The sequence below is a fragment of the Thamnophis sirtalis genome, unplaced genomic scaffold (assembly GCF_051295495.1).
Source record: "Thamnophis sirtalis isolate CommonGarterSnake01/CBP01778 unplaced genomic scaffold, rThaSir2_p1.2 scaffold_2, whole genome shotgun sequence".
Taxonomy (NCBI): domain Eukaryota; kingdom Metazoa; phylum Chordata; class Lepidosauria; order Squamata; family Natricidae; genus Thamnophis; species Thamnophis sirtalis.
In genome coordinates, this window is record NW_028261382.1 from 162,364,709 (window position 1) to 162,508,887 (window position 144,179).

General features: G+C 39.0%; 1 protein-coding gene across 2 annotated transcripts; it reads right to left on the reverse strand.

Annotated features, from left to right (window-relative positions):
- Positions 1-30,809: 30,809 nt before the first annotated feature.
- ZNF516 (zinc finger protein 516) lies at positions 30,810-104,285 on the reverse strand. 2 transcript variants are annotated; one of them, XM_087707332.1, is made up of 5 exons: positions 102,397-104,285; positions 53,421-54,839; positions 43,389-43,493; positions 42,327-42,394; positions 32,224-32,423 (listed from the first exon to the last, which is right to left on the reverse strand). In XM_087707332.1, exons 1-5 carry the CDS (start codon positions 104,201-104,203, stop codon positions 32,364-32,366), a joined length of 3,459 nt encoding a protein of 1,152 aa, XP_087563458.1. In that variant the 5' UTR covers positions 104,204-104,285; the 3' UTR covers positions 32,224-32,363. The 2 variants fall into 2 exon arrangements, with proteins under 2 accessions (XP_087563460.1, XP_087563458.1); XM_087707334.1 differs by lacking the exon at positions 42,327-42,394 and having other exon boundaries at positions 30,810-32,423.
- Positions 104,286-144,179: the final 39,894 nt, after the last annotated feature.

The window sequence follows — 144,179 nt, forward strand, 5'->3', positions numbered from 1 at the left end:
TTTTGGCTGTGATGGCCTCCTGCAACCCTCTGCCAGCGAAAATGGGAGAGCCACACGCAGCCCTCCTGAGCTCTGTTTTCATTGGCAGAGGCCCCGCGGGCCAGTCCTTCGCTGTTTTCAGGGTGGCCCTGCGGGCCAGATCTAAACATACCATGGGCCAGATCCAGCCCCCAGCCCTTGAGTTTGACAACCCTGATCTAATGTATTTTGATGTAAGAGAAGGAGTGGTAGAACTGGGGGGAGAGTTAAAAGAGGGATCAGCCTAAATACCCTACATTGCCACAAGCCGATTAAGTCCAACCCCACTTGAATTATGTTGATTCTTATCCATTGGTTGAGACAGTTCTTCTGCACAGACTTTTTAACAATAAATCAGTTTAAGTAGACTGTCTCATGGGGACTTGGTCTTTCACACATCTGACATTCTGTGCTTATTCTATTCTATTTTGCTATTTCATTATATTGCTGTAGTTTACAGATTATAGAATATAGAATAACAGGATTGGAAGCAACCTTGGAAGTCTTCTAGACCAGTGGTCCCCAACCTTTTTATCGCCGCTGACCAGTCAGCCTTTGATAATTTTACCGTGGCCCGCTGAGCGCGCGCAGGGGTGGGGGGGGCGTTGTTCGCGATGACACATTGATTGCGTACCTGCGCGGGGCTCTCTTCCCTGGAGCCTTTGCGCACGGCCCAGGAGCTTTTGCGCACGGCCCAGGAGCCTTTGCGCTGCAGCGATCATGTCCCCCGGCCACTGCAGCGATCATGGCCCCCGGCCGCTGCAGCGATCATGGCCCCCGGCCGCTGCAGCGATCATGGCCCCCGGCCGCTGCAGCGATCATGGCCCCCGGCCGCTGCGCGGCCCGGTGCCAGGTACTCCACGGCCCGGCACCGGTCCGCGGACCAGGGGTTGGGGACCACTGTTCTAGACCAACCTCCTGCCCAAGCAGGAAACCCTAGCTCATTCTGGACAAATGGCTATCCAATGCCTTCTTAAAAACCTCCAGTGTTCGAGCACCCACAACTTATGAATAAGTAATTGTTCTGTCGGGAAATTTTTCCTTAATTCTAGGTTGGATCTCTCTTTGATAAGTTTCCATCCATTACTTCGTGTCTTTCCTTCAGTGCTTTGGAGAATAGGTTGCTCTTCTTTGTGGCAACCCCTGAGATATTGGAACACTGCTATCATGTCACCCCCTAGTCCTTGTCTTTGTTAGACTAGATATACCCAGTTCCTGTGACTGTTCAACATATGTTTCAGCCTCCAGCCCTCTAATCGTTTTTGTTGCTCTTGTCTGCACTCTTTCCAGAGTCTCAGTATCTTTTTTCTATCATGCTGACCAGGACAGGACAGAAGATTCCATGTGTGGTCTTACTAAAATAGCTTATGGCATTATTGTTCCAGTTTGTCAAGATCTTTCTGGACCTTGTGCCTATCTTCTAAAAGGTTGGCTATTCCACCTGGTTTGGTGTCATCTATAAATTTTATAAGTTAATAGCAATAGCAATAGCAATAGCAGTTAGACTTATATACCGCTTCATGGGGCTTTCAGCCCTCTCTAAGCGGTTTACAGAGTCAGCATATCGCCCCCACAGTCTGGGTCCTCATTTCACCCACCTCGGAAGGATGGAAGGCTGAGTCAACCTTGAGCTGGTGAGATTAGAACCGCTGAACTGCAGATAACAGTCAGCTGAAGTGGCCTGCAGTACTGCACCCTAACCACTGCACCACCTCGGTTCTTAAGTTCCCCTTGTGTCCTCTCATCTAAAAAAATTTTGAAGATATTGAAGAGTACTGGGCCTAAAGTAGAACCTTGGGGTACCCCACTGCATATTTTCCTCCATGTAGCTGCAGTTCCATTAAGAACTACATTAAATGCATTAGTGTATTAATGAGCCTTTGTACAGTACTTCTATTATGATTGAAGCAGTATATGTTCTATTAATGAACAGATAAATAAATGATGATATTGAGAGTCATTTCCAGATTAGTCATAGTTAAAACAGATCCATTAAAATCAAAGGAACATGCAGTAACTCTTCTTTCAGAGGATCGAACACTTAAAAATAACTAAATCAGGCATAATCGAAATAGTAATAATAAAATAACAGCTCTGTATCTCAGGTCCTTGGGGGAGGACTTAATTGAAGGATAAAAAAACCAAATGCAGTCTAAACATATGACTCACTATGCAAGGAACCGTAATAATAATAATAATAACTCCGCCGTTGCCGGTCCCAAGCCTGGATGAGAAAGGAGGAAGGTTGGGGTCAGGTTGGCATCTGGTCCCGTAAAAAAAAAAACGCCAACCCACACAATATAGTGAAAAAAACAAATAAGAATTCCGTACTGCATCGGTCGTCGCGCGGGTTAACAAGGGCCGCGGTGGATGTTGGGGTCCCTGGACATCCGTCGACAAGTGGGCTACAAGTGGACCAGCCAACAAAATGACAAAAAATAGTGCAGATGAAAATCGTGCCATAATGGCCTGTTATTACAACTCAGAGCCAGAAAAAAGAGGCTATTTAAAGCGAATGTATGAATTATGGAAACAACAATATCCAGATTCAAATGTTAGTGAACAACGACTAGCAGTGGTAATTCCAGTAGTAATTGGCACACTGGAATTACATTTAAAACAGTTAAAAATTGACAAAATCACCATCAGTCAAATGCAAAAAGCCGCACTGCTTGGATCTGCACGCATATTACGAAAATACGTTACGACGTCCTAGGCCCCTGGGTGGGGCCCGACTAGTAACCAATGCCAAATCCGGCGAAACAACTGGCCGCTGTGATACAATTGTATAATAATAATAATAAACATCCTACTACATTTAACACCATCAAACAACAACATCTCCCTACCCCAGGACCTTGGGAAGGGCTCAATAGCCGGATCAAAATGCCAAATCCAGTCTAAACATCTGGCTGATCATGCGACAGACCATAATAAAATAATAATACAGCAACAACAACATGAAACATTGGAAAGTAAACTCAAAGCCACCCTGTTAATAATGTGAGTGGAAACACATTGTCAGGCTACATCTAACAGTCAAACAGTACTAGTGACATCTTGTGGTAGAAGAGAGTGACAGCTCTTCTGTTCACCTTGATGAGAACACAAGCTGTCCATAAACATCAAGCCATGTCATTACTCATACATCAGCAAAGAGGCATCTGGGATTTTGATAGCTGCTGCCAGAATGTACTAATGCTGACTGCTGCAACTTCTCTTCCCCTCTCTCTCTCTCTCTCTCTCTCCCTACATCCCTCTGTTCTTGGCTGTGACACACAATCACTCAGTTGCCAACTTTCCCTCTCTTTCTAAAAAACAAAACAAAACTTTTGAACTGGAAACTGTTCAGCCTGCTCCATCACCCTTCAGATGTTACAGTAGAACTCTCCATTTACAGTAAGGAAGAATAGCCCTAGGTTTTTTTTAATCCATCCATTATTTCTCCCCGTCTGGCAATCTGATTAACAAGTTCTAAGATGGTGTTTCTCACAATGCAGAGATGGAAGCATTTAATGTAAAGTGCTTTTTTGCCTGCCTTCAGAGCAATCCTGGTACCCCTTTAATTGTGGTTCTCTGAAGTACACAGACTGGAACTTGATCTGCTTTTAGACTGAAAAGTTATGAGAAAAGGGAAAAGGGATAATGGTTTGGGACTTTAAGAGAAATTTTATAATGATGAATTTTGAAGTGGGCATTTTTGTGGAACCACAGTTGATTATGTGAAATTAAGTGATATACCGACAGTTCCCTGAATTTTAGGAAAGTATAGCAGCAAATGTTATGATTCCACACACCCCTTCATTTCTTTAAATCTCATGTAATTGATGACTTACATGAAATTAAAGTGATATCTAGAAAAATATACCACTGTGTATAAAAATAGTGGTGTACCTGAGTTCTACAATGTGTTTAGCTGTTGAGGAAAATGGTGTATAAACCAGACATAGTTACAGGATTATTCACAAGATAAGGAAGAGAAAACGTCTGTTCCAAATAAAATTCCCTTTTGCAATTGACTGGTGGTGATTTTGTCAATTCCAATGAGGTGCCAGTGGTGCTCCAGTTGTTTTCAGATCGCATCCAAGATTGAGTTTATTCTTATTGGTACTTTCTTTTTGCAGGAGTTTTTTATTTTGTGATTTTCTCCGGTGCTTTCTCTTCTTCTATCTCAAGGCATTGCAATGTCCACCATCTAGAAGTTGTTTTGTTTTACTTATCAATAATTGTTAAGTCTAGTTTGTTATGTGGCAGGTGCTTGTCTTTTGAATTCAAATGTCCCAGAGCACTAGCTTCTTCGTTTTCTATTCATTTGTCTATTAGGTGGTCTCCATCAATTCTTGCTTGGAGGCAAATGGTATTTCTTGTAGATATTCCAATGCACTATTGTTGCACCTTGGTCATGCCATTGCTTATAATGCAATCTTCTTGGAGCAGCTAACCAGGTGGTCCACTGTTTCTTCAGCTTTTTTTTTGCAGTGGTGGCATTTGTTGTCAATTGCTTATCTTCTGAATTTTGGTTTTGCATGTATTTGTTCTTAAGGTTCAGTCATACTCGGCCCCCTCTGTCTCTTTCTTCAACTTTCCTGCTCTTAGCCATTGAAAAGTCTTGTTGTTATTTGCTTTACCTCTGTCTGTGTGTGTGTGTGAGTGTGTGTGTGTGTGTGTTTTAAGAGAGACCGCCTCCTGCCGACTACCTCTCTCAGACCAATTCGATCTCACAGGTTAGGTCTCCTCCGGATTCCATCTGCCAGCCAATGTTGGCTGGCGACTCCCCGGGGGAGAGCCTTCTCTGTTGCAGCTCCGGCCCTCTGGAACGAGCTCCCTGTCGAGATCCGGACCCTTGCTACCCTCCAGGCCTTCCGCAAAGCCACCAAGTCCTGGCTGTTCTAGCAGGCTGGGGGGTCTGAGAAACATCTACCTCCACGGAAATTGTGAATGTTGGCTTTTGTTTTTAAATATGTTGTCTTTGTCTAGTTTCCCCCTTCCCCTTGTCTTTTGTGAGCCGCCCGGAGTCCTCCAGGAGTGGGCGGCATACAAGACAAACAAACAAACAAACAAATAAATAAATAAATAAATAAATAAATAAATAAATAAATAAATAAATAAATAAATAAATAAATAAATGTGCTAAACATGTAATACTTTGCCTTGCCATGTCTATTTTCTATTTTTTTTTAAATTTATTTATTTATCTATCTATCTATCTATCTATCATCTATCTATCTATCTATCTATCTATCTATCTATCTATCTATCTATCTATCTATTTATTTATGGAGTTTGTATGCCGCCCACTCTCAAGAGACTCAGGGCGGCTTACAAATAAAAAGGAAGGGGGGAACATAGAAAAAATTAAAAAAACAACATTAAAATTCCACAACATTAATAACTTAGGATGGGGCTGGATGAATCAACAGCCCGAGGCCTGCCGGAACAGCCAGGTCTTGGTCGCTTTGCGGAAGGCCGGAAGGGTAGTAAGGGTCCGGATCTCCACGGGAAGATCGTTCCATAGGGCCGGAGCAGCTACAGAGAAGGCCCTCCCCCGGGGGGTCGCCAGCCAACATTGACCGGCAGATGGAATCCAGAGGAGGCCTAGTCTGTGAGATCTTATGGGTCTTATGGGTCTCTGGGAGGTAAGGCCACTTGGACCCTCCAATATTCTGTAAGCCTTCATGTGCCAAACTACATGAATTGGACATCTATGGCATATTTAAGAAACAAGATTTGAAATTCATCACAATGTATAAATGTGATTTATGACTCCAATGCAGACTATAGGCTTACAATAGGAAGGGGTAGAAAGAATCAATGTCTGAAAATAATTAAAAATAGCCAGTGTAACTGTGGTTTAGGAACAAAAGGATATTGCTAAATGGTCTTTAATGATGAGCAGCTTCCAGCTGCCTCAAATCTGTCACTTGAATAAGTTTTATTACTTAAGAAAGGGTACTGCAGAAGCAAGTCAAGAATAAAGAACAAGGAATAAAAAACAAACACACAGCTGTCTTTATTTTTTTTAAAAATATGGCTGTTTGATCTCTGATATTTATAAAGTTGGGCCTTTCAGACTAGCAGGCAATTAATGACCAAAATTGTTCCTATTTTGGAATTGAAATATTCTTTTAGAGAAACAGTTTCCAGATAATTAAGAGTCCAGTTAGATTTTAGCCTTGTAACCACTACAGTACATGATCAATCTTCATAAAGACTTGTAAGAGATGGAACACTAAGAATTACCATTCAAATCAAGGTTGCAATATCTTTTCCCTGTAAGGGTAGTCCTCAACTTACAACAATTCATTTAGTGACTGTTCAAAGTTACAACAGTGTTGAAAAAAGTAGCTTATGACCATTTTCCACACTTATGACCTTTGCAGCATCCCCATGGTCACATGATCAAAACTCAGATGCTTGGCAAGTGGTTCATATTTATGATGGTTGCAAGGTCCTGGGGTCATGTGATCAGTTTCTACAACCTTCTGACCAGCAAAGTCAGTGGGGAAGCCAGATTCATTTAATAACCGTGTTACTAACTTAACAACGGCAGTGATTCACTTAATAACTGTGGCAAGAAGGGTTGTAAAATGTGAAAAACTCATTTAACAAATGTTTTACTTAATAAATTTGGGCTCCATTCAGTGGTGGGTTGCCAATATTTTTACTACCGGTTCGGGTGTGCTCACGCACGTGTGCACGTGAAGCTTCTGCGCATGCGCAGAAGCGTCCAGGCAGGTGGGCGGAGCCTCCCACTGCCTCTACTACCAGTTCCTCTGATCCAGGCTGAATCGGGAGCAACCCACCTCTGGCTCCATTGTGGTCCTACGTTGAGGATTACCTATATTTAATGGTGTGTTGAATATTCTGCACATGTGATCAGTCCAAGAAGCAGAAAAACATCTCTGCAGAAGCCATTTTGGGTGCCAGGGATTAAATCTTCCATTGGTTCAAAAAATAAAGTTGTGGGCTCCACTTAAATCACAGGGAACAAGTTTGCTTCAATCCTTACCATTGATCATTTCTAAATCTCCTGGAAATGAAAGTATATCTATAATGCTGGTGATGTGGGAGATAAGACAAGAAAAGGAGGACCAATTACAAAGTGGGTAGACTCAATCATGGCAACGATAGATGCACAGCTGGAAGATCTGAAGGGCCAAACAGAGAGCAAACTATCTTGAAGAAACTCTATCTATGTGGTTGCTAAGAGTTAACATTTATTTCACGGTACATAATTAAACCAAAGAGTACTAAAAAATTTAAATCTACTAGAAACCTGTATTCATCAAGAAGAAATACTCCGTGTTCTTTTCTTCTTCTTCTTCTCTTGTTTGGTCTATTTTTTTTTCTAGTTTTGCGTTTTGGTAGTCTAACTAGCCACCTCTTTGTAATATGCATTATAGCAAGCAGAGGCATCTATTTTCAGGCTGTCAGGAAGGACAATTCAGATGTCAGTTCCAAGTGTATGTATTCTCCCAAATGATTCCAGAAGATTTAATTTGAAAGCTAGTAACAGCACAAGCAAACCTGCTGGAATGGAATCTACAGCTCCCTAAACTCCTTTTCTATGACTAATAGTAGGAATCGGTGCATATTTCATTGGGCTCACTTTTTTAAATTAAGAATTTATCACAACTTACATATGTACTCATATAAATATTAAACATGAGATTTTTTTTAAAAAAGCCAACCCAACAATCTGAATGTAGAAGATAGCACAGTGGCAGATTTCCCACCTAATAAGAGAATATTGAATTAGATTAGATCTAAGAAATATGAAACCTATGGACACTAATTTAGTTTAGTTTAGTTATTACTATTTTGGTAGAAATTGGCATGTATTTCTGCCTAGAATGTTTATAGGTTGGATACCAAAAAGGTGAATGGATACCAAGGAAGACTTCAGAACACCAGATCTATTTATCCTTGCAGCATTGAAGAACTCCATTCTCAAGACAATCACGCTTTGCCCAATAGTCAGGATGATCTCCCATGGAAACAAGGGACGAAGGGCTGCTTTCGTTAGGCAAGTTTTATAATGCTTCAATCTCTCTCCTAGAATTGCTTAGTGTAGGCAACAATAAGGAAAGGTTACATATTAATGAGGATTAGAGAAGCTACATTGCTGAGTGTCTGGTGGGTATTGGGCTATTGGATTCTTAGCTAGGACAAAATTGGAGAATTATATTAGTAGCATTACCTTTTCATAGTTATGTTGGAGGCATCTAATTTGGAGTGACAGTCATGCACTCAACAGAGCTATCTGCCTTACTTTCCTTTGTATGGGAAGTTTCCATAGAAACTCAAATACTGATTAGAAATTTAAGCTCACACGGATGGGAATATCTGTTCAACTCTACAGCAAGGATGTCCAGTTGACTGCATAGACGTCATCAAACTGACTTCCCATTTCTTAGTAGGTGTGTTCTAATCCTTCTTGTGATGCCTGAATAAGACTGTGGTGCTAGATTACAAGTGTCAAACTTGATTGCGTCATGTGATGTATTTAAGCATTTTTTTGCCTTTGTGGAGCCGGGGTGGGTATGGCCTGAGTGTAATGCATCTGACCCACCAGCCGCCAGTTTGACACCCCTGTGCTAGATTAATCTGTTTGATCAGGATATCACTTCCTAAATAAGTGTAGTTTTGTAGAAATGTGAAGATGGTTACCCTGTAGTCTTGACTGAAGACCAAGCTCCAAACCCAAAGACCACAGCCTAGATTTTTAAAAACAAATCAGATATTGGAATTGTACTGATCATGGTTGTTGTTGCAAAAAAAACACAAATTGTTTGGATGAGTATGAATTAAGCATTGCTGAGCGATAGCTCCTAATGATTAGTTCTTGTTTATTGTTCCGTTTTAAGCTGTGGAAAAAGTGTTATATAGTAAATATAAGGAGCCACCTTAGTTTGTTGCCCACTCCATACGATTCGTCCATTCATGATTCTCGAACAAAGAACATGTATAAAATTAATGTGAAACTCATCAACCCAATTCTATACTTCTTCCACAGCTCTCTACTAAGATGAACTCTTCTCAGCATGCACATGCCTATCCAAAGAGAAGCAAATCTAATTAGGTAGACCTTTTTCATCCCTTGCATTGCAGTAGCAGCTGTTGCTATTTCCCCCCCTTTTTTTCTTTTTTCTTTTGCAGTCTGGTGGATCCTTGATCCTTGTATTCTGCTAGCTACTAGAATAATCCATAGTACGCTGCTGGCTATTAAAATAAGATCAATTTTGTTACTGTACCGCAGGCAGCTCTTTTAAATGTTTCTATAAACATTCAGAAACATTTTGCAGACTGGACAGAGACAATATTATTTATTAGAGGAAGTGCTGCTTTAAACATGTGGGCTTTTATTTACAGCTTTTCCCCCCAACCCAATCTCCCCCTAAACGTTAAAAAAAGATCCTCAGTAAAAGTAGATTTCTGCTGCTGAAATATCCAAATAATCACAAGGAAGTGAGAAAAAATGAGATTCTGTTCTGAACTGAAATCTTTACTGTACACCATACTCACCTTCCTCTTTTGCTTAGATATAAATAAGACTTGATGTACAGGAAGCGTCATAATCATTACTGCTGTAGGTTTGGGGGGGAAAAGCAGAGGTCATTCCTTAAGAGGCTGATTTTCATGCAAAACACAAGGTGGCTGCTATCACTCAGGACTACTTAGTCTATGCCCTCCACCATCTAATAACCGGGCTTCAGGTCATCCCCTTTGGTGACACTTGGAATTCTAGAATCTCTGATTACTGCAGGATTTACAGATGCTTGAGGACCCCAAAAATATGTGTCGGAATGCACGGTCTTGTAAATTTGTTTGGCCTTTGGTCTGGAATACATATGGGCTTGGGAGTTCAAAACCAGGATGCAATAAACTGTATTTGTTCCTCCTTGGTAGACTTGATTGGTTAATGGGCCACCTGTTTAACCCATTGAAGAAAGGCAGCCTCTGAAAATGGACTTTTAACCAAGCTGGAGCAATAATAGTCCAAAGAGTTGCAGGCAACAGTTTGCACAATCTTGAATGTCCCCTCTCTGTCTCTCTATCTCTCTCTATCCTTCTCTTTGTCTTTTCTTCTACTGCAGAGCAGTATTCAGGCCTGTACCAATTTTGATTTAAAAACCCAGCAGGGCATCCCCAATATAAAATTCATTAGAGATTTTTAGAACATAGTTGAATATTTTTAAGAAGATATCAAAACTCATATATTAGCTTCCCCAAAATCATGAAAAAAAACTACCTCCTTATTTGCATTGCTAAATCAATGCAGTATTCTTTGTTTGAATTTAGGATTCAATGCAACTAAATAATTATTCCTTCCTTCCTTCCTTCCTTCCTTCCTTCCTTCCTTCCTTCCTTCCTTCCTTCCTCCTTTCCCCTTTCCTTTCCTTCTTTCCTTTCCTTTCCATACACTTTAGATTTTTGTATAGGATTATTTCATATAGATTATACAGTTTCCTGGATGCTTATGGGTATCTAATTGCAAGAAACCAGAATTATACTGCTAAGTTGCCAAGGCCAGAGCTGCAGTTCAGACACAATATATTGGGGTGCATATTTAGCAATCCCTCAACTCATCCTTTTCAATCCCTCAATTGCCAATGCTGGCTGGAAAACCTGGGATTCACATATCTGAAACTTGCCAAGTTTGAAAAACACTGCTCTAAACTAACCTGCTGCTTTGGGTGTAATGGGAGACGGTAGCATTTTATTCAAGTAAGTATTAAGTGCCAGCTCAGTGATTTTCTATATATGAGATGAAAAGAAACATTGCCCTGTGCATTGCCTCATGCAATAAAACCCTTGAATTGGACATAAAAATCACACACAGTAGAAAGAAAAACACTGAATAAAGATCCAACTATCTTATTTTAAAGAAATTTAGAGGTTGTTGTTTTTTTATTAAGAACAGAGGAAATGGGTTTTCTTTTCGTATATTTTTTATCTCCCTGATTTCTTCATCACTCAGACAAAAGGTCCCTCCAGTCCATCATCATTCTTTTTCTCTCTCCCTCCCTCCTTCTCCTCTTAAATAAGCCAGACTTTTTTTCCCCCATGTCTGACTTTAGAGATGTGATTTGCCTTGGAATAACTGAGCTGAGTTGGCATGAGTATTGGGAGTCCTGTCTCTGGATAGCTTTCCTGGACTCCTTCTGGCTTACAAATAGTTCTCAACTTACAACTGTTCGTTTAGTGATTGGATGAAGTTACAATGGCACTTTAAAAAGTGACTTATGACCATTTTTCGTACTTATGACAGTTGTAGCATCCCCGTGGTCACATGATAAAAAATTGGATGCTTGGTAATTGGTTCATATTTATGACGGTTGCGGTGTCCTGGGGCTCATTTTGCGACCTTCTGATAAGCAAAGTCCATGGGGAAGCCGGGTTCACTTAACAGCTGTGTTACTAACTTAACAACTGCAACAATTCACTTAGCACCTGTGACAAGAAAGGTTGAAAAACTCCCTTAACAGCTGTCTTGCTTAGCAACAGAAATTTTGGGCTCACTTTGGTCATAAATTGAGGACTATTTGTACTTTCTCTGCAAAGGTCCCAGTTTTGTCTCTGGTGCAGGGACGTGCAGTCAGGAGAGGCGGGGGAGGCAGAGCCTCACCACTGTCATCATGAAAAGAAAAAAAATGTAAAAGGAAAAAGGCAAGAGCTGAGGTCAGGCTGAGATAATTGCTGCCAGAGTCAGCATGGATGACTCTGCTTAGTGCTTAGTCTTTAAAAAAGCCTCTTAAAAAAGTGCCCTCTACAGGAGGCGGCAGGAGAACGAGGTGCCTCATCTAGTCTGACTTTATGATCACTTGAGCAGAGTTAAGCAAGGGTTAAAAGCTGAAAAATTCCTGACGTAGATGATGCATGTCGTTCTCCTGCCTCCTCCTGTAGAGGGTGCTTTTTTAGAGGCTTTTTTAAACAATTAAGCAGAGTCATCCACACAGTGACTCTGGCAGCAACTAGCCCAGCCTGACCTCAGCTCTTGCCTTTTTCCTTTTACATTTTTTTTCATGATGTCCTGGCAAGAGCAGAGTTGAAATCCTCTCTGAAACAGCTGGAAAAGGTACATGTGGGTTGGAGGGTGCAGGAGGAATTCAAACTTCATCCTCCTGGTGCAACTTTGTGTCTGTGTCTGTGTGTGTGTGTGTGTGTGTGTGTGTTTGAGAGAGAGGGGAGGGAGCATATTGAGACAGTTCTTTAGTTTATGCACTATGTAACACTCTAATACTATGCTTTTGGGTCTTCTGAAATTTTAATTATCCAATCATAAGCAAAAACAATTTTTTCAGTAGAATGAATTTCCACTTCTACTTACACCTGCCAGCCAAAATGCTGCTAGTGGTATTGCTAACATGGGTTGAGGAGGAAAACCTAAATTTTCTGACTCCTGGTGCAACTTTGTGTGTGTGTTTGTGTGTGTGTGCGTTTGAGAGAGGGGGGAGGAAGGGAGAGAGGGAGGAAGGAGGGGAAGGGAGAAGAAAAAGAAAAAGAAAGAAGGAAACTTATTTAGCAAAGGAGAAAAACAAATGCTGTCGCTTTAAATCGGAGCATGCCTAGCTGTGGAATTCTGGGAGTTGAAGTCCACAAGTCTAAAAAAATTGCTGCCTCACCAGCCATAAAACTCACCGCACGTCACTGCTCTGGTGCCATATGCTTTTTCTTTTTACACTGAGCCACATAAGATCCCTTCCTAACAATTCCTGGCCATCACTTCTGCCTGACCATATTTTCATTTCTGAATGAGGACTTTTAAAATAAACTAAATAAATAAAGTTAAATAAATAAAAAGTTAGAATGTCCTGCTCCCATTCTGAAACTGTGAGTGCAACTGGAAACAGAGTGTTGTGGCCTGCCAGCAGCCAGCGGAGCTGGTGGCAGACTCAGACAGTGTGGAGGTTGGGGAGGAACATGGGCCAGTCCTGAAGTCTGGGGAAGGCTCTGATGAGGGCTCTGTGTCAGAGGCAGAGATGGGGCCAGACTGCCAGGGCCATCCGACAATTATCAGCTGCCTTCGAAGTCAGAGATCAGTGGGGCAGAAGAACATCTGGAGCCTGTTCCCATGTGTGCATGTGCAGAGTTGCCAGGAGAAGGGAACAGTTAAGGAACAAGGCCAACTTGGGAGTAAAGGCACAGGTAGACGGTGAATGGCCCCTCCCATAGGGAATAAAGAGGAGCGAAAGGGGAGTGGAACTTGCAGGAGACAATTTGTTTGTTTAGTATGAAGATTTGTTCATGACTCTCAGAGATTTTCTTGTACAGCGTTGCGTTTGGAAGATATTGGTCCGGCAGCTCTCCAAGCCTGATAAGGTCTGTGGTTGTAAATTCACCCTTGAAAGACTGTTTGCCGGGACTTTGCTGGATGTGAATGAGAGGAATTCACATTAGCTTAATAAAAAGGGGTTTGTCGGGACAAGGAGTCTGTTTTGTGATTTTGTGAAACCTAGGTCAGAACACAGAGGAGGAAAACTATAGTTTGATTACATTTTTGTTATTAATAATGTTCCTTGGATTGACGTACAGAGACTTTACACGAGAGATGCAGAGTTATCGTTTTTATTCATTTGTCTGATTTTCAGCTCTTAGGGAATGGAGTGGGGGCTGTACTTCTGCTTTTAACTATAAATTGGGATACCATCATTCTTTATGTTTATGGTTCTTTTCTTTCTGGGAAACTTATACTGTGCCTACAGCTGGGAAATTATATCATGGCTACATTTAACTGACATTCGTTTTGTTAAGGAGGGAAGCAAGAGAACTAAAAATATTCCCATCACTCAACAGTGGCTTCTATCATTTGCATTAGTACACTTGATATTTTCCAAAGATTATGTTTCGTGGGAGACCATAATGAGAAATTTAACAAAGGAACCCATTGTATCCTCGATATCACCTCCTCCATAAACTAATCTTATTTTGATGCAATAATCATTAACAGTTGTTTTACTATTCTGAAAGCACGTTTGTTTTTTCTCACGCACACAACTCTCTCCCCTTCCAAAAATTCATCTTGTCAGAGGTGGCAGATGGTCCATCCTAAACTACAAGAATGAAGATTAGGAGTCCAAAAGGCAGTTTAGTCAAAAATGAAGTTGGAAAGTCAACAGAGGAACAAAATGGAGTGGAAGGAGTGACAGGGGAACCAAAGTATCAGATTACACGATAAATAGATGAGGCAGAAGCAGAGAGATATGGCAGAAGAAAATTTCATAAAACTCGGATCCCTGGACAGAATGAAATGGCTAGTACTGTCTCTCTCTCTTGTTCACTGGCTGTATTAAAGTTAATAGCAACGCAAACAGCAGGTTTGTTTTGTTGGCAATACCTCAACTGCAACATAAAAATGGTCCCTGTGTGCTTGCAGCTCCACCTCCTGGGCAGCTGCTTTTGTGACAGGAAAGCTAAGAACTTGCATCTACTTGGCCCATTATTATTTTTTTACTTTTAAGACCATTATAAAATAATCCAGTAAACAGCTTTCCAATTGCAACTTTTGGGTAATTTAAATACATTTCCCATTATGCTGAGTATTTGACGTCCCTCTTTTTACTCATGTAAGAATATTTTTTTGTAATAAAAGCAGACTTGCCTTCTAGAACAGGATCTCCAGACTTGGCAACTTTAAGACTTATAGACTTTAACTCCCAGAATTCCCCAGCCAGCCACGAGTCTTACATAAGTAAAAAGAGGGAAGTCAGAAGCTGGTTGGGGAATTCTGGGAAGTGCACAAGTCTTAAAGTTGCCAAGTTTGGAGAGCCCTGCTCTAGAACAGGGCAGGGGTGGGTTGCTGCCGGTTCACACTGGATCGGACGAACTGGTAGTGGTATTTTGGCCTGGGTCACAGAAACGGCAGTGACCCAGGCTGGCCACGCCCCCCCCCAAACCAATTCCCCGGTTGCTGCTGCTGTTGCCGGCATGTTTTTTAGTAATTTTTCATGTTCTGCACATGCACAGAACAATTTACAGGCAACTGCGCATGCCCATGCAGCAAACCGGCAACAACGTCGGCAGCAACCCACCCCTGGAACAGGTGTGTCAAACTGGATTTCATTGAGGACCACATCAGGGATGTTTTTCATCTCTGAGGGCTGGGGGCATGTGGCCGGGGGTGGGCATGACACAAGATCGTGTTGGGGGCACCTGTGGTGGCCATATGCTAAGACAGGACTTCCCTGAGACCCTCTCCCACTCTCATTATAATCTCCTTCCTTCCTTTTCTTCATTTTCCTTCCCTCTTCATTTTTCTTTCTTCTTCCTTCCCCTCTTTCCTTATTTTTCTTCCTTGCTTTCTTCCCATCATTGCTTCTTTTTCTTTGTCTTTCCTCTTTCCCTTTCTCCTTTCCTGTCCCTTCTTGCATGCTCAAATGCAAAAGGGGAAACATTTCTCCTTTTGTTTTGTTTTTAGTTTGTTTTGATAGCCCCTCCAGGGGGCGTACAACCCCTCAAAGTTCCGTTTTCGCTGGCAGAGGTACCATGGGCTGGTCCTTTCCAGGCCAGCCGTGTGGGCCAGATCTAAGCACCCCATGGGCCCAGTGGTGGGTTGCGGCCAGTATGCCTGGTACGGGCATACCGGTGCCTTCTGGGAGCACCAGGTACGTTCTGGTATGGTGCTCTGGAGGGCCCAGCCACCTGCCTGCTCTCCTTATCAGTATTTGACCCAACTGGGCCATTTGCACATGGGCACGGAGTGTACGGCGCCTGCATGACACCCCACCAAGTAGCTGGAGTGTTGCGGGTGGTGGGTGTGCATGCACATGCAGCACGCATGCACGTGGTGGACGTCCAGCCCCGTCACAGCGTACTGGTTGTGACGGGATCCGGAACGCACCACTGCATGGGCTGGATCCTGCCCGCGAACCTTGAGTTTGACAGCCCTGCTCTAGAACAAGAATAGAGCACATACAACCTTTCAGTTGTCACAGAATTGGAAATCCAAGAAGTGAAGCATGCTGGAGAATGTAGTTTTAGCAACATCTAGAGGATCACACCTTGTGGTCCCCAGCTTTTAATACTTTCATGCAAAAATAGCCCGTTACAACTCAATATTATGCTTATCTACTTCCAGACACTGAGAAGCTAATCTAATCTAATCTTATTATGTAATTTAATTTAACTAGTAACTTAATTTAATTTGCATAGTAAATTAAAACAATCTGCTAGAATAAAATTGCCTAGTTCATCTCCTGTCTATGTTTCCACCTATCAAAGTTTAGTTTTTAACAGTTGAATGTTCTGTTTGACAAAATCTGAAGCCAAGGTTATTTTCTTGGTTTTTTTTTTCTTCCACAAGTTTTGAGAGAGCCATTAAGCCTGAGTCAAAACCTAATACTATTTCTGGGGGTGAGCCCGGGATGGGTTCCAACAGACACTACAGCTGGTTCGCTCGGGGGTGTGCCGCATGTGCATGCACAATGCAATAAAAATTGTTCTGTGCATGCGTAGAAGCCGAAAACAAGATGGCACCACCCAGAGAACCAGTTCAGGGATGTGGCATGCCTGGGTCGCTGTTGTTTCCGCCAAACCACTACCTGTTTGGCTGAACCGGTCCGAACCGGTAGGAACCCACCACTGGGGTGAGCAGTTATTATATATAGCAAACATACACACTATATAAAACTGAAATATAGACGAGGGCTTAAACATTATCCATTGCTTATTTCTCTACTTTTTTCTGAACCAAAAGTGTTTTTTTTTTCCAAAAGGCAAGTGGATTTTGTGTTGTTCCTTGTGGATACTTTGTTTCTCATCCTCTCCATAGATATTTTTTTCCTGAATTTTATCTATTCTGTCTGGGAAAGAATTTTTGGAGCAAGCTGGTATTTACAGCGGATAGCAGTACCTTCCTAGACAAACTGGCTGATGTTGAAAAGCTGAATAAAATCAGTCGTATTTAAATGGGAGGCCACCAGTAAGAAATAATAATAATGAAGAAATCAAAGAAAGAAGGCATTTTATTGATTTTAAGTTACAGCAAGAGTATGAAAATATATTCAGAGCAGTAGTGAGATTCAAATTTTTTTACTACCGGTTCTGTGGGTGTGGCTTGGTGGGTGTGGCTTTGAGGGCATGGCAGGGGAAGGATACTGTAAAAACTCCATTCCTTCCCCACTCCAGGGGAAGGTTACTGCAAAATCCCCATTTCCTCCTGATCACCTGGGAGTCAGGAGGCAGAGAATAGATGGGGGCGGGTCCAGTCAGAGGTGGTATTTACCAGTTCTCTGAACTACTCAAAATTTCTGCTACCGATTCTCCAGAACCTGCTGAATACCACCTCTGATCCAGAGGTAATCTTTGCAACCATTCATTCAGGCAGCAAGCGAGTAGAGATGGGGAAAGTGAAACCAAAAAAAAGATAACACTTTGCCAAAGTCCATCTCATGGGATTCATGGTATAAGCACAATTCAAACATGCCTCTTGTTTTATCTCTTAATCAGCTCCAGATTTGAGGAACTCTAGTTCTCTACATAATGCTGAACTACCATCTCCCAGGAGCTTCACCTGCAATGTTGGAAATACTGATAGCCAGCAGTCTAGAAGGACAGGTTTTCTTACATTGAGGAAGGCTTTAGGCAATAATCACCAAAATGTTCTTCCCAAGGTCAACTCCCAAGGATGACTCTGCTTTTCTCTTTAACCCATTTCTTCCATCCATTTTTCTATTAATTGATAGATTCCTAATAAAGGTATCACCAAGCTGAGATTTTGTTTTTCTTCCTTGTGGATCAACACAGCTTTGGCTGATTTCAATTTTTTTAAAATTAATATGTGTTCTGGCAAGAAAATCAGGCCAAAGATAACTGATCTGCAGTGGATGGAAGGTCTTGTTGTTCATTATGTGGGGCAGAGATGAACAAATAGACCATAGCACCACTTTTAATTGTTATAAAGTCACTTCTCCTTTCTGTCACATTTGATAGGGGAAAAGATTTTTCAGGAATATGCTGTGAAAAGAGGAAGGAAGCAGCACATGTTTTTGAAACGTCAAGTTTAGCTCTTTGGAAGGTGTCTGACATCTGGGAGAAGGCAACACTTTTATGGATAGGGTGAAAGTTATTTATTCTTTGCTTTAGCGAAAACTTAAATTCTCTCTCTCTCTCCCTCCCTCCTTCCTTCCCCCCTCCCTTCCTTCCTTCCCCTTATACAAACAGCCCCTGTTCTGGCACAATGAAACTAAGTTGATATGTACCGTTTCTTTTTCCCCCACTTAATCCAGTGGAATATTTCTCTTAACTTCTTCAGATGGTCTTCTTGTCTAGACCTGACTTTTAAATGTGCCTGATTAAATATTCCATATAGATTTGATAATCTAGCAGGACATTTTACAAACAGGATGGGGCAGGGGAAAAAAAGTTGCAGTGTTCATTGGAATTACATATAGTACACAGAAAATCTTGCATAGTTAATGTTTAAGAAGCATATCAAGAATTAATAAAGAAATTATTCTTACACTGATCCAATCTTTATGATCAGTATCCTTGCATGGCTTTTCCAAACATGGAGTGGGGCATGAAATAGGTAGATATCTTTTTTTGGAGGATATCTTTAAATCAGGACTAGTCACTGCAATTTTTGGGGCAATTTTTGAAGTGATTTGTCATTATCAGCTTCCTAAGGCCTGAGAGAGTGAGAGAGACTGGCCCAAGGCTACCCAGCTGGCTTTGTGCCTAAAACAGAACTAGAACTCCCAATTTGCTGGTTTCTAGACCGGTGCCTTAAGTGCTACACCAAATTGGCTCACCGGTAATTCCCTAATGCAGGATATTTGTTTTTTGAGAGGTGGTCTGACCTAGTGAGCAAATGAGACCCTTACTCCATTGCATTTGGAGAAAATCGCATTGGCTCTCTTAGGAAGCTGTCTCAAAGTAAGTTATGTCAAGGTTATAAAATCCCACATTTCTTTTAATGTTCTTTTCTATTATATTATTCAAATTTACTGGTTCACCGACAAAAGGGCGAACGACAAAACCGCGCCCGACTAAACCGCGGTGACAAAACCGTGCGTTCTAAAGCGCTCCGATGAATGAGCGCTGAATTGCGCCGACAACAGCACTGCGGCAGAAGCGCGCTGTAAAACTAAACCTAACCCTTAAGTTAAATAGGCTTTCTGTCGACGCGCTGTTGTAAAGCGCCCTTCTGTCTCTGCGCTGTTGTCGCCGTGCTGTTGTCGCCGCGTTGATGATGTCACGGTTTTAGCGACGTGGTTTTGTCGGTGCGCTTTTGTCGTGCACGCTTTTGTCAGGTCACGAAATTTACTAACAAGCAGTCCTGTTACCCCAATTCATCCCAGAATTTGTATTGTTAAGAAAGACGGTTGTGAAGCGAGTCACACCTAATTTTTACGACCTTTTTGGCCATGGCCGGTAAGCAAATCACTGCAGTTTTTAAGCAAATCATGCGGTCATTAAGCAAACCCGGCTTCCCATTGACCATCTGCTGGAAGCCAGTTGGGAAGGTCACAAATGGTGTTCACATGACCCCAGAACATCACAACTGTTACAAATGCATGCCAATTGCCAAGAACCCAAATATTGACCACATGACCCTGAGGATGCTGTGTCAGATAGATGATGTAGTTGCATAAGCACGCCACCAGCACACCAACTTTTTAAAAGCAGCAACATCCTTTCCCCACCCCAGATTTCTACTCAAGCCTGAAAAATGAATCTGCTTTGATAAATCAATCTGCATAATTTGTTAAAGCAGCTGTGCAAACCTCATGGAACCTGAAAAAAGACAGCTATTGTGATCAGTTTAATTATTGTATGTAACTCATGGAAGTAAACATGTCATTTTTCAGGCTTGTCTTAGGGTTTGAGAAAAGATGCATGTGTTCTTCTAAAGATGTCCTGGGTTCATCATTCCCCAAGTTCTGAAGTTTCTCTGGTTCATTTCCAACGCATGAACAGCCCTATAATTGATGTTATCAATGCAGAATTGTTCTCAGTGTAAAAGGAGCTTTCCCAAATTGCAGAACAGGAGTAATTTGAAAGCAACCGAATTAAATCATTTTACCAGAGGCTATAAAGATTACGAACACCCCCCCCCCCAGTTCTCTGCATATGTGGAGATAAAACCAAGTTTAACTGTGATTTAGATAGAAGCTAAATTATTCGTCTTCTAGCAACCTTGTTTGGAAGGGTTCCACCACAAAACCGCGTTTGACTAAAGGGCACTCGACGAAACCGCGTAGCTGATGTCATCACAGCGCGACAACAGCGCGGAGAAAAAAGCACGCTGTAAATGCTAAACCTAAAATTAACACCTAAACCTAAACCTAACCCCCCTAAACCTAACCCTAAACCTAACCCTAAACCTAACCCTTAACCTAACCCTAAACCTAACCCTTACCTTAACTTGAATCGGCTTGCTTTCAAAGCGCTATTTAAAGCGCCCTTCTTTCTCCGTGCTCGCTGTTGTCGCCCTGTTGATGACGTCAGCGACGCGGTTTCGTCGGGCGCGCTTTAGTCGAGCGCGGTTTTGTCGTGCCACGGTTTGGAAGGCAGCAGTTTTCATACATGTGCCTAACATTACACATTGCATTGAGGCTAATTTGTTTCTCTGGTGAAATTATTCCCTCTACTCTCCAACAAACTATTGTCTGAAGACTAGCTCTATTATTAGGCAGAGAGAGATAACTGCCCAAGGCAAAAGATTTTGGATTTCATGAGGAAATGTCAAATTGCTAACTATTTGTTATTGTTATGTTTCGATTACAAAGAAAATGAAGATATGCTTATAAGATTTTGTGTCAGAGGTAACAGAAGGTTTCATCATACGGCATCTAAACTCATAATCTTATGATTGGCCTATAAGAAAAGAATTATTCAGTGTATGTTTTACATTAAACAATGAACTTCTTCTGAAAAGGGGGGAAGAGGAGGAGGAGGAAACATCTTCATAGCATTTGAATCCACAATTTATTAATTTCTCACTCGGGCTCTCAAAGAAATGCAAAACACCAAGAATACACGGGTCAATACCAGGCAAATTCAAATGCATCCACCACTGAGATAGGTCAATTCTTGAGGGTGGTAGGAAGATACAAGGGAAAAGGAAGAGGGTTGGGGAATGATTTAAGAAAATATAAAATAATCTAGTATTTCTCTGACGGGTTGGCTTCACTACATTTTATTCACTGATAGACCTGGAATACGACGCATGCCATAAATCTACTCGGTGTAAATGATGCATTTACCCATGCAGCTAAATGTATACATTGGATTGAGAAGTTTGACATGCTGAGTTAGGTTTTGCTGTATAACACATTTCCAGGCCATTGATACATATATTATGTGCAAATTGAGAGCCGAGTTAAATGAGTTGTATTTTCTTTTCTATTAATGGGAAGGAAGCTTCACCCTCAGCTCATTCCCAGGAGCACATTTTAGAAGAATGCTCGTCCAGATAAAATTCTAGGCCAAATATCAGAAGATTGAGATTAGCACAGGAAAAAGATGTCATCGGGAAAACAAAGTATTGCATTACAGTTCCTTTTCCTGCCTTGGCAGAATTTATGGCTACAACTCTTGTGTTCTCAACTATTACCCACTGGCTGCACCCCCCAAGATTTATGATCCCCTAAGTAAGGGTGCTATTCATTATCTCATTTAAAAAATCTGCACATGGAAGGCAGTTCTGCCCTTATTGGTTTTAGGAATGGAGTTTTGGCAAATGCCCAGCTCCAGATAAAGTCGCTTTACTTGTATACAGAAGTAAGTTTCTCAGGCTTCTCTAAACTGGGTACACTTGTGATAAGATGGCAACTTCGTAAAAGACTGCAGCTTGAAAATCCATGCTTTACTTTTCATTCTTCCAAAAGGAAAAGCAGTTCCATGAAGGAAACAAAATCCAATCTGTATGGAAGTAGCCACATAAGATGTTATCACATATGGTAGCTATGTCCATCCTTCCCTCCTTTCACAGAGTTGTTTTAAGAAGGAACATTTAACAGGAAAAAAGTAAAACCTTATTTTTGTGACATATTTGTCACAAGAGGGAAGAGGGAGGGAGGGAGGGGGAGAGAGAGAGAAAGGAAGGAAGGAAGGAAGGAAGGAAGGAAGGAAGGAAGGAAGGAAGGAAGGAAGAAAGAAAGAAAGAAAGAAAGAAAGAAAGAAAGAAAGAAAGAAAGAAAGAAAGAAAGAAAGAAAGAAACCAACCCATGCAACTTTTTGGGGAGGTTTGGTGATCCAATTTATTTCAAATCTTTGTGATTTGTTCAATCTTTTTTCTTTCCTCCTTTTCACTTTCCTGGATAGTCATTTGCATCCCTCAGCTGATGCAGTGCTGATTGCAGTGTGGAGTCTTAAATCTTTGTACCCTGCCCAGAATGTTATTAAATCAGATTTTAGCAGGATTTGCTTTGCACAGACATGCCTTGGAACTTAACTGCCACTCATTGCCAGGAGAGCTGGAGCACAAAACTGTGTCAACTTTAATCTCAATTTGTTCAACTAAAAATGCAAAATTAAAGAAAAAAGGAGAAATGTTGAATATTGTCAGTGTGCATGATTGATAACATTGTGTCATTTGGGAACATTTAATATTATAAACGGAATACTGCACTGCTCTACCCTAATCATGACATATTTAACATTTTAAAGCTGCATGTAATCATTTTATGGTACAAAATGAGTATTATTAGAAGATTATACTGTAGTGCTTTGTCAAATCCTTGTATGTGAACAGAACTTTCATAGATAAAAAAAGAAGTTACAAGCAAATAATCATTGTAAAATGTACTTCTTTCAAGAATAGCAATTAAATCTACCCCTTTATCAGGCTGTATCACTGAATCATCCCCAAAGTTTTAGGATAATATCTACTATAAAGTAAAATATTTATTACAATGCTGAAAATCTTTCTCATTCAAAATGAGAAAAATGCTGCCAAAACTTCAGGGCTTAGTAAAAGAGCTATCCGAAGTCTTCCAGTTGGAAAATAGTTTTGGAGTAGAGTTGTTTTTCAAAGCAATTGGAAGATTTTGCTGATTATAAAGCACAAAGGCACAAATGAAAAAGTAATTTTCTGATCAATCCTGACATTTACAACTATTGCAAGTTTGCAAAGCCAAGGAAAACTGAAACAAGTTCATAAGCACAATCGTGGTTTCACTTAATGACCACTTCGCTTTCATCCAAGTCCCTATTATGGTCACTAAACAGTTCAGAAAAATGCCTGATCACCCAACTGGAATCCAAAAGTGGGTAAAAAAAAATAAAGTGGCAACCGCAACCTTGTGATCAAAGCCCCATCCCCCTTTTACATGTGTCATGTGAAAAATGTAACCATAATCAGTTAAAGAACTGCAAAGCTGGTACACTCCAAATGTGTTGTTCGACGTCAGTGACTTTCGGGAAACTGGCTGCAAATTCTGAGTTTGCATCTCTTTCTGGTTATCCAGTGGACTTCCATATTTTGTAGCCAAAATCTGCTAACCTGTTCTTCAACAGTCAAGTTTGCATCGTGGTTTCTTCTTCCGCTAAGCTCCTATTGGTTGCCATAACAGATTGTGGGACAGGTAAGAAAAATCTGGCCTTCAGATTTTCATAAATGAATTGAGGAGAAAAGAACTGAAATATTATAAATAAATACCTGCCTCATAATATCCGCTTGGGGGTTGTGGTGTGATTTTTCTCCTTTGATAACTATGCTCCTCAATGAATGGATCTGTTTAATTTAAATATTGCCCTAAGCCAGTGGTTCCCAAACTTGGCAACTTTAAGACTTGTGGACTTCAATTCCCAGAATTCTCCAGCCAGCTCTGCTCTGCTGGCTGGAGAATTCTGGGAGTTGAAGTCCACAAGTCTTAAAGTTGCCAAGTTTGGGAACCACTGCCCTAAGCCTTTGGCTAAATCTCAGGTGTATGCCATAAACTTTGCTTTGAAGCAAACCTTTCCAAGCCTCCTTTTTTTTCTGCCTCATTTCATTCTATGGATGTCAGCTGTTGGCTACCCAATACTTTTGTTTTCTCATATTGATGCATCAGGAAGAGAGAAAGGAAAGTAACACCCCCACTGGCACAACCTCTGCTTGCAAAATATCCCTTCCTATTGAACTGCTCCCAAAGGGAGGGTTGTTTCAGTTCACCCCTAGTTTAGATGGATGCCTCCTAAATTAAATTCAGATCAGTCATGCTGTAGTAGCTAATGAGGTACTTCACAATGTCGAAAGTACAGATTGCTGTTTTGTGGAAATTCCTTCTTTAGTCTTCTGGGCCATAGTCCAAACCAAATGATCACTGCTAAGAGGGCCCATGTTTTCTTGCATGTTTTCAAGAGACTACTTTACTGTTAGGGATGCTACTCAATTTCAGTTCTGTGTGACAACTAAAAGGTTAAAATGCTTCTATTCCAGGGGTGTCAAACTCACGTCATCACAGCGGCATCATGTGAGGTATTGGGATTTCCCCCTCCTTTGTTAAAACGGGTGTGGGCATGGCCAGCGCGTGACATATCCGGCCCATGGGCCGGGATTTTGGCAGTCCTGTTCTATTCCATCTAGAAGGCTTCCCCCCACCATCAAATTATTGTCCTAAGAGCCAGTTCCTATCAAACTGATCCAGAGTTTTGTTGTGCCAATGGTTGGAAACTCAACAACACAGATTCATCTAGAACAGGAAGAAACATCTGGAGGCTGATAGCCTAATTTTAAAGCACTTTGCAGTCAATTAATCCAGCAATTTGGACAGTTATTTATCCCTCCCTCGCATCCTATTTTATGAGGCTGAATGGGGAAAAAAGATATAAAAAAAGAGGATCTCAGAAAAAAAATATGTATTGCCCTCACCTACTTTTTGACCTCACTCTGTTTCCAATTATTTGTTAGAGGTGTGTGCATATTTTTTAAAAATAAATAAAATCAGAACTGTTTCTGATTTGACCATTCTGCCTAGGAAAAAACAACAACAATTTTGGCAATTTTCTGGAAGCCACTTGGTGCAAGGAGTGAAGTACTATTTCTACATAATTTTCAAAATATGCACACACTTAGGTATCTACCATTAATAATAGATAGTTCGTGCAGGACTGCAGCCTTTGATAGGAAAAAAAAAATGACCACCTGTTCTAGAATCTGAATGGGGTCTCTCATTTAAGACGCACAAGAAAGATCAAGAATAGAAATAAGGGGACAGTGCCCCAATTCATGGCATTAACACATCCACAGTCATTATTTTAAATTCAATTTATATCTTGATTAAAAATGAATGTGAGCAAGGAATAGTTTTATTCTAGAGATAGCAAAAAGATCCTGTTGTGAAAAAGAATATGGAACTGGGGAAAAAAATCCAGTTCAAAGGTTAGTACAAGTCTTGTAGGCGAGATGTGCTTTTTCATCATTAGAAGCATCCTTATGGTTGAAAATATTTGCTTTTGGAATATTACGAATGTTTTTTTGTACATTTGTTGCAATACTTATTCATGATATACAGGAAAGTATAATTCTGTAGACTTTTTTTCCCAATTAGTGTCCAGTAAAGCTACCAGTTAAAAGGCTGTTGAGTCAAGCTCCACTCCTGGTGACTTCATAGAAATATCCATGTAGTTTATTTGCAGGCAACAGAGAAGTGATTTGGCATGGCCTTTTCTCAGATTTTATTTTTTAATCGTCCTTGTCTAACCTACACCAGGATTTCTTCAAGATATCTGTATACGAATCAGATCTCATTTGGCTTAAGCCTTTTTTGGAGATCAGCCAATAAGCTGGCTAAACCCTAAAACTACATTTCCTCCTATATACTCCCCTTTAAGTTTGTACAAGCCACTGCCTCTTTGCAGAATTGCTTCAAAGGAGCAAAGAATTACACCTAAAGATATATAACTTTGGGGCTGTCAATTGAAGTAATTGCTTTGACATGGCTCATCTACATCAAACCTTTGGTAAGGAGCAAGTGTTTTAATGGTGTGTGTAGTCTTTGGGGGGGGGGGGGCGAGGAATCCTTCAGTGAAAGGCTTTGTGTAGCTGTGTTCTCAATCTAGTGTTTGTTCATCTCTTCAAAACTGAAATCAATTAATTTCTCTAATTCCCATTTATACTTAGTAAATGAATTCTCTCAGCAAATCATCTGGCCCAACCTGATGCCATCTACATGTGTTAAATTTCTGCCTTCTGCATTCCCAACAGCATGTGATTTTCAGTCACACAGATGAACATTTTGGGGAACAGAAAGCATTAGGTTGAGAAAGGATGTACTAAGTTTGCATAGTTCCTGTTTGATGTGGAATTGCATCTAGCAATGGATTTGAAACTTGGTTAGAAGGCTCAACTGTACCTTTGCTATGGCTTCTCATCTATAGTAGCATTTGGACCGACTTGTAAATATTCCTTACTAGGAATACACTCTAATCTATTACTGCAGACTTGATCAAACAATGACTTTCAGTAAGTTGGCATCTTACAGGGTTCCCCCCCCCCTTTACATTGACCATCTTTTAATTTCCCCATTTTTCATAATTATATTAGTGAATGGCTGAGTACATGGGAGGTACAGTAGGCTTGGATCTAAGACTATTTCTGAATATGTGTACCAGATCTCCTATCTAATCTTACCAAACTTATTTCTAGAAGATAGCAATAGCACTTAGACTTATATACTGCTTCACAATACTATACAGCCCTCCGTAAGCGGTTTATAGTCAGCATATTTCATCTAACAATCTGGGTCCTCATTTTACCAACCTTGGAAGGATGAAGGATGAGTCAACCTTGAGCCAGTGAGAATCAAACTGCTGGCAGTCAGCAGAATTAGCCTGCAATAATACTGCATTCTAATCATTGTGCCACTACGGCTCCTTACTAGATAACTAGTATATAGTAGATAACTGATAGATATTTTAGCATAATGGGCTCATATTTAATTATTTTTTAACAGCCTATCTATTGTAACCGTGACCCGACAAATGCGCGTACGACAAAAGCGCGCCGACAAAAGCGTGGCGCTAAAACTGCAATGTCATCAATGCGACATCATCAATGCAGCCACAGAAGCGCAATTTAAGTTAAGGTAAGGGTTAGGGTTAGGTTTACAGCGCGCTTCTGTCACCGCGCTGTTGTCGCCTTGCTTTAGTGCTCATTCATCGGCGCGCTTTAGAACTCGCGGTTTTGTCACCACGGTTTAGTCCAGCACACTTTTGTTGTTTGCCCTTTTGTCGGTGAACCTATTGTAACATAAAAATACTGAATATCTCTCATGAAGAGCCATCTTAGTGAAATTCCTTTGCTCATGCTGGCTGAGATGGCATGCAGCTGGTGTAATCAATCCACAATTTAGTAGTGTTTTACTGCAGGGATTCCCACTTTGTCATTTTAATGCCTTGTGAAATTCCCTGTGAACCCCCCGCCCCCCAAGAATAAACATCAGAAGGAATAATAACAGGACTTCTGCTCCATTGATCCAGCCACTCACCATAGCTTCTGAAATCCCTCAATTTACTTCAAACATACCTAAAGCTGGATCATTGTCAGAACTCTGGGTTTGAGCTTTATTTCAATAACTTCTGCACTCACCAGAGTTCCTGAAATCACCCCAATTTACTTCAAAATGCTGCCCAAGTTGATCCAGGCAGAACTGGAACATTTTTTCTTGCCTAGCCTCAGTTTATCTTCTTCCAAAGTGGTTCTTCGCCTGAGGCATCATGTTTTAGTGGCTGTTCCAGGCAGCTTAACCAGTAGACCTTATGGATGGAAGGTATCAGGATTCAGCATAGAACCATCAGGAAAAGCTACTCAGGTTAAGACTAGGCAGGGATGTCTTGATCCTGGCCAAGTCCCATTGCACAGCATTCAGAATTGGGGGCATTGCAAGAGCTCCTGAGAATTTGGGCATTTGGATTCTGTGGGCAGCCTGGCCCAGCTCCCGGTAAATATTTGCCAAATCCAGCTCTGAATGGAGATGGAACAATCTTATGAGAGTCACAACCCAGTGTTAGAACCCATTTTACTGAATATCTTTTCCTTTCCTAAAAAAAAAAAGGATAGTAGACTTAAATTTTTAGTTTCCCTGATTTTTCATGCTAGGTTTATGTCCTTCTGTTTTGAAATTTATCCAGAGGTAGTAAATAAATACCTACCACTGAAATTGGGCAAGAAGTTGTCATGACAAAAATACACTACAAGCGGCAGCAAGACTTTTAAGAACAGAAAATGAACTGGAGTGATTTAGTAGAAAATGTATGATCTATATTCATTGATTAAAAAAAAACTTTGTATGAAAGTGAATTTAGTGCATTAGTTTAGGTTATCCCTTCATGCATTTAGGGAATATAATTTATAGAATTTAATCTGGCTTTTGAAATAGGAAGTATATTTTACTTTGGGCAATACATTTGTGTTTTGGATTGGGATTAATTTAATAAAAACTGAATTACATCACAAAAACCAGTCTTTTTCTATGGTAGAATGCTGCTTGGGGGGAAAACAAGATTTTATTTTATAATAAAAAATGTATATTGACAAATTATTATTTTTTGAATCTGTGCTATTTGAAAAAATATATTTAAGGAGGTTCTCTGAGGGTTGAATCTTACACATTGTTCAAAATACCCCTCTCCCCAAATTGGAGTAATATCTGCATAAATATTTCTCCATATCCTTTCTAGATTCAGTAAAATGTTAATATTTACTATTTTTATTAGAATACGAAAAATACTGTAGTTCGGTTACATAACGGTTTAAAGGCTTGGTTCAGCTTTCTCATTTCCTTTCCTAAATCATGTTTACAGTTATATTTCCTCTGGGAAACTGATCCATCTTCCTTTTCACGTATGGTAAACTCATGTCACCATGAACTGAGGGCTCTGGACACGCAAAAAAAGAAAAAAAAAACTCTTATCTAAGATTTGTGGCAACCTGTTCATAAAACTTTGATGTTCTGCCTATTAAAATGGCATCTTGCTGAAATTATAATAACGTACATATTTTATCCCTAACTTTAAAAAAAACCAATGGAAATACGCTCTTGGGGTGGTTACAAAACTAAAATCGAAATCTGCAAAGCTATACCCTCCCCCCCCCCCGGGTAATACAATTGTGATAGAAACATTCTCAGGGATATAGAAATGAGAACAAATGTAGCAGTTTTGAAAGATGACATTATTCCATTTCACATAGGGACAAGAGAGGAGGAAGATTCATATGGCTGAGACGCCTGTTTCTCTATTGGAAAAGCGAAATGAAAGGAGAAACGGAGAGCAATGTCTCAGACACCATCTGCACTGCTCATTATGGAACCTTTATTGTCTAAGGTACATTAGACTGAAACACTGTAGAAAACCTGTTAAGGAAAAGAAACAGATTGACAGAGGTAGCAGAGTCGCTGTAACAGTCAGAAGATGGCTTACAAAAATGTGTCATGCTACAAAATTATCATGTTTCCTCTTTTTTTTTTCAAAAAAAAAAAAAGCTACTTTAAACCCAAATAGCTAAATAAATAAGGAACACAAATCATACTAAACACTAGGATCTAACTGAATTAACAAATTGATACAATATGGATGAGAAACGGGGAAAATTACAAAGCTTGGAATTCACACGTAATATGGTGGTCTTTAATGACAGCTCCCCTTCTCCCTCCCCATTTCTTGTTTAATTAAGTGAAAATCTCATTTCTGTGCTATACACAGCATATAATTATTTAAACTGATTTCCCCTGCTGTTGTTCTTCGTGAAGCTAAATGATGATTGTAAACTTTGCTGATTAGTACCCTAGTAATGGCAATGACAGTCCTTTCCTCTTTGTGTGTCAGACAATCTTCAGGAAAAGCTCTGAAACTCTAAATAATAACTAAGATCCTTCTAGATCAGTTCGCAAAGACAAAAAATATTATTAAAAATAAAGAATTAATGAAATCAAAGACACCACTCACCAAGCATGATTCAAAAATAAAATACACACATAAATCAAGCAACGAAGATTGTGATAGTTGTATGGGACACTCAAATAATAGGGTGGGGGGGGGGGCGGATACACAGAATTTTGGACAAAGAAATTACCTGCAGGCATTCCTGAATCCTCACTTGTTTACTTAAAATAAGGAAAAATAAGTGATTGAAGGAGGAAAATGTAGCACTTGATTATGGATCCCTAATTGACCAGTTAGGGATATTTTGGTGCCATCTGATTCATAAAAATAGATGATATGAAGGAAATGAGGATGAAGTGTGATGCAGGAGACAGAAAAAGGGAGGTCTGGAATATGTCTGTGTGAATTTCTGCAAGGTAACTTCAAAACAGATTAATCAGTTACACAACATCTGCACAGACATTTTATACTAATCCAGAGTTACAGCTGGCTTGGCTTACAGCTGGTGCAGAAGTATGAGGAATAAAATAAAATAAAAATTCCAAACTGGCAAATTATATACGAATATTACAACTGCATTATAGTTAACAGCAAAGCAAGAACAGTCAAGTAACTTGCAACAAGTAGAATCCCAATTCAAATATAGACAACACAAAATCAGAATAGGAAAAAAAAAAATACATATTAAAAAAATCTTTTGAGTAACCCCGTCTTCTAGAGAGAAAAAAAGCACTATCCCATTATTGTAGAAGTAAATGGTTGCTCTCCATCAGTATTAAAAGATTAGTGCTATTTCTGTACATGTAAAATTATTGCTTTTTTTGAAAAATATAATTAGCATGCTAGTTTTCTTTAAAAATCCATTTCCTGCCTTTACAAAAATGTTACAATTAAAAAAAAACTAGTAAAGCTTTTTTTTTTTTTGCAAAAGAAAAACATTCACAAATATGTTCAAGGCAGCATTTTTTTTTTCTTGATGATGATGCATAAAATTGTTTATGTGCAAAATCTGAAATTCTGAATTATTACCGTCACACAGTGTCATAGCAAGAGAAGGAAAAAGTACACGTGGGATATACTTTTGAACAAGACCCTGTGTGAACAACCTGCTGCTTCTTCCCTCTTACCTTTAAAAACTTGCATTTTAAAAAGTTACTGTAGAAGAGGTATATAAAGCGCCTTTTCTCCCCCAGCTACTCCAGTGACTACCATGCCGAATCACCCTGTGCCATCAAACTTGCTGAGTTTGCACTTCCCAGAAGTCCAAGCCATCCATGGCCAACAGCCAGGCTTTCTAGAAACTTCTGGGAAATTCCAGCTCATCTAGAAAACACTAGATTAGGGAAGCTTGCCATCACAAAGAAGAGAAACCCCCCCCCCCCCCGCAAAAAAAGGTTAGAAGGATCCATGAAAGGTACTTGGTCTTGCTGCACAGAAATGCAGTCATCTCCAGTATCGTAAAACCAGAAGTATGCCTAAACATCTGTTTTTAAAATGTATTATAAGTGTATCAATCAGCAGCTTTAAAAAGCTGGGAGGGGTCCCCCCCCTTTTTAATCTAATTTTTAAAAGCATGCATACTTCCTTTGTGATAGATCATGGAAAACTGCATTTTAAAAGAAAGAAAAAGCAGATTAAACAAACAGGAAGGCCCTGAGAGGGGGAGCAAAAAAAAAAAAAAAACACCACACACACAGAAGCCTTTTTTTTCTTTTTCTTCTTAGTGTTTGACCAGCTGTTTTTTTTCTTCTTCTTGCCAAAGTGAGGAGAGAAGCATTTCTTAAGAAGTGTTTTCAATTTCCATATTCACGTACTATTAATGGTGTGCAGTCAAGGATCAGCCCACTGGAAATGGAAGTGGTCCCCAAACTATCATGAAACAACCTCACTGCAGAATGATGGTCTCTCCCTTTTGTCCCTTCTGTCCTTCATCAAGTTTGGCTTATACAGCACTGAACGACTCCTTCCTTCCTTCCTCCTTTTTGTTTTTTTTTTCAAAGTTGCGTGACAGTTGCTTAATCACTCCTTCCCGCATTTCCCAAATCCACCCTGGGTGTGTGTTTCCTTTTAAATAAAAAATAAAACTTCAAACCCACCACGAGGGAAGATTCGGTTGCAGTGCCATCCTCCAAATATATGACGTTTAATTTTTTCCAGTGTCTAAAAAAAAAATGTTATCTTGATTAATATATATGCTTTGCACTACCCCAAAGCTTGCCAGCTCTTCTGTTTATTACAAAGGAAATAAGGAACTGTGGGGACTGATTACTATGTCAATTTGTATATATCTTGGGTAGGGTCTTCATTTATTTTAAAATGATTAACAGTTCAGAGACATCACTCTTCTAGCAAAGCACGGAGCCGGAGTCTTCGCTATAACACAGTTGCTCCAGGGACTGGAGAGATTGTAAAGATGTTTTCCAGCTGGCCTTCTAAAGGGTTGATGGAGTAATTATTTGGAGGTGATGGGAACCGTAGGTCAGGGTACTGGCTGTTGTCAAAGGGGACCCGATGTACACACTGGACATGCGTTTTTAGGTTCCCTTTCTGAGAGGCACTGTACGGACAATATCTGCATTGGAATGGTCTCTCACCTAAATAGGGGAGGGGGGGAGGGACAAGAAGAAGAAAAAGCAAAACACATTGTTATTCTTATTTTCCATAATAGCAGCTGCTTCCCCTGCTCTGCGCACTAAAGCAGTTGAGCAATTTAATAATTTATAATGGCCCTAGCTACCTTTTTTTTATGAGCATTACAAATATTACTGTGACCTAATCCATTAAAATGAATTATTTTTAATCACCTCTGATGAAAGCAATACCCCCATCAAGCTCCTATAAACGCCAGGCTACGTTAGAATAAGCAAATAATAAGAGACTGAAGGAGTACTTGAGGAAAGGTTAACAATGGCCAGAAGAAGGATAAAAGGCTAGCAAGAAAAGCAGAGAGCCAAATGTTATAGTATCTGAGGGGATTTGTGATTGAATGATATGATGTTTCCGAAATTAATTTGGGTAACAAGTATGGATTAAAGCTCATGGATGCTCCATGGTGACTCATACTGAAGTGAAGCAACCTGCTGGTTTCATTGCCCATAATCACAAGGATAGAAAGAAACAGACACAGAGACTAAAAGTGAACAAACTTCTGTTTTCATTAAATCACCACACTGGCTTCCCCAAGTGGCAAATTCCAGGTAAATTAGAGCCGTCCTAATACAAGTAGCCCTTGAATTATTACCACAACTGAGCTCAAAATTTCTGTTGTGAAGAGTGAGTTTTGTCCCATCTTTCCTGCCTCAGTTGTTAAGTGAATCATTGCAATTATTAAATAAGCAACATTATTAAATTAGTTAAGTGAACCTGGCTTTCCCTGATCTGCTTGTCAGAAGGTCACAAAAGATGATCCTATGATCCCAGGACACAGCAACGGTCATAAATATGAGTCAATGGCCAAGTGTCTGAATTTTGATCCCATGACCATGGGGATGCTGCAATGGTCGTAAGAGTGAAAAATGGTCATGCAACTTTTTTCAGTGCTGCTGTAACTAATCACCTAATGAACTGTTTTAAGTTGAGGACTAGCTGTATACAACTAACTGTGACTCTAGGGGGGGGCATCAAATAGGATAAGTCTGGAGTAAAGTTACTTTTTTTGTACTGGGATACAACTGGACCACCCCTTCATGTCTTTGGCTTACATAAATACTATCACTAAAGAGAAATATGTCAGTAGCTTTTAATAACCCGGAATGTAAGCAGTCAATTTAACAGCATGTTGCCTTTAATTTATGAACGAAGTAAGCCTCTTTATGAGTAGAAAAAGTTCTGTGATTATTGAAATATATTTCAGAGATGTTGTTCTCTTTCTTTCTTTCTATCTAGGAAGAGAGGGATAGGAGAGAGGCTAAGAGGAGAATAAGGAGGAGTGGAATGAAGAGAGAGGAGAAGGAGAAAGGAAGGGGAAGTTGAGCAGGAAAGGATGATGGAGGGAAGAAAGGAGGTAGGAGAGAGGCAGAAGAAAGAGGTGTATGGAGAGCAGAAGAACTAATAATAGGTTTTTATCTTTCTGGGCGTTGATGGCAAGAGGAACTGATGTAATTACTACTTAATACAATATGATATTGGCTATGTAATAGTATACATGTGATGATTATATGTTATGAAAATGGAAAATAAAAAAAGTATATTTTCAACAGAGATGCTGTTCTCTGCCCCATTCCCTTAAATCTCACTAGCGCTGACAGCTGCTGTAAGCCAAGACAGAATGGGACAACTCCCCACGGTCAACTCGCCTCAGCCAACTTGCCAAGGGACACCTTGCCATGGCCAAATTGCCATGGGACAACTCTCTGGAGGACAACTCAACAATTCAATTTAATTATTTAAAATAATTTTAAAAATATTTTAATATTTGTCCTTCACATTTCATTTTGTCTCTCCTTTGGCATCCTTTCTTTAATGACTCTATTCTACTATTTCTTCAATATTAGTGTAACTCTTGTTGTGCAGCAAGTTGGCGGTGGTGAATTGGCTGCAGCCAGTTGGCTGTGGTCAGTTGTCATAGACCCAAGCCAAGAAGCCTGGCCAAGGGCGTGGTTAACATTGCAATGGGTACCTTAAGCCTTCCTTAGACAAAGGTACTAATTGTCCCTTAACCCTATTCCCCAAACTAAAACAAAGAAACAAACAAACCGGCAACATTTTTGTCCCACTTCTGACAGATTTACAAGTGGAACTTTGCATCTTCGTTTTATAATTCTTCATGGATTCAGAGATCTTAAATCTCTGACCATCTTCTATTACTACATCAGAAATTATAGTCTACTGGCCATCTTGCTTCAGGCAACATGCCAATAATTAACCAGCTTTTTCACCTGATTCCCAATAATTTAACTTCAAACTCTTCAAAGAAAATTCAACCTGTTCAGCATAACTGTATCTTAGCTAACATAAAAGCATAATTGCATTTTGTAGGAATTTTGTATGGACCAACACCCCCCCCCCACACACACACTTTTTTCAAACATGTTTATCCATCTGCTGATGGAAAAGATTTCTAAATGTCCTTGCAGCATAAGCAATGATTTAGCTCCTTGTAGTGGCCTTATATACATCCCAAATTGTTCAAAGACTAGCTCAATTATAATTTTTTAAAATGTAGTTTGTTGTCTAACATAAGTGAGAAAATAATCACAAAACAAAGATGTACTAAAATACCACCTATTGCTAACTAACAATGTTTTTAAACTGAATACAACTGAAGCGTGATATCTTCTTCAATATTGTGAAAAACTAGCTGTCACTCCCAAAAAGAAGGGAAAAGAGAACACAGATCTGTATAAATGTAAACATATAGTCACTGACTGTCCTAGTTTCTTTATACTTTTACCTTTAAACCCAAACTTAGAGTGAACAACCCACAGACTGAAAGGAGGCATTTTAAATAGAAGATTTTGTTCTATTAAATAAATTAAATTATCAACTAAAACAGGGGTGGGCAATTATGGTCCCTTTATGGCCCATGGACTTCTGTTTCCAGAATTGTTGAACCAGCATGGCTGGTTCAGGAATTCTAGGAGTTGAAGTCCACAAATCATAAAGGGGCCAAAGTTGCTCATCTATGCTGATGTCTATTTTTCAAGAGCATGGTGCAACTATACAAGTTGGCATGATGCAACTATATCATATTATTAAATGTAATAGGGGTGGGCAATAAAGAAAATTAATTCTTTAATTTTCAACATGGTTTGACAGCCATGTTTCCATAAATGCATAACCTCCCCCTCTGCTTTTTACCAATGTCTATCAAATGAACATTAACTATGTGTTAAAACACACAAACAAACCCCAAAGGCTATGTGAAAACCAATGATTCTCAACATAAAATTGTGAATAAACGTGAGTTTGCAGCTAAAGGCAATGGAATTCTGAGAGCATCTGGACAATGTGACTTTCAGTGCTAATGGCTGAAGCAGCATGGCAAGGTACAGCTTACTCTTATGCATTAACCTTAAACCAAAACCTTGGTGAAGGGAATTAAGACTATTTTAAATTAACACAACATCGGACCCAACCACCGTGTGAAAATATTCCCAGTAAATTTCAAGCTGTGCCTATGGCACTCCTGGAAAAGCTAACGAAAAGCCAGTGTTGCTTGACATAATGTATTAAGTATCTGTCCTTTGTTAATAGATTTAGAAAAATCCTAATTAAGGCTGGCCGAAGATTCATGACATTTGCTAGTCAAAGTCTGCTGTGAGAAAGGAAGATTTGCAACAAAATTAAAGGGGGCGACTAGGGGAGGGAGGAAGCATCTGTGCGGACTACCATATATTTGAAGTGCAGAAATGGTAAGAGAGTGAGAGACGTGATAAAATTTATTTAGTAATATGCTGAATTTCATGCAATAAACTAAGAGAAATGCTTTATATTTTTTTCATAGCTACCTCAGGAGATGTTAATCATTAAATTAAAACAACACACACACACACACACTTCAAAACACACCACTAAAACATCACACACACACACACACACACACACACACACACACACACACACAGGACAGATTACGGGTACAGCAGGGAATGCAATTCCACGTTGTGTGGTTGAGAAGAAAATAAAAAAGGAACTGGATGTTCCCGTCTGCCTGGGTAGGAATGATAGGAAAAAAGAAGAATGGGAAAAGAGATGGAAATGGAGCAAAAAAAACCCCAACAACCTTGGCTTGAGGTTGTAATTAAAGTATTTATGGGGAACAGCCTTCCTAATCAGATATTTCCAAGGAAGGAGCACATCACAGTTCCAGCTGTAATTCACTCCCAGAGGAGGCTCACTTAGAAGCAGCCAAAACATGAAAGAAGTTATCACTGTCCCACAACATCTGAAAGATAAGGCCAGAGGCTGTGATAGTAAATGGGAGGAAATGAGAACTCTTCTCTAAGCCCAAGCAAAGGAGAAGAACTCCCTGTGGGGGCTGCACCGTAAAAGGTGGCCATAGCCAAAAGCCACGGATTCTATTCTCATGTACTTGTATTACTGTGGCTGGAGCAGAGCTCCCAATGCTAAATTAGAAAATGCAATTATCTTGTATGAGGTTCCCATTATCATAAAGAAAATGCTAATGAAATCAGAGAGTGGAAAGCTTTAAAAAAGAAAAATTTCAGGGAAGGTTTCCCTGTTACATGGAAAAAGAGATGAACTGTAGCCATTACAGGTTGCAGCTAAGGAAATAGTAAAGTTTCACTGATAATGAAGATGCCGGTTAACTGAAGTCATTGTAACTGGGTAGAAATTAAACACCTTCAAATCAGTGATTGAATTACATGTTCTTAAACTTGATGGAAAGAGTTTCAAACACTAGTTTTATATCAAATGTCTGAATATTCCCCAAAGGGCAGAGGAACAGCAACTAACGTTACTTGAAACCCTTCAAAGTTCAGCTAACTACAAAGTTAGAAAAGCTGTCTTCAGTTTCTTTCTAACCAACAAAGCTATTCAGGAGATAATTGAGTTGTTCTGAAAGCGTCAGCCTGAGTAAAGATTACAGTGCTACGGAATCCCTCGTGATCTTCTAAAACCAAATAAAGCAAAAACATGGTGACCGGCAGAATTAATTCACATTAATATCATTTCAAAGGATTGCCTTATCCAGTTCAAGAACTGTGTGGGAACTCAATTCCGCTTGGATTCCCCAAACCACATGGTTGATAACACTACCAAGACAACCTAATTCATGCTTGACAACCTGTCTTTGTGGTGAAAAACATAAGCCATGAGCACATCTCAGAAACTCAGACCGTCCGAGGAGCTGCTGATACAGTTCTACAGAGGAATTATTATTATTTTTACCTCCATTACTGTCTGGTTTGGTACCAGGACAGGCATAGACCTCAATGAATACTTAGGAATGCAGAAAGAACAACTGCAACCAATCTGCCTTCCACTGAGGACCTATATACTGCACGAGCCAGAAAGAGGGCTGAGGAAATATCTACAGAATTCTCACATCCTGGACATAAACTGTTTCAACTTCTCCCCTCAGGATGCCGCTATAGGGCACTGCATGTCAAACAACTAGACAGTTTTTCCCTTGTGCCCTCACTCTGCTGTACAGCTAATTCCCACAGCACTGTCTTACGTATAAGAATATTTACCCATGTAGTAGGGCTGCATTACTATTATCCTCATCTTTCCTATTACCTACTCCTATTCTCGTCTTTCCTATTACCTACTCCTATTCTCATCTTTCCAATTATCTACTACTATCTTATGAGTATCACTTTGTTGATTGTATCTTGTGATTTATGGTTGTAACTTATGATTTATCACTTTGTTGCTTGTATGTATACCGAGAGCTTATGCACCAGAGACAAATTCCTTGCATGCCCAATTACTCTTGGCCAATAATAAATAATATTCTATATTCTAATCTGAAGCATGAACAGTTCAGGTACATTTGGATGTGGTAAAAGAATTTAATAAAATGACAAGGGGAAACCAGATATCATGTTGGTATCATAATCCTTTTTCCTCCGATCAACTATATTTTTTGTGCTAAAGAAAATATGTTGGAGCTACACTCTTGTTGCTTATTTCAATTTCCTTTGTGCAATGAAGAATTTGAAAAAAAATCATGAAATGTCTCTAGTATAGGAATTCAGCCTTGAGTGCTCAACGGTCTTCTCTCTCCCTTCAAGTGATCTCAGAAGATATTACTGTAGTGTGGTGTCTGTATTAGGAACAAATGTGTCATTTTAAAAATAAAAATCATGATAATGATGGAGATGAATGGATGCATGTGTACATTGAGCTAAAAAGTAAACTAAAGGACAGAAACACAGCATTCCTCTGCCTACCTGTTTCTTCATTATTTGTATTACAATATTCACAGCTCTAAAAGAGACAAATTAGTCTGCCAATTATTCATTATGAATTATTTTGATTAATGGAATTCTTAAATTCAGCATAACCATTTAAAAAATAACATTCACAATAATCAGAAATAAACTATTAATCACAGGGTAAAAATTCTGGCATATTTACAGCACATGCCACTAAAATGTCCTTGCAAATTAATTTCCAACATGTAATGGAAATTATTGAAGTTGGTAGTTCTACTGCATTCTCAATTGAAATTTCATTCTTTGATAAAGCTGCTATTTAACATAATGAGGACAGATTATTTTAAAAATCTTATAAAATTAATGACTGAATTTTCTTTTTGACTTCATCATTTTCCTATCTTTTCTGAAAAACATGAACATTTGCATGGGTTAGAAAATATATTCATTAGTACAATCAACCTGGTTTTTAAAAAAATAAATAATCTAAGACTGTCTAAGGTGTTCATGTCAATTTTCCCTTGCAATAATTTCTAAGCACATTGTTCCCCCTTTTGCTTACTTTATAACTACATTACATACATTTGATTCATTTTGGTATATTTTCCTATAATATTTTGAGTTTAGTTCTAATAGAAGAAGAATTTAATTAAGCCTAAATGTTTTCCAAATTGTTTTCAAGTACTGATTGGTAAGGTGCTCTCATCCAAGCATATATTCTAGCCAATCAATCTCTGTTGTAAATAACAACTCTTTCCTCATATTTTACTGCTACATGCCTTCCTTTCCATTACAAGATATGGAAAAGCCACTGATGATGTCTCATTTTCTAACTAAGGAAATGTGATTGGCATGGGTCATTATTTATAAAGGTGTTGATACCAAGTAACTAGCAATGCATAAAGGCATAAAAAGGAGCAAACTAAAATTCATCTTCATTCACTTAACAACCCCATAATCCCTTACGGGGTAGAGTCATGAATAGAATAAATAACAGAAGGGACCTTGGAGGTCTTCTAGTCCAACCCCCTGCCTAGGCAGGAAACCCTATACCATTTCAGACAAATGGTTGTCCAATCTCTTCTTAAAAACTTCCAGTGTTGAAGCACTGACAACCTCTGGAGGCAACTTGTTCCACTGATTAATTGTTCTAATTGTCAGGAAATTTCTCCTTAGTTCTAAGTTGCTTCTCTCCTTGATTAGTTTCCACCCATTGCTTCTTGTCCTACCCTCAGGGGCTTTGGAGAATAGTTTGACTCCCTCTTCTTTATGGCAACCCCTGAGATATTGAAACATTGCTATCATGTCTCCCCTAGTCCTTCTTTTCATTAAACTAGATATACCCAGTTCTTCATATGTTTTAGCCTCCAGTCCTCTCATCATCTTTGTTGCTCTTCTCTGCACTCTTTCTAGACTCTCCACATCTTTTTGTTGGGGCAACTGAGTAGAGCTAGCAGAGTGTTTTAATGGCTGGATGCCCTTCCTATTGCCAATGCAGGGTTTTGTTCAGCATGGAGAAAAGCATCAAAGGAGTAGGCCATCCATCTGAGGATAAGGAGGCCCACATTCAGGGACATCTGGAGGGGCCATGACCAACATCAAAATGTCAGACACAATTAGGCAATCAAGGGTCTATATCTTTATGGGATTGATGTTGAAAGGGTAGGGATTTGACTGCCTGGTCACAGTGGCCATATTTGACATTGTTGACACTCTTCTCTTCCCCCAAGGATGCTCCTATGTACATTTCATGCACAGCCACAAAGAAAGCTCTCTGAAACATTCTCATCTGTTGAATCACACCATTTTACGGCTCCTGACAGGAGTTCCTGTGGTTGAATGTAAATGTTTATATGCAAATAGACCATCCTTTAGATATGCCAGCTTCGGCACTGGATTATGTTGGGAACAAACTGTAAATCAGGAAAGGATGCAGAGAAGAAATTGAAATCCACAATATGCTGTTAATGATTCCACTGGTATAATGTATTAATAGAAATGGACTCGGAAACAGAATTAGTTAAAGACTGTATGTTAAAGTGGGCTCAAAACATTGAAGAGCCAATAATGTTGGACACATGGGAAAAGATTTGGGTAAGAAATGTAAAATTTACACAAGCCCAAAACTTGAGAGAAAACTTTTATAAGATGTTTTATAGATGGCATTTAGATCCTAAAAAATTGGCTTCTATGTATTCGAATTTACAACCTAAATGCTGGAGATGTGATTGTGTGGATGCTACATATTTTCACATATGGTGGACTTGCAAAAAGGTTAAAGCATTTTGGATAAAAATATGGTGGATTATGCAAAATGTTCTTTAAAAAAAGGATAAAATGATTCCACTGGTAAATGTATTGCACCGCACGGATTGAAGCACGGATTACCTCCTATTTTCTATACGACATATGAATTGGCCCTTCTAAGTCAGCTCAAGACTATGGCAATTCCAACACGAATTATTACCATACTCAAATCAATAGTGCATATGGTTCATTGGTTGACAGGCAAAAAACGCTGTCACTGAAACAACGCTATACAAATAACAGTGCTTCCTGAACAGTTAATAAATGACTGGTGGAAGTACATGGACAAGTAACTGCAAGTGCTTGTGAAAGATGTTAACTCCACAAATGCATGGATGAGTTAGTGAGAAAAAGGTAATCTGGCACCGACTGGCAATAAATATAAAACCCCAGAGTAAGAAGCAATGTTCAGGACAGCTTACAGCATTAGTGAAAATGAAGAAAATTTAAAGGACAGCCAGGTCATTCTCAAGAAAGGAAAATATTGTACATAGTCAGCAGAGGAAAACACACCACCACACAGAGTCCACGTAGATTGAAAGAAAAGGATCTTTCAAAGCTAAGAGCTATAGAATACCGTAATAGAAATACTCTTCAGAAAAACACAGTTGAATTGTTGCCCATTTCCAAACCAGGTATATGCTAGGTATACAAGTAGTCCTCAACTTATGACCACAATGGAGCCCAAAATTTGTGTTGCTAAGCGAGAAATTTGTTAAGCACGTTTTGCCCTGTTTTACGACTTTTCCAGCCACATTTGTTAAATGAATCGCCGCAGTTGTTAAGTTAGTAACACAAATGCTAAGTGAATTTAGCTTCCCCGTTGACTTTGCTTGTCAGAAGGTTTCAAAAGGGGATTGCATGACCCCGGGACACTGCAACTGTCATAAATGTGAGTCAAGTTGTCAAGCATCCGAATGTAAATCACATGACCATGGGGATGCTGCAACGGTCATAAGTGTGAAAAAGGGACGTCGGTCACTTTTTTCAATGTTGTTGTAACTTTGAACGGCCACTAATAAGTTTGAGGACTACCTGTATAATAAACTATCTATTTGAAAACAATATAATTATATGCATTGTTCAGTGCACAGTGTAAAAATTCTCCATTTCAATATAAGCATTTGACTGGTAATCACAATACACTGATCATAATTTCTAGTCAATATGAACAAGGGTGTCCATACATTTTTTCTTTAAAATATAATAAACCGAGGCACGATTATTATTTACTGTCTTCCTACCTAAACAGTGAGTGCTTTACTGATGAGTATCTCCATGTAACTTTCTTTTCCCCCGACTATCACATTAAAAATCAAATACCCAATTAATTGTAAAACATACTTGTTTTGGGGCATCTGCGGAGGTGGTGTGAACTTCAGTACCTCGGAGTCCATTAGACTCAAATACCACTGTGGGAACAAGGGGGCTTGTTAACAGATGAACATTCAAGCTTCGTTAGTGTGTGTACATTATTTGACTCCATTACAGATTAATCACACTGAGGGGAGGATGGGAAGAAGCAAAGACACCAACTCTTTGCCTATAGCTGGAAAATACCAATTTACCGTAACACTTACTGCAAGAGAGTGTGCTAATGGGAACCTAAGGGCACTGCCTTTTTTAATTCAGACTTCAGTGCTGAAGAAAGCAATCACTGACAACATTAATTATCAGTGTGTACATAAAGGGACCCTCTTCTTGAATTACTTACCATTTGGCCTCTGTCATTTTTGCAGCAGAACTTCTCATACATGCATCACTCACCCTTCTTCAAAGAGAAAGGGAGGAAGGGAGAGATCTAGTCTCAACTCCTCACTATAAGGTTATGAAGATGTACTGACATGCTGTTAGCTTTAACTTGCTAGGTTCTTCACTTCCAAATACCGAAGGGCTGACATCCAAAATTTATCCTGGACTATTCTAAGGGCCGGGATGAGGGGTAAGGTTTTCGAAGAAGAAGAAAAAAAAATTACAAATCCCAGGCTTATTTGCGTCCATGGCAAGGAGAACGAAAGCTTTCTGTTCAGTTCAAAAGGGGGGAGGGGGGTTGATTTCAATTTATGCCAGCGGCAACAGATTTCATTAGCATATTCATTCCAGAGTATTCTTCCTTCTAATTAAAAGGGTTTTTTTTAAAAAAAAAAAAAAAGGAAAGGAAAAAAACCCACAAAACTCTGCAAATCATCTTATTTAATCAGCAATGCAAGGTTTTGCAAGAGAGGCGAAGAGAATTCAGGTACTTGAAATGGAACATGAAATGCTAATCAAATCTGAAATGGTGTACAATGGAGAAGCTTTAAAGAAACCAACAACAACAAAATAGATTGGTGACCAGGAAATTAATATGCAATCGTTACTAGGGGTGTCCCTTCATCCCACCGGAAGACATGTAAGGCAATGTACCTGTGTGAGACCTCATGTGGGTCCTGAGGTGGCTTGGCTGTGTGAAGCCCTTCCCACACTCTACACAGAGATAGTCTCCTTGGCGCGTTTGTGTCCTAAGCATCCCTGTAAAGGGGGGGGGGAGAAAAGGGAGGGGGCATGGGAGGAAAAAGAGAGGAGAAGGGGAAGTTGAGAAGAAAACAATATGCCAGAGGAAAACATCATTAGTATGTCTAATGTGTCATTATGTGAGATTACCTTCAGGCCCTGGATAACAACTGTCAGCCTTCATCTAGGCACTGGCTGACAGGCCAGGCACACACATAGGACTGCAAGAATGCATAAATTACATTGAATTAAAAAATGTTCCCCGTGATGTGCCCGCACCAGAAGTGGCATGTCAGGTGTGCGCTTTTCATAGCAGCTGGATCCACTTTTCGGCATCACCCCGCTTTGTCAAGCAGTACATCTGGCAAATCAAAGTGACTCCAGCGTGGTGGAGACAAGTCATATGGATAATAGGAAGTGAGTAGAACCAGAGCTTGACTGCCCCACAGTCACACACAGACACACACAAACACACACACACCCCTGGGCAGGCTTGGAAAGGAGTGCAAAATGAGTGAAGCCATCATAAATGGATCAGACCTTTAGCCCTACCTTTTCCTGCCTACTGGTACAATTCTGACCCCAGATCTGCGAGGCTCAGAGAAAAGACATCTATGAATCACAGTGTCATTATGGGCATTCTGAGATCACAACAAGGCAGCAGTCTTTTGCCAGCCTTTCGTAGGCAGATTTTCTAGGTCCTTAGCCTCTATGGAAAATGACTCAAATCTCTTCTTTTCCCCCAAAGGTCAGTTTACAGTATCTGACTTAAAGGGCTGGTCTGTGTCTTTTTACTGTGATCAGAAAGGACACATTTGACTTTTATTGGGTTATTTATTTTTTCCAGATATTTCACATAATGGTTGCTAAAGGGATGGAAAAAGGTTTTATTGGGTATTAATATTCCCATCCTTAAAATACACATGCACACGGACACAGATGGTCACGGGATTTCAAGGTTCTGAACCCCTCTAGCTTGGTGCAGAAAAGGAGAAAATTGAGGATAGAAATAAAATGCATGCTTTGTATGACTTTTAAGAAAGTTAATATACAAATCAATTCCAACTATATCAATCTCTAGCTTCGTAGAATACAACTGAAAATACTTCCCCAGGGATAACTGTCCTTTAGAAAAAACAATCCAGAAACATTTACAGTAAACACACAAGCATAGACATGCAAACAGAGAGGCCACATTCAGACATTTATTTATTTACATTTATCTAACTCCCTCCCTTTTCCAGCACCTTAAAGCTACAGGACATGAAATTAATTCTGAAGGAACCAAATTAATCTCCAAAACTGAACACTTCAACAAAAGAATAAATATGGAAGCTATCAAAATAGAGAAACACCCCACAACATGAATAAACGTGACAATGCCTCCCGCCTGCCAGACATCTGGAAACCAGCCCTAGTCAACAAACAAGCCCCACCCACCACCCAGGCCATTACAACACAAAACAACAACGGACACACAGCCAGCACTAATCAACCAATCATGATACAACCACACAACCAATCAATCCACTTACTGAAACAAAGCCAGCACTCCACACCCACCCCCCAAGATTTATAGAGACGGCAGCTCCGAGTACGCTTTAAGCCGAAAACACCAGCCTGAAGATAGATAGATAGATAGATAGATAGATAGATAGATAGATAGATAGATAGATAGATAGATAAATAGATAGACAGACAGACAGACAGACAGATAGATAAGATTGACAGTATCTTGGCGATGTTTCGACGAGGTCACACTCGCCATCTTCAGGCTGGTGCCTTTGGCTATATTTTCCCATATTTATAGAAAAACGGCAGCTTCGTTCATGCTTTGCTCACACAAGCACGAAGCCAAAGGCACCAGCCTGAAGATGACAAGTGTGACGTCGTCGAAACATCACTAAGATATTGTCAATCTTATATATACATGCATGCACATACATACATATATGAGTGCAGCCTTAGTATTACGTGTTGAAGATGATGAAATATTTAATTTTATATAGCCTACTCTGTTCTAATCGACTAGAAACTTTTTGTAGCCATGATTTGATCTTGGTTCGTAAATCTTTTATGTGTTCATTGTGGTTTGTTATTGTATCTGAAATGGCTGTTCTGAATTAATGTATGTTTCAGAGATCTACTCCAGCTTTCCGATCCCAGTCTTAACTTCCAAATGTGGGGCATGAGCAATGAGAAAAGAAAGTCATTCTTGTGGTAGGGTGCTAATCCTCGCCCTTCCTTCTTTTCCCACAATTATCTTCCTGCTGATAAGCCCTCCTCTTTCAGTCTGTTCAACTTTCTCCAGAATAATCAGATGGATGGATGGATGGATGGATGGATGGATGGATGGCAGGCAATTCTAGATAACCTTTACAAAGTACATGTCAGGTTCCGAAGGGTTAATGAAAAAAGCCAATCACCAGATACTGATGTATAGAAGAAGTGAAAGGATTTCATTCAAAGAATTTTGTGGGGTGCATGTAATTCTGTTTTTGTCTTTTTACAGGTGATGACTTCCCATGATTGAGATAAAGTAGCAACTAGTTTTTCTTTTACAAAAAAGAACAAAACTAAGAATGCTTTTAACCCCTTCCTTTTCAAATGACTTGACTAAGGTGGAATGCATTGCATGTTGCATTAGTACTTCAAACTACATCAATAGGTTTTCAGAGACGAGTTCTACCACAGCAGACATCAAAATACAGCATATGCAGTTACAAGAAACACTTTAGAAAAATGTCTGGAAGTGTCCCTGCTTTATTTCATCCAATGAAACTAGGCACATTTTCAGCTACTACTAAAAAAGACCTCAGATATGTACATTTTAGGTGCTTCTGGTTTTCTTCACTGTTGATCAAATATATTAAATTAGCATTTGCCATTTCAATCTATGGCCTTTTAGTTGTCTTGATTTAGTAATGATGGTCCTTAGCCTAGATAGATCATTCTCAACACACTGGGAATTATTCCAGTTACACTGTACTTGGTTCCTAAGCCACACTAACATCTTTTTTCACTGCTTATCTTCCCAAAAATATCCATGTAAATTATCATTAAGATGCAGAACAGGTCATCATACAAATTGAGGGATTTTGTTCATATCAATGCAAAATTTTATGGGTAGTGGGCAACTCTACACATAAATCAAAATCTAAGAGACTGGTTTGGACAAAACTCGGCAACACTTTTTCGTGCGGCTGTTGATAAAAATAGGATCGTCAACATGATCACCAACGTCCAATTACGGATAGGGCACAAGAAGTGGGCAACTAATAGGCCAAATGTCAACTCTGAAGCTGACCTGACCAAAGTCACTTTGAGGCTTCAGTGTTGCCACACCGGAGCTGAGGGATAGGGAGGGGGGATTACAGATAGCTGGGGCTTTTAGCCAAAACAAAATACTTTCTCTTGGGAACCAAGGACATTCTTACACCTGGTCAGAGAGGAGGAGTGACGTGACCAGGCAACCAGATGGCAGCCTGATTGGACCACGTGACTGGTTGTTCAGGGAAGGGGAAAAACTTTTACTTTTAATTAGGTGAAAACTGTGGGAACCGTGAAGTCGGTTTTCACCAAAACTGTGCCAATATGATATAACCAATAAAACTATTATTTGAGGAATCTACCTGCCTTGGAGTTTTGCTTGCTACGGATGTATTACGTGGAACCCTGATACCAAATCTGTCAGAAAAAAGGATTTTGCACAAGAATCAGTTATACTAATTTCTGTCATATTGAAGGCAAGTTTTGTCATAAACTTACTTCTTAACTTAACTGATGAAATGCAATTGTACATGATAGCTATTTTAATAACTATTTTTACCATGAAAAAGGCAGTAGCTATTAACTACATAAAAGGGAAAGCTTGAGAGAATAATCTCTTCTAAAGGAAAGCAACAGCATTAATGGATTTTTGCAGAGGAAATAGTCCAAGGAAATATTTATTCATTCACTCTTTATGTTAAAGTAATTGAACAAATGCATGTAGAAAAAAAGCAAAGGAAGTTTAATTTAATATCAAGTTGATAACTACAATCCACACAAGAATCTCCTTGATCCAGAAATGTGTTTAGAATATTCTACTGCTGATTCTAAAAATAAAAGGAGGAACATGTTTAAAAACATGATTTTCAACTCTGGTCTGGAAATTTCTCAGGTTCTTTGGAAGATTTTCAATGTTTATCAGCAAGAAGTTCAATGACTAAAGAGCTGTCCTGAAATACAGCTTGATCATTATAAGGAGCCATCCAGTAGATGTTGGTCAGCAAAACTAGTTGTCTTCTATGACCTCAAAATGAGGGTATATACTCAGGGAAATGGGGCAACTTGCCACAGCCAAGTTACTGCAGCAAACTCACCACAGGCAACTTGCCACAGGAGAACTCACCATGGCCAATCACTATGAGACAATTCATTCTAGGACAATTTAACAATTCTATGTAATTATTTAAAATAAATAAAATTATTTTAATTTTTGCCATTCACATTTCATTCTGACCTCCTTTGGCATCTTTTCTTTAATGATTCTATTCCGCCATTTCTTTGATATTAGTGTAACTCTTGTTCCTCAGTGAGTTTACTGCAAGCGAGTTGGCCGTGGCAAGTTGGATGTGGCAAATTGCCATAGACCAGGAGTGTCAAACTAAAGGTGCTTAGGTCGTGGCTGCGGGGCCGGTCTGGAAACAGTGAAGGATCGGCCCATGGTGCCTCTGTCAGCAAAAATGGAGCTCAGGTGGGCTGCCCGTTTTCACTGGCAGAGTGCTCGGGGCGCCAGAGGTGCCCCCAACACAAGTGGCATTGAGAAGGCCCCCCTCAGGTCAAACACAACCCCGATGCGGCCTTCAATGAAATCAAGTTTGACACCCCTATCATAGACTCTATACTCAGACTGGAACCACATCTGGAATCAGAGTGGATAACTGATATCGAAAGGGCCATCATAAGGCAGTTGTTCAGAAACTAGGGCTTCATGGAGATTTTATAAATAAATGATATGATTAGCATGTATGATTAGCGCTAAACCACGAGATCAGTATTAGGTAGGAATTAATTCACATGATATAATTGGGGAAGGTAGACAATAGCCATTGAATATGTCCTATATTGGGCATTCTATTAGTTACTTTTCTTGACAAAATGGCTTTTATGACAGGACTCCTGGCTAAAACCTCCACATGTATAAAGTTTGTACTGGTTTGCAAAAGGAATACCTCCCATTATGTCAATGGCATTTAATTCATGATGGAAAAAATGCTATTGTTGATACAATCAATCCTGTGTGTGACAAAGAAAAAAACATTCAGTCATTCAGCCTATTGATGCCGATTTATGCATTGATTTTTTAAAAAAACCCTTCACTGATGTTGTATTTGAGCAGTCCAAATCAGAATGCATACTTAGATGATAAATTCTGATAATAACCAAGATCAATGTTAAAAGATAAACAATATTAATGTTTTAAAGATCTCTTTATGCAGAACCTGTTATACAGATCACAATACCTCCATCAATGAAGGGTGCAGGTGTGTATAAATATTATTCACTTTTATTTACATAAATTTCAGATTCTCATCAGAGTAATTCCTGTGGAAGTAGAAAGGATAATTGCCATGCTGCCTGTGTCACATTTAATACTATGATAGCTATAAATAACACTCATAGTAAAATAGAAAAATAACCCCTGAAGAATCTGAAACGCTGGTCTTGGTCTTGTGGGGGAGCTGTTTTCTTAACAACATTCTTAAGAAAGCAAAAAGCTTGTGAATGCCCGACACAATACAAATGCTAATAACTTGCACTGATATTCTGGTGGTATTTGTAACTATTTCTCCAAGGGGTTGGAAAATTGCTGTGTTACCAGAAAGAAACAAAATTGTGCACTTATCTCCTGAGAACAGAGGCACAATTTAAAATGTAAAAGCAAAAACTCCAAACCTGCCCCAATTCTACTGTTAAAGCATTCATAGGGGAATGCTCTACTGGGAGCAATAAAGTTCTATTGCAAAGGAGAAGTACACTGAATATTTTAAATTAAAAATGAATAAGACTCCTAAGTGTATGTTCAAATGTATGTAGAAAGAAGAAAAGAGGGAGAAAGAGTAGGGGAAGGAAGGAAGGAAGGAAGGAAGGAAGGAAGGAAGGAAGGAAGGAAGGAAGGAAGGAAGGAAGGGAGGGAGGAGGAGATGGAGGAGGAGGAGGAGGAGGAGGAGGAGGAGGAGGAGGAGGAGGAGAAGGAGAAGAAGAATGGTGTCGAATAAAACAATCTGCAAATAAAAAGAAAACTAACTCTAAGGTCTCAAAGTCTGACCCATTTGAGTGAAGGTTAAATGAAGACATAATTAGTGATGTTTTCCAGGCAGTAGATGATATGTTCAATAAAGTAAAATAGTGGCTACTGTTGTACAAGCAGATCTGCACTGGCCATGGATTCAATACAGATCAGAAAAGGAAATGAAAAGTGAAGTAACACAAAGACAAATTTTTGAATTCCTAGGTTTATTACTAGGATTGACAAAGCCAATGTGTTCGCAGAAAGCAATGCCCAATGAGTGTGCATTGAGAATTTGACAACACTGTACAATTGTGCTGTAGAAAATATTCAATTGTTTGTGATTAAGCTCTACTTTTAAAACAGAAGATGAAGTTACCACTTCATAGTTTAACAATTATGCTCTTACTCTAGTCTATACATGTATGAATCAACATATTTTCCTTACTTTGTATTCTTGTAAATTCTTGCTTTTTTATTGTTACAGCATCCACAATTTTTCTTCTAGATCAATGGTATATTTTTATTTCTGCATGGTATTTGGGAAAGCATGACTAATTTAGAAACAAAACCTGAGTCTGACTTAAATTGCTTATATGGTTCTTTAGCAAACTTATTTCACACTATGAAATTTTAGATAGCCCTTGACTTACAACCACAATTGAGTCCAAAAGTTGCTAAGTGAGACAGTTGTTAAATGAATGTTGTCCCTTTATGACCTTTCTTGTCACAGTTGTTAAGTGAATCACTGTAGTTATTAAATTAGTAACATGGTTAAGTAAATCTGGCTTCCCCATTGACTTTGCTTGTTAGAAAGTCCCCTGGAACACTGCATATGTCATGAGTCAGTTGCCAATCATCTGAATTTTGATTACGTGACAATGGTTCTAAGTATGAAAAAACATCATTTTTTTCAGTGCCATTGTAACTTTGAATGGTCACTAAATGAATTGTTGTAAGTCAAGGACTACCTGTGTAGTGTGTCCTATTAATGAGAGCTGTCCTAAGTTGTATTACCATCGGCATCTGAGAGTTTATAATGGCTGCAGCATAAGAAAAAAGTCAAAAGTCAGCCTATCGATTCTGGCTAAAATAATCTGGAAAGACTTGAAATCAAGGCATTCTATTGTTTATTGTCTTAATGTGGGAATTGACTAATGTGATTGTTTTCTACTTACCAAAATTAATATCAGAGGGACAAATCATCTTCTGAAAAAGGTTTCTGATCCTGGCATTAGCTATTCCAGAAATGGAGCAATGTTGACAGGGGAAGAACCAAAGAACCGTTTCATCCCAATGCAAGTGGATTTTTCTTAACCACATTAAAAAGGCACTGCCAAATAGTAGCCACCAATAAGTAAATCTGTCACAGTAATTCTTTCTCTTATTATTTATCATGATTTTCTCTTTTTTTTTTTCATCTTATCCCTGTCCTGAACTCACTTTTTCTTGTATTTTCTTTGGTTGTTTTCCAAATAAGCATGTTTTTATTTCCAAGTTTGCTTAATGTTTAGATTGTGCTCATATTTCTTGTCTATTAGGATGCATTTCCATGCATTATTTTCCTAAATCTTTGTATATTGCCTTCACACACGTGTTTTTTTAACTGGAAAGAGCCAAAAACATTGAATTTTGAAAAACTAAAACCAAGTTTTAGTTCATATGTGGGTTCAAAAATGCAAAATTTAAAAAAAAAAATTTCATCTGTTTAGTAGTAGCCCAATTATAAGGGGCCCTTATAACTTTTTCAATAAGCAAAATAATGGACATAACGTTTGCACTGCAACTTCTTAGAGCACTTACACAGGTCCCACTAAGTAAAACAGACCAAGAATCTACAAGATTAACTTGTATTGAGATTGGCTATAAGAACAAAATCCTGCAAGTCTGATTATGCAGTTTCTCCTCTAGTTTATCATTTAATGAATTAAGGACATGTTTGCCCAATTGCTTTGAATATTAGCTTGTTTCTCAAATCTTAAAAATATTTCAACCCTTTTTGCCTAGGTAACAATTTGATCAAGTTCAACTTTCTTATTCTCAGGAACCTATTAGATATTACCTTACAGCTGTTTACAGATAATTGTTAACAGCTTTACAGTATCTTTTACAAATCAAATGTTTATGCCATAGTTTAAGGATATTTTCTTACCAACAGCTGGATAAAACTCATCAAAATACTGATCTCTTTGTTCTACATCTTGGCAAACATGCTGTAACTTCTTTTTGCTCAATGGACATCATACACAACTACGTATATAGACCTTCAAGGCATGTGCACATTTGCAAGGAATTTCCCCAAAATGGGTCTTATTCTTTCTAACTGATTAATAATTAAATCTTTATTAATTTAGCTCATAAGAAAAAGGGCTACATTTATCTAGACTAAGCAACAAAAATATTTACACTGGGCAAACAAGAAAAAAAGTAAATTTTAATAAATCACTTAAGGAAGACAAGTCATTGGTGCCAAATGCTGCATTCTTTTATCGTATTATCTTGTGAATAAACCAATTCATCTTAAATTGTGAGAATGCTACATTTAGTTTTATATTTGAACAAGATTTCCAGCTAAGCCTACATTCAAAATCTTCTCCAGAATTAGGATCGTCTTTGCTTGCTTCTTCTGCTGTTGTGAGAGCCTATTAGTTATTGCTAATCCTAGTTTTGGCTATGAAATTCTGGTAACCTGACAGTGGAAATAGAGCTCTGCATATGCTCAGGAGCACTCTTTCATTATTGCTATCATATCACATGTATAAAGCATGTTTAATAAGTATACATTAATAAATTCCAATTTTAAATATTAAAGTGATAGTTGCCCTTAAGACTGAAAATACTGCTATATATAACATTTTTTGCTTGCCATAAAATAACTACTTTATAATTCACAACCGTTTGAAATAAATGGTGCAGAGTTGGTAGGACTGAGATATGCAGAGTCAAATATCCTTCAAGTCAGTCTGAATTATCCAGTCCCCAAGGCTTCTGCTCAAATCCATTGCAAATTGGAGGCTACTGTTCTGATTCTAGCAGCTAAACTGGAGTCTGAAAATCCAACAAACTTCAAACCTAGCCAAAATTATTTTGCCCTAATACTAAATTGCTTTTTTTATTATTTCCTTTCCTTCTGTCTTCAATGTTTTATCATCAGTTTTATCTCCAAAGCACAGATCTGTCATTGAATTCTGAAAATCCCTTGCACTCAAAATTTTCAATAAAGCCGTAATTTTCTTGAAATAATCATTTCTCACACAAAGTAAATTCCTGCCCCCTATTTTAGATTGGATACAAATCTGATACTGTAACTTTTGCTTGGACATTTCAAGTAGACAAATTCTCTCAAGCCTCTTCAAGCATCCCCCACTAAAAAAAAAAAAGAGGGGGGGGGAGACTGAATCCAGAACTTAATTGCAGATAGAATTCTAGCAGTGAGACCTTAACATATCTTTCTTCAGAAGGAAATGTCATTAAGTTCAATAGCAGTGTTATTCCCAGGTAAGCCACCTAAATGATCTGATGCAGGACAGGACAGTTAAATAGGAGAGATAACCTTGTCAAACACAGACAGTAACAACACAAATGTTTTGTGGAATTCCTTATGTTAGAGGAGGGGGGGGGGAATTAAGAATTTAAAAATATGCTGGAAAGACAGTTCTTAGGATTCTTACCAGCACGGTCCATTACGGGGCTATTGGCACCCCAGGTTTGGTAGAAAGTAGCCAGATCCTTTGGAATGGAGGTCTTTAAGATGTTTACAATATCCAAACATTTCTCATGCCCCTCAGGGGATGGCTCCTGTTTGGTGGAATGTACAGTTGGAGGAGGTCCTGCTGCAACAGGCTGAGGTTGCATCAAAGGACTTGTTCTGGATCCTCCAGTACAATTGATCAATGCTCTCATTTCACTTTCCCTCTTGGCGGTATGTTCTTGCTGAGGCATTGATGGAGGTTCTTGAGTAATGCATGGCTCAGTTTTACACAGAGGGTAGTACTGAGATGGAGATAAAAATTTGGCCTTCCCTGTATCTGGAGTACAATGCTTGATTAAAGGAGCAGATCCAGCATTTACTTGAGGGACTACGTACTTTTCTGTTTCTCTGCTACTGGAGGGCTGTCCGCTAGGTTTAGATATCACTGTATGGGAAGGCGTTGAATTTCTGCTAAAGTTTCCCGTCTGCATCAATTTGGAGTTCACATCAAATTTTGATTTTAATTGGGGCTGCTGGGCACTGTATTGTTCATGAGTGTGGTTAAGTTTGGGAGGTCTATATCCATCAATAGCTGATGGTTGCGGACCACCGCCCCCAGTGGATGGTGCATCTTTTGCCATAGCCCCGGGCTTAGGAGATACAGCAATATCAGAATAATTATTATTTTTGGATCCTGACAACCCACTCGGCACCTGAGTACGTGTAAATCTGGCTATAGGCAAAGGTTGGCATTCTTTCCCACCAAGTACAGGAGGTGGTCCAGTGCGCCCACTTCTTGCCATAAAAACAGAATTATGTTTTATACTCTTGAATCCATTTTGAAGAACCCAAGCAGGAGCCATAGAATTACAACTAACTTTGTGCCAAATTCTTTTGTGCATCCACAGGACTTCTGGATAGTAAGTTTTATGACTGCAGTAAGGACATCGGTGGACAATCAGAGCAGCCTGCAAGGTTGAGGTAAAACTCGAATCAGCCCTAGTTGATTTCTCGCTTAGATCTAATGGAGTCTTTTCAGACACCTCTGTATCTTTATTGAGCGCAGCATGTTCATTCATCTCTACAAGGATTTCTTTAGCGAGCTTCTGCTGAATTTCCAAGGGGCTTTGCAAACTCAGTCTCACATCCGCAGTCTTACTGGAACAAGGAAAATCACAACTTTGCTGAAATGCCGACATCTTTGAATCAGGGTAAATTTTGCAATCCACATATTTTGGAAATGGTTCTTTGATCTTGTCCTGTGGTGTAGATGCCACCTTTAGCACTTCGGGTTTAGATTCCACAGCATTTTTTTCTCTATTGTTTCTTTCCTGATTGAGCTGTATGGCTGTCCCAGATGCATCTTCGGCAGAAAAATTGCAGAGAAATGGTTTTTTACCTGTAGAGTACACATACAAAAATTAATATGAAGATATGTTTAAAAAGATACCTGTCAGGGAAAATTAAACACAAGGACAACATAATGATTTGGATGAGGAAAAAAAAAAAAGCGCCTGGGAACCCAGCATTCAAGGCACAGGTATTATATCTCGCATGTACATGAAATCTTACACTATAAACAGTATTGCTTTATTCTCACAAAACTGCATACTTTAAAAGAAAGGAATTAATTTGCACAGAATACTGTGTTCATGATACTAAAAACAGAAACCAAAAACAGTTTATGATAATGTTGTGAGATTGCGCTGACTTACTCAATCAGGAGGTGTATATTTTATGCCCCCAGTATTATCAAAATAACTTTCCCCCATAGTTTAAAGAGATAAACTAATTTACAATCAGGAAAAGCAACTTTCAGATATTAAAGACTAGCTACTAAATTATGTTTAAGATAATTTGGCTGGCAAGAGGGATGGGAAAGGGGGCATATGCCTGTTTAAAGTAATTATTGCTATTTTCACGGTCATGGCTATACAATTTTCATTCACATTCTATTCCTATTCCAGAAATTCCAGCAATGTGTACTGATAAAGTTGAAAGTTCAAACCTACATAACCACAGATACAAGACAATTTAATCAAGGCAGTAAAGATGGGAAACCAGCCAAGGACACACTCACAAACCAACCAACCCTAAAACTGCAACAGAACATCTGATTCTTGCTCCACTGTTCCAGTTTCACAAAAAGAACAAACCAGGCACACACATACAGTGCCATTACAGAAATCATTGGGCTATTTTTTCTCAACTGGCTACTTCGCTACAAAACCGAGACATGCTATATGATGTGACTTTTTGGGACAGTTCTGCAAATAAACTATGCATAATTTCAAAAAATGAAGTAAAAATTGGGGAGAACAGATAAAGGAATAGTAAAAAAAAACCTATATATTCATCATATTCTTAATATGGAGTATGTAAGGATCACTCTGCATTTTCCTTCACAAGTTCTTCATTTCAAAATGAATCAATATGATGCAGTATTTAAGATTTCAGATTAGGAATGAGAAGAGCTGGGTTCAAATCCACCCTCAGCCTTCCAAATGCCCAAGATGAGTTAACTAATAGCAATTAATAATAAACAGCCTTCAATTATACTTTTTAAACTTCTTTTCTGAAATAAATTCAAATTATTTACTTTTAACAGAATCAGAATTCGTCTTTTCATTTAAATATTAAACAAGTTCATGCATAGGTAGTCCTCAACTTAGAAAAGTTCATTTAGTGACTGTTCAAAGTTACAACGGCACTGAAAAAAGTGAGCATTTTTCACACTTACAACCGTTGCAGCATCCTCATGATCATGTGTTCAAAATTCAGAGGCTTGGCAATTGACTCCTTTTCATGAAAGTTGATAGTGTCCCTGGGGTCATGTAATCACCTTTTGCAACCTTCTTACAAGCAAAATCAATGGGGAAGCCAGATTCACTTCACAACCATATTTACTAACTTAATAAGAGCCGAGGTGGCACAGTGGTTAGGGTGCAGTACTGCAGGCCACTTTAGCTGACTGTGATCTGCAGTTCAGCGGTTCAAATCTCACCGGCTCAAGGTCGACTCAGTCTTCCATCCTTCCGAGGTGGGTGAAATGAGGACCCGGACTGTGGGGGCAAGTTGCTGACTCAATTTGCTAAAAAAAATTGTAAACCGCTTAGAGAGGGCTGAAAGCCCTGTGAAGCGGTATATAAGTCTAATAAATAAATAAATAAATAAATAACTGCAGTGATTCAGTTAATAACAGTGGCAAGAAAAATCATAAAATGGGGCTTAATTCACTCAAATAATGTTTCGAGGACTATCTATATTATATGTACAAATGTTCTAGTAATCATTTATCAAATATGGTTTAATATTTCTTCTGGCTCAGACTCTTGTGAAGGCTCGAGCATATTCTAAACATTGGTTATCTACATCAGTATCTATATCTAAACGTAAACATATATCTCATCTGTATCTATGGAAGGAGAGAGAAATAGACAGTAATTACATTTTAAAGTATTTCTTAAAAAAGGAATATAGAATCAAGAATGCTTTAGATCACTTTTGCAAACATCTGACATTATAAAACATCTGTCTTCCTTTTAGTCTCTCCCAGAACATACACTGTGTTTGCTCATGATAACTCTTTACAGTGGGGTTAATATGCATGGTTTACTTTAAGTTTCATTGCTCATTTGCTGATAAAGTCCAGGATTACCACTAAATAGTTGTCTTCCATCTATACAGAAGTGCTGAGAACTCCTGAAGACTGGTAGAAACAGAGCATAAGGAGTCTTTTTTGCATCTGCATTTTATCTCAGCACAAGCGTTTTGGAAAATCAAACACATCACTGTTGCTTAGTACAACTTTGGTACCATAGGCACAGTTCCAACCCTGCCAAATGTGATCTGTTTAAGCCTGAACGTTCAACAAAAACAACGTCTCAGCTTCATTTAATTTGACCTCAGCTCCTGTTCAGGGAAAAGGCATTAAGCCTTTGTTTAATTCCGAGTAATTAGCTTAAAAATAACCCATAGATTTGCTGTCTAACAGGGTTGAATACTTTATTCTGTTAACATCATTTTCTTTTCAAACTCTCAAAGGGACAAGGTCCTTTGTGTTTAAAGTGTTTTTTTTAAACCTTCCTGTTTTACAAGTTAAGACTTCCTGAAAGCACATGCCCAAGATTACTAGCTGCATCTACATTTTAAAAGGGGAAAAAAAAGTTATATAGAACTGTGAAATTAGAGACTGCACATCTGTGTTATTTTCAAAGCAGATCTGTCACAACTCAATATAACACCAGCTAGGAGAACTGAGGTGGCTTTTCATGTGATGGAGCTTGTTTACATAGACGCTAAGCAAAGATAAAATTAATCTTATCAGAAGAGTTAGAAATCATGACCTGTCCAAAAAACATCTGGTAGGCTACTTGAGTGAAGAAACATTTCAATGGAGGGTTTACATTCCCAGAATTATTCCAGATACCCTGTTTCCCCCAAAATAAGCCCTCCCTGGATAATAAGCCCAATCGTGCTTTTGAGCGCATGCACTAAAATAAGCCTGCCCCTGAAAATAAGCCCGCCCCAAAAATATTGCAACACAACAGCAGCCATGAGATGATCACACTTGCCACCTCCTGCACCTCAAATATAATAAAACCTCCTCGGAAATAAGGCCAAGTGCTTATTTCGGGGTCAAAAGAAAATAAGACCCTGCCTTATTTTCAGGAAAATATGGTAGTTTCTAGCTACCAATAAAAATGCATTGTTCTACTATTCTATCTTCACTTTCTTTTCTACAGTAAAAAAATGATTTAGATTGTTAGAGTTTAGATATTTTTATCCCATCTTTAATGTTTATATAAATAACTCAAAAGCAGCAAACTACCTAATATTTCGTCCTTCTCCTATTTTCTCCACTACAATAATCCTATGAGGTGAATTGGAAAAAGAGGGCCTGGCCCAAAGTCACCCAGCTGGCTTTCGTGCCTATGATTCTCCTGGTTTCTTGCCTGGTGCCTTTAGCTCTAAACTAATATGGACTCCCAACAGTTGATGAGACTTCTAGGATTTTTCCATAAAATTTTATGCATCAAATAGGTAACTTATGAGCAGCAAATGGAAGTCTATGTTTATTTGATATGAGCTAGCAGTTCTGCACCGATATCTTGAAGTATCCTTGAATATTATCTAGTATCTCAGAGGTAGGTGTGTGTGTGTGGGTGTGTGTGTGTGTGTGTGTGTGTACATGCACCCAGCAAGCAATGACCAAGAAAAATCCACTAAGAATATCCAAGGTATTCAAGCATGAACACTTCAGTGCACTGTACCCCATCCTCCCAGGAAATGAATGTCTGAACCAAAACACATGTATTTTGGAAGTTTGGGGCCATATACCGCTTTACTGTGTTATTATTTGGACATCAAGCAGAAAAAAAATATCAGTAAAATCTATGTTAGAAAAGCCAGAGCAGTGCGCCCTCTGAACTACTTACTGGCAAGAAGACATAGAAATAGTACCTCTCAGTTGCCACAAAGAATAATAATAATAATTTGAAAAATATGGAAATATAGAGTATTGAATTGGAGAATGCAACTATAAAAAGCTAAAAAACAAGAGGCTTTATTCAATAAAGTTCTTGAATGAATAGCAATAGCAATAGCAGTTAGACTTATATACCGCTTCATAGGGCTTTCAGCCCTTTCTAAGCGGTTTACAGAGTCAGCATATTGCCCCCAACAACAATCCGGGTCCTCATTTTACCCACCTCGGAAGGATGGAAGGCTGAGTCAACCTTGAGCCAGTGAGATTTGAACAGCCGAACTGCAGTCAGCTGAAGTAGCTTGCAGTGCTGCATTTAACCACTGCGCCACCTCGGCTCCTAAAAACTTGACATTGAACTTCAAAACTAAGCAAAGTTCAGTGTTCCTATTTCTCCAGGTTATTCGCTAGCCCACAAACAAGCTTTTTTGCATTACAAGGTTCTGTTGTTGTTTAGTGCTAGTTTGAATAGTTCTGCTGCTTCCAGCATGTAATATTGCAAGAAATTTCATAAATCCAGAATTTCTGGTTAATATCTTCAGTAAGGAAGGTTTTTTTTAGTTCTTGCTATTTGTTTCTTTTTGTTTAAGTGTTTAGTTATTTCTATGTATGTTTTATTTCAGATTTTTAGTTTTTCTTTTTTTCTTAAACAAAAGATGGATGTAAAGAGAAATTACACTATTATATAATTTTAAACGGAATATTTGGGAATGTAAGAAAGATTTTGGTATTAGAATACGACAGGACTGAATTATGTTTTTAAGGTTACCCATTCTTTCTCTCAAACTACATCTACCCTGTTTCCCTGAAAATAAGACCTTCCCAGATAATAAGCCCAATTGGGCTTTTGAGCGCATGAGCTAAAATAAGCCCTCCCCAGAAAATAAGCCCTCCCTGAAAATATTACAACACAGCAACAGCCATGAGGTAACCACGTTTGCCACCTCCTGCATCTCAAAAATAATAAGACCTCCCCGAAAATAAGGCCAAGCACTTATTCCGGGGATCAAAAAAAAAAAAGACCCTGTCTTATTTTCAGGAAAACACAGTACTTTCCGTTCTAAACATTAAACCAATTATTTCTTTTAGGGTAATTATTGAACAGTTAGTTATCAAGATCTATAGTATTATGCCAATATGCCCCTTCTTACATTAAACAGAACACTGGCATTCAAACTTGAGCCATCTAGTCATAGAACAAAAGGATCTAAATATTCCTCGTCAAGCTTGTACACTGAGATGAATTTTTCATACATAAAATGCTTATCTAAATACTACTCAATGCATATATTTGCTATACTGTCTTTTTGTCTAAGCAGAATGATTAATGTCTAGCAACACCATTAAACCATATGATGTTGGTTCTGTGGGAAGGGAATGAGAAAACTAAAAGTCTGGACTGGAGAAAGCTGACAGATACTTATCTAAAAGAAAAACATTATGGAACGTATTCAGTAAATTTTGGTTCAATATTGCACATGAATGCAAAATGGCAAAGCCTTTCTATCCCATGAAGGGAGCTTCTCTCTCTACATTTTCCCCTCAATTTAGTGGAGTTTGATAGTAGTGCCCTAAGGATTTTTCCCTCATAAACCTTATAGTAAAGTTGGAAAACATTGCAGCAAAATTTTGACTGTTATATAATTTGATCTTATTATGCAAAATAACTCTACAGAAAAATCAATTCTCCTTATCATTAAGCTGAAATTAAAATCTTTTGTTATTGTTGTACACATAGTCCTCAATTTATAACAGTTCACTTAGTGACCGTTCAGAGTTACAACAGCACTGAAAAAGTGACTTATGACCATTTTTCACATTCATGACAGGTGCAGCATTCCCATGGTCACAGAATTTATATTTGGATTCTTGACAACTCACATTTATGATGGTTGCTGCGTCCTGGGGATCCCCTTCTGCAACCTCCTGACAAAAAAGTCATTGGGGAAGCCAAATTCACTTAACAACCGTGTTATTAATTTAATAACTGCTCTAATTCACTTAACAAATGTAACAAGAAAAGTCATAAAATGGGGCAAGACTCATTAAAATATTCCTTACTTAATTTTGGGCTCAATTGTGGTTATAAGTTGAGAACTACCTGTAAAAGAGAGATCGAAAGGCAGGATGAATTTCACGGATATAAATGAACTAAATGAATAAAGAAAATGTATATTATTTGTATAAGAAGGGGTGTATCAGGTTTCGTCATGCTGAAATGGCTGCTTTTAACATTACAATACTGTATGTTTACTCAGGAATAAATCCCACTAAACTCACTGGGACTTATTCCCAAATAAATAAAGCAACAGCTCCGGAGGACTAGCAAATTCTTGTACTGGGAGCAAATGTATTTAATTTGGGTCTTATTTTTAACCTGGGGTAACATTCACCTCCCTTCCCTGTTAATATGATCTGGAAAAAAAGAGAGATGAATTATATCCAACTGGGTCCATCTGTTGACAGAAAAGCATCTGTCAGCAAAATAGACACCCCCCCCCCCAATTTTCAACTTTCTCCTGCACTTCTGACGGCACAAAGCAAAGTAGTGGGGAAATATGTGAAGAGGAGTCAGTCACTGCATGTGAATGTAAATTTACTCCCACAATGTAAGAAGTAAAATCTCAGCAAAGGGAAAGAAAAATATGAGAAATACATGAGAATATATGGGAAAAGGAAGCAATGCAAGTATACTGGGGAGAACTCAAATGCATTATCTACAGTCCCACAGACCATGCTGTAATAAAAAGCAGTGTATAATCCTCCATGCAGGGGCCTCAAACTCATAGCCTGGGGGTCACAAGACTAAATTACTTGTCTGAAATGGTATAGGTTCTCCTGCTTGAGCAGGGGGCTGGACTAGAAGACCTCTAAGGTATCTTCCAGCTCTATTCTATTATAATACTAAATACCGATGTTATGGCTGATGAAAAACATTATGACTTAAGTGAGCAAAGTGAAATAGCAAGGTTTTGAAGTTCTCTTACAATAAAGTTCTTTTTAGTTAATAAAGCTACATTTAATCATACATGACACTCTTCATTTGGCTACAGACTTCCGTATTAATGCATGAAAAGCTTTCAGTTTTGTGGCTCATGAGCTAACAAATTACTCCTAAAGTAGCACTTGTAACAATTTGATATCCATTGCTACAATAGCTCTGGTATTTATTTAAACTAAATAAGACAGAGATTCCCAAAAACATATTATTTAAGAATACATTCCATATAAAAGAAGGTTTGCTTGAAAAAACGGTTGGTAAATAATTTGATTTCTTTTCATGTTCTTTCATATATTGGTGCAGGATGTTAAAAAGCAACAGCAGTAACCTGAGAAACAGCTTTATATTCTAGCCATCTTTGTTGTCGTATTTCTGACATCCTAGTGCAGCGATGGCTAACCTTTTTTGGCTCATGTGCCATAAGTGGGGGGAACGCAGGGGGTTCGTGCAGGGGGGTGTTGCACCCATAATGCAATGCGCAACTCCCCCAGCACGCATGCGCGCGTGACAGGCACGACCCCCATTTTTCCATGCTTTTTTCGCCCTCCCAAGGCTTCAGAGGCTTTATAGGAGCCTGGGGAGGGCGAAAACAGCCCCCATGCCGCCCCCCAGAGGCCCTCCAGAGACTTCAGGAGCTTCCCTGAAGCCTCCGGAGGGCAAAAAACGAACCTACGAGCAAATCAGAAGTCACATCCAGGTTGTTTGTAGGGTCGATTTTAGCCCTACAGAGCTCTCAGGAGCCCTTAGAACAAAAAACGACCCTATGAGCAAACTGGAAGTTTTTAGGGCCGTTTTTGGTCCTCCGGAGGCTTTAGGGACCTTCAGGAGGCTTCCCTGAAAGCTCCAGAGGGTGTGTGTGTGTGTGTGTGTGTGTGTGTGTGTGTGTGTGTATATGTGTATGTGTGTGTGTGTGTGTGTGTGTGTGTGTGTGTGTGTGTGTGTGTGTGTATATATATATATATATATATATAATTAACTACATCTCTTATCATTAATTAACATTTCTAAGCCTTTTTTTCCAAGTCAGTCTTTACAATTTATATCCAAGTTTCTTATATTAAACCAGTACATATATATGTCATTAACTATAGCTATCATTTCATTATTATTGTTATCATTAATATTTGTTAATGGAATCATTTATTATTTATATCTAGCTTCCTCACCCCCCAGCCAACATAGAAATATACCTTATTACCATTATCAACTATTTATTTAAGCAAGCAATCTAAAAATTACTAAGTTCCTACTTATTAATCATCAAACTTAGCTATTTTTTTATTAACAATTTTCATATATCAACCTGTGTCCTTCCAGAAGTCAGGTAGTCTTATTTCTTTTGCCATTTGTGGAGTTAATCTTCTGTTTATTTCCTTGGTAAAGTTTTTATGGACATCTCTCCGCACCTTGTTGTCTATTGGATCTCTCAGGTAATCTCAGCGCCCTTTTGCTACTTTAATTGATTTATCTTTGATTATCAATCCTGCTTCTGATAAAAAATTTCTCTTTTTTCTTCTTTTGTGTCTTGAAAATTGGGGTAGAGCTCTGGACCATCAAGTTCCCCTCTCCATTCTCCCATTTTTTCGCTTTCAAGCACTTTCACTTCAGGAATCAAATCATTAGTTTTCTTATCTTTGTGTTCATTTTTCTCTTCAGTTTTTGGAGCTCACTCTCCCTCATTTTTTTCTGATATAAACTCTATCTTCTTGTCAATTCTCCAAATTACCTCCAATAACTTTTGAATTATGTCCCAAATCTTTTGCAAAATTAAGGTTTCCTCTTCTGAAAATTGACCCATGTTTCCAAATTGTAAATTACTGCCACTCTAGCTTTAGCTTAAACACAAAATCATTTGCAATCTTCACAAGAAAGAGGTTCCATTTTTCCCCCCTCTCCCAGTGCCAATAAGGCTCTCAAAGGACAGCTGTAGTAAACACTTTGTGCCCTTGGCTCTTATCACTTTTAGTTATGGAACTTTAAAGTACAAAGACAGTGAGATCAAAGGAGAAGCAGGAACAAATGCGTAGTTTCAAAAAAAAAAAACAACTCTAGCTTCTAGCCTTCGAATAGCAGAATTCAATTATTTCCTTCACTCTCTTATCTCAGATTTAAGAGGGACTAAGTTCTTAAATGGAGTTTAATAGCAAATAATAAACGAAGGAGATTTTGATCCTTAAGTTGAAAAATAAAGCAGGAAAGAGCCGAAGAAGAAAAACTGGTCCGTTCACTTTAAGAGGGGAGAGAGAGAGAAAAATTGCAAGGAGTGCTTCAATCCACAAAGTGTAGTTACAAAAAGAAAAGCATACTGACCAAAACAATCCAATAAGATCAAATCCGCCAGTAACTTCTTATGCTTAAGGATTTAATTTAACATAAAAAAAAGATCTTTGGGGCAATTTTTTTTTCAAAACAGAAAGGATTTACCAGATGATCACACTTTCTCTTTCCGTTTAGCCATCCCCACTTCATCAGCCTAGGCTGTCTTTTGTCGCCATCTTGAAGTCCTTCTCTTGTATCAATCAGAGACTTGCGTTGTCCCTGAAATCAGCAAAATGTGGTCTTCCTGTTCACCATCTATTCAGGACGGTTTAGGTCCGATTGGACCCCCCAGTGCAAAAGTATCGGCTGCAGTCTCAGAACATCGAGACCGCACATCCGTACCGTAGGGACATTGGCTCCTCCTCAAGTATAATATTTTTTAAAAGGGAGGGGCGATCACTTTGAAAATGTACTTCATAGTTCAGTGACAATCTTTCTTAAATCACCAAAGACATCAGCCATTTATTAGCAACTTCAATGAACTCCTAGAAGAGTCAAGAAGTTAAGTCTTCTTCAGCAACTAAAGTAATAAAAGAATACGCCACTAGATGCAGTGGCTTCCAAACATTTCAGACTCATTATTATATTATTAAATTGGATCTACATTTTCAAGCTTACAAGAGGAAATATTTATTTATTGCTCAATCCCTGGAAAATTACAGAAACCATCTTACAGATTTGAACAAAACAACTTTTTCTAAGAAAAAGAAAACAGCTTTGGCAGCCAAGCATTGGATTTCTTTAAAAGCAAAACAAACCAGTCAAAGAATGTAGATCATTGGAAGAAAAATAAATCTACTGGAAGGAGCAGTGACCTTCCAAAAATTTTGAAAATATGATGGCAGATTTATTTTAAAAACAGAGCGATCTCTGATATAACAGCAAGGGAAATGAGAGAATGTTATTTCATAAAAAAACCCAAAGTCTTACTCACAACAGCAATAATATTTTATATTTTAGTGCCACACATAATTGGAAACAAATTTTTACCAAATTCATGTCTGGTGTGTGTGTGTTTGTGTGTGTGTGTGTAGCTAATAGATCAGAAAAGAGAAATCTAAATCTCTCCCTGTTGTTTCCAAAGAACTCCACATCCCTGTTGAAATGTTTAATATTAAGCTTTCTACTCATAGCATTTATTTATATGAAGCACATTTGTTTTAATAACATGCAAGGCCAAGAGTGTTGTTAATATTGCAAAGACATTATAGTATTTAATTACTTACAACATTTTTTTCCCAAGGATTCTAAGTAGAAACTTGTTACGCACAAAGCAAATGCTGAAAGATACTGCCACAGCCTGGCTCAGTATGGAAGTTATTTTCCTTGCTATATCAAGGGGGGGCATATGTATCTAACCCATTTGCTAATATATGTGGAAGAAAATCACAGCAAACAATTTATGTTTTTTCATTTCACAGTACAAATAATAAAAGGCCTTAAATTCTATTTGATAGAACATTCTGTTATGCAGCCTAACCATTTACATATAGAACTTTGTACTCTATTCCAATGAACGAGAGCTCTCCAGAGAATTATTTCCAAATTCTAGATGGCCAGAACCAGTTACTGAAACAACTCTCCTTAAATCAATCCTCAATCAATCTATCAGCAAGCAAGATCTATTGCAGCGGCATAGTTCTTGTCATTAAGGTTGTCCTGATAATTTGAGCAGAAGAGAAAATTTTTAAAAACCCAACACCTGGTTATATTACAGAACAAAGCATGTGTCTTTAATACCAATCCTATGCCTATTCCTAACACAAAATTATTATCTGTGTATTAACCACAGGACTGTGCTGTCACTCAAACAACAGTATGTAGGGGGCTTATTTACTTAGAGGAATATGGGTGCATAGTGTACTATAATACATAATTTGCAATGCAGCAATACACATCGATGTGGTTTTCCCTTAAATAAAGTGTCAGTGAACCATAAAAATGATTAACTAATTTAAACAAACTAAATAAAGAGAAATCTGCAGAAGTTATGTGGACTCATTTGAACAATGCTGTGCATAGTAACTAAGCATTGGGAAGCTTATTGCTCATATTTTATCAGCCTTTTCACTTGAGCCAATTACCATGCTCCAAAGTGCCTTATAAAAACAGCATTTACTAGTCATCAAATCAATGCCAAGATTATTCAAGGTTTTTCCCCCCCCTGCTTCTTCCCACAGGGTGAAAATTCTAAATTTTCCTAGAAAACTGCCCCATTTGTGCAATTATTCAGAATTGTCCTCCCTTCCTGAAATACCCTATTTTTGCAATGTCAGTTCAAGGAACCCATTCCCATGGATTTTGAGGGAAGGAGGATGTTTTTACTGGATATGTCACCAAAGCAGTTGTGAAATTTGAATTTTTTACTACCGGTTCTGTGGGCGTGGCTTGGTAGGCATGGTGTGGCTTGGTGGGTGTGGCTTGGTGGGCGTGGCAGGGGAAGGATACTGTAAAATCTCCATTCCCTCCCCACTCTGGGGCCAGCCAGAGGTGGCATTTGCCAGCTCTCCAAACTACTCAAAGTTTCTGATACCGGTTCTCCGAACTACTCAAAATTTTTGCTGCCGGTTCTCCAGAACCTGCTGGATTTTACCCCTGCACCAAAGGTCTACAAACCTTCACTTTTATATTTTTCTCCTCTAGGCCAGGGGGCCCATGGTGAACCAGCACAAAGGGTGGGCAAGAGCACATGAACATGAAGCTCCATCTGCGCATGCTGCAGATGCACATATGAAATCATTCCCTCTCCTCCCACTTCCACCATCACCTCTGGTCCGCAGAACCAGAAAGGTTGGGGACGGCTGTTCTAGACAGTTATTCCTTTTAGTTCTCAATCTATCTTCTCTTTCTTCCACCAATCAGCCAGCAATCATGCCCCCCCCAACTAAATTTTCAGTTGAACATCTTTGCCTCACTCAATTTTTATTGAGATGGATGGTGTAAAAATGAGCTAAGTGAATGAGTGAAAAAATAAATATATTTAATTGCTTTCTCCCATCCACCCCTTATCCTCATTAATCACACCACTAGCTTTCATGGAGTTTTGGGCGGTATTTATTAGCAGATAAACAGCTGGAAGATGGGGGAAATTGGTGAGGGAGAGAAAAGGAAACTGGAAGCATTTTTTCTTTTTGTGGAGAGGTTGCGATGACTGTCCCACACACATACACACTGCTTGCCTACTGCCATTCCATTTGGATAAAGTTTATCATCATCTTGTCATGTGCTTTGGCAGTCATTTTAAAACTGCACTTGTTGAGTGAGTAAGGAGATTCTGGACAGCAAGAAGATCTCTCTGTGCTTTCTTGGATGCCAAGGAGAGAATTCCATGGATTGATTACATTTGGATTAACCACATATTCCATGCATCTGTACACTAATCCGAAGAAACACAGAATGACAAGGGTCACGGTGATAATTACAGAGGGGTAACATGGTTTATGCACAAATTATTTCATGCATGAAACAGCTGGTTTGGGGTGGTTGGCATCTAAACTGAAACATGTATCAATGATCTAGATACAGAACGAAATAGGGTGTTTGCTTCCAATATGATATAGCAACTGATATGGGGTAGGAGAAGACTATAAAATGAACTTGAGGGTTTTGTTTTGGATAAAAGATGGAAAAAAACATTAGATACTGTTGTATTCCTTGAATGTTAATAGTCATCTAGAAAGGACTGAGTTATTCTGGATACATTACATCGCAATAGCCAGTAAGAAAAGATAATTTTCTACCTTAATTCAATACATGCCCATTTCATGCTCACTATTAACAGCATCTGGATTATTCTGGATGATAGCTCTCCTCAACAAAAAAAGGTAGAACTGGGATGGACCTTGGTGACAAAACAACACATTTCACAGAGACGAACACTTTGATCTGTGGTCTTATATACTGCATTAAATTCCACTAAATGGACTAGGTTTGATGCCACAATCAAAATGACCAGAATCAAAATAGGATGCTGTTACATACTTGGTATTACTATTTAATCTGCCATATTATTTTTATGGAAGATAAAATGAGGTACGACTAATAAAGTTATTTTAAAGAAATTAACCAGACAGCAGCCACCTAAATAAATGAATATAAATAAATACAAAAAGAAACTAATCGTGAAATCAAGATTGGTCAAACTTTATTCATCTGTTTCACTTCATCATCTACTTGCCAAATTACATTTGAGACTGGACTAGTAATTCAAATATTTCCCCACTGGGAAATCAGCCCTGTTTTTTGTAGGAAGCCTACAATCCGATATATTTGGAGAACATACTGTACAATCCTAATCCATGTGGATAATTAATTTATGTCATATCTCATAAACTGTGCTACACAATCCTAGGTCTATAAGCACTTCTAAATTAGAAACATTAAATCCAACCACTCACGTTACCAAAGAACAAATTTTACTTATTCTACTAAGAAGCTGTGATGTGGTTTTTAGATTACCTGGAATGAATGGAGACAGCACGCCATACCATTTCAAGCTCTGTACATAGCAGTTATCTGACTGCCTTGAATTTCAGACCAAACTAGCAGGCTTTATGCCCAAAGCTTCTTCTATTTTTTAATGGGAGAAAGTCTGTAGACAGCCAGTTGTCTAAACCTGTACAATCAAATTACTTTTTGTAACTATTGCCTTACACAGCATGGCTGCACAGAAATGCAGATCTGATGGGCAAAAATGAGATTCAGGAGATTGTTGGGCCCCCACACAGCACCTGCCAAAAATTCCTTAAAACAGCTGGCATGAGATTTTGGGAAGAGATGCTTTTGATATAATGCCTAAGTATGCTTTTAATCATGTTTTTCACCCTTTGAATCCAGGCCTGTTATAGCCGTATTAGACAAATATTTTTTCTATTTGCTCATGTTTCAATTGTATTCTCTTTTTTCAAAAAAAATTAGGAGCCTATTTATGTTTAGAGAGGTGTCATTCCTATTTAAAACATCAATAGGAATAGGAACAAATGTAAAATGGAACCGAACAGTAGGGATTTGCAACCACTAGTGCTTTTTAACTGAATAAGCACAAACTGAAAAAGTCATTAGACATATTATTGTGCAGTTAAAGAAACATAAAGCATGGCTTCACATAATTTACATGGAATGATAGAGTGATCCATAAATCACTCAGTCTGTTTTAGTTAGCAAAACTGTAAGCTTCCCAGAATCATATAGGTGAGATGGGAGGATTTATAAATCAAACAAATAATTAAGTAAATAAATAAATAAATTCGGAATCTCTGTAGTTATTCAAAAATACAACTAGTAGCTCTTAGGACTTACACTTATATTTGACCAACCTCGGAAGGATGGAAGGCGGTGGTGGGTTCCTAACCGGCTTACTACCAGTTCGCTAAGTGCACGTTTTGCATGCACACTGCGTGCATAATTGAACAAAAATTGGTCAGAAAAAAGGGAAACAACTGAGGAGAGGAAATTCAAGCTGCCGCTCCAGATGAGCTGGGCTTTGGAAGTTCGAATAAAGGTAAGTATAACCCAGGGAAGGCAGGAATAACTCTGGAATCCCTCAAGCAATTTCGACCAAACTTGGTAAACAGATGACTTACCCTCCGGAGACAAACACTGTGGGAGCAAGACACCCCTGGTGTGTGTGTGTTTCTGTCTGTATGTGTGTATATAACTCTGAAATGCCTGGGCCTTTAAGGAAAGCGAGTGTGGCGTCCTAGAGTGGCAATTGTTCATACCATGGGAGGGGGAAGGGAGCCTGATTAGGCCAGTACAGAGGCTTTTGATTGAGATTGTCACAACCAGTGGTGGGTTTCAAAAATTGTTCGAACCTACTCTGTGGGTACGGCCTCCTTTGTGGGAGTGGCTTGCCGCCCATGTGACCGGATGGGAGTGGCTTGCCACCCACGTGACCGGATATGAAGATGCTGACTACATTTGTCAGAACCACCTTAAATTACCTCACACACAGCACTGGCATGCATAAGAATATGATGTAAACTTGTTTTTTAAAAGGCATCTTTGGTTTGCCTTAAAACAACTTCAACAAACGCAATGTTCTGATTGCACCACAAACGCAGGAGTCATCCTTACAGAGGCACTGAGTTTTATAAATATGAGCTTGATAGTGTAGAATAATCATATCCAAGGACCAGTGGTGGGTTTCAAAAATTTTTGGAACCTCTTCTGTAGGTGTGGCCTGCTTTCCGGGTCCACTGGTGGAACCTCTTCTAACCAGTTCGGTAGATTTGACGAACTGGTTCTACCGAATAAGTGCAAACTGGTAGGAACCCACCTCTGGTCACAACCTAAGCATATCGCCCGCCTCCACCTCACTGCGGCGGCACAATGTCGCAGGAAACAACTCCGGCCTGTGTTCCTAGGATCATCCTTTGCCCCAACTCAGGCTTAGGCCTCCCTCACACAATAGACCTACAAAGTGCCAGTATTGTAGGCAGGGTGGGAAAGAGGAGTGCATGGTAGGGGGAAGGGAGAGGGCAGGAATGATGGGCATGAGCAGGGGGATGAAAGGCTCCTCTCAATGGCTCCCTGTCAGACAAATGCTTTGACGTCTATAAATACTCGGGCAATGCCGGGTCATCAGCTAGTGATATATAATAAATAGCTATTATAGGAATATAAGCATATATTAACACATTTCTATTTTTTATCTCTAAATAATCACAAAGTTTTTATCCCTTTGAGAATTTCAAAGCATGAATTTAAACATGCATTCATATCCTACTCCATGTACAACATGGAGGTGAAGAGTAAGTGTGACCTGTTCCCCTCTCAGTAAGTGGGGTTCCTCTGAACCCATCTGTTTAATTTTGCCAACTGCTGTACCTAAAAGTTGGTGATAATCTGCCTATGTTTTGATTTTCTGCTAACATCCCTTAAAGCACTAATGAATACCCAGACAAGATGACATAGTCTGATCAGATTACTGTTAAACAGATAAATAACAAAAAGGCTCATTTCAAATTAGATCAAAAAAGTTTCACCCCACTTACAAACATTACCATATAACAACTCTGCTAATAATGGCTCTTCTGTCAATAAAATTGCATGAAGGTTCATAAAATCTACCAATCATCTTACTACTCTTACTACCGCCGGAAAGGGGTTTTCGGAGTGCGACAGTTGTGATTATTTGCAGGTGCAAATAACTAGACAAGCATCTCATGGCAGAGAGTCCAGATGGATTAATTTAGAAACAAATATAGGCTTTCTGTGAAGAGAAAGTTCTTTGTAGTGTTTACAAAGAATACTTTTATCTGCATTATAAAAATGATTATCTTAAAAAGAAAATTAAAATTTGTTTTAAAAAGTTTTAAAAAATAATAGCTGTACATATGTACACAAAGTTTACTTCTGTTAAAATCTTCAGGAAATATCGTTAAGAGTTCAAATGCTTTTTTTTTGTAATTACAATTGAACTGCCTCAGTACAAGCCACTGTACAAAAGGGGTAAACATTCAGAAGATAAGTAAGCTTTGATAAGAATATAATGCATTAAGATAGTGGTATTCATTCAAACTGCAGCTGCATAAAGCTTCACTCAGTTGGAATTGCATTTTCTATAAGAAACCACAAGATGGCATCTATTCACAATTTATAATCCAAAATACATTCTGAAATTCTCTAAATGAAAAATATATGAATCTTGAGATCAGTGGTGATTAGAAATAACTTTTAATATTTCTCCAATCTCAGTTGGCTTTAACATAAGTAAAAACATTTTCAAAAACACATACATATGTTTGACTTTACAATACTGATGACTTTTTATATTTTCCTTCTCCTACTTCTCAACATTCATGAACCTAAATTGCTAAACTTAAAGTTATCTTCAGGACGAAGTTTTAAAAAAATCTTTATCCTGTATCTGACTCATATTATTTTCTTTCTTCCCCATCTTGTGGAGTAGCGAGATTAGACAGGAAAGTCCACAAGAGAGTAAGCAGGCACACAATGGGGAATATATCAAACTGTTTGCATAATGCACTTGAGGCTGCCAACACCATCACATTGCTTTCAATATGCATCTCCCATTGTTTCCTTACTTTCTTATAAACCCTTCCCCTCCAACCTCCCCATTATGCAAGGGGAGAAAAAAGGAAAAATAATAGGTCAGGCACAGGGCAATGTATAATGACTGTCATGGCAATCACTATACTGAGGGACTCTGCAAGGATCATAAATGTGCTATTTGGTTGTAAAGCTATTTTTTTCAGTATCATCATAACTGTGAACAGTTGCTGAACAAAGTAGCAATCTTATCTCATACAGAACTACCTCATACAAGGCTATCTGTAACTCTAGCAAAACAGATATGATTAGTCTACCATGATTTCTTTGCAAATAACACAGCTGGGTACTCTTAATTGTAGTATGCCTATCTTACGTGCTCACGAATATGCCAGTGAATAATCTGTTTGAAAACCATGTCCAGTCTGGATGTCAGCCTGACAAGACTGCAGTTTCCTTGGGATCTATTTGCAATTGTTGAAAGCAGTAGCAAGGAGCTGTTTGATGGTTTTGCTACGGGACTCCCAAAGGTTAACCATTTGCTTTAGGGGAATTGGGGATTCGAACATTCACCCTAAAACTTTTTCCTGGCTTCGAACTCTCTTTATCAAGCTTCTGCTGAAACTTCTTTTAGAGTCACCTTCATTGAAAGCAAATGGGTGGCAGCAAAGAGCTTCCCATTTTATTTTAGCTATTTATGCAGACACAGCCCAAATCCAACTAACTGTGGACTGCTCACAAAAAATAACAAAGCCTACACAAACTAAAATAAAGATGGGCCCTGGACATAACTGATAGACAATAATAAAAACCACAGCAGCATCAACAGCAGCAGCAGCAACAACAACAACAACAACACACAAACACACAAATATAAAGGGCTCTATTTATCTCATCCAAGGCACAGAGAAGAATCAGCTATTAAAGGGTTTATAGAATGCCAATGTTGTGGAAGCCATATAAATCTCAGGGGTAATGTCTTTCCAGAAGGCAAGCGATGCAATAGATAAGGCATGTTTCCTGGATTCTGAGAGATGACTTTAATTGAAGGGACACATAAAATGCCAATTCTGCCAGCACATGGGCAGAGGCAGAACAGAAGATCATACTGGGGGTGTGTGTATGCATGACTTGGAAAACTAGTTGTATTCACCTACAAAATGGGATTGACAGCCATAGCACCCATTTCTAAATTGTCATGCTCTCCATAACAGCTCTAAAAGTCTGTAGAGATTCTCAGTCATCCAGATCATGGTTGTCCCAAAGGTGGTTTTTCAGGAGGCAACTGGACTTTGTTTTTTCTTTTGAAAAAAGATCTCATCCAAGACACAACAGCTCTCTGTTACAGCTCTTTTATCAGAATACCCATGAGATGTTCTCAGAAAGATTATATAGCTGTCCACTTCATGAAGCAAGTGACTCTGGGCAGTATATCACAAAGCTAACAAATAATTAATCAACACCCAGCCACTGTTATCATTATTATTAAAAAGAAACGTATAAGAAACAAAGCTGAAAAGAACAAAAGAAATATTGGGCAAAGGGCTGTTAACAATGGAGCTGGACTGCTGAGTATTAAAGAACAAAAGATTGCAATTTTTAGCATTAATGAAACTTTTTAAAAAGCTATAATTCCTTTTCATTGTTACCTTCAAGGATGAACTCGAATTTGCAGATTTGTGGTAATAACTTTTGTTAAGCAGATCGGCAAAGAATACAAAATATGTTTCCAGCTGAGTTTGATAATAATCAAGCAAGCATGAACTATTGGAATGAGTTTCCAACCATTCCCACACTCCCTCTTATATGGGAGTTGTGTGTGATTTACAATCACTTCAGAGGAATATAAATATTTGGTAGGAAACTGAAATTCTGATTAAACGTCATACAATGTATTCACACTACTGATGTATTACCTTTCTTTTTTTTTTCTTTTTTCCATACTGTGGAAATAACATTAGGGCATTGCAGACACTGTGAACATGGGGTGGTTTTATCTGCTTTTCACACAAAAGCATACACCCACACTTCCTCTTAGATTCAAAGTAAATTAAAATATTTCTTATTGTAGAAGGCTTTCAGGAAGTGAGAAGGTAATGACTGATCAGGCATTAACTACTTTGTTAGAGGTAAAAGAGATGGCTATGATACAAAACTTTCCATGTAAATTATTTCCTCTTGTATTGCTCTTACAAGCATTAATATTACTTCTTCAAGTAGAAGAAAATAAAGCAAGACAGTGTATAATAAACTACATATATTTAAATTGTTCTATTATGTCAACCTCTGAAATGCATAATTAAGGGTGTTGATCTGGATTGTAGAAAAAGAAAAACAAGCTTCTTCCCTGCTCATAATACAGCTTGAATAATCAAGCATCCTGCCACAGAGAACTTAGGCTGATCCAAACTCAGCCAATGAACTCCTATGGAGGCATAGACTACAACCTGTATCCCCACACCACCATTCCTAATATAAGGCCTCAATGCACTATACTAACTAGAACCTCTATGTCTCAGTGCTGCTCCACTGAGCTAAAGCGGGTGAATCGATTGCCGAAATCCACGCTGTTGCCAAGGAACAGCTGATGAAATTTAGATCCTTGCCGCTTTCATGCCACAGCTGATTGCTGTGGTGTTCTATTTCTCACCCATATCTCTCTCACTGAATCATTGAGAATCCAAAAACCTTAATTCTGTTTTGAAGAACTCTTCCTAAAAATGTCTCTCTTGGGCTTTAGACTGACTCAAACTGGGGCACCGTCAAGAGAGGCGTGGTTACAAAGCCCTAAAAGGATTCAGTCTCTCAGGGCAGAAAGACAGAGTTAACCCATGCTTTTAGATTCTTAGCTCAGCACACCGGAGAATTAAAGTTATATCGTTGAATTTTATTATTTCCAAAGAATATGGGCTCATCAATTATTTGCTTGTTTCTTCCTTTAACACAGGGATTCCCAACCCGGGGTCCATGGACCGACACTGGTCTGTAGCATGCTAGCAATCAGTCCGCACAAACAAGCAAAGCTCCATCTGCGGGATGCAGGCAGCATGAGCAAGCATGCCCTCTCCAATCCGCGGAAAAACCTATCTCCATTGAACCGGTCCCTGGTAGCCAAAAGGTTGGGGGCTACTGCTTTAACAAATTGGACAATGAAGATTATAAATGTTATAGTTGAGGCTTGAATATCAGCCGCATCACTTTCTTTAAAAAATGAATAAGAATTTAGATTTTAATAGGCCATTTTTGTTTTATAAACACTTGACATGAGAATAACACTTCAATGTTAATTTTACAAAAGAAAGTATCAAAGTATGAAAGAAAGCAGATGGAAGATTATAATTATATATGGAGAAGAAAATCAATTGGACATCAAAATATATCATATGCGTTGCATGATAGCATTGCAACATCTTCAGTAGGCAAATGATAACTTTCTTGAATCACCAATGCAGGTTTCCCTGCTGTAAACAACAAGCCCCAACATTTAAATTCATTTCACCTCATCATGGCCACAAATCAGGTAGGCAAATCCAAACTTTGGCTTTATGGTCTTGATCTGGATAGGGTCAGCATTGGGATAATTTCAGATGACACTGAAGTTGCCACCAGCATCCTTATGCCCAACAACTAAAATCATGAGTTACAAGGTATTCTCCAGGCCAGGTGACAAGATGACACTCATTGCTGGACTCCCCTGACTGGACACTGGGAGGAAAAGGATTGAAAGTTGATTCCTTACCTCTTGTTACAGACTACTAACAAACAAAACCTGGTGTTTGCCAAAATATGTTAATGGTGAGGGTTAAGCCTATTCCCTCTTATAGCAACTTTCCCTTTGTGTATTTAAAAATACTGACCCAGGTATTAAAAGAACCTGATATCAGTGATCACTTATAGGCTGCAAATAATTTTTTTCCCTGCATCTCTCTACTACCATTTTGTGTTGCTCCCAGACCTATACATCTTCAAAACCTATGTTATTTCTATATTTGGAGCTTACAGATCTTGTCTGGATTCTGAATCAATAGAATCCATCCCAAAAATGAAGTCACAGAATTTATGGAGTACAATGTACTTGCTCCACATTCAGTGCCAAGTACATTTTCTGTTCCATGACCTTCCCTAACATGGCTTCTCTTGCATATATTTACATCAATAAAATTATCCACACGTTTCAGTAACAATCAGCCATTCTTCATTTTTAAGGCAGAGTGACACCATCAAAGTTATGTTTTGCATTCAGATTAAACAAATTGAGAATAGGAATATTATTCATGGTTCCCTGGAAAAGAAAAAAGGGAAGTTATTTTTTACCTGTAGATTAATAATGCCAGTAAGGTATCATTTGTCTGCAGAAGATGTTGCAAGAAAAGCATCTATTAGTCAGAAACAACCAGGTGGATATGCTGGAATCTGGAATGCTGTCAGGCTGAATGGCTGGTTATTCACAACCATTATCTATCTGTATACATTACGTTCAGGAAATACCTGATGGCATCACTATTTACTGTCTACTAAAAGCCAGAATAGTAAGCAGGGAAGGACTTCAAGTATCACTGTTATGTATGCATTTAAGTAGATCAAGAGAGGAAAAGTTAATCTTTTAAAGGATGATAGAAGACTGAAAAGTTTAAAAGAAATGAATTTTCAAAATATGAGAGGCATACATAAAATGGGAAGTAGTTTACATCTCAATATACTTTCACCCAAAATAATACCATTTAAGATATATGATAGCCAGGGCATTCAACAAATTCAACAAAACACCTTGTGAATTAGCATCCTTATTTCTATTAGCTAGGCCAGTCAAAAAAAAAACAAGAGCAAACCATTTATCTTGTCCTGCTCCATTTAATAAATTAAATCAACCATTGTGCCAACCCACCCACCCCTCCCATTATCGGTCTCCATAGGAGTAATGCAACTGTGATCCCCAATCAGCAAATGGTGGCATTACCAATCAATTTAAAAAACACTAATGGTATTTTTTTTAAAAAACAGATACAATCTTTTTATCTATGTTTAAAAAGGGAACTGTTCCTAAAATAAACAATAAAGCATCTAGAGGCACCCTTTATATGTTCTCATGTATGTCGTTTGAGGTATTCAATACATAATACATAAATGAAATCCTTATTAATGAATGAACGAATGAATCTTTGCTTGGTGATAACCCTGTATTTTCCTAAATCCACACTGGAATGATTTCAGATTTTTTTTATTAGTTTGTCTTCTTTTAATTATCTTTTTTTTAAAAAGAAAAAAGAAAGAGAGAAAAACCAGCTTGTAAAAAAACCAAAAATTATTCTATACCTTAATGTTCGCTGAAATTACCTGAAAAAAATACCCCATTTAATATAATGACCTTAATAGAATTCTCCCTTTTAAAGGAAATAAATTATCCTTCATAATATGCGGTAACACATGACAAAGCAGCATGCAGTAATAGCAGAAGATACCAATTTGTCCCACAGTCTATTATTTAAATCTTTAAGTCATTTGTAAGCAACAGCAAGTGGGATGAAGAAACAGCACTTTTCTGGGTGAGAAATATAATAGAAATAATGCTTCTGTAAGAATTTTTGTTTGTTTTTGTTTTAATATGGGTAACTCCTGTGGATTTGCCCAAAAGCAAAACATTTAATCTAAGCAACAGTTTAAGTGATTAAAAAGAGCAATTTTATTAAAATCAATTTGGAAGTGCCACTGAGCTCAGTACACCTTATTTCCAGACAAATGAATGTTAAGACTTCAGCCTCAATTACCCTCATCAGCCTCTCCTAAAAGGGTCAAGGCAATGGGGATGCCCTCACAAATTTGGTTATCTGCTGGTTTCTTCTGGGTCAAGGAAGGCATGAAGCCTTCCAAGCAAATAAAATTTTGATCATGTGACCATGGGAATGCTGAAATAGTAATACGGTTCCACCACAAAACCGTGTTCGACTAAAGCGCGCTCGACGAAACCGCGTAGCTGACGTCATCACAGCGTGACGAAAAAAGCACGCTGTAAACGCTAAAGCTAAAATTAACCCCTAAACCTAAACCTAACCCCCTAAACCTAATCCTAAACCTAACCCTTAACCTAACCCTAAACCTAACCCTAACCCTAAACCTAATCCTAACCCTTAACCTAACCCTAAACCTAACCCTAACCCTAACCCTAAACCTAACCCTAAACCTAACCCTAACCCTTAACCTAACCCTAAACCTAACCCTAAACCTAACCCTTACCTTAACTTGAATCGGCTTGCTTTCAAAGCGCTATTTAAAGCGCCCTTTTTTCTCCGTGGTTGCTGTTGTCGCCCTGCTGATGACGTCAGCGACGCAGTTTAATCGGGCGCGCTTTAGTGGAGCGCGGTTTTGTCGTGCCACAAGTAATACGTGTGAAAAATGGTCATAACTTACTTTTTTCAGTGCCGTTGTAACTTTGAACAGTCACTAAATAAGCTGTTGGAGGTCAAGGATTGCCTCTAGTACTATATTAACAGAATTTTGCAAGTCTGAATGCATTCCCCTCTTCTAGAAATGGAATGAATTAGAATAACCATGTACAGTGATTTAACAAAGATCACTGTAGCCATGCATAATTCTAGTCTTCTCCTTCTTGCCTTTAACTTATTCTTTTCTATTTGGCTAATAGAGGCCTTTTGTTTCTTAGCAACCATCTGTTACTTCAGTTTCTTCTACCACCCAAAGTTGTAATCCCTTAATTTTCAACATCAGTATTGTCGAACTGATTGTGGGATAACTGCCAAGGGAGTAAAAAGACATTTATTTACTTTTCTAATACATCAGCAAAAATTCCCATTTTTTATAAACGTACATCAATTATACCCATAACAAAATTAAAAGTATACTTTATGAAATTTTATTTTAATAGAACTAAAGTACAGCCCAACAAAAAGTATTTGGCTTTATGACAAAATTGCCTTTTAAAATGCAATTAGATAAGAAAAATAGTTTCTTAGGTGACTATTAAGTTTCCTAATTAAACCTTTGCGCTCAAAATCTTAACTGGATGTACAAATGTTTTGTGAACATTAACTCCTATTAATATTCTTACCATTTTTCTTGGCAATAACCTGAGACACAACAGATAAAAATAAACAATATTTCTTTGCTTTTTCTAATACTTAAGACTCAAACCTGTTACTAATTGAAAGCAATTGTCACATTTATGCTGCTGGATCTAGGAAGAGGCTAACTTTATTTCCTATTTTTTTATATCTAACATTGGACCCTAGTCCCTTCTATTTGTCTGTTGTAATGAATGTTGCATAAATGAACACGTATATAGGTTTGCGGCTATGGGTTTAGTTGAATAGGGTCTTGGTCAAAGTTTTGTGGAGCTTTAGTCAAATACATTTATTATCTCTTTGCTGTCTTTTTCATGTGAATGTTTTGCAATATTCATCGCTTCAGAAAGCCCATACCTAGGAAATACAAAATGTACTATTACAGACTTATTTCTACTGCAGAAGATAGTATAAAGTAGTCTTCCCTACACTGTGTTTTCCAGATGATCTAGGAGCACATGTCCCAGAATCTGATCAAGTTTATTTATTTATTTATTTATTTGTTTGTTTATTTATTTATTTGACTTATATACCGCTTCATAGGGCTTTCAGCCCTCTCTAAGCGGTTTACAAATTTTTTAGCAAATTGAGTCAGCAACTTGCCCCCACAGTCCGGGTCCTCATTTCACCCACCTCAGAAGGATGGACGGCTGAGTCGACCTTGAGCCAGTGAGATTTGAACCACTGAACTGCAGATCACAGTCAGCTAAAGTGGCCTGCAGTACTGCACCCTAACCACTGCGCCACCTCGGCACTTATGTTACTGCACAAAATTAATCTATATGCTCCTCAGGATATAGGTTTAGGGTTGTTTTTTTTTAATGTTGATTATATGCATTTGTGACCTTCCCCTTTGGAATGGACAAAACACTGTTTTATTAGTGTTGCACAGGAAATAACTTCCAAGGATTATCTGTGGCTTCTTCAAAAAGTTGAAAAATATTAGAAATATTGTGCATCATGTTTCCAATAAATAATAAGCACTTATGCCATTCTGAAGCCCCTCCCTGTATTCCTTTCTCAGAACCTGCCAAAGGGCTTGTCTAAACATTTGAGAACAATTTTAGGCAATCTATTTTTATTCAAATCTCCTGCTCAGCAGTTTCCATGATTCTGACTTCTGAGAGCTTATTCTGCCATAAATGCATGCCTCTCTGACTTTGCAACTTCTCCACAGCGCATGTGTGCTTTCGAATCAACATCAGGATAATGTCATCTTTTAATCACTGGTTGCATTTTAATGTTTTGCACTAGCTAAATATGAAAGCTAGCGACAGAAAAAAATAGTCTCTCTGGCATTACCTGTTGATGCCTGTCAGTCTCCAAATTTATGCTATCCTTTTTGCCCAGATAATTAAAAACTAACTGGTTGAACAAGTTCACCAAATTTTATTACCATCAGTAAAAAGTATCATCCAGGGTAGTTTTTCAGATTTAGATTACTAACTAATTTGCTGTCATTTAAATACTGTGTCTCCTCATCTGTGCACTGTTGGCCTTTTATTTGTGTAACGTTGCTCAATAAACTGAAGAAGTAATATATGCTACTGACAAAAAAAATTGCATGAGCTCCACAATTCAATGACTGATTCAGCCTCAAATAAACTTGAAAATAAATTATCAGGCTTAGATTTAACTGACTTTTTAAAATTTTATCAAGTTAAGCAAACATGATTAAATGGCTGTGTTTTGCTCATTGTTGTTCAATAATGTTTTTCCTATTTTTCTTGCAAAGAAAAATAATGCTACCAGAAAAATGCTATGCATTTTGGGAAAGGCTTTCTTTTTAAGAGCTCTTTTAAAACTCAACAATTTGTGTGCTATTGTGGTCTTTTAAATCTGACTGAAGGTATTGCCTCAATATGGATTCTTTTTTTTAAAAAAAATGCAGATATGCTGACAAAATATTAATATGTTGAAACTGCCACACCAGCAATCCATGTTAATATGATTCTGGATTAAATAAACATCTCTTAAATGCATACATTTTCTTCTTGGCTTGTCCAGTATTAGAACCTACCAAGAACTGTAGATTTTTCAAGTGTGTGGTTTGACTAAAAGAATTAACAGGCAATATTGAAAAGGGATACTGATACCCGATTTGCAGCAACTGATACCTGATGATTTTATTGGTCAAAAATTAAGTTTTGGGACTTTATTTTTTTCTATTTTTACACAAGGAGACAAAGAGTAAGACGAATGGGGTAGGGAGTTTTTCAGTTTATAGTTTCCCAGGCCTATTTCTTCTTTTCCTTTTCTATTCCAATTATCATGCTTATTAATATTGAGATTATATTACATTGTTAGTGCCTCAGCAGGTGGCAGCACCTGGTTTATCTTGTCTGAGCTCAGAAGATAAGCAGAGACACTGAGATCTCAAGGATAGACTGAGAATTCAGCAAAAAAGAGGCAGTGGAAAAGTATTTTCCTAGTAATGCCAGGAAAACTGCCCGTATACATGAAATTATCAAGAGTCATATTTGACCCAAAGGATACTTTATTTTTAACCTTGTAAACTCTGTCAATCTCATATAGGAGGGGATATACATACATACATACATATATACATACATACACACACACACACACACACACACACACACACACACACGAGACTGAACATTGTGTGTGTGTGTGTGTGTGTGTGTGTGTTATTAGATTTGCACCATCACCAAATAGAATGAGGGGTACTTTGAAAATAATAATAATACCAGTAATTTAATGTGAATTACTATATAGAGTTTAAATGTGATTTTAACTACATTTGACTTTAAAATGTTTCTGTATGGCACACCAATACATCTGACATAAATGGCATAAATTAAATATTTTTTCTTTTCAAATTACATAATTATAGTTCTTATAAATCCTTCTGAACTTTTCTAATTTTGAACTTTTTCACATTTCCAAAAAACTTTAAGCTCTATGTTTAAAAACAAAATCTTTTGTTTAAATCAAGTTAAATGCCAAAGCATAAAACATACACTTGGGATGGAAGGAAAGAAAATAATGGATGCTTAATTATTAGCTGGATTTATACAATTCTTGAGTATAATTTTGTGCAATGGTTACAGCAGAAGAAAACAACATGTAATTACTAGTTCTTCAAAATGTTTGCTGCTACTCCCATACCGCACTGCAGTAAAAAAAATATGCTTGAATCATCCAACATTTCAATCTGTGTACGTAAACAGTCTTGATAAGTGAAACAATCTTGATATATTTGTGTGTGTGTGTGTGTGTGTGTGCGAGAGAGAGAAGGGGGGAGAGAGAGATTTTCTGTTTTTCAATGTCCATGCACAGTCCCCAAAGAATCAGAAACACATACATATTCAAGCTGGTTTGAATTGTTTTCCTCCTCCTGAACTCTACTCCTTTTCTCTTCATTCTGTCAAAATACTTAAATAATATCAAGTTTAAAAGTTTATTTTTCCCTGAATATTTTGTAAATTAACTGTTAGTGACTCCTCGATATGGCATTTTAACCCTCCCTCCCTTCCTTCTTGGCCAAGTGTGATTGGACACCCAAGGAATTTGTCTCCGGTGCATATGCTCTTGGTGTACATTAAAAAAAACAAAGTGGTAAGTCATAGATCATAAATCATAGGGTACAATCATAAATCATAAGATACCACTAGGAGAAGGTAGTAGGAAGATGAGAAAGATGAGACAGTGAATTGAGATGAAATATATTAAAAATGAAGAAAGAAGAAAAGACCAAGGTCAGACAATATTTACTTCTTCATCTGTCTGCCCTGCTGAGACAATTTTAAATGTATACATAATAACAATATCATCTGCCTATCCCATGTCTTTGGGACAGACTCAATAGATGGATAAAAATTTCACATCCAGTCTAAACATCTGGTTGACAAAATCATAATAATAATCAGACAATTGCAAAAGGCAGCTTTACTAGGAACGGCCTACCCCAGGCCTTGGAAAGGACTCAATAGATCGATAGAAATGCCAAATCCAGACCAAAGATCTGGCTGACTGTATGACCAACCATAATAATTGGATGATCAAGAACCCAGAAATAACAGGAAACATCAAAAGCTTTGTGTAAAGACCAGTGGTACAACGGAAGACACAGTTGCTGGTCAATGGTGATAGGGAGAGTTTAATATCAACTTGAGAAATTTTTTCAAGGTGACTCTCTATCACGACTAGTATTTGGCATTGCATTGATTTTAACGTCAACAACACTGAATAAATCAAGCCATGGCTATCAAACATCAAAAACATCTGCCAGGCTATCTCACGAACCTAACAGCTACAGATTCACTTTACCACAATGGTAATTCACTTAACAAATGTTGTAAAACAGATCAGTCACGTAATGACTGGCACGATTTAGGATCATAATTCTAAGTTCAATTACGTTTATAAGTAACAGACTATCCATAATGATGATTATGATCTCCCAACCTTCTCTGATTTCTTTAGGGTGGTCACAAAAAGGTTAGGGTTTCATGGGCTGCATTTCTTGAATCACAGAATCTTCCTCCGAATCATCTTCAAGATCTAGGGCTTTGGAGGCAAGCATCAGGAATTGCTCATTCATTCATTCGTTCATTCGTTCATTCATTCATTCAAACATCATTCATTCATTCCTAATTCAGTTTTCCTATCCCACAATAGAACAAAACCAACCAGATACAGAAATCTTCACATGACATCTAAACACAGATTTTTAGTGTTTCTTCTTCTCATGCAGGTCAAACATATAACCAGTGAACAATAAACCTGGATTTGGATAATATAGTAATTCAGAGATGGACAATTAACATCCTGCGTGGACTCCTTCTACACTAAACTTGCAGTCCCAAGATTTTGCAACACTAGGCCCTGAAATCTGTTGGTAAATGACCGTTGGCTTACCTGAACGGTTGTTCTCTGGGCGCTGTGGGAGAGTCCAAGCATGGGTTAAATCCAGTCTATTTGCCCAAGGACTGAGTTAATTCTTTTGACCACGCCTCCCTTCCTTATTGAGGGCCAGTTCAAAAATGAAGGTGATGGTCCATGATGGTCGTGTGTACAATGTCTCTTCTAGTCTTTAGCCACTTGCTCCTCACAGCCGCCTCAATCCAGTAGAGAAAGGAGAAAACCCCAGGACGGGGTTCGACTCTCTCACAGCGCCCAGAGAATGACCATTCAGGTGAGCCAACGGTCATTCTCCTGTGCGTTGTTTGAAGAGTCCAAGCATGGGACATACCCAAGCTATGCAGTCCCAGGGAGGGAAACAGGAACATTAAAGGAGCGTGGCTTTGCTACAATATGCTGCAATACTCTCCTCCCAAAGGATGCTGCGGCATAGGAGTCAATGCGGTAGTATTTGATGAATAAGGATGGAAATGTCCAGGTGGCTGCTCGGCATATTACCTTTGTATTTTATATGTTTTAAATTCTTACGTGGGATTTGTTAGAGTGGATAAATGAGAATGCTTGACTCGGAGGACCTGCTGGGGAAGGCGGGAGGAACCGGGGTGGTTGGGGGGACCATGGACATGGGAGTGGGTCGGAGCATAGCGGTCGTGACAGGGAGAGGCAGATACGGCGGGGACCTTAGGGCTGGCCATTACCGGGGAAGGAGGGTTCGCTACATTACAGAGATCCCTCCTTCCGGCCCTAGGAGTCCCACTCCAAGACCAGATGGCGCGAGTAGTCAGGACCCTGGTCTCAGGCTGTTGTCGCTAAATGCCAGGTCTGTTGTTCACAAAGCTCCCCTCGTCCGGGACTTAATTGTTGACGAGAGGGCAGACCTGGCATGTATTACTGAAACCTGGCTGGGCACAGAAGGAGGAGTCCCCCTTGTAGAGATGTGCCCAGAGGGATTTCAGGTGCTTCATCAGCCGAGAGCCCAGGGAAGGGGTGGCGGTGTGGCTATTGTAATTCGGGAGTCTCTGTTACCTCATAGGGTCCCTGCTCCGGAGCTTGTCGGGTGTGAGTCTCTGCTGATAAAGTTGGACCTCAAGGGTCAAGTGGGTTTGCTGCTAACGTACCTGCCTCCCAACTGCGTTGCAGCATCCCTCCCCTCGCTCCTCGAGTCAGTAGCCGAGCTGGCAGTTGAGTTCCCCAGGCTTATAGTTCTGGGGGATTTCAACTTGCCATCGCTCGGTGAACGCTCTGATGGGGCGCAGGAGTTCATGGCTTCCATGACAGCCATGGGCTTGACCCAAGTAATTCGGGGCCCAACCCATGCAGCGGGTCACATGCTCGACCTCGTATTTCTCTCGGAGCAGTGGATGTGTGATCTTGGTCTGAGGGGTAATGAGATCATACCCCTGTCGTGGTCAGACCATTGCCTACTGAGGCTTGACTTCCGGAGGCCAAACCCCCACCGTAGGGAGGAGGAACCGACCAGGTGGTTCCGCCCCAGGCGACTTATGGACCCTTTGAGGTTCCAGACGGAGCTTGGGGTTATTCCTGATACCCTCGCCCACAGTTCGGCGGAGACTCTGGCTGCCGCCTGGTACTCGGCGGCGTCGGAGTCTCTCGACCGGATTGCGCCACTACGGCCCCTCCGGGTCAGTGGATCCCGGAGAGTTCCCTGGTTTACCGAGGAACTCCGGGAGAAGAAACGCCGGAGGAGATGCCTAGAGCACCAGTGGAGGTCCGATAGGTCCGAGGCAAACCGAGCACTCTTAACTACCTGCACCAAGGACTATGTCCGAGCATTAAGAACTGCAAAAAGATCATATATTTCTTCCTTGGTTGCATCCGCCGAGTCACGCCCAGCCGCCCTGTTCAGGATAACCCGCTCCCTCCTTAATAGGAGGGATGCGGGAGACCCCTTGCAGGGTAGGGCTGAGGATTATGCTCAATTCTTGGCGGACAAAGTAGCTCGGTTTCGATCGGACTTGGACTCCACCGCAGTAGATCCAGCTGAGACACAGGAGGATCATTTGCCACATCAGTTCTGGGTTGAGTTCCAGGAAGTTGCCTCTGGGGATGTGGACAAGGCCATCCGAGCTGTAAGTGCCTCCACTTGTATTCTGGACCCGTGTCCCTCCTGGCTGGTGGCTAACAGCAGGGAGGTGACACATGGCTGGATCCAGGCGGTTGTCACCGCCTCCCTTCGGGAGGGGCACTTCCCCGCCGCACTCAAAACGGCGGTGGTAAGACCCCTCCTAAAGAAACCATCGTTAGATCCAGCCATCTTAAACAACTTTCGTCCTGTCTCCAACCTTCCCTTTATCGGGAAGGTTGTTGAGAAGGTGGTGGCCTTTCAGCTTCGACGGGCCTTGGAGGAAGCTAGCTATCTTGACCCCTTCCAGTCCGGCTTCAGACCTGGTTACAGCACAGAAACCGCTTTGGTCGCATTGACCGATGATCTCTGGAGGGCCAGAGATGGAGGCTATGCGTCCATCCTGGTTCTCCTTGACCTCTCAGCGGCTTTCGATACCATCGACCATGGTATCCTTCTGCGACGACTGCGGGAGGTGGGAGTGGGAGGCACTGTTTTGCGGTGGTTCTCCTCCTACCTCTCGGACAGGTCGCAGTCGGTGTTAGTGGGGGGGCAGAGATCGTCCCTGAGGCCCCTAACATGTGGAGTACCTCAGGGTTCGGTCCTATCCCCCCTACTATTTAACATATACATGAAACCGCTGGGCGAGATCATTCGGAGGCACGGGATAAAATACCATCAATATGCGGACGATACGCAATTGTATCTGTCCGCCCCGTGCCAACTCAATGAAGCGGTGGACGTGATGAACCGGGGTCTGGAGGCCGTTAAGAACTGGATGAGTGCTAACAAACTGGTGCTCAACCCGGATAAGACCGAGTGGCTGTTGTGTTTCCCCCCTAATAATTTGGCTAATACACCAACGCTTAGGCTGGGGGGTCAAATTTTATACCCCTCAGATAGGGTCCGCAACTTAGGAGTCCTCCTGGATCCACAGCTGACTTTTGACCATCAGCTGTCAGCTGTGACCAGGGGGGCATTTGCCCAGGTTCGCCTGGTCCGACAGTTGCGGCCCTACCTAGATCGGGGGGCCCTCACAACAGTCACTCGAGCCCTTGTGATCTCTAGACTGGAATACTGCAATGGGCTCTACATGGGGTTGCCCCTGAAGTGCATCCGGCGACTACAGCTAGTCCAAAATGCAGCCGCGCGAGTGATAGTGGGCGCACCTCGGTTCGCCCACGTTACACCTGTCCTCCGCGAGCTGCACTGGCTGCCTGTTGGTCTCCGGGTGCGCTTCAGGATAATGATGACCATCTTTAAAGCACTCCATGGTAGTGGATCTGGGTACTTGAGAGACCGCCTTCTGCCGATTACCTCCCTAAATCGACCAATCAGATCGCACAGACTAGGCCTCCTCCGAATTCCATCTGCCAGTCAATGCCGACTGGCGACCACACGGAGGAGAGCCTTTTCTGTTGCTGCCCCGACCCTATGGAACGAGCTCCCCATGGAGATCCGCACCCTCACCACGATCCAGACCTTCCGCGCAGCCCTCAAGATCTGGCTCTCCCAGCAGGCCTGGGGATAGGCTTCAATTACCCGCCCGAGTGTTTGATTGTTGAATGAAAGTTGTGTTTTATTATTTTTCTTTTGTTCACAAAGTGTTTGTTTTGACCTTGCACTTCCCCTCCCCTGTGGTTGTAAGCCGCCCTGAGTCCCCTCAGGGAAAAGGGCGGCATATAAATCCCAATAAACCTACAAACCTACAAACCTTCTTCCATGGGGGCCTGAGTTGCCCACACGGCCGATGTGGCAGCACTTCGTGTTGAGTGAGCTGTCACCCTGGATGGCACCGCCTTGCCCTGCTGCATGTAGGCCAACTTAATGCAAGCTTTCAGCCAGCGAGCTATAATAGAAGGAGAGACCTTCCACTCCATTGAGCCTGGCTGAAAAGAAACGAAGAGCGCTTTGGAGCGACGAAAGGATGCTGTCTGCTTGATGTACCTGCGGACCGTACGCCTCACATCCAGCTTGTGCCAAATGTGTTCTCTGGGATGCCGAGGGTGAGGGCAGAAGTTAGGGAGCACCACTTCCTGAGACCTATGAAACAAAGAGTTCACTTTCAGCCGAAAGGCCAGGTCTAATCTGAGGGTGACATGGTCAGCGTGAACAATGCACCAGTTCAAACGCACCGAAAGGGCTGCCAGCTCTGACACCCTTCTAGCAGATGCAATGGCTATGAGGAAAACAGTTTTCAAGGTCAGATGACGGAGACTGATGACTCTGACAGGCTCAAACGGGTTCTTGGTCAGTGCTCTGAGAATCAGCGGAAGGTCCCACGTGGGAAATCTGTGAATGACAAGTGGATGTAAGTTTGAAGCCTCTTTTAAAAAATTCCTCACCTGAGGAGGCTGTGCCAAGGAAAGTGCCGAGTGTCTCGTCAAGATGGTGGACAAGGCAACTACCTGGCGGAGAAGTGTGTTGGGCGCCAACCCCTTGTCCAAGCCTTGTTGCAGAAAGTCAAGAAGCTGCAGAATGGTAGCTGAAGCTGCAACCACGCCATGAGAAGAGCACCAGGAGTCGAAGGCGACCCAGGTGGCATCATAGATGCACGTTGTCGAGGGTCAACACGATGCCTGGATTGTAGCGATGACCTTTTCAGATAAGTTGTCCTTTCTCAAGACGTCCCCCTCAAGGACCAGACAGCTAACTGGAGCCAGCTGGGATCAGGATGCACTATGGTTCCCTGGCTGAGGGACAGAAGGTCCAGCAGTATCCTCCAAGGTCTGCGACGTTCCACCCATTTCCCTAGAGATTCTGCCTCCACCATGAGGGTTCTGGACTTGGTGCCCCCTTGGTGGTTGATGTGAGCCTTCATTGCTATGTTGTCCGTCAGGAGCAACATGTGACGGCCCACAATACCCTTTTGAAAATGGCGCAGTGCTAACCTGGCCGCAAGCAGTTCTAAGAAGTTGATGCTCTGTGTCGCCTCTCTTTGCGACCACCTCCCTTGCGTCACTTGTTCCCGAAAGTGGGCACCCCATCCCTGGAGGCTCGCATCGATCATGACCACCTGTCGATCTGGTTCCCTGAAGAGGCAACCTTTTGTCACTGCCCGTGACTCCCACCAGCGAAGTGACCTCTTTACCTTCAGAGGAAGCTTGATCTGCCTGGGGGAGTTGCTGTCCTTCGCCCTTTGGATGGGAAGAAGGAGCCACTGGAGTTCGCGAGCGTGTAGTCGAGCCCAAGGCACAATGTTGATGCAGGAGATCATGAGACCCAGCAGCTGGAACAGAGAGATGATTGGGCTCAACTGCCTCACTCTTGCCTTTCAGGCGCGGGTTGTGAGGTTGTGCTGGCGACCTGGTGACAGGAAAAGGAACACCCGGCAACGCTCTGAGTCGATGAGGGCACCAAGATGAAGAATGCATGTGGTCGGCATTAGATGATTCTTTTCCTGGTTTACTGAGAAGCTGTGATGTTGTAGAGTGGAGATGGTGAGCTGGACGTCTCTGGCGGCCTGTTTGGGGGACGTTGATTGAATTAAGATGTCATCCAGGTAGCCATATTGGACGAGAGTGTAGATGCGCTGCTACCACCACCAGTATTTTTGTGAATATCCTCGGCGCCGACGACAGGCCGAACGGGAGAGCCCTGTATTGTTTAGAGCCTTGAGGTCGAGGATGGCCCTCCACCCCCGGAGCTTTTGGGGACTAAGAATAGAATAGAGTAGATCCCCTTCTTTTCCTGCTCTACGGGGACTGGCTCTATCACGTTTATCTGTAAGAGATGGTGGATCTCCGCCTGCATGTGTCCCTTTTTGGGAGGAGGGGACAGGGCACCTGACAAACATCCTGGGAGGGAAGGAAAGGAACTCTAGGGTCAGGCCCTGCCTGATGGTGTTGAGGACCCAGGCATCTGTGGAGATAAGCTCCCAACGTGAAGCGTAGAGTTGGAGACGTCCGCCTATGGGAGCCTCCAGGCGGTGGTCACTTGGACCTGCGGTAAGACCGGTTGTTGGAACCACCACGAAATGGGTGACGAAAAGGCTGCTGTTGTTGGCACCCCCTCTCTCTGAAGTTGGACATATCCTGACCCCTGTCATTTCCCTGGGAATACTGTCTCTGATAGGAGGTACCCGAGTTAGAGAAGTCCGACCCTCGAAAGTGCTGCCTACAAAAAAAGGAGTTTCCTTTCCTCTCAGGCTTCTTGTTGGTAGATGGGAGTACTTTCCTTTTGTCCTTGGTTTCAATTAAGAACTTCTCCAAGGACTCCCCAAATAATTGGCCGCCCTCGGGGCGGAGGCCAATTTCCATTTTGCCTTCATGTCCGCCTTCCAATGACAAAGCCGCAGCAGGCGGCATGAGGTCACGTTGGAAGCAAGTGCACGAGAAGCAAATTTTGCAGCATTGAGTGATACATCAGCTGAATACTCCACTGCTGCAATGATTTTATTGAGGTCATGCCTCCACCTGGACCCTGATGATGGGGTGTGTGCCCTCAGCTGCCTCAGCCACAGAAGTGAGGCTCTAGTGAAGAACGAGGCCAAGGAGGAGGCCCTGATGGACCAAGCGACCGCTTGGTGAGTTTGGTGGCATGCTTTTTCTACCTTTTTATCCTCAGCTTTGAGTCTCTCACGGAAGTCAACTGGGAGGACCAAATTAGAGGTAAGAGAAATTATGGGGGTGTCCACTTGTGGCAACTGTAACAGATCATCTAATTTACTCTCAACCGAGTAGAGAGTCTTGTCCACCTAGCTATGGTTAGTCAGGGAACCTGGTTGTGCCCACTGTCTCTGGATTACATTTAGGAAAATGGTGGGTGCTGGGACTAGCTCCTGTGGTGGGGTGGTCTCATCAAAGAGACCCTCTTTCGGATCCTGCGAATCCAAAGTAGAAGTGGACCCCTGAACGGTTACGCCTAGTTGGGTCGAGGCTTTTGCCTTATGCAGGATTGACTTGAAAATAGAGGGGCGGAAGAGGCCCGTAAAGGCAGGTTTTCCAGGAGGAGGGTTCTCATCCTCAGAAAATTCCTGCTCATCCACATTATCATCCTCCAGGACTGATGCCTCAGTAGCTATAGAGGTGCCTGGAGAAGGAGGATCCATAGACTGAGCCTTTGGGGCAGACCCTTTGCTAGGCTTGGCCTGGGTGTCCTTGCCCGTTTCAATGGCCTGCTCAATGGCCCTCTGAAAGTGGACTGGTAGATTGGCATCCGCCGAGGTGCCTAGTGACTCCAACCCAATGGGGTGACCAGAAGGGAGTGGACCTTCCTCAAGTTCATCACAGTCAAAGGGACAAATTTCCTCCTGGATCGATGAGGACTCAGGGTAACCGAGGGAGGCTGCAGGTGAAGAAGCCTGAAATATCTCCTCCAGGGCTTGTGAAGAATTACACTGCTCTGGAAAGCTTTGAGGGAAAACCTCTTGGGGATGGGGTGCAGGGCTGGTGTCCCTGGATGGTTGACCAGAGGAAATGGACAATTTCCTGGCCCTCTCGAAGGTTTTTGCAAGGGTCTTGTGTCTGCGGACCTCTGCCTTAGACAAGGCCTTGCCGCCTCTGAGATTAGGAGTCCCTTTCCCTTTGGAACCCTTCACCTGCTCATGGATCCGGCCTACTGCGTTTTGCTGTGTCCACGAACTCTTCTGGGGCTCTCTTGGATTTGTCTGCCATCTTCATACTTTCAATAGTAGACAGTAGACCGGGACCCGGTAGATCGGGGGCTGGTAGATCAGGACCCAGTAGATCGGGACCCAGTAGACCAGTGACTGCACGTCTCGCAGATATCGCTACTAGACAGGAGAATGCCCCAAGGAGTCAAACCTCTCCCAGGCCATTCTACTGCTTCGTTGGAGGGGAAAGGCCTTGCCGGCGCCCCAATGAAGACCAATCCACCTCCGCGGCGTCTATGCACTGAGGGAGAAGGCGCGAAGCTGGAGAAATGGCTGTCAGAAAAAGAGTGGCCAAATGCACCCAAAATGGCCGCCTCGCTTTTCCGGAGTCCTCAGGTGCTCTCTCGCAGCGCTCCGGGCCTCTGCCGAAGTCTCCGAGTGATTTGAGGCAAAAACAACAGCTGGGGGGAGAGAAAGCCTCCTACAGCCTCCCGCACTCGCCAGCAGCCGCCGGACAAACACCCACGCACCACAGCACCGTTGTTTTAAAGGTGCGGTCCATCCGGACTCCCTCAGCTTCTGTAAGGAGAAATTATCCTTTTATTGCCCTAACTAGCAAACAAAAATAAGAAAAAACTAGCTAATTCTTTGAAGAATCCAGTTAATTCGTCCAAGAACTGAGGAACTCTCCAAAAACACGTCCGACTGGGCTGGACTGAGTTTTTGAACTGGCCCTCAATGAGGAAGGGAGGCGTGGTCAAAAGAATTAACTCAGTTCTTGGGCGAATAGACTGAATTTAACCCATGCTTGGACTCTCCAAGCAGCACACAGGAGAATCAACAATTTTGATAGCCCTATTTTCTATCTATATTTCTTCCACCAAGCAATGTACTATTCTGAGTTAAAACAATCAGTCACAACCCCAGACCATAAAAGTTGAAAAGTTCATCCTCACCAAAGTAACTACGCCTCTGTAACCCCCAGAGGCTTATTCTCTCTCACACACATACACACATCTCCATCTGTATTAAAAAATATGCTCCTGATAGGGGAAGTTGCCTAGTCTGCATTAATTGATGTTATACCACTGATAATGCTTCTTGTTACTTTTACCTTATATGAAAGATAGGCATAAAGACTGAAGCTAATTCATGCTCCTTATTCATAGTAAATCAGGTTTAAGCCAGCAGTTTTGGTTTTTGGGAAGAAACCTGCTAATGTCAAAAAGTTTACAGATACTTTAAAAATTATTCTTTACTATACTCATCGACAATGATTGTTTGGCAACCATAACAGCTACTAATTTAAAACAAAATTTTAAAAAACACGTTCACGTATACAACTTTGTTGTATAAGCTACCAACACCAGCCAGATGGAAACAAATATATTAAATGGGAGAACATTTCATTATACTGAGATTGAAATTAAGTGGCAAAAGAAGTTTTAGGGGATCTAGTATGCTCCTTAAATTGTGTGTTGTTGTTTTTTAATGTTTGAACAAACAAATATTAACTACCTAGAAAATATTGTATCATCAAGTAAGCAGTATAAATTATTTATATTAGCGTCCATTAGTAATTTGGAAATTGAGACATAAAAAGTAAAAAATAAATAAATAGAAAAGCACATATGGTCCATTTAATTATATATTTATTTCACATTTCTGTCATGCACAATTCTGAGTTTTACATGATATGCAAGTGTAAAAGAATAATGCATATTTTAACTATGCTTTAATTTTTAATAGTCACTGTTTTACATTGCCTGTTAAACATGTATTTTGCTTTACGAGTTCCCCAGAGCACTTCTATTATAAGGCAGTTGTTTATATATAAGTAAAACAAATGATATATTTTGGGGTGAACAAATAATTGAAAGATTATTCTTTCTGACAAGGTGTGTATGTGTGTGTGTGTTTATTTTATAGCGATCAACTTATAACATCTTATGGCGGTACAGAAAAATCATAAAATACAATACATGTGTTTCTACCTATTTAGTGCTCAAGGTGTTCATTTGAGACCTAATGGAAATCAAAGCTTTTTCAGTGGTAATACCCTATTTGGAAAATGTCTCACAGAAAGTTGTTTCTATATAATGGGTTTTTAGTACTCCTGATTCTAAAACCCGTTTTCAGTGGTTTAAGAACTGCACCCCATTATTTTGCCAGTTTTATTTTGATAAGTTTGTGATTGTATATGCTGCATTTAGAATTACTGATACTATTTGTTTTTATATTATATTGCATATATTTTAACTGATCTGTACATGACTATTGTCACTAAGTGGATAAGAACTATAATAACTTGGCCAATAATATCATTTATATCATTATTTAACATACAAAGCACTTGTTCTTTAATAATCCTACAGAATAAGAATCACTGTTTCTGAGTTAAGCAAGTGCAAAACTACATGCTAATTTTATAATGACTATTTAAATGTTCCTTTTGTGAATATATAACGTGAATGGAATAGATGCGTAATGTGCGAGCTCTCAACTACATAAACTCTGTATGGCCTTTATAGATTTGAAGGTGTTAAATTCAATCTCCAAAACAGGCTATCAGGACAAAAAAGCAGCAAACTCATATTTTTATCAATGTCTTCTCATGCTAATTAAGCATAAAATGGCATAGTGCACGTTTGATGTGGTTCTTCAGAGCAGCCTGTCCTTCTCATCACAATATCCATCTAAAATATACATCCACCCACCCTGGCAATATGCATCCAATTCATGTCAATAAATTGAATCAGTTTCTATATCAACTCTTTAATTTAAAAAAAAGCCATTATCCACCAATGTTATGAAGACCATACTGCCATCTTTTCTACTTACCAAATGAGCATGAGACTCATGAAAATTGGAAAATTGACAATGTTAGATCAAACAAATCAGCTCAAACAAATATCTAGGAATTCTATTTTAAACATTATTGTCCTGCTCCAAAAAAATGAAAAGTTGTTCAATTTCAGTGTGTGATAAGTGCCATCCTTTACTTATAACAGTAATAGACAGGTCATGACACATAAATCTGTAACTATCATAATAGGATCTTTAAAAATGATTCAGTCAAAATTTCTACAGACTTTCAGAGAAGAATAGTGTAAACTATACTAGTCTATGTATTGAATTCTGAATCTAACTATGGCATCTGAGATAAAGGTTTACACTATTTTTCTCTGAAAATATAGCTTTAATATAGCAAACACACTCATGATACCTCATTGAAATAAAGTCTAATTTAAGATTCTATGTTCCCTCTTGTGTTTTTCATGTATATATGTAATCCAGTGGTGGGTTTCAAAAAAATTTCGAACCTACTCTGTGGGTGTGGCCTCTTTTGTGGGAGTGGCTTGCCGGCCATGTGTTTTCTTTCTTTCTTTCTTTCTTTCTTTCTTTCTTTCTTTCTTTCTTTCTCTCTTTCCTTTCTTTTGTCTCTCTGTCCCTTTTTCCTTTTTTTCTTTCATCTCTCTCTCACTTTTTCTTTCTTTTTTCTTTATTTATTTATTTCTTCCTTCCTTTCTCTTTCTCTCTCTCTGTGAGTCTCTCTCTGTGTGTGTGTGTGTCTGTCTGTCTGTCTGTCTGTCAGTGGTGGGTTTCAAAAAATTTTGGAAGCTCTTCTGTAGATGTGGCCTGCTTTCCGGGTCCACTGGTGGAACCTCTTCTAACCGGTTCAGTAGATTTGACGAAGCGGTTCTACAGAACTGGTGCAAACTGGTAGGAACCCACCTCTGATGTAATCACAATTTGCTATCAGAAAACTCTACCAGAAATAAAAAATTTAACCTTGATTTACTACAGGACCAAAACTTTAGTCCAAAGACCTATATTTCAGACATATTAGAGATACAATTTGCAGTGATCCAAAATCTTTCCCACGTTATGGATTTTGCCTATTAAGGAGTGTCCTCTGCAGTGGCACTCATCATCCCTCCATAAGGTTAGATCAGCAGCAACCCTTGTAACCTTTCAGAAGGCTCTGGAGACATGGTTTTGCCACTATGCCTGGTATCTGGTGGAGGTATGAACCCATAAAATGACCCTACTGTTTATAATCTATGATTGAACAGATTATATTTTATGGTTTTGCTATTTTAAATTATTTTATTTGTTCCGGTTATTTATTGTGTATTTTATTGCTTTTTTGTTACTGGTGTAAACCAAACAGAGTCACAAATGTGACACGGACAGCTATATAAACTGAATGAGTAAATACATATTGTGCCTAACATACAGAAGTTTTTACATTAGCACCCATAAAAGATTATTTATCTCCATGTCTCTTGAAGGAAACGGAATCAATAGCACATGTCCTTCTTCATTGCCCCTTTTACTTAAATTGGCGTAAAGATTTAATTACACTCCTTCTAACAATCAGACCCAGCAAAACAGATGCTGATCTTATTCCTTCCCTTCTAGCAAACACTTCAGAGATTATTCTATGAACGGAGCTAAATTTTGCTCAATCACCATTTCTATTCACAACATAAATTTAGTTTAATCTGTTTAAAATCTCAGGTCCCTCAGGGCAATCATTTAAAACTCTCTAGTTATAATTTCACAAGCTTGTGATAACTCTAGAAAATATCTCTATTGTCCAACCTACAGCTATAAGTAAAATAATTTAATTTTAAAAACAAATGTCATTAATAGTTTCAATAATTTAATAGAATAGATCTGTGTAAGATTTTTTTATTTTTTGTAATACTTAATTCCTTTTTATTATAACTATCTTAAAATTGAACTTAATTTTGGACTCTGACCAAAATTAAAAGTTAACTTCTTTAACAAATAAAAATATTTTATTCCTTTGATTCATTTATATTAAATAAAAACAATAGCCAATATAATCTAACTCACCCTTCCCAATTATAAAACCAATCCACAAAAAACAGAAAGAAAAAAGGTGACCAATGCTTATACCATCATTTCTATCACCCATCTCCTCCCACTTATGACTGCATGACTATAATTTTGTTGCTTGCATACTTACGATTTATAGTGATATTGTTTCCCGATTGCTTATTTGTACCTTATGACTATCATTAAGTGTTGTACCTTATGATTGTTGACGAATGTATCTTGTCTGTTTATGTACACTGAAAGCACATGCACCAAAGACAAATTCCTTGTGTGTCCAATAACACTTGGCCAATAAAGAATTCTATTCTATTCTACCATAATGCCTAATAATCGAGGAAAGAGCAGAAGATTAATATAATATGTTCCATATATTTATTCAACTTGATCATTGTGATGATGGGGAAAAGTATCAGGGCAAAAACTTAATAATGCAACTAATGAATTGACATTTACTTCAATTTGGGATTTTTCAAATGTTGGCTTGCTGAATTTGCAGCGAGTTAATCCCACTCACCAGTTTTTAAAATTTAGCTATAATTATTATATTCAGCAACATGCTACACTTTTATCTTGAATTTTATTTTTTCGATAAAGTTTATGTAGTTCTGCATTTGACCTACTTAGCAATACTTGAGTCAATGAACTCTGCAAATAGGAAGGGTAACATAAGAGACTCTTGACTTTTATCTCACATAACCAAGAACAAATGTGATAAGCAATTATTCACATAAATGTCTCCCAGCGGCTTCTTACATAATAATGCAATCTATTATTTTAATGTTTCTTTCAATTTATGAGCCCTCAAATTATTTAAAATTTATTTGCATGCCTCAGAAATACTTTGAGCTCTGCAAACAGCAAAGCCATATTAAAATATATTTGTAAACCAACTTTCATAATTAAATTTGGTGAGTTCTACTTGTTCTCATTATTTATTTATTTACTTGGCTGATTTACACATTGCCTTGACAAAATATGTGATGCGCTGAAAATAGTTAAAACATTGTAAAAAGAACTTGGAAATAAACAGGAAACAAGATATAAAATAAGCTCTCCCCCAAAGTTCACAGAATAGGACTGTTGTCATTTGCTTCTGGAAAGGCAGACTCCAACTTCCTATGAGATTTCCGCAATTCCAGAGTGACTACATAATAAGCATTATTTTATCGATGACAATCCACATCCATTAGACAAGAAACTTTGTCCTAATGTAATGCCAGATAGTAACTGTGTATTTAATTATTAACATTGCAATCTTATATTTTTACTATAACTTCCACTGAGATCAGGGGACTTTCTACCAAATCAGCGAGAATATCAAATTGATGAAGATTATTATTTCTTTCTCTGCAGGGTACTTCTGTCAAATTAAATTAGATGGGTGATTGCAAGGAAGGAGGCCTTCCCAGTGTGCCAGACAGCTTACGAAATCCCACCCCCCAGAGGAGGGAATCAAAACCTGATGCCAGCATTGTTATTTTATCAGGTAAATATTTCTCTAAAATAAATGTTTAATTTAAAGTTGTAACATGACCAGCAAGCGACTGGAACAGAACCTTTTATATATATTTACAAGTTGTCCTTCCTGTTTTATTAATGTCTGCATGTAGATGTGTGAATACACATACACACACATTTATACACACGTGTAAGTCTCATCAATATTTGGGGAAATGAACAAAGAATTATTTTTTGTACCTGTTCTTTAGCCTTAAAACGTGAAACTCTTTCTCCCACAATATTTCCTGATAATTTGTTTTTAATGTTAACTGATGGTAGTATATTTTTACTTCATCATTAATAATCCATTTATGTCCAAATGCTAAACTTGCTCTAAGGTATAGATATGGAGTAAGACATAAAATAAAATAAATTTCACATCTGACCTTACTAATGATTTGAGAAATGCTTTTTTGAAAATATTAACATTGTTAAAATGTTGAAGATTAAGCTAATTTACAATGATGAAATATGAAACTTTCAGCCATTACAAACATACAATTTAAAGTGTATGTCAATTTATAAAAATGATTGCAATAAACACATTTGCAAATGCTGTCTGATTTAAGTACTTAACACTCAGTGGAAAGCAATGATTGCTTTTGGCTGAATAAACTAGGCTGACCAGCTTAAATGTGTCACTGGTTAATATGAGAAAAGCTCCTTGGTATAGCAACTCAAAATGCATTTTAAACTTCTCAATACTGCACTGATTATTTCTCTAGCTTCCCCCTGCATAATAAAAATCTGAAAACTCAAATCATCTAACTCTCAAGAGGAAGAAATGTCAGCAGAAAGGCACTGTGCTACTAACAATATATATACAAGCTGTAGAAAAAAAAAATCCCTGGAATTTAAGAGAATCTGAAAGAGCCTCATAAACAAAGAGAAGTAAGCAATGAAAAATATGATACAAATGCAATCGCAGTAGTGTTCTTTCAAATATTTACCCTGCTTCTAGTTGAAGAATAATTTGTTGTATTTAGCCAGAGTCAGACTCTAAGGATTGCAGTAATCCACAGGGATTAATTAGTCTAGGAGTTTTTTGAATACAACTTTCAAAAGCACAGGATCAAAACGGAAGAAGAAAAAGAATATGCATATATTTTACTGATGATTGTTAAATAATCATTAAACATTAAATATTATCATTATTGAATCATGGAGAGCATCACATAGATTAGAGCAAAATAAGCACCCCAAATCTATCCAACAAATCTGTGATGAGGACAGTATGGCAAAATACAGTATTTCTCAGTGAATTTTACCTTCCCCAAGTTTTATACCACCGTATATTTTAGGTTAGGTTAGGTTTATTCGAATTATATTTATATTTTGGACATGCTACTGGCCGGGTTAGCTGTTAAGTCGAGAAATGGTTCTCTCAAAACATTTAGAAGCATCAAGTTGGGCCTGCTATGGTAAATATCCAAAATATATATTCTAAACCTAGGTAATTTATCCATACAATCTGGAACTCCAATTTTAATGCTCAGACATATTCTGCCAATTCAAAATTTTCATATTATAATAAATTCAGTTTAACAAATTAAGAAGGAGTCGTTTTCCAATGCTGCCTAATGTTCATTTTATAGCAAAGAGGATTTTTTGCGTCCCAAAATATATTTAAATATGAAAAAAATACTTTATCGATAACAGTGAATATCGATTATGAGGAGGAGCAGTGAATGTTTTAAATATACTACTTTGAGACATTTGGACAAACCCATTTTTGTCCAAAAACAAATTTGTCCATTAAATATGAAACTCACTAAACTCAAGTCTACTAAATTAAAAGATTACTGTAATAATATCAGATTTTTAAAAGCTTTGACGTAATTAAATCTACTATGTGAGTTATGTACTCAGAGAAATAGAGCTGTTGATACAAAGTGCAATTCAGTGCCTAGAAAATAGCTGACAATAAACCAACAACAAAGGTAAAGTTAATTACACATGTTCTTTCCTACTCAGTGCTTCTGGAATGGAGGATGCCATTCAGGTGAAACAGACATAAACCTTTCCGTGTGGATGACTAGTCCACAAGGCATACTTCAGTATTCTGGCATACTCCAGCAACAAAAATCTCACCTAGTTTACTATTTGAGTATAATGAATGTTAAATGGAAATTTACCACCATAAAAATACCATTTTAAGGAACTTGGTCAAATCCAGATATTAGTCCTATTAAACATTCAATCCTTATGCACTGCCCTGTCCCCTCCATCATTTTGTACTAGTTATCATGCTAACAAAGATAGTCTGAAGGACTGGAACCTGCTTTTAGCCATATATAGTAGTTCTGAATATAAATAATATTCTCAATCCAGATTGACTCTTCCATGGAATCCGAGCTCTATTATTTCCTTCACATAAGGCAAACTGAACACCAAACAAGGTGCAGTTTAGGCAACCATAGTCAAACTTTAATCCTAATAGAATTACCCAACTAACTGCTCAATAATTTCAATAGCTTTAAGTACAATTACCAGCAATCTTCCTTTAGCCTCACTTAGCAACCATTCGCAGGTACAATGGTGCTGAAGAAGAAACTTTATGATCCAGTGACATGCGGTGAGGTTTATGGCTGGTGAGGCAAAAATAAAGCAAGCAGCTGTTGGGCGCCCCGCCGCTGGGTCCGATATAGAGGCGGGACGACTCTATGTCGGACATAGCGGCGGGATGGCCAAAAGCCTCTTTCTTTCTTTTGCAGCAAAAGAAAGCGCCAGCCCGCCAGCAGAGGCGGGTAAAAGACCCACCTCTGCTGGCGGGCTGCCCCGACACAGAGAAAGAAAGCTGGCAGGCTGCCCTCCCTGCCTCTTCTACCCCCTTCCCTCTTGAGTGAAGAAAGAAACACATGCACACACACAAAAATTACTTACAATTACTGACAAATTACATTAATTTTGAATTCCTTCCCCTCCCTCTGACCCACATTATCTTTTCCAGCTGTTTCACAATCACAGAGGATTTCAACTCTGCTCTTGCCTGCCATCATGAAAATGTAAAAATATAAAAGGAAAAAGGCAAGAGCTGCTGAGGTCAGGCTGGGTTAGCTGCTGACAGAGTCCCCAATGGATGACTCTGCTTAACTGTTTAAAAAAGCCTCTAAAAAAACACCCTCTACAGGAGGAGGCAAGAGAACTATGTGCCTCATCTACATAAGGAATTTTTCGGCTTTTAACCCTTGCTTAACTCTGCTTGAGTGATCATAAAGTCAGACTAAATGAGGCACGTGGTTCTCCCGCCTCCTCCTGTAGAGGGCACTTTTTAAGAGGCTTTTTAAAACAGTTAAGCGCTAAGAGAGTCATTCACTGTGACTCTGGCACCAACTACATCAGCCTTTTTCCTTTTACATTTTTTTTCTTTTCATGATGACAGTGGTGAGGCTCTGCCTCCCCTGCCTGCACGTCACTGTTACGATCAATCCTTGCATTTACAACCTTCACAAGTCTATACAGCAAAGGAAATCTCAAGTAAGATCATAAGCAAAGGGATCGTTTCACTTAGTGACCGCTTATCAATTAAGCTGCCAGTCCGAAATTGGCTAAACAAGGATTACCTATAATATATCCTTGAATCAATCCATGGCCAAAAACCATTTCATCACCACCTTAAACAGCTGGTGAAATTCTATCTGTGCTTTTAGATCTTTTTTTTTTAAAAAAAAAAAACCCATAACTAACACTAAACATGAACAGGTCATCCTCGACTTACAACAGTTCCTTTAGTGACCATTTGAAGTTACATCATCACTGGGAAAAAGTGATTTATGATCATTTTTCACACTTATGTCCATTGCAGCATCCCCATGGTCACATGATCAAAATTCAGACAACTGGAAACCAACTCATATTTATGAAGGTTGCAGTGTCCCGGGATCATATGATCAGCTTTTGTGACCTTCTGACAAGCAAAGTCAATGGATAAACCAGATTCACTTAACAATCATGTTACTAACTTAACCACTACAATGATTAACTTAACAACTGTGGCAAAAAGGTCGTAAAATGGAGGCAAGACTCACGTAACAAAATGTCTCACTTAGCAACATAAATTTCGGGCTCAATCATGGTCACAAGTCGAGGAATATCTGTATAAAGTTTTGCAAAAAAGAAAACAAAATAAAGACTTGTGAATTAAAATGCAGTTACCTACAGATACTTACATGGGGATGGCTCATGTATTCCTTCCTCAGAACTATCCTCAGGACCCTCTTCACCTATTCCAGAGGTGACTGAATCTTCTTGAGCAGAAGCAGAACTTGGTGTACTTGGTGCACTCACAGATCCAGAATCACCATCCTCACTATTGGAACCATATCTATCATGCTGAACTACTGAACCGCCTTCACTGAAGCTTCGGCGTTCTTTCCTGTGGACTCGGGAATGAAGGACCATTTGGTGATATGTGCGGAAGATCTTGCCACACTCAAAGCACTCGGTGGACTTGTTCTGTGATGCCCTTCTGCTTTGACGTGAGGATGGTCTGTATTCTAGGTCATCTTGACCAAGGATGCAGTTGTCCCCTGCTTGTGCATTATTGCTTTTCTCTGAACGGCCACCTGTGCAGTTCTTCTTCTTTGGATTACTGGAAGAGTTGGATGAATCTTGGTCTTGCTTGCGTTTCTCTTGACTAACAAGAATATATTCCCTTTTATCCCTGTCATACGTGACATCAGCATCTGCCAAAACTTCATCCCATCCTAAATACTTAACATACTCAGAAGGCTCTGCAACTTTCCCTTTGGTAGCCAAGTGCCAAGCTTGGTAACTGTTGACTGGATCCAGCTCAGCTACTCTTTTACCTGACTGGCCCCTTGAAACACCTTCTATCCATACAGACGGCCTCAAGTTCAGATATTGGAAGAAAAACTGTTTTGCTATAGATGAATCCAAATCTCCATCTATTAGTCTCTCTCCTCTGGGATCACTGCAAATTCCTTGAGACTTACAATGTACAGAATTATGTGCTTTTAGGCTCTCCATATTTGTAAACAGGTTTCCACACTTGGTACAAACTTCATAGAGGGATAATCCAGTCACAATTGTCTCTTCTTGAATGACATCATTGATAGTGGCAATGGGCTCTAAATCACTTTTTGGCTTATTTTTACTCCCAGATTTTGGGCCATGAGATTTCATGTGGTTTTTAAGGAACCAGGGCTCTTTAAATTTCCGGCCACAAATGTGACACCCATGGTCAAATGTCCCTCGATGCTTCTTCATATGAGCTTTGAGGAACCATGTTTGACTAAAGGCTTGTCCACAGACTTCACAAGGGAATTCTCCAGCACTGGACTCAGGCTTACAAGTCTCAGGGTAGGCTTCCCCATTTGGAATTTGAGTTGTAATATGATCTCTTTCTATGTGGTTTAAAAGGGTCTCCTGTCTTAGGGTCATGTAATTACACAGCCTACATTTGAAAGGCTTGTGGACTTGATGTATGTGTTGCTCCAACTCTTTCTTCCCTTCAAATTTGCTTTTACAGAAGTTGCACTGAACAGTACATAATTTAACATCATCGGCCAATGCCTCTTTTCTGCTGCTTCTGAGCAAGATCTTGCTATCCTCTGAGGGAACTGTTCCATTCAATATTTTGTTGCAAGCAGAGGTGCTTTTGGTAGGGCTGGTGCAACCATCAAAGCCTTCAAAGACCTTCATCTCATTAAGTGGGGCCTCTCCCACCGTCTCCACGTCATTCCTCTGGCTTATTGTGCCTGTTCTATGACCCCGGATATGGATCTTTAAGTTGCCCTTTTGGGAAGCTCTGTGATCACAGTAAGGGCACTTATAGGGCTTCTCCCCTGTGTGCTTCCTCATGTGTTGTGAGAGTGAGCTCTGGAAGGGAAAACTCTTGCCACAAATGCAGCAGCTGTGCAACATGGATTTGTCTGCATCCACATCATTCTTATTCATCCTGTGAGGACTGGAGGCTCTTCGCAATTCCATGTTTGCACCTACACTACAATCCATCTGTATTCCAACAACATCAGTCAACAGGTAAAAGCCCTGCCCAGGAGTGGAAAATTATGTTGAAATTTCTATTGGGGATGTTTCTTACCAAGCCTCTATCTCTTCATTCCTATATTCAAATTGCTTCTCAGCTTGAGAGCATTCTGGATATAAGCGTTCATTGATGTTTCTGAATCAAATGGCAAACAAAACCTGCAACCAAAACAAAAGCACAACACCTCATTACTAAATGCAAAAGCATTTCATTTGAAGCACATTCACAACATTCTTCTTTGTTACTCCCCTTGTGACAGGCCTCTGTTAAGGTTTTCTTTTCATCTAAATCAAACTCTTGGTACACACAAATGTATCAAATTTTAACTTGGATGATATTATAATTCAGAAAAACCAGTAGGATATTTCATAAGCTCAGTAAGATAACATAAACAAACTTACGAAATAGTAGGTTCAGTTACTGGGATACAGAGTATGCATGTAATTGGTATGTGCTAAAAATAAGAACATCAATCTCACAAACAGTTAAATTTGTCTTTCCAAAAGAAAAAATAGTGTGCATGTGGCTTCAACTTAATAAGCCCTTTTTTGAAGTAACTGTAATATTTTAAGTCTGTGGTTTTATACACATGTATAATTTCATGAAAAACAGCCAAAATTTTGTTTGTCTAGAGATAAAGGATTTCTGTAGGACCCAGTAAGCTAACCTTGTTAAAAAAAAACGTTTTCTTAAACATGCAGACATACAGAAAAGGATGCATCTTATTTTAGTTAAATAAAATTCCTATAAACAAGCCCATTAAATGAACAACTACGGCTATTTTTTTTTCTTAGTTGATTGCTAATATCCTTTTTAATACAAATAAAGTTATAGGAATGCGTTCACAATTTTGCTACATTAAAATCTGTAGAAAACTTCATTTTAGAGGAGGAACATCTGGTATTTTCTGTAGTACCGATTCAAAATTAGATGCTGTTTTTTTCTGCCCTGCAAATAAATGATCGATACATGCATATACAATCTCTTTTATATACTGAAGAACCTTTCTACTTGTTTATTACAAGTGCTTCATGTTTAATGGAAAAATGCTTTCTTTCTTTTTTTAATCTACCCTGCTTTTTAAGAAAAAAATAATCCTGTCTCTCTGTTGGTGAAGATGCATCTAATTTACAAAGTATGGATCCACGGGTAACCTTTGTATACCTAATACTTCAAAATGAGGATTCACATTTCTGCTTCGAGGTATCTATATTTCTGCCCCACCTAATTTTAATTCTCCTCCCAGAAAGCATGTGCCACAAGATATATTTTATGTAAAACATCTCCCCAAAGTGATTATTCCTGAAGTATATTAACCAATTTATATGAACAGCATGGTAGATTTAAAACATTTTAAGACCAGGGATAGATCCAGTTCTGTTAATCAGTAATGGAAATGTGTTCTGTTCTGGTCTGTTGCCATAATTCAAATCAAAGCTTTATTTAGGGCTTTCGGGTCAGAGATCAGAACAATGAAACATATAATTATGTAATTATTATTTTAAAAACATATAAAATACAATACCCTGTCTTCCTGAAAATAAGGCCTTCCCGGATAATAAGCCTAATTGGGCTTTTGAACACATCCGCCTAAAATAAGTCCTCCCCGAAAATATTGCAACGCAGCAGCAGCCATGAGGTGACCACGCTCGCCGCCTCCTGCACCTCAAAAATAATAAGACCTCCCCAAAAATAAGGCCAAGTTTCGGAGGATCAAAAGAAAATAAGACCCAGTCTTATTTTCGGGGAAACACAGTAAACATATACAAAATACATTATTATAGCAACTATAATGCAATTAACAGTGGCAATCATGAAAATTCTTGCTACACTTCAACTGCGGGTAGTAGGGATAAAACAAATGGTAGCAAAAAATATCCTTGGAAAGATGTCAGAAGCCTGATGAGACAAAAGCATGGGCAGCTAAACACTGTGCTGTCCACCGGGGCAATTCTTTAAAATGGGAGAGATATGTATCTTCCTTGATTCCCGGTAGAAAGCAACAAAGGAGCATATGGCTTGTTCCATAGGGACATCTCCACATGTACATAAGCACTGCTGAAAAAGGATGTTTTTATATTACTACCCTTGCAGAGGGTAGTGTATCCAACCTAACCAAGAGAATTTCAGAATTAGAATTAAAGAGAGTTAAGATAAGGGCATATGGCCATTTGGGTTCCACCACAAAACCGCGAAGCCCTTATCTGCGCCGACATAAGTGTGGAGGGCAAATCCGCGCCGTCCGAAGCGTTAAGGAAAAACGCGACCCTACCGCGATGACATAATCGCGGATGGCAAATCCGCGCCTTCCAAAGAACTCAGCACCCTAACCCTAAACCTAACCCTAAACCTAACCCTAAAGCAAACCCCTAAACCTAATCCTAACCCTTACCTTAATTTAAATCGGCTTTCTGCCGCCGCGCTGTTTTAAAGCGCCCTTCTGCCGCCGCGCTGTTGTCGCGGTGGTGATGACATCGCTGCTTTAGCGACGCGATTTTATCACCGCTATTTTGACGAGCGCGGTTTTGTCGTGCCACGGGCCATTTGAAAAGAATTCCTAATTTGTAAAGTTGGATACTAGGCTTAAACTGGTTGGAAACTCAGTATCCCAGTTACATTGCTTAAGATGACTCCTGGCATCTTCAAACCCTAATGGGCAGAGGCTTTCCAAAGGGAGACTAAGGACTTGAGTTTGGGTTGTGTTTTGCTAACCAGGTTGAACCAGACCCATGGGGCGGGGTAACTGATTTCAATCAGAAATTAGGACTATTGCTTATCAGCCATTGGACAAACAGCAAGTGTAAGGTGGCCCTAATAATAAATATTTCATTTGATTTAGCAACAGAGAATGCTATTTGCAAGTATACGTAGACTAAATTGATAATAATGTACTCTCTTGTTGATATTAGTGTGCTATCATGGTGTTTTGTCCTTCACAGCTCAATTCCATGCCATAAAAGGGCCATGAGCAATGAATCATCTATATCTATTATCACCGTGACAAATCCTATCTTACCTTCATATAACCAGCTCATAATGCATACCAATGGTTTGCGTTAGTACAGGAATTCTCTTAAGATCTAGCCAGAATAGAAAATGAAATGAAAAGAAGATGAACCCTTCTGGTTGAGAATTTTTGAAGTTGCCTCCACACTTCAACGTTCCCAGGTTAGAGGCAACAGTTAAATCATACTTTTATTTTAGACCAGTAATTATTATATGTATTCCACTTCATGTGCTGTAATGTTATATATAAAATCTCTTAAGAAAATAAGCTTTCACTTCTTTAACAGCAGTTTATTTTGTAATTAAAACTCTTCAGAAAAGAAGTGATGCCAAGACGTTTGTACAAGGAAACATGTTTTTTTTTTAAAAAAAAAATTCAGCTCCTATCCTTTAAACACAACTGTTCTGTAACAGCAGAGCATTTAGGAGACAATAGGGTAGCAAGATGAACCAGAGAGGGGGAAACAGTCTGTCTTTAAATAGTAAGGACATCCTTGACTTTTACAGGAAATACCAGCAGGATATGTCCTTCAGAGTGAACATAGGCATTAGGGAAGTTAGCTGGATTTTGCCTTGATTTTATTCCCTCAAAAGCCATAGAAGATGATAAAATTTTGCCAAGCCTTTTTAAAAAAAAACAAAAAAAACTGCAGGTGAAAAAAACACTTGCTCAATAATATTCTGCACCATTTCAGGATCAGCCCCAGAAGTGCTTGATCTCAGAATTCAGGGTGAGCTGAGTCCATTTATTTCTGACTCTGCATTTTCATTTGAATTGATGCAGTTTTGCAAATCTTATTAGGTGGCCTATTTTTCAAGGGCTGGGAACTTTGGTCTCATCCTGTCTCCAAGATCCTAGTCTCCAGAAATGCTTAAAGCGGCAGTTTGCTTTATTCTGTGCAAAGAGATGTCTGCTATGTTTTTGTCTGTGTGTGTGTGTGTGTGTTCTGGAAGGCATTATTTTCAGATCTGCAACTGTTAACACTGCAGATTTACCCTGAGATTCTTTGCCCACATCATTTGCTTTCTCTCCCTCCCTCTCCCGAGTTAATGATGGTATTAAAAACGGGCTCCAAAATTCCTGAGAAAATAATTAGGCGCTTCTGAAACAGCACTACCAATAATAACCTTCATGGACAGACACACCTATAAGGATATATTAAGCAAATACAGATCTCGCTAGTGAGAAATAGAGAAGATTCACAGGATAGAAAACAAGGGAAAGCATGGAGCAGAAATGTGAACCCTTTTTTAAAAGGAATTTTACTAAAAGGTTCATTCTTGCATGGTTTTACAAGATATATAGAGAAACATAGCCCTGTCACCCACTCAGTACATATTTTGTGCTTTAGTATACTGGTCATGTTTGTCTTCACAGAGACAAAGAAATGTATTCTATGGGTTACACTGTAGCACTATAAGGCATGAATTAAAATACATCATTAACATCCTGATCCAGCTTATCTTACTACCAAAACAAAGGAACTATTATTTGAGCAAATGGGAGGGGGAAGGAGCAAGCCCATCACAATAATGAAGAGCTCCTTGCCCTAAAAACTGTTCTGTTACAAGATCAACAATTATAAGCTTATATTCTACAGATTTGGATCCCAAATGGCTGCATGAAGTGATGCATTCTCTAATGGGAGAGTAAGTACCATTGATGACTAGGCCTTGGGGCTTCTGCTGTTCTCAGACCAATCAATAATCCATTATGTCCAAACTACATTTCCACTCCAATATAAAAAAATAAAAGGGCAGCCAGTCTTAGCATTTAACCCATGGACTATAAAACAATAGTAACAAATAAAAACAAACACCACATAAGATACATGAAATCTCAAGACTGAAATAATTATTTAGGTGTGTAATATTGAAAAAGCTATTTTCACCATATACTTTCTTCTCTAGAACCTTTTGTACATATACATAGTATACACACAGCACACAGCACACAAATATGCACTCATAACTCTCTGATTAGATGAAATGCTACATTCATAATTAACCTCTTCAGAACAAAGGAAAAACACATCCCATCTTCAATAGATAAAATATAATGATCACATTCTTTGAAGTGCATTGTTTTTCTGAACAAGGAAAAAGCTTAATTTATTTTCATGTATCATGATTTTTATTACTATAAGTAAGGATGGAAATGGCCTGGGCCTTTTTTGGATTTACCAACCAGCCTGAGAAGGTTAAAAACAGAACATATGGAAATTTTATTAGGGATATTTTAATATATCATATATCTTAGAACGATGGTGAGTTTGCTTGATATACTGACACTAAATCTGGCTGGAATACACATTTGGCTATATTTAGGAGAGACTCCTGGAAATTTATGGACTAAATTTGGATACAACCAACTATAAATCTGGGATAAGATAATGCTGAGCTTTAATAAAGTTTGAGGTATATTGTATTATTCACTCCAAACAGCTTAATTGAAATAGTTTTACGTTCAACAATTAATAACCCCATAAAAACAATACTCATCATTATTATTCATCTCTGGAACAACAAAGAACAACCTATCAACCTGACTTTGTCTCAGAATTTTGCAAGGTGTAGTCATGTCACATCATGATGGCACTAGGTTTTAAAGACCTATTAAAATAAATATGATATCTAACAGTAATGCACTCCACAAAACACCACTATAAAAATCTGTTACCTCCCAGTTGTATTTGCTATGGAATCTTAATGATTAACTGTAAAATTATACAGAGAGAAGCCTTCCTTAAATTTTACAAGCCTCAGATAATTAAAAATTAAAGCAATCACTTTTAATTAAGCATATTAACTACTGACTACCAACACAGTGGCATCCTTATATCAGCAAGTGTACAATTCTGTTGAGATTTCCCAACCAATTTCAAAAACATCAACATGTACAGAAAAAAAAATGAGGATTCAATATGATGATCTTATTTCACTTGGTATTTGATTCTTTGTTGATAGTTCCTTGAGCAAGGGGTTGGGCTAGAAGACCTCCAAGGTCCCTTCCAACTATATCAGTGTTTCTCAACCTTGGCAACTTGAAGATGTCTGGACTTCAACTCCCAGAATTCCCCAGCCAGTTGAAGTCCAGACATCTTCAAGTTGCCAAGGTTGAGAAACACTGAACTATGTATTCTATTCTATTGTATTATACCCTACCCTACCCTATCCTACCCTATTCTATTCCCAAGTACAGGTTTGAATTTATAGAGAAATAATACAACCAAACCCTGGATGAAATTTTGATAGCTTTCTTAATAGCAATAAAGAAGTGACTTGCTATTGCATTCTTCCAGAAATTCTTTCTCACTTTCCAGGCAAGCTAGTATTCTTGTAAGGTCTACAATCCAAGTGCTTAACATGGCTAATCTTGTTTAGCTTATTAGTGCCTCTTTGTACAAAAATATTTTAAAAATCAATTAAAAAGGAAAAATTATTTTCAAGTAGAATTTGACTCCCTAGTTTAGTCAGAATTTTGATAATGTGGATAGAGATTTCTTCAGTATAAATGGCAGAACACTAGAAATCTGATCCAATGCTAGTACCGTGTTTCCCCGAAATTACGACATGTCCTGATAATAAGACCATGCCATATTTTTCCTGTGGGCTAAAATATACGCCCTCCCCCAATAATAAATACCCTGGACAACTCCCCCTCAAGCCAGGCAGAGCACCACTCACCAACCTAGTGATATACCGAAGGCGCAAAGCCGCAGAAGCTGGGGGAGGGGGGCAAAGGCGCTCACATTGCTTGACCCCTTTGGGATACTGCTAGGTTGGTGGGTGGCGCTGTGCCCAGCTGGAGTGGGGGGTTACCGGGCAACTGCTCTCAAGAGCAGCCACCATCAACGCCCCTTTCCAGCCGAGCAGAGCACCACTCACCGACCCAGTAATATCCCAAAGGCGCTAAGCAGCGTGGCGCTCTGCCCAGCTGGAAAGAGAGGTTGCGCAAGCACTTGTTCTGCCTCCAGTTCGCGTGCCTCCCTGCCTCACCATGCCCAACTCTCCCTGAGGGCTGGACCAGGGCGGCACCACCACCGCCATCCCGCTGCCGCCGCTGCCACCACCATACTCCAGAGATCCGCTGCCGAGTCTTCCGGCAGCGGCCGCTCTGGGACTACGCTCTATGGTTGTGGGCTGGCTGTTGGAAGACTCTGGTACAGAGTTCTCCTGGCTGGGTCCAGCAGCTGGCCATGAGCAGCACCGGCAAGCAATGGTGTGTGCGCACGTGGCCGGTGCAAACAGGGCAGCGACGCTCGCAAGAGAGCAGCCACCCGGCAACCCCAAACCAATAAGCCCCCCCAATAATAAGGCCCAAGCAAAATGGGGGGAAAGAAAATAAGACCCTGTCTTATTTTCAGGGAAACACGGTAAGCGGTGTTGTGATGTGATAAAGAAATAATTATTTTCTTTTATCATTGAATCATACAATTCCATCCAATGGCTCTTCACTAAGTGGCCTGAGATCTACCAGTTTAATAAAATATAAATGAAGTTAAGGAGCATTTTTCTGAGGCATATTGCAATTATGGCATTAAGTACAGCAAGGATAAAATTAGTTATATTTTAATGTAAGTGCTAAGCCAATAAAATAATATGTATATCATAATCCATTTTATTAGAATATAAATATTTAGGAGAAGCTAAAATATATGCAAAACTAGACATCAGGTTCATCCATATCAATTCAAACTTCATATACCTAAGTTATCATCAAAGAAATAAAGTGCAGACAGGTTATGAAAAACAGCCACAAGTTGATAAGAGTTCATGATATTTACATAGGTATATAATATTGGCCCCAAATATTAAATAAACCCACTCTGTAAAGATTATGACAGTGATTATTTTTGCTTGGATGCATTATATATATTTTTATGTTTGTTTCAGTTTTGTTTTAGCACTGCTTTTTCAGCAACATTTGGAGCCACCAAATTCTATCCTGATGAAAAACATTTTAATTCGCCTCTTAAATCAAACTGAATTCCTTTTCTATCTTAAGATTTACAAATAGTAAGAAAGTTCCCATTATAAGGTTCATAACCTAAAAGGTAAAACACGAAACAAAAAGCTGTTGGGGGGAAAAAACCCAAAGAAAACCAGTATTTCCATGCACACCACAGTTCCAATTTTTTCTGATCTACAAATAAGAGGCAACCTTTCCTTATTTAACTGTATAAAACCAGGATTGATATTCTACCCCTTGCCACAATGTTCTCCTTGGGAAACAGTTGAAGAGACCAGAATGCGCTACTTCTCACCAAAAGTCCCAAGATAGTGTGTTTGTGTGTGTGTGTGTGTGTGTGTGTGTGTGTGTGTGTGTGTGTGTGTGTGTGTGTGTGTGTGTGTAATATGAATATATCAGTGGTGGGTTTCAAGATTTTTCCCTACCGATTTGATGGGGGGGTCATGTGACCGAGTGGGGGTGGCCAACTCAATGTCACGATTGGGCAGCATCACCCTGTCAAGAGACACCCACCCAAACCATGCCCACAGAATCCACAGAAAAGTTTGGCCAAGTCTTCTAGCGTTCAACCTGGCTGCTTCTCGCCTCCTTCTCATCACGAGCCACGCTGAATGCTGCGGTAGAGAGAAGCCAAACTTTTCTGCCTCCCTTTGCAGCAGAGCTGCTCGGAAGGCAGTTCCTGTGGATGCTTGTCTCTTTATGGTCCCCCCTCTCCCGCATGTCGAAGTACCTTAAAGACAGGGTGGCAGCTGCCTTCCAAGAAGCTCTGCTGTGATGCTATCCTGGGCAGCAGGCTGTTCTCCTGGCTGGGTCCAGCAGCTGGCCGTGAGCAGCACCAGCAGGCAATAGTGTGTGTGTGCCATGGCCGGTGCAAAAAGGGTGACAATGGCAGCGATGGTCATGGGATTTGTCCCGTGACCATCGCTGCCATCCTGTTCTTTGTGTTGGCTGCACACGGACACACCATTGCCTGCTGGTGCCACTTGCAGCCACCCGCCAGACCCGGCTGGGAGAATGGCCGGCTGTGTCAGAGGATGCTGTAGCGGAGTTGCTCAGAAGAAAGTTGAAAATGACCAGTGGCTGCAGGAGGCTTCCTGCGAAAGGCATCTGAGCCTCGCCATGTCCCCCTACCACCAAGGTGCCTGGAACGGGAGGTAGGTGAGCAAGGCGGAGAGCTAATGGGCGGCAAGCAAGTAGTGGCTCCGGGGCAAGGCCTTGGAGAATGGTGCATCCCTGGTGCCCCCAACCCAAGACAAAGGAAAAGCATACGGCATGCTTACTTACCTTTGGCAAGCTGAGCAGAGCAGGCAAGGCGCGGGGGCGACTGGTGAGGCGAGTAGCTGGGATGCGTGGCAAAGCGAAGACAAGATATATAGGGCTGGGATGGGCGAGCATCAGGTGGGCGGGGTGAGCAAGTGTCAAGTGAACATCGAGTGGGTGGGCAGGGCGAGTGTTGAGCGGGTGGGACAAGCAAACGTCGAGCGGGGGGGAAAGCGAGCGGCAACCGGGCGACCAGTTTGGGTGCATGGCCAGTCAGCAGTCGCTACTGGTTTGGCGACTCAGGCCAAATTTCCACTACTGGTTCATGCGAACCAGTGCGAAGCGGCTGAATACCACCTCTGCCATATATTTGTGCAGATACATAAATTTATTTGCACAAACATACTATTTTCCATAGTAACTTAAGTCAATGGTTTTTTTCTAAAAGAAGATAAAACTATCTGAAAAGGAATCTTCTATACAACAAATAACATGTAAAAACCAAGATGATTATTTTGGATTTCCAAAGCTGTGTAATAATGATTTCTATAGAATAGAAATCAAACCTGGCTTATTTCTGTGGGAAATGCTGAATTATGTCCATGGAATTTCAATATTACACATTCATAATGAAGGACAAAAAGAAAAGCTCTGATCATATATTATTAATAATGTTCTCAAAATATTTTTCCTCTACAAGTTTGTTTTATGCTAGGAAGTAACAACAAATGTCAGTAAATATTTTCTAAACTATTTCTTCTCTCTCAGTTTCAATACACACTGTCCTCACACTGTCCTTGCCAGCTAGGAATAGGTGTGATTTATTTTTTCTAGAAATCAATTCCTGAAAAACAACAAAGGTGATCCAGGCAAGGTTATTTATCCCAAGTCTATGAAACCTAGGAGTTTGCATCTATTTGTGCTGCCTTACTAGCATAAACCTTTCACGGAGCCAATATGAACGGAAGAGCATGAAAAAATAATAACACAACTCTAGACTAGCCCAAGGCTGCATTCTTAAACCTTTCATTTTTATTAAGCTTACCAAAGAAACTGTCAATATTCACAAAAGCACTAACATGGATTAACCACATTTCCAGTTTTGTTGCCATTCCCAGTTCTTGCTAAAGTTGCTGTCATCAAGTGGTTTTACATTATCCAACATAAAACATTTTAAATGGAAAGCCCAAATTCTTAGGTAAGAAACTGGTGCTTAAATTTATCATCCATGAAACTTTAACAGACCTAAAGAAATAATACAATATATACTTATGGGCTTGTTGTTAAGTGTGTTTTGTCCCATTTTATGACCTTTCTTGCCACTGTTAAGTGAATCGCTCCAGTTTTTAATTAGTAACAGAGTTGTCAAGTGAATCTGCTTACCCCATTGACTTTGCTTGTCAGAAAGTTGCAAAAGGTGATTACATGACACTACAACCGTCATAGATATGAGTCAGTTGCTAAGGATCTGAATTTGGATCACATGACAATGGAAATGTTGCAACCGTCATAAGTGTGAAAATGGGTCTTAAGTTACTTTTTTCAGTGCCTTTGTAACTTTGATCACTAAACAAATTGATGTAAATCAAATGTTTCTTGAGGAAACATTTTCCACAAGAAAATCAACTTGATGCTTTAAATGGGTATTATGCATTTTTAACGGCAATACAGGATGTCTCTGTAATTTAAGTAGATATTAACCACAAAAAAAAAACATTCTGAAAACCCTCATCTTGTTTCGACTTCAGAAACTGAAAAAGTTGCATTCAACTGTCTTTAATACATGAATTGGGGGGGGGGGGGGAATAATTTAGTTCTTCTAAACCCAAGATAATTTTCTTGGATCATTCTTACTATTATCATTATAGTAACTTTCCCAGGAGAATATATTTACAATTCAATCCTATGTATATTTACCCAGGAATAAGTACTGTTGACTTAAATGAGTCTTATTTTGGAGAAAAAATATACCAGGTAGTCATCATTATGACATCTTCCTCCATCTGACGTTTTCCTCCAAAAATTATTTCAACTCTTATCCCTCCCTCCCTCCCAAAAACCCCTTAATTTTAGGAAGCAGACATGAGGCAAAGCCTTATTTTTATTTTCAAAAATGTCACATTAGCAGTGAGAAAATAAAAAATATTGAAAGGCTGCAGCCCAAAGTTTTGAGTTAAAAAAAAAAAAAAACCAGAAAGAAAAGGCACAAATAAAGTGGGGTGATAAGAAACATCCCAAAGGAGAAAGTAGGTGATGAAGAACCACCTCCCCATTTCATCATGGCAGCCATTTTATGAACAGGCAAGTCCCCACGGTAGCAATCTTTTAAAAAAAAAGAATTCTTAATATTCAAAATGCATCCATCAGTCCACAGACCAGTGGTGGGTTTCAATTTTTTTTTAGAACCTATTCTGTAGGTGTGGCCTGTTTTGTGGGAGTGGCTCAGAAGTCATGTGACCGTGTAGGCGTGGCCAATTTGAAAAATGTGCTGAAACTCACTTAACAACACTTTTGCTTAGTAACCAAAATTTTGGACTCAGTTGTGGTCATAAGTTCTCTCTTTTTCTTTCTTTCTTTCTCTTTCCTTCCTTCCTTTTGTCTCTCTCTCCCTTTATCTCTCTATCTTTCTTTCATCTTCCTCTCCCACTTTCTTTTTCTTTCTTTTTTCTTTCTCTTTCTCTTTCTGACTCTTTCTCTCTCTGTATGTGTCTGTTTGTCTCTCCAGGACGCCTGCCGCCACCAAAGGACCTTCCCGAAGTTGCTTTTCTGAGCACGGGGAAAATAGACAGTAATTTGTCCCTTCTGTCTCCCCGTTGCTCAGAAAAACAACTCCGGGAAGGTCCTTTGGTGGCGGCAGGCGTCCTAGAACCTGCCTGCTATCAAAGGACCTTCCCGAAGTTGCTTTTCTGAGCAACGGGGAGACAGAAGGGTCAAAATACCGTACGGTCAGGATGGGTATACAGGGCTGGGGGCGGAGCAGGCTTACTTCCGGATCCAGTGACCAACCCTTTCGTGAGAACCGGCGGGAACCGGCAGCAACCCACCCCTGCCACAGACTTATATGAGATTATAGCTATAAGTTATAATGGATGAATCAGTCACACACAATATAAATGGGAGACTATTTAGAAATCCAATGTACATCAATTTGAGTCACTTTATGAAAAAAGAGGAAAATATAAGGTTTAAAATGAACTAACTGTGGCAATAAGAAATGCAGATGTCATATCAGAGTTCATTTGCAGCTGATAAACAACTCTGGAACCTCTCCATTAGATGTATTTCTTTTAATTATGTAGAATAAATAAATACATATAAAATAGAAAAATATTAAATATCATAATATGCTGAAGAAAAAAAGCTAATCTAAACTAAATCCAAACTAAATATATACTTAATTAATCCAAAACTAAATATATACTTATAATTAATCCAAACTAAATATGTACTTAAAAGCACAATAAAATATTAAACTTTACTTTACTCAGTAAAGTTTTACTTTAACAGTAGCTCTCTAACTGCACCTAATATTTCAAGTGTTTTTCAATGCCTTGACTCTCCACAGAGCTAGGGAAGAAATTTAACAATGTTTGCTTAGTAATGGGAGTTTTGGACACCAATTCTAAATAATGAAAAAGCTCATTGTGAGAATAAACGTTTAATATTTCTGTTTAAATCTCTGGAAAACTAACAACAGGGTTTTAGGATGAAAACAAAGGTGGAAACAGTATGATTATGGTCTTAACTCACTCTTACCATACTGCAACTGGAAACTGGATTCCTCCAGGATCCCATATGCTAACTTTCTCTAACTTAATATATTGTATAATAACCCAGTTGGAAGTACAATTCCTAGAAATCTCAGTCTTGTTAAATTTGGAAAGCTGTAGTCCAAATACAACTGAACGATATCATGTTGGGGTAAAACGCTATGAGTTGTAAGAGTTTAAGGAGACCAATTCATTTTGACCTACAATACTGTGCAAAAGTTTCAGGCAGGTGTGAAAAAATGCTGTAAACAAAGAATGCTTGAAGAAATATAAATAATGATTGTTTATTTTTGTCAATTTTCAAAATGCAAAGGGAGCGAACAAAAGAAAAATCTAAATCAAATCAATATTTGGTGTTACTACCTTTTGCCTTCAAATCAGCATCCATTCTCATACACTTGCACAAAGTCAGGGATTTTGTAGGATTATAGTCAGATATATGATCAACCAATTATACCAAAAAGGTGCTAATGGTCATCAATGTCACACGTATGTTGAAACCCAGTCATGAACTGAAGCAGAAACAGCTGTGTAGGAGGCATAAAACTGGGTGAGGGACAGCCAAACTCTGCTACCAAGGTGAGGTTATGAAAGACAGTTTCATGTCATGGCAAGATTGAGCACAGCAACAAGACACAAGGTAGTTATGCTGCATCAACAAGGTCTCTACCAGACAAAGATTTCACTTTTTTCAATGACATTGTAACTTTGGTCACTATATCACAACAGTGCTTGGACCAAAAGACTGAGAGGAAACTGGGAGCCAATGGGAAAGGAGGAATATTAAAGAAATGTCCCTCAGTCTATGGACCAATCAGGCTGTGGCAATACCCATGCATAACCCCTCCCTTGATTCTATTGGAAAACAAAGTCTTTTATCAAAGACTGAAATATAAATCTCAGGGCATCTATGCAATAAACCTCAAGATGTTTATTCAATACAAGCCTTATTGATTTTTATAGTACATTTATCTTTCAACTTTACCTTGATGTTTCTAAAGTCTAACATAATAAAAAGCTGAAAACATAGCACTTATAGATTTGCAAATGTTTGTGAAATTTAAAATCCATTGTATAACTTAGTTTGCTATTTGCCTAGCCGCTTTTAAAAATATCAGTTGCTTCTCTGAATGTGTGTGACTGTCACACCCAGCACAGGTGTCTACAGAATTGTGAGCTAATACATTGTTTTGTAAAATGGAGGGTAATTTTCCTTCTTATCTTTCTTCTCCTCCTCTTCTTCAATTTGAATAAACTAGTATTTCAGTACGTAGCATTCCAATACTATTCATTCTTAAACAATTTTAGGAACGTTGCCTCAAGCAATTTAACACAGAAAAATGAAACCAAATACTTGATTAATTAAAAGCCTTATTTTCAAGGAAAGTTTCAAGCCCAAATCTCACCAAATGTATACATTTGACAGTTTTTATAGTGAATTACAGTTTTTCCAAAGAATTTATGTATAATGTGCAAACATGTTTAGCTTCATAATTTAAGAAAAACACCAAAATTGTTATAGTGATTTCCTTGTAATAGCAATAATAGTAGTAATACCTAGTTCTAAAGCTGCAACTAATTTCCTATTTATAAAAGAAATAATAAACTTGTGCATGTCACTGAATGGGAATATGCTTTGCTTTCCATGTATCTTCTGTTTGAACAATTAAGGTTAGAAAAACTATGATTCAATTCATAACTTTTCAATAAAAGATACAAAGAAAAAATTAGCTTTTGCCTGCTTTTTTTTCTTTTCACACTTTCACACTTAACATGAAGACAGATATTATAGCTCTTCTCAACAAATTAGTTAAAATAAATAACCCTGAGCTTAGCACAGTGCGTGAGCCTCTACTTTATATATTACTCCTACAAAACATATTTCCAAAAAGGTCTTATTTCTGAACAACAGTAAAGTGGATTAATTGAACAATGAATCAAATTACAAACCCAATAGTCACATTTCTGTGGCAGGTTTTGCACCTGCAAATTTTTTAAAAAAAAGGTAAAGTTTTCTGTACTTCTGATGTGAAGCAGTCCTAATAAACCATGGGCACAATCTGTTTATGCCAGGTGAAAATAATCCACGTACTGAAACTATATCTTTTTTTAATCATCAAACCCTACAGCTGAAAGTTGGAAAGCCTACAGCTGAAATGTGGAAATTACAAATCTGTAATTCCCATGCCTGACACTCATACTTTTTTATGATTATTACAAATGAAGATTCAGGTCAGATCACTAAAGAAATTCACACGCACACACACAAATATACAGTAAATGCTGCCATTGCTTGGACAGTTCCCAAAATATTTAACAAAACCAGCTAACTAGAACAGAAATAACTGGATTACAAACCTTGAGATTGAAATATTTATTGCATGGATGTTAATATAAACAGGAGAGCCAGTTTTGTGTAATATTTTGTGTAATATAGATTAGAAATCAGAAGACTGAATTCTAGTCCCGCCTTAACACAAAATTGCACAATTAGTTGGGTTATTTGGGGCCAACACTCTCTGTCAATCGTAGGAAGAAGATGGAAATGGCAAACCACTTCTGAAAATCTTCCCTCGGAAACTGCAGGAAGTCACTAGGACTCAACACCAATATGAAGGCACCAAAACAAACAAACAAACTCGCCACCATAATAGGATTTGCTTTTATGTACTTAGTATAAGATTGTGCATTACAACACGGATTATATCTGACGTTGATCACGGTGCCAAAAACAAAAGTTATCCATGTGATTATCTGTTACTACAGGTGAAGTCTGCAGTATTTCATGCTGTGGAATTCTGAGTTACAGACCAACCACATCTGAAGGTTTTTAAAGTGGGCAAAGCTGCTAAAAATAATCTATTGGAAAAGTTTCATGAGACAGCAATTAAAGGGCTCCTTTGGGTTAAATATTATTTTTTTAAAAAGAATCAGCATCATTTCAGCTTGTCATATTGCAAAAAATATTTTCTGTCAAAATGGGACATGCAGGATCTTGATTAAATTCACTAGACTATTTATGGCTCATAAAGATGCATTAAGTACATTTATTATTGTTTAGTTCAATTATAATTATAAATAATTAGTTAATAAGAAGCCAAAGACAATTTCTCTTTTATCACAAAAACATATATTCAAATCTATCTAGTTTTATATCCACATTTTGAAAACCCTTTGAATGTTCCCTTTCCTTTCCAGGGAGTGCATTTTTTGCCTTAACAGATTTGTGTTACCATGTTTCCCCAAAAATAAGACATGGTCTTATTTTCTTTTTACCTCCGAAATAAGCACTTGGCCTTATTTTTGGGGGAGGTCTTATTATTTTTGAGGTGCAGGAGGCAGCAAGCGTGGTCACTTCATGGCTGCTGCTGTGTTGCAATATCTTCAGGGAGGGCTTATTTTTGGGGGAGGGGTTCTTTTAGCGCATGTGCTCAAAAGTCCGATTGGGCTTATTATCCACAGAGGTCTTATTTTCAAGGAAACAGGGTATTTTTCCCAACATGTTGCAGAATATACTAAATAATTGTTGCATTTGGAAATGTTCTAATTATTATTATTACCATTGTTTGTTGCTGGCCAAATGCCTATGGAGGAAAAGTATTTGCACAGTAAGAATGAAAAAAGCCACCATAAACAATGAATGATATGCCTAACACAATAGACAATTTTTTCCAGAAAGATTGCCCAAAATGATAAATGACTCACAAATATAGTAAGAGAATTTCTTTCTCAGTAACTCCAGTTTTGTTTGTTTTTTAAACCTAGTAGCTTCATACCATGTTCCTTGCTTTCAGAATTCTAAAGTAGGGTAAATGTGCCTATTAATGTTATAAACTTTTATTTTTCTACTCACACCACTAAAAGTCAAGATCAGAAAAAAGCTGCTGTTTTCAACTTTAGCCAAATTCCATTCTGGGACAACAAAAGATAAAATCATTTTAAACATGAGATCTCTTCCAAGCATAATTGGTCCCCCTTGAAGAAAATACAATAGAAAAAGATACCATTTATTGCTTTAAAAAAGCTATCTTACTTTAAGCCACTTAGCAACTAAGAGTATCAGGGTAACCTCACCACCACTTTGCTTTAGACAGTTTTTTGGAAGCAGCCACAATGATATTTTGGTGGTTCTGTTGTATCTAAGCCAGCAGAAAGCTACCTCAGATGAAAAGCTTCAGAACAACACTTGCCTAACAGTTATATCAATCCGAGCCTGGAAATACTGATTAAATGGAATATCAATAACATATTTATTAATAATACCAAAGTCAATGGGGCAGGAATAGCTGTGAAGCCAGCTATTTGACGATACTGGTGAAAGTATCAGCAAATCGTATTAAGCTCTGTCTCAAGCCCCCAAATCTAGCTTTATCCATAAATAAAGAACCAAATCAAAAATGTTCAAGGTTCGAGGTTCATTTTATTTATATGCCGCCCTATTCCCAGCGGGACTCAGGGCGGCGCACAAACCCAAGGAGAGGGGAGGGAAAAACACAAAAACTACAAAAGTACAGGGCATTTAAAACAACCAACAGCCACACGATTCGAGAGGGGAAGGGAACTCATCGACCCCAGGCCTGCTGACACAGCCAGGTTTTAATGGCTTTTCGGAAGGCCTGGAGAGAGGTGAGGGTCCGAATCTCTGCGGGGAGCTCGTTCCAAAGGGTACTCATGAGATTAAAAAAGTGAAAAGTGTGAGGAAAGTTGAAAAAGAGCCCAATGGGGGAAACTGGAATTTGATGACCAGATGATTGTTGAAATTGGGGTGGGACGATGGGGTGGAATTAAAAATCAAATGGAGATGGTAACAACAATGGGTTAAAGCAGGGGTTCTGAATCACTGAAGAACAACCTTGCCCGCTGCACCACTTATTGTGGTTGTACTTATACACCTGATTTAAAATTGCAGTGCAGCATAATAAAGCCAGCTGAAGGCTTTACGGATAGTCTTCAACTTACAACAGCTTGCTCAGCGACCATTCAAAGTTACAATGGCACTGAAAAAAGTGATTTATGACCATTTTTCACAGTTATGACATTTCTAGCATCCTATGATCATGTGATCAAAATTCAGAAACTTGGCAACTGGTTCACATTGTTCATATAAACCTTTCTGTGTCCCAAGGTCACATGATCCCATTTTGCAAACTTTTGACAAGTTTGTCAAGTTTGTTAAGGGAAGCCAGCTTCACTTAACAACCGGGTTATTAATTTATCAACTGCAGTGATTCACTTAACAACTGAGGCAAGATTAGTCACAAAATGGGGCAAGATTCACTTAACAAATGTCTCACTTAAAAACAGAAAGTTTGGGCTCAATTGTGGTTGTAAGTCAAAGAATACCTGTATTCATTTATACAAGATGAATGAGACATTGTTCTACTATTCAACTACTCTTATGTTTAATAAATGTTTCCTAATATTCAAGTGGAACCTTCCTGTAATTTAAGACTCTTACATGTGTCTGAGATTTTGGATGTTTGAGAACAGGGCAGGTCTTCTTCGGGTTTTTGAAGAGGACTATCACCTCCTTTAATCCTCATTCTCAAGGCAAAAGCTACTTGTTCTCTCTTCACAGGACTTTATTTCTGAACATCCCTATCATTCTTTGTACCTGTTCAGTTTATCTTAATCTTTCTTTAAATGTTATGTCAAAAATGGGACAAATTACTCAAGAACGGGGTCTGACAAATGCTGAAGAGAGTAAAAAGATAAATTTCACTGATCTGGAAACTCTATTTATACTGATGAAGTTGAAAATTGTCTGTGTGTGTGTGTGTGTGTGTGTGTGTGTGTGTGTTTTGTAGCCCTAGATCTTTATATGAATTCATATGAAGCACTTCTACATATGATGTACCATATCAAGTTGTTGTCGAGTTTTAGCAACCAGATTTTCTCCATGTCAATGTATACCTAAACTGGTCTTTCAGGTCTTCCAATGGAGCACCCAGTTCTACAGAACTAATGGTAATATAAAATTAAAAAGTGGATTATATTAAGAATATACATGGAGCAACACACAATTGGTCCTGAAATCTTTGTTCAGTAACCAAACTTTTTGTACTTTCCATTAGCTGTGGAAAGAACTTAACAAAGCATAATTCTGTAAAGCCAACTCTGACGTAATGTACATGCAAATGTTTCCAGCAATCAATCTAAGAATCACAAGTAGTGGTACTTTAAAAAAAAGTCAGATGTAATGTAATGAAAATCTAAAAAGATTAATAAAATTACAGAGAAATTTTGCTTCCGCACTTCACTCTCTCCCCCACCCTGTTAGCATTTTGTTTCACCCTCCTGAGAACACCAATCTCAAATTCCACAGGGTTTCTGTATTCACTGTGATTATACACACCCCAGTGCATGCACACAGATATACACATTCAGAGAATGGGCTCCACTAATATATAGCTGGGCCTGATGCTGCAGCAGTTTATAAACACATGCTTGGAGTCACAACAATTATTTTCATGGCCTTTTTAAAATAATTTCTCAGGAATGTGTTATCTGAAAATACATAAAATGTTTCTGTATTCATAAACTTTAAGGAGAATGTATAATTTAGCAAAAACAAACAAAAATGATTTACCAGAATACTCATCAAACACATAAACCCCTATAGAAAGAAAAATCCCAACTGAATTTTCTAATATCCAGAGGTGAGTGTAGAATCTGAAAATTTCATCAGAATTATGAAATGTTTGTCACAAGATCACAATTCATACTCCACCCCTTCCATACTTGCATGCAATGTCATGATATATGTTTCATCATTTCCAACCCACTTATAAGAGCAAAATGCATAGAAACACTTATCCAAGTGCCTATGCAGGTAGATAGCTTTTGCTCTCAAAAACCTTATAAAAGGTAAGTGGTTTGTGCATATCTTAACGAATTACACTGAAATCTCAATATTATCAGACTTCAATCCATCATGTGGATTCTGCAAGCAGCCTACCAAAGTTAGGCAGCAATTTATATCATTTGCATCATGCAAATGGTACAAATTGACAGATTACATTTGCATCAGTGAATAATGATATCATCACACAAATAACATAAATTGAACACTGATTTTATTTACTGGTTTACTTAAATTATGGAGATGGCTGCCAGTCTCATAACAGTGACTATGGGCTGTGTTCAGGGTTTCAAACAATAGCTACAACTAATTGTTCATGACACCCAAGGTAAACAAATGCATCCTTATTCAGAAGACCCCACCAGCAACACAACTTACCTACCTCCTGGCCCAAATGCCTAGGGAAACAGCCAAGTCTCCGAAGCCTTGCAAAATTAAAGTTTCACCATAGTAACAACAGGTTAGCCATTTGATGCATTTCCTTACTTACCAAAGCTGTACTAAAAAAAACTAACTACAGGCAGAATCGTTGGGGAGGCCTATGTTCAATAGTAGTTGGGATAGCAGTACGTAGACTTTTTTATTTTTTATTTCCTGATTAGCATTAAATCTGGAAGGGCCATGCAATTCTGATTCCCTGTTACAGTCAGCAGTTGGGATGGAGTGACATGCCATACAGTCAAATATGCCACTGTCAACCACTTCTTCTAACCAGATTTATCACATACTGATTACCAAGGGAAAAACAAGCCCTGTTTGAGGACTCCTAGGGTGGAATTAATGTTTGGCTTTTTCCCTGGGGAAAAAAGAGGTTTTATCTATGGCACTCAGTGCCTTTTTATTTTCAGTGATTTGGAAGAAGGAAACATGGCTTTGTAGTGTGTGTAATTCACATATTGCATCCATTCTTGGAGCCTGGGATTACAATTTGCTTCTGAGAAACAAAATGGGAATTTTTTACTACTTCTGATAGCCTCCCCCTGAATTCCAAGCATGTCCACGAAAGCTTCAAGAGGGATTTTCTCTAGGAATCACAGTTGTTGGTTAATATAAATGTAAGAATCAGATACTGTGTGTGGACTTTTCAAAAGTGTCTGGCTGACCAATCAGGAAACAGTCCTCTGGACCAGTAAACTTCTGATTTGACCCCACATATGTTCTTATATGGAAATAATTGCCTTCCTTCAAATATTCAGATTACAAACTATTTTCCTGGGTAGGTTCTTGTCATAAAGTATTTTATTTTGGAAAGCAGAATCATGTAATGGAAAACATGATTTCTGTTCCTTAATTAATGAAGAACTGTGTACATATTAACACTGCCTCAATATGGTTGGGGAAAAAAGTACACAGTTATTGCCATTTATTTTTATAAATGACTTGGAGTAACATTCAGTAAGCCAGTGTTTTTCAACCACTGTGCCGCGGCACACTAGTGTGCCGTGACATAGTGTAAGGTGTGCCGTGGGAAAAACACTTTATATATAGTCAATATAGGCACAGAGTTAAATTTTTTTAACATTTTCTAATGGTGGTGTGCCTCGTGATTTTTTTCATGAAAAAAGTGTGCCTTTGCACAAAGGTTGAAAAACACTGCAGTAAGCAACGCTACATTTTCAAAGTATAGCAAAAAAGCAAGGGTTATTTTATGCAATAGAAATCTCTCTCTCTCTCTCTCTCTCTCTCTCTCTCTCTCTCTCTCTCTCTTCAAATCCCTCAAATCTATATACGTTTCTCCCTTACAAAGCTACACACACACAAGCAAATATGTGCTACTTGATTTTAAATAAATAAATAAATAATGCTCTTTTTAATCATCAGGAATGCAGGTTAAAATACAGTAAAATCACTATTTAGACTGAACTCTAAAATCAGTGAGATTTAATAAGCTTATAAGTAGTCTCAAGACTGTGGTTTTAATAAGTAAACATAATTAGTTACAATTATCCCAAGCCCATCTCTATCAGCATTTAAATTAGATGAGGGGTTTCTCTGGTTCATCTAATTTGATTCTGAATATGCATAATAAAATATATTCATCAAGTACATGAAGAATGATTGTCTTTGGGAATAAGTCACTCTGAACTTTGATCATGCAAAATATGGATTGTATGTACAGATATGTGATTCAATCCCCTTTTTTCATCTGAACAACATTTCAATTAATAGGTGAACACTGTAGGAGGTAGGGCTCCTATTATATTTTGCCAATATAATCATTTCAGCAAACACAGCTTTCTTACTTGTAATTTTTACAATAATTCTGTGGCAATTGATGAAGAATAGTATCTATCCAAGGTAACAAGTTATAATGGAGGTGTCTTGAGATGGCATGTTGCCAGCATTTTTAAACTTAATTAGAACATAAAAGTTAGTAGAAAGATGCCACTGAAAATTTCCATGGGAATAGTAAAAAACTGAGATTTAAGATTAAACAGAGACCTTGGCCAATAGCTACAAATCCTTTATAGAAGAGGGTTTAGCTGGTAGAAGTGCGTTAAGAGCTGTTCTATGTTAACACTTTATGAGCCAACCACACATTTTGCTTGCAGATTTTGAATTTTCTATTTTTTACTGGTTATGTAGAGGTTATTCTAATGTTCATACATTATTTTGTTTTCATGCTAAGAATGAAAATAATAACTTGGTATTATGGTTTATTCCACCCAAATAAGCCAGGATTCATATGTCATCAGTAAACCCACTTCATGGTTTATTTATTTATTTTGCCCAGATGTAAATTCTGCAATTTGTGTTATGCTTAGCTAGCCATATCCAGTTAGAAGCAGCAAACATCTCAGCACCAGAAATTATGTAAAAGGGATCGGTGATAGGCTTCAAGATCTGTTTTTGAGTTTTCAGGAATTTCTGGCTGGTTATTCAGCCAGAAATTCAGAATGATGAACTAAATCAGGAATGTGACATGTCACGTCCTTTAGCCTGACCAATCAGAGAGATGATCGTTATAATCCAAGTAGTGGTCCAACATTCCCATTACGTCTTTCTACGTTAGGTGCAATGCTAAGAATATTTATGCACCGATTTTGATAGTGCTTAATTTATCATGTTAAATGAACATACTATTAATACATATTTCAAGACACAGTACATGAAATGCTTTAAATTCAATTCCAAAAAGTTTTGGGACAACATGGGTGCTCTTGCCTGCAACTCTTTAAACCAACTGTGTCTTTTCTTAGCAGCTGCCAATTTGACAGGAATGGCAATTAAATATAAATGGCATCACTTAAAAAATCTTTCCACTGTGCATTTATTCAAATCCCAAGAGATCAAAGGACACAACAGTATCAAATGTCCAGTAATAACAGCTAACAAAACAGCTTCAAAAGTTTTCGTGAAATTGTTTATCCCTTTATTATTTCTTGACAATCTTCACAATAAAACCCCTAAGGTAAAACCAGTCAATAACAAAGTTAATATAAAAGTATAACTGCTTACATATAATAGTTCTGCCATAAACCTATCATAATCTAACATAACAATGTCTGAGCAAATAAACTCAGAATCTAAGGACTGCTCAATTGGCAATAAGTTTTCTATAAATAGGTTATGAACTGCATCTGACTATGATATAAAGGAGAAGCTAAATTGAGTGTTATCAGATAAATTTGATAAACCTGAATAGATACATCAGACAAGTCACTACACCATTTCAAATTGATTGGAAGGCAAAATGGAAATGCTGCATGAGCCCGAACTGTAAATGCCAAAATGCCAAAATCATACTCCAGAAGAGTTCATCTAAGTTAGAAAGACATCATCTAAAATACAGTTCTCACAATTTGCACCTAGAAAATAATGTGATTGATAATTTCAATCATTGAACAATTCAAAAACAACTGAGGGTCAATGGAATATACAGGTTAATATGAGTTAGTATCAGGTGCTACACAAGAACTGTAAAAACTCAGGTTCAAGTCCATTAGCCATGGAAAATCACTGGATGCAATTGGAGATTCCTATGAAAGGAGATTCCTACATAAGCCATCTTAACCTCCTAGAGAAAAAGTTAGATATAAACCATTATTATCATTACCACTATCATCTTCATCAAAATGACACTATTTCCATGGCCAGGATACTATTTAAAAAGGCCAGGATACTATTTAAAAAGGTTGTAAGAGGGAGTCCTGATAACAAAACATATATTTCGGTATTTCGTAGAAAACCAAGGAGTCTACGAAATACCATGCAAAATCTGCCCTGCAACATACATAGGACAAACGAACAGGAGAATAAATGCACGCATCGCAGAACATAAGAATGCACCTTTTCCAGCACCTTAAAGCTACAGGACATGAAATTAATTTTGAAGGAACCAAATTAATCTCCAAAACTGAACACTTCAACAAGAGAATAATTATGGAAGCTATCAAAATAGAGAAACACCCCCACAACATGAATAAACGTGATGATGCCTCCCGCCTGCCAGACATCTGGAAACTAGTCCTGGTCAACAAACGAGCCCCACCCACCACCCAGGCCTTTACAACACAAAACAACAACGGACACACAGCCAGCATCAATCAGCACCAATCTACCAATCATGATACAGCCACACAGCCAATCAATCCACTTACTGAAACAAAAAAAGACACAAATTCTCAATGGAATATGAATGTATTTCAAGCTTTATTATTTAGAGCCAGTTTCTGTTTTTTTTTCCAAGATTCTCTGCCTATCACTAATTAATGGAGAAAAACCAGCTCATTTATTGAACAATCAGACTTACAGTGTGTAAAAAGTAGCATATTTACCAGTGACAAAATGCTTTGTTTTCATTCTTTTCCTTTCTTTTTTATTCTCTGCTCAAATATTCAGTGTTAAGAGTTATAAACCCAAGACAACAGCAATTGTAACATACAAATATCAACAAGGCATCTTAGCCATTTGTCCTGCTTCTCTGTTACTAGAGAAATGGAGGTAGCTACATTGTCAATTTGTAACTAAAAAAGCTGCAGCTAATTTTAAATTGTACTGCATCACAATTACTTATCATTACATCTATCCCACTTCATTCCTGAAAGTTTCTAGGTCGGAATGTTTTTGGCATTTTAAGCAATACCATTTTTCCCCAGGTAACTAGACAGAAAAAGCTTTTATAAAGGTGGCAGAAATTAAACCATAAACAACCAACACAAACACAGAGAGAGGCAGATCACTTACTGGTCTATTAACTTTCCTCAATTTATTTGCAAGACTGAAGTACAAAATGGCCTCCTTAGGTATTTCCAAGCTTTGGAAAGTATTTGTATAGAACGCTAGCTGAGTTCTCTATTAGCAAACATTTATGAATAAAAGTCAATTTTTATTAAAGCAGGTTTTTGATGTGTGAAAAAATTTGGGATGCTGAAGTTGGGGAAATGACTGAAGCTATTATTTTTATGGGCTCATTTTAAGTGTACAATCAATTGAGCTGGGAATTTAATTATCTGGTAGATGTTACTGTTCCTTTAGCCACCTTGAGTAAGAACGTTGGTCTTACCTGAATGTGTCTTTTCAGGGGAAGAGAGGGAGTGGTCACGTGTGGATATTCTCAAAGCCTGATTGGTTCTTAAATGTTCCTTCCTGCCTTTCTAGCCCAGTTTCCTCGAAGACGAACAACGGAACTGCAACAGAAACAAACAAACCCCCCGCGAGGAACGCCCGACCCTCCCCTTGGCCCAACTCAAAGAAGCGCGGGTCATGACCACTCCCTCTCTTCCACTGAAAAAAGAACGTTGGTCTTACCTGAACGTGTATTTTCAGGGGAAGAGAGGGCGCGGTCACGACCAGCCCTGTTTAGATTATTGGGGCCAAGGGGAGGGTCGGGTGGTTCCCGGGGTGTTTTGTTGTTGGTTTTTTGTTTCAGTTCTGTTATTCACCTTCAAGGAAACTGGACAAGAATGGAAGGCAGGAGTATTTAAGAAGTTTACTCTCAGTCTTTGGACCAATCAGGCTTTGAGAATACCCACACGTGACCACTCCCTGTCTTCCCCTGAAAAGACACGTTCAGATAAGACCAGCATTCTTTCTAACCACTGCATCACCATGGCTCTTGGATTAAAAATGATTCAACTCAAAGCAAGAATATGTGGAGAATGTTCTGAAGGAGGAAATATCTTCTGGTCTAAAGAAGGGTTGGCAGCCTGATGCCTTTCAAATAATTTGCACTACAATTACCATACTCCTTTGCTATCTTAGATACACACTAACTTGAAAAGGATGGTATCAAATGGTCTATATTCAATTTAAAATATTGTTCATATTTTAGGGAATCAGAATGATCACTTCTAGTTTGTTTATCTACTTACAGAACAGGGAGGAACAAAGAAAAAGTAAATTTCTGCACCTCCTAGCAAGTTGTGAATACATAGTAGGCAAGAAACCTTCATTTACTGTGCAGTACAGCCACAACTGTCACCAAAAATATATACATATGGTGGTCTCTCTGCTTTCAGGAGGATCTTTACACCTTTTTACATGGCAGTCATTTGACTTCTGTATGAACTGCAAGTTGTCCTCTAACCCTGACTACAATTGAGCCCAAAATTTCTGTTGCTAAGTGTGATGTTTGCCAACAACATACTACCCCCATTTTTGCCCCATTTTATCACCTTGGTTGCCACAGTTGTTAAATGAATCACTGAACTTGTTAAGTTAGCCAGATGAATCTGGCTTTCCCATTTGACTTTGCTTATCAGAAGGTTGAAAAAGGTAATCACATGACCCCGGACACTGCAACCGTAATAAATATGAGTCAGTTGTCAAGTGTCTGAATTTTGATAACATCAGGGGTGTCAAACTCGATCCCGTTGCAGGCCCTGTTGGGATTTTGTTTGCCCTTGGGGGCCAGGTTGGGCATGGTCTGGTCATCGTGGCCGAATGGGTGGATATTGGTGGGCATGGGGCGGCAGGGGCCGGTCCCTCGCCATGTCTGGGACGGCCCACAGGCCTATCATGGACCAGATCTGGCCTGCAGGCCACATGTTTGACACTCCTGGATAACATGATGCCGCAATGGCTGTAAGTGTGAAAAATGGTCATAAGTCACTTTTTTATTGCCGTTGTACCTTCCAGTGGTCACTAATGAACTGCTGTACGTCGCAGATGACCTGTGTGTGGAAATGAAATCTGTTGTGTAAATTTTGTTTAACTCCTGATTATTTGTCTTAATGTCAAACTTCCAGGAATTCCCTAGCATTTCTGGATTTAGCTCGATTTAGGATGGTCACAGTTTTCCAGTTGAAAGTATTATTAGATCTTTCCATGGAAAGTATTGTGAAATTAAGGGAATTTCGTTGTGTCTACTGACTGCTACTTATTCATAGAAGCACTCTGCTAGTGTTTTGTCTGTCTATCCTACGTAGTGGCTGTGACAGTTCTGGTGGTGTATGTTATGGATGACTTTTTTCTTTCTAGGCTATTGTGTCTTTCAGTTTCCTTAAAATGATTTGGAGGGCTTTAATTGGTTTATGTGCTATGGTGATGCCCTGTGATTGTATTGGTCTGCTGGTTGTTTCCTAGATGTTTTTGGTTTTATGGCAATGTTATGCTTTTCACATCTTATGTTATTTATGCTGAAGTGGATTAAATGGTCAGCCACTTTTTGACCATTTTATGGTAAAAAAAAAAAAAGAAGCGGGGTGCGCGGTGGCTTAGCGGTTAAAGATGCCGAGTTTGTCAGCTAGAAACTGACAGCCCGGGTTTGAGACCTGAAAACTCCTCTTCTGTGAGGTGGGCTTGTTACTCTTGCAGTGGAGCATTTGGTTTAGTGTGTGTAGTTTTTCTAGACTTCTGTCTAATTTCTGATTTGCGGCCATTTCTGCTGCTGCTGAGAATACCCAGAAAGGGTAGTATGTTGTTGTTTTCTTCTGCCTTTGTGAATCTTCTTCTCTTGAAGATGTTGGTTGTTTCAGGCATCTTCTCTAGTTGTTCCTTGTTTATGAAAAAAGTGTCATCCACACACTGGATCTGTATTTGGGCTGCACGGGTGGGAATACTATCGTTTCTAGACATGGCATTGCACACTCTGCTATAAATCCTGAGAGTGGTAATCCCATAGGTATTAAACCAAAGTTTCAACTGGTAAACTGTGAGTTTACCAGCCGGGGGGCTGTTGAAGTATCCAGCCCCACGGTAACTATGAATGTTGTTGTATTTTAAATTGTTGTTTGTCTTATTTATTCCCTTTCCCCTGTTTATTGTAAGCCGCCCGGAGTCCTCCGGGAGTGGGCGGCATACAAGACTAATAAACATAAACATAAACAGTTGCTTGATTTCAAGATGGTCGGAATATAAATTTAATAAAGACATCCAGAAATGCTGGGGTATTCCCAAGAAACATGGCACTCACAAAAATCAAAAGGCACATAGAGATGAACATTTATATACCATTCAAAAGAGACAATCAAAAAGCTAAAAAGGAAACAAAAAGATCAGAATGTCTCCAAACACCCAGGTAAGCAGGGATGAACACCAGAATTAACAGCAGACAAACAATGAAGCAGTATAACCTAATCAATATCCTAATCAAGGGACTACTAAATCAGTCAAACAATCAACAATAAAGACCCAAATCAAGTGACTGCTAAAGCAGACAACAAAAACAAAGAGAAAATCCCATTCCTTTCTAGCACTGAAAACGTTATCTAGTCTGATAATGAAACGTCTTCAAGCAAATAACCAGACTCAGAGACCACCAAGTTCTCCACATTAGGAAAAGTCTTCAGCTGGTACAAGAAATTAGGGAAGCATACAAAGGAGAGATTGAAATACTAGAAGATTCAGTACATTTGTTCTTGTGCCACAACTAAGAAACCAAAACTTCAAGATACCCTAATTCACAGGGTTTCAAAGTTTTTTCAGGCTCCAGAACCTGTTTTGTTTTATTTTTATATTCCAGAATCCTTGATCAAGAGGTAAAATTACAGAGGCAGAAAATAGGCAACAAAATGAAATTTGTGTTTGTTGTGCTTTATTTAACCAATTTATAAATAAAAGTTAGGTAAGGAGGTATTTGTTGATGATATTAAATAATGTCCATTCACAAAAATGGATTCCCCCTGAAAATTTATCCACTTATTGCAAGTATAACAAGTAAATATAAATGTAAGTTTAATGTAAATGCAAAATTGATGTTTTCAGGGTTTTTAAAAATTAAAAACTTCAATGTCACAATTACTTGGGAGGTTAATGTTTAACCAAGCAAATCAATGTTTAATGGGTGGAATATTTCCTTAGGAAAATTTCTATGAAGGCTGCTGGCTATCTTTGAGTGAACTTTTTTCCACCCCCTCACAGTTTCTCACAGAACCCTATAAAATTAGAAAACTACAAAATTCTCATAGAATGCTTAGGTGTTTGAAAAATCCTCCCACAGCTGACTATACTGTAAAATGGTTGATTCTTGGAACTGAGCAGGACAGAAGCAAGTTTAGATTTAATGGCTTCACATTCTGATGAGAATATAAATGTTACAGGCCTGATTAAAGTGACCATAATGCCATTCAGTTTTGCATCCATGCTAATGGAATTTTCAATCAGTATCTGACACATATCTGGCACATGTGCGATGAGAAAAAAAAAGGAAACTTTTAAAAAGGAGGGGACTCTAGTGACAAAAGAGACTGAATATGAAGAGTGAAATCTTCAGAATACCCAAACAATGTATTTGTTACACAATGCAGGAAAGACCCAGGAAGAGGCCAACAGAACGCTGTAGTAGTGTCTAGAAAAAACAACTGTACACAAGTGGAATGCCTCTCCTGATGAGAACAAAAAGGAGTGTGCACTTTTAACTCAAGTGTGAAATTGTTGACTACCTAGCAAAAATAGATAAGTTGTCTCTAGGATCACATGCTAGAGATAGAAGAGTAGCTAACTTGATACACCCTTTAAAAAAGAATGAAGGGAAAGTCCTGCAAATGAGTATCAATAGGCGTATGAATGAAGATGACTCTTTCAGCAATTGTAGACTGGGATTTCCAAAATAGTCTTTGCCCAAATCCCTGATCTTTTGGGGAAAGTTAATAATAATAATAGGAATAGAAATAGGAGTAGTAAACAAAGCTGCATTTTTATGGAGTGTTTACCTCTTCTAAATGATCTTAATTTAGAGGAGGCAATGAACTGGCTAGTTTTTCAAACGACGCCAAATGATTCAGACTGATGAAGACCAAACTAACTGTGATAATTTCCAGAAGTATGACATTAAATCATGTGAATAATGAGCCAGGGACACAAAATACAGTTCAGTTTAAACAAATACAAAAGGATGCACACTAAGGGGGGTGGGGAACTTCTTAACCTATACATACACTGTTAAAAACTCCATTTTAGAAATATTTAATAGTATTATTAAGTATAATTACAATACTTAATAGTATTAAGTATACTTATAATTGATAGTATTGTAAGTAAGTATAATGAGTATTATTAAAACACTATATAAATAGTAACATCTCAGAATGGTTTTAAGCATTTCAAGTCCCATAATCTCCAGTAATTCAGCACATTTGGAAGCCACTAGGTGAAATGCTTTGGGCAAAGAAGAGGCTGCTGAAAGCAGCTGAACTAACATTTTGAAGTGAAAACATCTTGAATAGATCTCGGCATGGAGAATTGATGATGAAATGGCGTCTGCCTTTTCTAAAAAAAATTTTTTATGGTGTAATATATTGAGTTTTGCAAATTATACATATACACAAGGGATGCAAAAAAGGTGAAAATTATCTTCTTGGATCAGATCAGATAGCGATCTAGTCTAACATTTAGTGTCTCACTTGGGACAAACCAGGTCCTCCCAGGGAAATTAAGAAATGGCAGAGTGGAAAAATGACCCATGTGGATTGCCTCTACCATTGTTTAAGTATAAGTGATCAATGCATTTATCCACCATGGTGTTTTTTTTATAATGACAGATCTGGCATACATCTTTTGGAAACCGGAACAAATTTGACTTCACATCCTCACTTCTCTTCCATCTACTGGAAGGCAGAATTGGAAATACCCACTTCCATTTTTTTACTGAGTCTCCTCTCTCGATATGTGAAACAGGAATAGAAGTCAGAGGGAAATGGTGAGCTTGAGATTTGCTGTGGCTGTTTCATGAACCGCCTAGTCCTTGGTGGTGGATTTATGGCGAGAACAGCGAAGGCATGCTGTTCTAACAAAACAACATCACCTGCATGCTCTGTATGCCTGCAGCAGTGCAGTATTTTAAAAATAATCTGCACTGAATTTAAGTGTTTTCATCTTGAAGACATTCGTTCCTAATTATTTTTACGCCAGTGAATCAGGTGGTAATTAGATTTGCATATGCTGTTTAGACATTGTTATTGATAGGTATCTTCTTTCTGCAAGTCCCATTGAGGAGAATTTCTTTGGGGGGGCTTATAGGAATTCAGCTGTATGTTTCCTATGGCTTTTCACCTCCCCCCCAACATGTATGTACAGGAGCTCCAGCCATGGCTGATTAGCATCAATCCCTTGCTGACATCTTAATTAATGGTTATGCTAATGTATTTATGAGAAAAGAGACATGCATATTTGCAAATTGCTAGGGAAAAATGAGGTAACTGGAAGACTGGATTGAAACTAGATCTTGTTTCTAGATGAATTTTAATACCTTGAGTTAATGTCACTGTGTATAATGCATAATTTATATTATCACTGAAAAGGATGTTAGGGGGAGGTGTCTTCAAACCAGATTAAGAAAAGGCAGTTAATGTTATCAATTGCCTTCAGAAAATGTTTAAACTTATATTGCTGTGAAAAATTAACCAATTGTATAATAAAATATTTCATTTCTTTTTTTAATGGGGATGTTTAGAAGAATTGGTAACATGAAAAGCACCCAAAATACCAATGAATAGCTTAACCATTTAGGATTTAGGATTACAGTGCCTACATTCCTCAGTAACAAAAAACATTTTTACTAGTCATTAAAATATGTTTGATAATGAACGGCTTCATTAATAACCTTTGGCTGTATGTATGTATGTATGTATGTGTGTGTGTTTAAAAACAATCAGTAATTTTCTGTAAATTATCACAATATACTTGATTTAAAAAATATTCCCTAATGTTAACAGTTTTAATTTAATATAAATGTGTTTGATTTTAGGGGTTTACAGCTGCTGTTCCCCATTGGTATTTTTCGTGATTCAGAGGGCAGAAACTTCTGCACAAAACCTTATTTGGACAAAATAATATGGAAGGTAGTTTGGATTTTGCAAGTTATCATACACTGATTCTATACACAATGATTTCTTCTCAGCTAAATTATAAAAATGTATGTATATTAGAAATATGTACATGCATATGTGCGAGGTTATTGAACATACAGGTGAGTCCTTGACATCTATGCAGACTACTTACACCCACTTTCAAAGTTACGATGGCTTCACTCCAGTCATTGATTGCATTTTGTGCACTTGACAATCAGCTCATCTTTATGGCCATTTGCAATGTCCTACTGTCACATGAATGTGATTTAAAACATTTTAGCTGATTTATAGCATTTACTTCCAGGTTCGGTAAAATTAATTGGGGAAAACATGTTTGCTTTAACGACCACAGCAAATTTTTGGGGGGGAAATTGGTTCTGGTCACACCATATCTCAACTTAACCACCACAATGACTTCACAGCCATAATTCCAGGCTTCATTATGGTCTTATGTTGAGGACTGCCTGTAACAAATTATACAATTTTTAAAAAAAGCAAATGGTGCTGTGCACTATGAAAAATCATGCCAAAAGAAGTTTAATCCTTGAAAAAAGTAACTCAATTCATTATGCTTTTCCAATTATATACATTGATAAATATGTATAAACCTGTTAAGGATGTTTTGAAGAAATGACTCCCAAGTCCAGTTCTTGGGAAAATGACTGCAATATAAATCATCATGTTCAAGTAGTTCAGGAGTGTGGGAGGCCTCCAGGTATAATGCAAATTTCCTTTGCACTCTCCAGGAGCTTGCGTGACCTAACTAATTTTCCTCTGGGCATGCTGGTCAGCTGCTTGGTGGGCTGCCAGAGAGAGCTGTTGTAGTGAGGGAGGAAACATGGGGATGATACTTGCATGACAGCAGTGTCAAAGAGTCTGATCCTGTGAGGGTCACCTGACTATTACCACATGCAGCCCTTCAAGGCCAAAAAAGTTACAAGCTGTGAAGTAACCAAAGAAGCAAAATCAGCAGTGACCTCTGACTTCAACATTTATTCCTCCAGCGTCCTGTGGTTCTTCAAATACAATCTTTCTTCTCACCCCTCCCCAAATTTTTAAGAGATGGGAAAGAGGCTGTAGGCCCGGTGAAGCCTGAAAGCAAAATATTATATTGGCAATATGCCATTAACAACATCTTAATATTTTAAGTACTACTCATGTGATAAGACCTATTATCCATGAGTCTGATGATTTGCTTAGCTCTGTGGGATTTAAAAATGATGTAAGACTGTGGGTGAAGCTGGGCTTTAGGGACCAGTTGGGATTGTTACTATTGTACCATTGTCTATGCTTAATAGCATCTTCCCTGCCTCAGTAACCGGATTCAGTTGCTCGGCTGTCTGTGAAGATCCTGAGACTAGGAGTTGTGGAAGATTTCTTTTTGCCATCAGATGATGTTACGATTCATGGTCTCAATTGGAACAACGGATCCTTCCTAGTCATCCAGTATATTGATAATCACACTTTATGTGTGGTTTTTATCTCAGATCAATTAAGTTTGGTTTTTATTTCAGGACAATGCTGACTTGTTAGTGGAAGATATCATTCAATAACCAGTGGAACAAATTGCCTTCAGAAGTTGTAGGTGCTTCATCACTGAAGGTTTTTAAAAAGAGACTGGACAACCACTTGTCTCAAATGGTACACAGCAGTGATGGCTAACCTTTTTGTCCTCACGTGCAAAAATCGTATGCGCGTGCTCACACCCCACAATACAATGTGCCCTCCTGCATATGTATGTGCAAACCTGCCCCCCGGTATGGCCTACTTCGCCTCCTGCACCACACTGTGGGGGGGGGCGTTTTCACCCTCCCCAGGCTTAGGAAGCTTTCCTCAAGCCTCTGGGAGGGCGAAAACGGGCTCTGGAGCCTGACGCTGGAATCTATTCCTGTCCTGATGCCAAGAAAATTGCCTGTCTGACCTGTAAGAAGAAAAACGCTGCTGCTGGTCAAAGTCAGGAGCCCTGTAAGATGACCTACGGTAAGGATGAGCCCGAGACTCCGCCTTTTTAGCGTTCGATGGAAGGACCTTTTTCTTGTCCTTATTTTTGACCAGAATAGGGTCAAGGGCCTCCCCAAAGAGATTGGGGCCCTTGAAGGGGCAGTCGCCAGATTCCACTTGGCCTTGTGATCCATCTGCCAGTTACGAAGCCATAACAGGCTACGGGAAGTAACCAAGGTGGCCAAGGCACTGGACACGAACTTAACCGTGTCCAAAGTCGCATCAGCGGAGAATTGAGAGGCTGCAATAATTTTGGTAAGGTCCTGGAGGAGGCGCTCGTCCTGGATCGGGATGCGATCCTGGAGCTGGCGGAGCCACATGACCGTGGTGCAATTAAATTATGAAGCTGCCTCTGCGGACTTAATGGCCCAGGCAGTGACGTTGAAATTCTTCCTCAAGGTAAGCTCAGCGCGCTTATCCTCAGGTTTCAACTTGTCCGCTGCATCCCCGGACACCACCAGGGAAGAGACCAAAGCAGCAACGGGGGTATCAACTGTGGGCAATTGAATGGCCTGGGCAAAGGCCTGCTCTACATTGTAGAAACGATGGTCATTACTTCCAGGGTTGGAAAAATTGGAAGGTTGGGCCCACTGTTTGGTTAAGACCTCCATAAACAAAGGAGGGGGCCGGAATCTCCTCCTTGTTTGTGGACGTGTTAGAAAACATGGCCATGTCCGGATCCCTAGGCGGGGGCACCGTGGGATCCCCAGTCCCAATCTTGGTGGTTTTCCTGGCCTTGTTCGGGAGAGTCTTGAACATGGCTGGAAGAAAAAGGCACGAAGAGGAAGGAGGATCAGGGGGAGCGCATCCTCATCTTCCGAAAACCCCATATCCTAAAGATTCTCCTCCCCATGACAGAACCCTCACTAACCATGGAAGGAGAGGGAGCCCTATACTGGAGACGGCCTGCCCCTCCCTGAGACCTAGAGTGGGAATCCTGTCCCGCTGGGCAATGCCCCGTGAGATGGCTGCAGAAATAAGCCTTTTGATGTCTTCAGGGAGGTGTTCCAAATCCTCCATGTCCTCATAACGAGAACTATGGCCCTGACGTGACAGCTTGCGGGCTGAACAATGCTCTCTAGAGGTCCCCTCCAAAGGATCTGCAGAGCTACGCCTCACTAACCCTGGAGAGACTAAGGGGAGGGAGAGGGAGATCCCCTCTGCCTGGAATAGCTACATGATCTAGCAGGAGAGGCCGAGGGAGAAGATGGATTGAACCCCCTAGGAGAGGAATGAGCAGAGGTGGGCCTGATTGGCAACCTGGATCTGCTGGTAGATGTAGGCCCAGCTGTCTTGGCCTGCCTCTCCGCCCTGGCAAAGGACTTTTCCAGGGCCTTGTGCCTCTTGGCTTCCTCCCTCGTAGGGGCCCTAGAGGGGCATTGAGCCACTAGGGGCCTTGTTGGGGGGGTCCTGAAGTCTAGGCCCCTGCCCCAACCCTTCTTCCACTAGCAAAAGGGCCTCTGCCTGGCCCTGTGGGATTTCCGAGCCCTCTTCCATTGCGCCACTTACGTGTCCTGAAGCACGGGACGATGGGAACCAAACCTCTGTAGGCCCCACCGCAGCCTGGGCCTTGACTGGGCCTAGATGAGGAAGGGCGAGCAATCTGACCTAGGCCTTTCCGAAATGGCCACCTGGAAGGAGAAACAGGCCCCACACATGTGGCACTAAACAAAATGGCCACTGGAGCTTAAAAACCCGCTGGCGCTGAAGATCGGGACCGCAGCAAGCCCCGAAGTCACACCCGGCGTCCCAGCTCAAATATGGGCCTCGCAAATGCTTTGGGGGCGCCGTGGCACACAGGCACATACACATCCCCAAGCTGACCAGTCTCGCGGTGAAAAGACAGAGGCACGGGGGGCACAGCAGCCGCCTGAATCCAGCAGTGGCTCCGCAGGCTGCTCACGCGCGCCTCGAGGCGCTTTTAACGAATGCAGGACACCCCACAGGGCCCTCCCCGACCGCCCAAGGCAGAAACGACTGTCCCTTGGGCCGCAGCTGCAATTTAGAATTTGAGTAAATTTTAAGTGTCCAATTAATCCAATTAAATTCCAGGTTGATCAAGGAAAAATGAAAAAAAATCCTACCTAACAACAATCTCAAACAGTGCTTGGCCCAAGAGACTGAGAGAAAACTGGGCAAGAATGGAAGGCAGGAGTATTTAAGAAGTTTACTCTCAGTCTTTGGACCAATCAGGCTTTGAGAATACCCACACGTGACCACTCCCTCTTCCACTGGAAAATGCAGTATTGCAGGCCAATTCTGTCAACTGCGAGCAATTCAGCAGTTCAAGTCTCAAGAGCTCAAGGTTGACTCCACCTTCCATCCTTCTAGGGTTGGTAAAATGAGGACCAAGATTGTTGGGGGCAATATGCTGATTCTGTAAACTGTTTAGAGAGGACTGTGAAGCAGTATATATATATATATGTGCTATTACTATTTTAATTTGGATTTTTTTATTTTTTGTTTCTTTAGTTACAAATAGTTCTTACTGCCGCTGCTTGTTTATTTGGTGTATTATTTCAATTATATGTTTTTAAAAGTAAAATTGATTTTGCATTTTCTTATTTTTCTTATTGTTAGCCAAGAATTGCCTTTTAAAATAGTAAGGTATTAACACTCTGAATAAAAATATGCTTTTGAATTGTTACTCTCTTGTCCCCAAATATATTCATGTATTAATAAGTAATAACATACTAGTCTTCCCACATTTTCCATGGCCTACCAGTAATTCATAGAAGAAAGCTGCTAAGGCTTTTAAATTGTTTACAAAACCATGTATTTTAGTTAAAACAAATTAAAAGATGCTTACTCATTCAACCCAGTTTATGACTGTAGTTACCGATCTATTGCACAACTTGAAATGCAATCACACTATTATTAGAACACTGAGAAAGAACATTTGGAAACGCTAATTAATCTATTTGCCAGTCTCAACCTAGATGTTTTAACACAATAGGAGTAAATATGATTTCACCATATAGAATACTACAGGATAAATCCTTTAAAATCCTCCGTCACCCTTTTCAAGGAAGAAAGAGTTAAATGTCAGAATAAGTGTAGTTGCAGGGTGTTTTCTAATGCCACTTTGATCTAGGTGTAGTTAAACAAGTCTTGCACAAGAATAAACTCTGAATTCATAAAATGCCTGGAAATCAAAAGGAACAAAGAACTAAAGAAGCATTTCTTTTCCATAAGCCTTTATCTCAATACATCCAAAATACTAATAATACCACAGGCATGGCTTGTATGTATTATATTTCTAGATGAACCAAGGAAAAGTATAATTATAGGACAGCTATATCAAGAATTGCGATCTGACAAAAAGAATTTCCACAATGGAAATAGTAGCAATGTACATTATACCCCTACATGCAGCACACAGGCTTCTGAAACTGACTCTCTGAGTTCAGTATCACAAAATGTTCCCAAACATTCCAAATGCTTGAGGAATGAACATTAACAGAATGTCCATAGTACAGTTTCTATAAGTGAAAAGAATGCTGTATGCTTGGCTGGTTAGTGGAAAATTGCCAAAGTCCAACAGTCACACTTGTCTCTCCTGAAACCAAACATCTCTAGAATATCAGAGGTTAGCTAAAATGTGTAATAAGAGATGCACAGGTAGTATGTTAAGAACACAGGTCAAGGAAGTTAGCATGTATAGAAGGTCATCAGATATGAGCAGCATCAGGATAAGCTGACAAAATATTTTTTTGCAGAAAATGGAAATTTAGCTCCAGGAAGAGAATGCAAGAGAACCAGGCATCAAAAATATACACTCTGACAAACGTATTGTATCAAAAAGGAAGTGCTAATTGCTAATAATATCAATTATAGTTATTGATATAAACATCAGTTCAGCCTTACATCAATAATTACTTCTGGTTTCTTACAGTCCTCTTTTATTCTTTAGCAGAGATGCCATGAATTGAAAGCTAAAATTAGTCCTGTACCCTTACTGAAAGCATTATGATTTTGTCGCCTTTCAACCTAATAAAACCATGTTGAGAAATACCTTGTTTTTCCCAAAGAGTTGTTCACTATCTGATACCAAATGGTATCTTCTTTTTTGGAGATACTGTTACCATATATTTAAAATAAATGTAACATGAAACTTTAATTACAATTTTTTAAAAAAGTCAAATTATGAGACAAAATGACCACATTATTTTAGAAGTTTCAAGTTTCCTGTTTCTAGATATTCCCATGACTGGCTAAATATTTGCCTTTGTTTTCAACAATACTAACAAACCCAACTGCTAAAAATAGCTAAGTATTACAACTACATTTGCTGTATAGTCAGCACTACACTAGGAATACAAGAGTGTAAATTGTTCCAACTTTAAAATCCAAAGGATAAAATCATACCATTTTATTTAAGCACACAACAGAAAGGATTGTGAAAAGTATCATCCAGTAACTATTTAGAAATCCTACCGAGTTCCACAGTGACCCCAAAACTGTGGCTTCATAAGCTGCTTAGAATGCAAAATGAAGACAAGAAAATGCTTTCTGGTTTTGTTAACTGAAGGTTTCACATCACTAATGAGAAAGCTGTGCTCAATGTTAAATTCCATTCCCATGCATGGCTTTAAGTTCTAAATTATTCACTTGAAATTAACAAAACATGTTTTAATTTTCATGAGCCAACAGATTTATCAACATAAATGTGAAGTGGACTGACAAAGCATTATCTTATTGATACCAATGCAAATGAATAGGTTTGACAAATGTTTTCTTTTAAATCCAATTAATGCAACTCATAATAAAATATCTTGTAACTTTTTATACAGTAGAGAATTTATTACACACTACTAATTTGCAATCACATTATTCATATAATTGTAACCCAAAGAAGATCATCATAAGGAAGAAAGGAAGAGGTATAGAATTGCTTCTTCAAGGAAGATAGGCAAAAATTTGCCAGTAAGATGGGGACTTTCTCTCATGACCTCCCATGTTCTTGCTTTTCATTTTACTGAGTGCAATAAAACCTCAAAAGCTTCCCTTCTATCTTGAATAGGACAGTTTTTCATCTAGAGGGTGCATGCATGTTCAGAGGTGGGCGTCACATACTGTAACAACTGGTTCGCCCAGCACCGGTAATGCGAATGATCATGTCAAAATATGCATGCAGCATCAAAAAACACAACAATTCACTCACGCAAGCCTTCCACACATGCGTGCAGCATCAAAAACACAGTGATATAGGACAGAATTGCACCTCTGCCAGGTCGCAACTACCGATTCACCCAAACCGGTCCAAACCAGCAGCAGCCCACCCCTGTACATGATCCACAATTCTTATATTACAAATAAAATAAATAAAGCCCCTGAATTTATAAAGCTACAAACGTGTATTAAAACTCAAAACACATAATGGAAAGAGTTTATGTTGGAGGATAATATAAGAAAAAGATAATGCATTACCTCCCCATCCTATGTTAATAGACTCCTATTATCATATTTTAAAACTTCAAAGCTAAAATAATATCTGCTGCAAACATTTAAATCAAACAAAGAGATCTAAATCTTCCAGATGCTTTAGAGTAAGGGGGGGGGGGGCATTTGGGTGACTTTGGGCCAGTCAATCTCTCTATCAGCCCACCCATCTCCCAGAGTCATCATTGTGGGGAAAATAGGAAGAGAAAGCTGTGTTAGATATATTTGCTGCTTGCAATATTTGTAAAAATAATGAAGGTGGGATACAAATAAATCAATAAATAAACTCCTATTCAATCTTCCAATGGGTCCTGTCGATTAGACAGAGGCTGAGATGAGTTTACATCCATAACAAAGTTGCTGCATTAAAAGGGGGAGGAGGAAACTGAACTTGTGGAA

Bases quoted from the DNA above. Each gene is read 5' to 3' on its own strand.
- ZNF516 (XM_087707334.1), bottom strand. From the start codon at position 104,203: ATGGATTGTAGTGTAGGTGCAAACATGGAATTGCGAAGAGCCTCCAGT. The intron at 43,494-53,420 runs GTAAGAATCCTA...CCCCCTTTACAG, and splicing joins CCCCGTAATGGACCGTGCTG to GGATGCTTAGGACACAAACG. The intron at 32,424-43,388 runs GTACATTGCCTT...TCCCCTATTTAG, and splicing joins CCACATGAGGTCTCACACAG to GTGAGAGACCATTCCAATGC.